Source organism: Dermacentor albipictus, chromosome 5, assembly GCF_038994185.2.
Source record: "Dermacentor albipictus isolate Rhodes 1998 colony chromosome 5, USDA_Dalb.pri_finalv2, whole genome shotgun sequence".
NCBI classification, from domain to species: Eukaryota; Metazoa; Arthropoda; class Arachnida; order Ixodida; family Ixodidae; genus Dermacentor; species Dermacentor albipictus.
The window spans coordinates 156,581,774-156,692,975 of NC_091825.1; the positions used below are offsets into that span (position 1 = coordinate 156,581,774).

The 111,202-nt window shown below is 44.8% G+C and overlaps 2 protein-coding genes across 4 annotated transcripts; both read left to right on the forward strand.

Annotated features, from left to right (window-relative positions):
• The first annotated feature begins 11,739 nt into the window (after window positions 1–11,739).
• Window positions 11,740–44,642, forward strand: LOC135902305 (cell adhesion molecule Dscam1-like). The gene is made up of 13 exons (XM_065432273.2): window positions 11,740–11,847; window positions 13,912–14,079; window positions 17,215–17,362; window positions 18,277–18,425; window positions 22,320–22,442; window positions 31,528–31,692; window positions 33,290–33,360; window positions 35,469–35,697; window positions 36,539–36,637; window positions 38,473–38,658; window positions 42,170–42,322; window positions 43,018–43,187; window positions 44,429–44,642. Exons 1-13 carry the CDS (start codon window positions 11,748–11,750, stop codon window positions 44,519–44,521), a joined length of 1,854 nt encoding a protein of 617 aa, XP_065288345.2. The 5' UTR covers window positions 11,740–11,747; the 3' UTR covers window positions 44,522–44,642.
• Window positions 44,643–44,777: 135 nt separating this feature from the next.
• On the forward strand, window positions 44,778–96,432 carry LOC135902304 (cell adhesion molecule Dscam1-like). Of its 3 annotated transcripts, XM_070539212.1 has the most exons (18): window positions 44,778–49,061; window positions 54,578–54,646; window positions 66,936–66,990; window positions 68,563–69,126; window positions 71,424–71,708; window positions 72,118–72,237; window positions 73,224–73,391; window positions 73,938–74,085; window positions 74,235–74,383; window positions 75,031–75,153; window positions 75,351–75,548; window positions 76,220–76,290; window positions 77,801–78,035; window positions 81,600–81,692; window positions 85,762–85,947; window positions 86,747–86,893; window positions 87,747–87,901; window positions 91,111–96,432. In XM_070539212.1, the coding sequence occupies exons 4-18, from the start codon at window positions 69,015–69,017 to the stop codon at window positions 91,246–91,248; spliced, it is 2,328 nt and encodes a 775-aa protein (XP_070395313.1). In that variant the 5' UTR covers window positions 44,778–49,061; window positions 54,578–54,646; window positions 66,936–66,990; window positions 68,563–69,014; the 3' UTR covers window positions 91,249–96,432. The 3 variants fall into 3 exon arrangements, with proteins under 3 accessions (XP_070395313.1, XP_070395312.1, XP_065288344.1); XM_070539211.1 differs by lacking the exon at window positions 54,578–54,646; XM_065432272.1 differs by lacking the exon at window positions 54,578–54,646 and having other exon boundaries at window positions 75,384–75,548.
• Window positions 96,433–111,202: the final 14,770 nt, after the last annotated feature.

Sequence of the window (111,202 nt, forward strand, 5' to 3'; positions counted from 1 at the left end):
ACATTAAGCTCGACTATACTAAATCTCGCTAGCCAATGCCACAAGCTCATCTTTGTTAGAACAGCCAGAGAAGTTGTCTTCATCGGATGCTTCGCAGGCGTCCTCGGCATCCCAAACGACGTCGTCCTCGATGCCATGGATATGCAGCATTCCCTAAAGTGAGCCTGGATAATCTCCGGACTGGTTTTATGATAGGCGCAACGGAAAAAAACCCGCTAACTTTATCCTTTTGCTAGCTTTATTCAAGAGTATAGGTCGAAATATTGGTCGAAAAAGGTCGAAAAAGGTCGAAAAAGGTATAGGTCGAAAAAGGTCGATACCTTATTTCGGGCAACATTGTCGAAAAAAAGAAAGGGTTGACCTACATTGAATAGACACGGTGTTTCATGAGCATCGCGTCTTCAGCGCCGGTGATAGCGTTCACCCTGCCCTTCTTCTTTATGCGCCTTCCCGTACACCAGTAGAGACCGTGAAACCATCGCTTCCTAAATAAAATTCAGGCATTTATTAATTCAGGAAACTATTCAAAGCCAACACATTCATGTTTTGGTGCCTTCAAATTAATCTAAATGATTCATGCAACAGTGTGCCAAGTGTCCACTCATAGCCTTCGAAAATGAAGACAGAGCTACAGAGAAGGAAGGAAGGACTGCGAAAATGAGTATTTCCATCCATCCTGGCGGAATGAAGGATAGCAAGAAAAGAAAGGCCGCATCCTGAAAAGCCGTTTCAAATGGCTTTAGGCGAGTCTGTAAATATATGCGCTTGACAATCACACTGTTGTGCTTTCTTGCTGACTTTGAGTGGCGCTTCTTTCTCACTCCGTTTTCCATAGAACCACAAGGCGCATGCAGTGTGTGTTCGCTTCGGTTTGACATACGTGGCTACACCTGAACACCTCATTACCTTGAGCATCAGGTTCTGGGCTATCTTCGTTCATTCACAATCATAGCACAAGTCTCAGGCGCGCCGAATGGAGGGCTTCATGCATAGCACCCCTGGATGGCTGTGATTGTGCCCAGTGAAAAAGCCTGGTACGTTTAGCGGGTGAAAAACAGGCGATCGCAAGCCACAATAGGGCGCTCATACGGCTCACAGATTTCCAACACAGCTGAAATTTCCGGCACAATTTTACAAATGTCTTGTGCCGTAAGGAAAGGAAGGAAAAAGTGGAGAAGGAACGGCAGGGAGGTTAGCCAGTTTACCTTAACCGGTTTGCTACCCTACACATATGCCCACATTATGCATGTGCATGAGGCACCATGCGCACTTGCTTTATCTCAAGACGTAAAAAACAGACGCCACGTGCATTGAACGCTACGGAAAAAAACCTTCATAAATAGAAACCCGCCACAGTAAGCTATGGCGTTGCGCTGGTGGGCACGAGGGCCCGCGTTTCACTGCGGCCGCACCGCATTACGGTGGGCGAGCAATGCAAGAGCACTCGTGTACACCGCGCATTGGATGCATAGTGTTGAAGAACGCCAAGTCCCCCACTTCCGCGTGCCTCATAATCGCACCGTGGTTTTGGCGCGTAAAACGCCCAAATTATATATATATTTTTCGTTCTTGGCAAAGTAGACCGCTCACTGAGGACTGTAAAGTCTATTGGAGCCACCGCTCACTGCTGCCGCAGTGCGTATAACGCCACCTGCAGGCGTATTCTTCGTCACAAGTGCTCCCTTGGATAATTTTTGCTCCGGGCTCGCGTACCGGGCTCACGCACTCGCTGCAGCGTTAATGAATAGTTTCGTGAAATTAAACGCTCCACTCTGAAAATGTGCTCTTCTATTAACTTTTTTTTTCTCTATTTTTCCCGAACTTTTGATCTCTTAGATATTATGCCGATTTAAGGTGAAGAGGCCAAAGCATAGCATTACAAAGATACGGTCGCACGCACCTAGGCGATATCATCTCCTATAATTATCTCCTATAATTATATTCCTTTTAGTTTCCTTTTATAAACTATAGCGCTTAAATTTATTTATTTCGCATACGTGAAGACATCTATAAATCAAATTAACTGCCCTTCGATCCATTCGTTTACTTCTACGTTATCGACACATATCTCTCTTAATTTTTTTTCCCTCCGTAACATTTATTTGCTGTATTCCTCACGTGCAATTACTTTGTTGTTTTTATGTTCTGCAACTATGCTACTTGTATTTATATTACAGGTTAAACACAATCTGTTATTCGTAGATATATTAGTTATTATTTAGTTACAGATTAATCTGTGTCTCCTTTGATATGGTTTATTATGATAACACCGACTTTAATACCGCCAGAACCATTACACTTACAGCGCAATCAAAAACCTCCCTATATCGAAAGCTAAGCAATACTACAGGAAAAAAAACTAATTACAAGGCATAAAAACCTAGGTTATACTCGCTTTGTAGCCCATAGTCCATACGTAAATTCACAGAAGAGCACTCAACCACTTTCACTCCTAAGAATGCCGCTTTGCCCCCTAATAAACTATTTTCTGACGTACTAGACCACGGTCAGGTGAGTAAACCCGTGTGCTTACATGCTGCAGGATGCTGATCTTCCACCCACAAAATTAAAGGCAGAGCTAAAAATGATAATCTTCCGTTTTGTGTCGTCTACATATTTAAGCTAACTTAATCACAAGCACCTTATTTCACTTCACCAATATCTTCGTAAGGAATCTTGAATAAATTAGAACGAAGACCTGCAAGATCTTGCAGGTGTGCGTGGCTGAAGAAGTGGCTATCGCATTCTACTGGCGCTCTTTCTGTCCTTTCTTTCCGCTCAGTTTCCGTGTGCCAGAACCGCCTTTTAAGTCATTATCGCTTCTCCTGCAATACACACGCGCACAACATGGTGAACGCTCCGCTGGTCTTCAGGCAGCTGTTCTCTGCACTTAATAAGATGGGTTCTACCCCATGAGCATAGGAGCGAGAAAAAAAGGCTAAAAAAATAGCTGAACTTACAAAGCGAAGCGCCAGCGAAGGCAACACAGCAGCAGCAATGTTGTTGCGTTGTAGTGTGCAGCATCGCTGAAGCTGCAGCTGGCCCGAAGGAGACTCGCACTCATCTGCTTGTTGTCACGTGGCAGCAGCCCCACCCGAGCACTGACCAATCACGATAGCGAATGGCAAGAAAGGCAAAAATATAGGAAACGTAACAATGTTACAATGTTCAGTTACATGTCACTAAGCCCCACCCGCGCGTAAATAATAAACACATTCGTTAAACGCTTGCTCTTTCTCCCCTATTTCTTCTCTTTTCTCGCCCCTTCATTACTTTCCGCCAGTGCAGGGTGCCTACATCCCCCTCCCCCACCTTTTCCTGCTTCTCTCTTCAGTTAAACTCGTTTTACTCAATAATGTTTTCCCGTCAAATTATTAATGCCTTCAAAATGACTTTGTTGCACAATATATGCGTGAAGTTAAGACTGCTATTGTCTAGCGCGTTTAGTGACGGGTAGGCCATGAACACTCACGTAGTGCTGCCTGTTTTCGTCATTTTGATGCTAACGAGAATACACGCGAACTCCCACAAATATACATGCATGCACAACTACACATGCACATGTTCTTGTCGCACAATTTTTCAACACCGGTATTTTGTCTCTTACATATATTAGAGCCTTTTGTTGGTAACCTGGTGACTTCCCTCACTGCCACTCTATGTCGCTTACGTTGCACTAGAAATACGTTGGGGCTGAATTAAATACAAATGAAGAGCACCGGCTCATCCCGAAACAATCCTTATGGACGAACGGCTACGTGGGCTCGACTGCTGATTATCCTGCACAGGATCTGTGGCCTCCACAGCGTTGCACGGTTTTAGCGAGAAAACAGTGTGGCATCGCTGCCCGCTCTGTCGTATAAGCAAAGAGCGTGCGCGCGCGTCCGCAATCTCGGGGAAACCCAGCAAATTGCGTTAGGATACTTTGTCCGGAAGCCGCTGGTGCGCCACGAGCTCTTCGCAACGAAATGCGCCAAACCGCGTCCGAGCGTAAACAGAACACAATGTCCAACAATTCATGTGCCACGCAGAAACGTGAAAATGACCGCTCTGAACAAAAAGCCGAAAAGAATGAAAAATGTGGCTGGAATTTTCAAGTAATGTTTGCTCACATGGCTTTGAAAAAGAGAACAAAAAAATACATGGTTAAAATTTATTCCCACATCGTTCAGATAGCTATGAAGTAGGCGAGCAGGGCTGCAACGTAATTCTTTCCCTCGCCGTTACTTGCTGTGAACAAGTTTCTCCTCTCCCGTTATCACATGCGTATTTAATACATTGCGCAGCCTGAAGAAAGATAAAGAGAATAGCAGGCAAGACAAGCCAAAGTGTTACAAAAAGAAAAGCGCGAAGCAATAGCCAAATGTAATGCGTCGGCTCCAGCCTTAAAAACAAAGAAAAACTCATCCCCAAATTTATGGCCGTTTTGTGCTCTCATCTTTGTTTAACGCCGCATGAATGTTGCGCGGTGCAACTGAGAGCCATAAAAAATATTCTTGCCACCCGTTCTCGTATGCCCCAGTGAAAAAAAGCCCGTACAGGCGATTACTTTCCCCGGGAAGCTGCATGACAAAAGAACGTGTGCTAACACATGCGCAACGGGCAAATACAAAAGTTCGAAACAGGAAGGTTTATGGTCGAACAAAAAAAAAATAAGAGGCAAAACACGTTGGTAGACCTGCCGACTTCGCTGTCTTTCTATATTTTCTTTCGTTCTTGCATGCAGTCAGTCTATCTATATTCACGAATACATAATTTCTTCCTGCACACCATGCGGCCGTAAAGAAATAAAATACGTGTTAGCGCTTAGAGCGCGAAGTAAACAAAGCGTATGGCCCCGTAACATTTTTCAACAGATGGAAGTGTCTGAAAGGTAAACTGAATATTTTAACGATCAAATCAGTTGAGACGTGTAGAAGCCCTTTTCTTTTTCGCACCAAATAAAGTAAAGGGCAGGGAAACCTACTGTGTCACGCTTCTTTAGAGATGCTGTAGCACGACTGAAACAGCTGTCATCATACACATACTTAGGCTTCCTGATCGATACTTCAGTACGAACTAGTTAATTTAGCGCATAATTAATAACGGCGGCAAAGCTTTGTGACTGATAACTGTGACCATCGCGGTACGGATTTTTATAGGTCAGCGCTTATTAGTTGCAATAAAATTTCTTGAATGAATGAATGAATGAATGAAGTAACTTTATTTTGGTCCAGAGAAGACGCAGGGGAGACCCCGCGCCACCCGGCTAGTCCCACGTAGGGACCGCCAAGCCGAGCTTGACGGCCCGGTCGCGGGCACTCTGGACGGCCAGGGTTTGGTCGCTGAGTTCGGGGCTGCCCAAGAGCGCAGCCCACCTATCCTCGCTGAAGGAGGAGCCGATGGCTTCACACCCCCACAACACATGGTCCAATGTTGCCCTTAGTCCACAGGCAGGGCAGTCCGCACTGGGGTATCTTTCGGGGTATATGGCATGAAAAACCGCGAGGTTAGGGTACGCACGGGCTTGTAAAAGTCGAAGGGTAACCGCCCGCGCCCTACATAAGGCGGGGTGCGGGAGGGGGAAGACCCGTCTTGACAGATAGTAGTGCGTGGTGATCTCGTTAAACGTAAGCAAGGGTTCACCGCGGGGCTGAGGGACTGCTGAGGCGGCGCGGTCAGTGAGTCCTCGCGCGGCCTCGTGTGCGCCCTCGTTAGGGTTAGAGGGAGAACCCTCAATCAACCCCAAGTGAGCGGGAAACCAAAATAGAGAATGCGGAGAGATACTTTTGGCGCTTTGGAGAATGCGGAGGGCCTGGGGGGAGACCATACCGGTTTGGTAGGCCTTAATGGCTGCCTTGGAATCACTATATATTGCCTCTCTGCGACCATCGAGCACAGCCAGCGCGATTGCAACCTGTTCGGCTACCACGGGCCTTGAAGTGCGTACCGTAGCGCAGCAAGTGAGCCTTGAATTGGAGTCTACAATGCGCTAACATTTTTCCCGCTTCAATCCCTGCTGAGTCTACTTAGATGACATTTTATTCGTTGTTTCTCTCTACACTCTTATTGACATAGAAAGCATTTTCCTTTTAAAACTAAAAACTCATTTCTGTGCTCTCTCTTATGGTAAAGGCTTCACACTCTATTTAACGTTTCGCTTTTACTTGACAGCCGCGAATCTTGAGTGCCTTATCTGAAAGCAGTTCATATACCTTTGTTCACCATTGTTTCTGTTTTAAGCGTTGTCCTACGTCAATTCTATGTATTCTCATGCTTACATGCACAACTTTAGAGATCTATTAAATATGCAGCTGTAAGCCTAATCTGCTGCTGAACGGGCTAAAACTTTTCAAGTGAGAGTCTGAAGCGTACAGCCTGCTGAAAGTGAAGAAAAGATAATCTTATCTGGTGACGTCTTTTCTTGCAGGTGTAAAAAAACACAAAATGCAAACACGGATATGTTTTTCTTATGGTAACCTATCATTAGAGCAGTGTAGTTTGACGAGACTAATCGTCCGAACCTGTCGTCCGAATTTCTTCAATGTTCAGTCTAACACGAGAGTGGTGAGTTGCTGTTAAACGTTACCTTGCGTGCACCATTGCTGTTTGTGTAGTACGCAAAACACACAGGGAGAGGTGTTTGCTTGAGGCATTGTTGTACGCCTTATGCCTCACATGCCTTATTGCATCGTGGCAGAAGTATCAAACTTGAATTGGATTATGAGCCTGTATGTGCCAAAACCACAATGAGATTATGAGGCACGCCGTAGTGGCGGACTCAGGATTAATTTTGACACCGTGATGTTCTTTAACGTGTCCCAAAATATAAGTGCACGTGCGTGTTCTATTTCGTCCCCGTCGAAACGCGACTGCCGCGATCGGGATCAAATCCGCGACCTCTAGCAACGCCATAGCCGCAAAGCTACCGCGGTGGACACGGAAGTGATGATTTGACAGTCGAGCATTTCCGTAGTGTCGCCTGGACCCTGCTGTGCGCTTTAGTTCATGCGGCTCTGTTTCTGCATACCCAGCGTAATTCGTCAGCTTGACATATTTGCATGGCGTTTATCTTTTCAGAAATAGCAGGAACGTGCTGTACCGTACCTTGAACTTAAGTTTATCCAGTTTCACCGCAACCGCTGTCGTATAGTAAGTGTAGTATAGTGTCGCTGTCGTATGTGTGTACTATAGTGTCGCAACCGCTGTCAGTAGTGATTCCTTGCCTTCTCACGTCACTCCTCCGCCCCCCCCCCCCCCCCCCCCCCCGCCTTCTCGTATGGGCACTGCCTCTTCTCCTCCCTCTCTACAATTCTATATAGGTCCCCCCTAGACTAGCACGTTTGTAGAAAAGGAAGCACTGCAGTTTCTGCAATTTTTTTAGAGGGGTCCCGGGTAATTACACCTGTCACGATGTTAATGTGGCGACGCCAGCTCCGGAGCACATTGTGCACATTTGACGCGAGAGTCGAGGACACAAGTTCTTCCTTGACACAAGAGCCGAGGAAGGATTTGGCAAATGGCCGAGAAAAAAGTGGGAATATAGTGAGCTTCTAAGTGTAATAACGACAGAAATACGAAAAGAGCAGCAAAATGTTCGTCGGAAAGGAAAAAAGAAACCGAAAGCCTGGTGGAACAGGGAGATACGAGAAGCGGTCGCCGAACGACAGAAAGCACCCCCAGAATACAGGCAGGCAAAAAAAAAAGAAATAAAGCGCAGTTGCCGCAGGATAAAGTAGCCAGAAAATGGGAAATGTACCGGGAGAAAAAATCTATGGTTCAAATACTGGTGCAAGTAAAGATAAAAGGTGCAAGTGAACGATGGTTGTCAGAAATACGTTAGTAAAGGAAGGCCGCACCTAGGATATCTTGGAACGGCGAAATGCGAAAACACCCGTGTGCTTAGATTTAGGTGCACGTTAAAGAACCCCAGGTGGTCAAAATTTCTGGAGTCCTCCACTACGGCGTGCCTCATAATCAGAAAGTGGTTTTGGCACGTAAAAACCCCGAATAAAAAAAAAGGATATCTTGGAACCACATAAAATTATTAGCCAGGGACTCTGGAACAATACAACATATCCTAGACGAAGATGGCAAAAAATTGGTAGGGGAGCGGCATTAAATTGCGCCCGGAATATGATAGCCGAATCTTTCGAGGGCAATGACGAGGTTGTAGTTAGGGAGAAAAGGGGCATGAAAGAGAACCAGATGAAAAAGGAGCTGGTGCTGACAAATTTCAACTAGAAGAAAGCCTAGAATTCCGAAGCGCACAGCCACAGGGTTAGACGAGGTTCCTGTTATGCTGATTAATGATCTAGGACCAAAAAGTAAGGAAGCTCTGTTGGAAGCACTAGAAAAAAGTCTAAAAGATAGACGAATACCAGACAGTTGGCGACAAGGTAGAATGAATTTAATTTATGAAGGTAAGGGGGAAAAAGATAGAATTCCCTCGTATTACCATTACCATTGACCATTACATCGGTAATATAGAGGTTAGCAATGCAGACAATTAAATTAATGTTACAAGCATGGCCAGAGAATAATGGCATTTTGCGAGAACTTCAGAATGGCTTCAGAATAGGTAGGCGTTTGGATTATTTGTCCATACTCAGTGTATTGAAATGTCAAGAGTAGAAAGGAGACCGTTATACGTGGCCTTTTTAGACATTACAGGAGCGTATGACAACGTAGACCGCAAAATTTTGTAGGATATTCTGGAAAGGAAAGACGTAGGTGACGTTTGCCTACAGCTTTTGAGAGGGATTCACAAAGAAAGTACTGTTTGCGTTGAATGGGAAGGAATGAGGAGCGAGGAGAAATTTGATGTCAACAAGGGACTGAGGCAGAAGTGGCCTTTATCCCCACTGCTGTTTATGATGTGCATGGTGAGGATGGAAAATGCGCTCGAAGGACGTATTATCGGGTTTAATCTCTCATGCAAATAGGCTTGTACACTATTAGAACAGCAGCTTCAAGGTTTGTTTTATGCGGATGACATTATATTGCTAGCTAACAAACAAAGTGATATGCAACGTCTGGCTTATATCTGTGGACAGGAAGGCGATAAGTTAGGTCTGAAATTTAGAGTTAAAAATCAGGTGTTATGGCATTCAATGAAAACAGCGAACAGATAGTGACAATACACGGCCAGCAAATACCTCACGTAAAATAATATAAATACCTTAGTATATGGATAAACGAAGGCAGTACGTATATGGAAACACAGGAAAAAAACGAGAACAGTTAAGGGGAAGAGAAATGCGGCTATTATGTAACAGAGAGCGCTATGGGGATACAATAGGTACGAGGTGCTCCGGGGTATGTGCAAAGGTGTAGTGGCTCCAGGAATTACTTTTGGAAATGCGGTTGTTTGCTTTAAATCAGGGTACAATCAGAACTCGACGGAAACCAAAGGTCAGTGGGTCGCCTCGCATTGGGCGCTCACGGGAAGATTACAAATGAAGCTGTGCAGGGTGATATGGGCTGGACAAGTTTTGAAGTGATGGAAGCTCACAGTAAAATTAATTATGAAGAACGACTGAGGAATATGGAAGAAATCAAATAGGCTGGTAGAGTGTTTAGGTATTTATACAGGAATAACAATGATGCACAGTGGAGGAAAATAACTAGGAAGCTTACCAGCTAGTATACTGCTTGTATCGTGAGCAACACAACAATAAAGAACGTCAAGCGGAAAGTCAGAGAGGCTGAGATAATCTCATGGTTGGTGTCAATGGAAAAGAAACCTGACATGAGTAACTAGTCAAGAAGGAAAAAGAACGAAATCAGGAAAGAAACTATTTAAAATATCTCAAAGGGAAGCTCATTACTTTTCTAAGCGAGATCAGGGTGCCTTAGAACAAGCACTTATAAAGCGAGGTATAAGAAGGAAGAAGAAGCATGTACTTGCTGCGGTAAAGCTTGGGAACCGATGAAGCGTGTCGCCTTAGAATGTGAATATATCTTCCCAGCAGTCAATTTTGGAATCACTGGCCTCCTTGAAGCCCTTGGGTTCAGCGAGAGCAGAAGAAAAATAATATGCTTGCAGTAGAAATTAGTAAGAGGCGATTGGAAGATTGGAGGAAGAAAAGTAGGGAAACAACAAACAACGGAGGCGTACAAAAACAAAGTTCACAATAGAGATTCAGAAACTTTGGTTATGGTAATTCATCGCGTTTTTTTTTCTTTCTTTTCTTTTTTTGAACATAAGTAGGACATTAGACAATAAAGTAACAAGAGCTTGGTGGCGCAACCAACCACCGTGTTACAAAGGGGACGCTCATAATATCCATCCATCCACCCATCCATCCATCCATCCATCCATCCATCCATCCATCCATCCATCCATCCATCCATCCATCCATCCATCCATCCATCCATCCATCCATCCATCCATCCATTCATTCATTCATCCATCCATCCATCCATCCACCCATCTATCCATCCACCCATCTATCCATCCATCCATCCACCCACCCATCCACCCACCCATCCACCCACACATCCACCCACCCATCCATCCATCCGTCCATCCATCCGTCCATCCATCCGTCCATCCATCCGTCCATCCATCCATCTAGCGATGGGGTCGAAACGAGTTTCTCACGTCGCCGTTCCTCTCTGACTCGCTCCTGCAATGTATGCACACGCTGTGAGCCACCTCCCGATGCGGTGTGCGAGACAGCAGCAGCCACAGCAGCAGCCACAGCAGCAGTAGCAGCAGCATCCGCAGTGGGAAGGTCGAAGGAAGAAGCAAAAGAAAGTTCCGCTTTAAAATCCAACATTCTTTTTCAACCACTGTTTCATCAGGAAGAGACATGTGCAAAGCAAGGGAGGAAAGAAACGTTTCAGCTACTCAGAATTGGGCAAAGAATCAGCGAATTGTTCTTTTGCACTTACCATCCCCATTTAGATGTTTCGCGTCCTCAATTTTGGGCAGAGAAAGCTTGTGAAAGCTTGTATTTCTTATTTTCATTCTTTCAGTCAGCAACGTCTATTCCTCGGGAACAAAATTCTGCAGGAGGACAATCTAGATGAGTAAAAGGTAAAAGATATTCTCCGGAACATGGATGATTTCCGTTTACGCTCCAGCACTTTTTCAACACTACTCGAACGTCAGGAAGTGAGATCCAATTTCCCATTTTGTTCTCAAGGAGCCTGTCCCCTGTCTCTGTCTCTTAAATAGGAGGAAGCCACATTGCCAAAGAAAACAAATAACGACTGCTCACAGAGCTGGGTTCTGTGCTTGTGCGTCGCAGTTTCATCGACCTGGCTGCACACAGGTTGGAAAAGTGAGCTGACACCTCGTCATAACCTAGTCCGCCATACACGTGTTGCAATTCTTCGTTTGCGGAGCCTATTTCTTTAAACCTCCATGTGCCGTGTTGTTCAAATAAAAATGCCGATAAAGAATATACTTAGCACAAGTTTGAAAAGCATTGCTCGAAATGTTGCGTACATTTTTCTTTTGTTTCAGCCAATCGCCTCTACCACAAAAAGCAAATGAGAAGAACAGAGATCGGGGTCACTAGCGGGCTTTTCCACTTGTTCCCCTTTCTTCTTGTTACAACATAGAGCGTACCTAATTGAGAATGGGACCAAGAAATGATCGCTTATTGCCCGGCACAGCAAGCAACTTCCTACAAACATTTAAAAAAGCAAATGTTTGATGTTGACGAACAGAACAGGTAACAACTACCCCGTCTCGCGATTCTGCGGAAAACAAAGTTTTCAACGCTCTTCTTGCAGTGCCACCGACTTGGCTGCACATGCCCGGTGACCGGGCAGCTGTCGTCGGCAGCTCGCTGACCATCGACTGCGCCGCCCTGGGCCACCCGACGCCCGTGACCAAATGGACACGAAGCCAATGTAATTCTCCTCCTCTGCCTGTCCTCCCCGCCTCCCGGGCTTCTTTCCCTCAGCCTGCCCCCGAGTCACATACTGCAGTTCGTTTCTCCGCTCTTACACGCTGCTAGCCGAGCAGCGGCGGAGAGTTCGGCCAATGAGACCTCAACCCTCCGGACGCACTTGTTCCCATCTTCTCGCGCCGGCCTTCCCCAGTGCAGCTCGGTCCGCGTTTGCGCGACGAGCCTTTTTCTGTTCTTTAAATGCATTGTGCCCCGTGCCACCGGGCTTGTTTCGGCTCTTTGTTTCCCCGAGCGTGTCCGGTCGTGCGTCCTCCTTGCACGACCTCCCCTCAGGACTCGCTTGCTCCTCACTTTTGCTGCTCTTACTGCACGGCGTGTATGTTCTTTGTATGCCTCATTTCTGTTTATGAGCAAGCGCGCGGTCTTTATGGCGTGTACTTTCTTCTGTTTCCGACTCCCGCTGTAGGTAAGCACGTGTCAGATGCCCAGTTGGTATGTGCGAGCCTGCATTTCGCCATGCGCTATTTGCTTTCACTCTGTGCCTCTTCCGCATGTTCCAGCCTGTATCCCTAAAACTGTGCATCGCTGTGGAAGTGCGAGGCAACGCGGAGAATAAACAAGGCTGCTCAAGCTTAATCGTGACTGAGAGGGAGCACTAGTTTGGCCAATCGAGACTACCAACGATTATATTGCCAAGACCTTGAACCAACTAAGAATTGTTCTTGCAGGCTCTGGCTCTGCTTCTACTAACTACTCACTGGCCAACACCAGCTTCTCGCTTGCAGAAGGCAGCACACTTTTAGTGGCTTGTGACGTAAGTGTGCGCTAGATTCCCAATAGATCTTGTGCTTGCGTTTGTACGTCATACGTTGTGCGTACACCCCTTCATGAGTGCGCACGCATTTGTGTATCTGTGTTCGTTTCAGAAATCGCCGTCCGGCGAACGGCTCCTGCCGGAAGCCCTTGCTGCAAGAGCAAAGGCATGTGCTTGCGTTGTGTTCGCGAGCGTTCGTGACGTCGCTCTGTTTCTCGGCAGTGTCGACACACCGAACGGCCGGTCGGCGGCTATAAGCCTGTTTTATGACTTCATAGATGGTCGCCGCTCGGGTAGCGCAGGAAAATGAGTGCCGTTCCTTCCAGCTGATGCACTTCGCCGGAGAGCAGCGGGCGTTTTGTGCTGGGGTATTCTCGCCGGAAGGCTGTTTGTGCAAGCCTCTCTATTGATCCGCGTCTCGCCCTAAACGGTTCGATCTAGAGCCTGCTAGCGCGTGCTACGTATACGGCTGAGCAAACTGAGATGGCTGTGCTGAGCGACTTTCTGACGGCGCGCGCCTCTTTCCGCGCCAGAGCAGAGGGAAATGGTCAAGCGGCGAGAAAAGGCGACACAGTAAAGCTGATCTCCAGGCTTACCTTTTATTAACTCTTTTTCTTCGTCCCCCCGTGAGCCGAGAGAAAATTCGTTTCCTGCATTGTGTTGGAAAAACCGTTCCATTTTGCGCTTTGTGCCCTTATTTCTGCTTCCTTATTTCTTCTGCTAAGTCATTATGAAAGTTTTGGAATATTGTTCTCGTTAAAACAATAGCAGCTGGCGATTCTCCGGAAATATGATACAGCACTTCACTTCGAATAAAAGACGATGCAGTGTTGGAAGCTTCATTATAAACGCTGCGTCTTAAGGTGGGTTATGAATATTAACATTTAAAAGTTGAGAAACGCTAAACTAGCGCCAACGTCAAGCACTTATCAAAGGCACGATAAATATAATTTTCTACATCTCACCAAAAACGCTGCTCACTGTAACATTGTTAATAATATTACAGAGCGGACCAGGCGAACGAACGCATTCAATACTCCTTGGCTAAGACACGCATTAACAAGCATTGGATAAACGGGCATTTACTATACTCAGGCATTTAATTTGCTTCTCTGATTAGGCTAAAATAATACTGTCGTTGATGCAACATTGTAACATTCGCTAAAACAAGAGCCGTTTTCATGTTACGGGGCAACCTGCTGTGTCAGAACAACGTGACGAAGAACAAGTCATCTCGCCTCTCATTTCCAGATCCTTCCGAAACGGTGCTAGGAAACAAAGATGATCACATAAGTGTCCTCGCCAACGGCAGTCTGACCATTTCGAGCGTCAGATCATCTGACTCTGGTCTGTACCGTTGCGACGTCGAGAACGGTGTCGGCACGCTGATAACCAAGACCATCAATCTCACAGTAAGTGGTAAGTTTGCTTCCACCCCCGCTTGGAACCAATCACTCTTGTCGCAATAAACAAGAAGAAAGTGAAGTTGACCCTTTCGCTGGGTTGACACGTGTCAGGATGCCGCGGCCCAGCTCCAGTGAAACTCATTAGCAGCCGCAAGACAGCGTCAGCAGAGGACCCGCTTCTATCCCGCTGACATGCTCATTTTTTTTTCTGAGCTTCTTTCGCTCTGCGCTAGCAACCACTGCGATACGAATTCACAGCAGGATGCACACAAGATGGCCGGGGCTCATCATGCTCCTAGCTGGGCCCGTATTGACAAAGCTTTTCGTTCGTAAGTGCTGTTTGCTATTAGCCGGCCGCGTTCGCTAATGATATGTCCGACGTCATGACTGGTTGATACCTGCTATAGCCAACAGTCCTAGGGTAAGTACGTTTTAGTGAACCCTGATCCTGGTTTCGTATTCATGAAGCAGCTGTAACGCCAGTGTAGTTCGTAAGAAATATTCCCAACAGAACATCAACAGCCAACATGATTGCTAAAGGCGGCTGTCTGATGACGAATAGTTCGTAGTAAAAAAAAAAAAAAAACTTTGAGCCGAATGCGCACCCTGGGGTTGTACACAAAACGACGTCTTCATCCTAATCTTGGCCGCGATTAAGATGATGTTTTCCACTCGATTCTACGCCACCTTCATCATCTACCGTCATCCACCGTTGTCATCCCACTGATAACGCCGGCGCTACGTCACTCTGCAGCCCTGCAAACCACAGCCCTGTGTTCACAATAAATATTATGGCGTGTTTTTCAGCGACTTTTACATTTAAAAATGGATGGGGTGGGAGGTGAAGATAACGCTGTTTTACATTGACTATTCTCACAACAATTAAGCCATAATGACATTAGACAGCAGACCTTTCAGTTTAAAAAACTCCTTGGGCCCTCGGCCAACAACGGCCTTGCATAAGAGTGCTTTAAAAGTGTTATAAACTTTTCTCGAAGACAGCTGCATTCTTAACCGTTATTAACGCTTTTTTTCTTCTGTTATTTCAATGTCGCTATATATATGCATGTGTTTGTGGATTACGTTCTGTTGACTGTTCTGTTTTGAATATATGTGATAATGCATTTACGCGATGTGTGCGTGTGTGTACCGTGGCTACAGCTGTACTGTCATTAAGGATATGCAACCGCAGCGTTTGAACGTTTGACATTTCCATTAAACACGGTTGATGTACGACTTGATCGAAAAGGATACGGTTGGCGCCTGCACTAGTTTTATTTCATCTCATTTTCACAAAAGGTAACAACCACAATGGGACTGCGACAAGCACAAATGTGCAGTTCATGCTAGGCTGCTTAATGCCTGCTAATTGTTCGCAAAATCTGAATTACTTCCGAAGGCCGAAACTTCATATGCATAGGCTAATTGTGGCCTGTTATGCTTCTTGCTATGGTGCGTCACATTGCTCTCTAAGTATCAAATTTTTCTTAGTTATTTATTTTATTTTATTTATTTCTTTTTTTTAAAGCTGACGCGATATGGCTCTAGGAGTGAGGGTAAGAGCGCGCTAAAATAAAGAAAGAAATAAATAAAAAAATGATATTCGTCTTGGGGCACTACATATTACCCAGAAAGTGTTCTGTCATAACTAGGTTGCTGCGGAGACATTGAGGTCGAAAGTACCTGGGCCACTCTATCTGCCGCAGCTCTGCAGTGAAAAAAAAGAAAGACAAAAGCAATGATACAGATCAAGCTGCCGTGAAGAAAAGTTCAGTCAACACCTGATTCGCGCCCACGACGCTACCCTTAATAAGGGATAAGCGTAAATGTCTAATTTTTGTCTAAGCAGTCTTCCACGTAGCAACATAAGTGGAAAGTATAAATGCGCAGTTCGAACTCAGTTACCACTGCAGTACAAAGAAACAATTGCATAAAAAAGATAGGGGAAGAAGAAATATAAAATAACATATGCATAACCTACAAGAAAAGGGGTTAACCGAGGAGCCCGATTTTTATTAGTTATATCATAACAAGCCAACAAACACTCATACCAAGGACAACATAGGGGAAATTACTTGTGCTTAATAAATGAAATAAAGACACGATAAATTAGTTGTTTTTTCACCCACTTTAATTTCCATTAATTTATCGTTTCATTTCATTTATTAAGCACAAGTTATTTCCCCTATGTTGTCCTTGGTTTCAGTGTTTGTTGGCTTCTTATGATATGCATAACCTGTCATACCACGTGTACAGTCTGGGCGCAATGCATCGGCAATTCGCGAACGTTCAATCAGAGAGTAGGTTACCAGAACGATCAGTGCACGAAGAGCAAAGAAGTGATCCTTGAGCCTTGCACACACTGAGGAATAAATCACATCATTACAAGTACTGTACGCGAAACAATAATAGTACATTCCACCATAGAAATTGGAAATATTGGTGTAAGTTCACACGAGGGCGCAGGAAGTCAGAATATGAACTAATTCATAATCAACGTTCGATGAAAAATGATACGCGGCAAGGATAGCCTGAACTATCACGTATTCATGAAAAATGCCTTTAGCTTATCATGACATTTTCTGAGCACATGCTATCTAATGGCGATGTCGGACATATCGTTCGTGAAGGTGGCTGCTCGACAGAAAATAGCGCTCATGAGTGAAAAGCTTTGTGAATTCAGCAATTCTTTGTCGCAGCGCTAGTGTGGATCTTTATGGTCATAGCGCCAGTGTCCTTCAGCAGACGGCGTGAACGGGGCAAGGGTCTTATATGCGTCCCATAAAGACTGATGTGCTTTCATCAACTTCACCACAGTCCAGGTGTGTATTGCAGTGAGGTTATTTAGGATGTGAAAATAAATACCGGAATGCGGAAACCTATGGAGATCGTCTGATGTTATAAGCGTGCACAGCTAGTTCTGGACGGCACCCAAAGGGTCAGAGGAGGGATAAAAGCTGGAACTAGGGCTGTCCGTGGGTTGTGGCCGCCGAGGACAGAGCGCGCTGAGGGGCGTTAGGTACTGTCGTCTGTGTGATTGCGCGTTGCTGGCCATTTATCTGAGCTCTGTACATATAAGGCCTTGTTTTTCCACGCAAAGTATAAAATGGCATACACATTTGCCCGAATAAATATTTGTGAAATGCAGTACCACCACTAATACGCAAGCTACACGAGGTCATCAAAGTGCGCCTGGGCAGCATCGTGACGCTGCACTGCGGGGCATCCGGAGAAGAGCCACTACAGATAGCCTGGGTCAAAGACGATAAATCTATCGAGAAGTCTCTCAGGGAACGGTGAGTTGGACGCCGCTATTTTATTTGTGCGGACTGCCAATTAAACCTTACTGTAAGCCATACATTGACGCAATATTTGGTCACGAACTTTTTCGCTTGCATGCCTGAAACTCCTGAAAAAGTCCGTGCTAACATTAATAGCTGAGTGTACTTGGCTACGAACTTGAGTGCTCGACTCAAATTTAAAGATCTCGAGTTTAAAACATATCCTCGGCTACCTGAAAGCACCCAACTAATCGGCTTACAATTTCAGAATGGCGTAGAGGTGTCACTTTGCAACCAATATTGTATGTACCATGTGTTCCTTACGTCATACTCTTCCTGTGGAAACGCTGCGAGATAAGTCCTGGTGCTTGTGTGAAAAGACTATTTGATATGTAACCTTGAACCCTGTACGATGTGTGACGGAACCACTCAAGAGATGAGGAGTAGCCGGCGCCTTAAATTGTGCGCCAACATCTCCTTATATCATATCAATAAAAAAAAAACAAGACCTTAAAAAAAAACTTAGTGCTTGCACAAGAGAAAAATAAAAACAAATTGTTAGTACTAAGCTCTAGACGAATTGCATAGAAATTATACTTGTCACGAAACAAAGCCCTTAAAAGCACGCGGTGGTACAAATAAAATTGGTGTCAGAGCGAGATCGATAGCGAAAATACCGTTACGAAATCTACGCTGTGGTACAATCTTCGGGTATGTTTGAAACGAGATGTAGGCGAGCGTATTAATCACGGCGAAAGTATACGTCTCGGAAATTTAAAGTGATTTAGTTATTTATTATGCGAGTGGTATAGCGTGCAAAAAAATGAAGTCAAAATCTATTCCCTCTGTATCGAAAACGTTAGCTTAGCACCATAAGACAACACAGAGCAATGTCAACCAACAACGTCGCTTGCTCCGCCTTGCCACAGGTATGACGTCATTGACCGTTCTTTCCCGGGAGGCATCGCTTCTGACCTGCTCATCCACAAGAGCACGCTAGGCGACACCGGAGAATTTGCGTGTCACGTCACGAACAGGTTCGGCACTGCTACGGCCATGCGATCGCTTTTCGTGCTCGGTAAGTAGGGCCATTACACGCCGCCATCATCCCCATCCCGCCCCACCCCATTCCTTAACGCAGCGCGTTCTCATTACGCGCTCCTTTTTCCATGCGTGCCGCGTTTCTGTCTTGCAGTGATGGCGCACCCCAACTCCGGCAAATTGTTATAACCCGGCCCTTCCGTCGTAACGACTTGCGTCGTCGGCGCAGCGGCTCGCATGCACGTAATTTCGGGCCTTAACGTCATGCGATCCCTTGAGAGCTTGCCCGGAGCAGCGCGAGGAATCTTCGCGTTAATCTTTGATGGCGACACGTTAGGCGAACGTCTCTTAATTATTAATGCCCCGCTATCACTCCAGGACGTTGCTGTTAATCTCTGTCGTATAATAAAGCAAGTGCTTAAAGAAACCCAGGCCGAAAAAAATCGTAGCACTAAAGCATTGCCTGCGGTAGAACATGATAGCCCTTCTCCCTCCACTGCTTGCAGAACCATTTATTCTGGGGTGAATATGACTCCTTAAAGGTACACACGCTCTTCCTTGTAAGAATATTTTAGCTACCTGCTAGCATTTTTTTTTTTTGAAATTTAAAATAAATGAAAGAGTTAGTCACCCTATAATGGTGACAGCTACTCCTTTCCTCATAGCCTAAATAACAATATATATATTTATAAAAATAAATGTAGCCCGAAAATGAAAAGAAACGCTGTCACAGGATCAGAAATCTACAGCACACCCTTCTATACATTCACGAACATATAAATATAAAAGGCAAAGGCAAGTCGCACTCTATCTTCATTTCGCGACATACTGTTAACAGGAGTTGCTTTCAGGCGCGGAGTAAGCGCTAGTCTCGAAGATGACGGAGCCATCATTATAAACAAGAGGCCATTAAAAATATGTATGCAGATTCCAAGCGCATGTTGGAATATATGTGAAACGAAGCTTTCCGTTAAGCGGTTTCCTACATCTTGCACGCTTCCCAAGAATTTATTGGCCATATTCTGTAAAGCAGTCAATTAAATTCTACATACAACGTCCCTATTTCCGTTTTGCGCCAACCGCGTATGCACCGCCCAAGTCACAACTTCACTGTCGTGCAATTCTCATATTTACACGCCCCACTGTTCCCAAGCTATACGGAAATGCAACGAACAGTTCAGGTAGATGCTTATCGTGAGACGTCAGCAATGCTTGATGCTTGTCGGGCGAAGAATGATGTGGAGAGGAGCATGCAGGGACAAGAACGTCACACATGTAACACAGCTCTTAAGCGAGAGTATGCAAGTAGATTGAATGGTATCCCCCTGTGCCAACAGTGGTACGTGCCCATTCTGGAAGATTGACCACGAATTTCACATGCGCTGTGACCCGCGAATAAGGGTAGGCTAAACATTTTTGAAATTTCAAACAGTTGAATACCGTGCGCTTTTTTGTTTAGAGGTCTGCGTGGATTATATGTAAATGCGTTATGCCGTTATTCATTATCTGATTACACACATTAGAAGTGCCGCGCAGTGGCACTTTTTTGCAGATTAACATGTAGTGCTTGTATAAGCAGGTACGCATTAAACCTTTGTATACAGGGTGGCATGTTTTCTTTTTTGGACTCTACATATTTTTGTTATAAAAATAATATGCGCATAGTGGACGTGGCGTTTTTGCAGAGGAGTTCCTAGATTAGGCTGGCATACTTTGCCTCTGATAACGTGAATTTCAGAAGACTAATTCATAAAAATTCGTTAAGTAGATTTTTATTAGAACGTTAAAGGCAGTTGTTCATATGGCAAATTTGGAGCCAGTCATATTTGGATGCACCCCCGTTCTATTTTATTTTATTTTATTTTTAGGAAAGCTTGAAAACCGCATCCGAATGGAGCTATTCATAATCAAATTACAATGCTCAATCCTGGTAATATGGAAAGCGAGCGTTCCAGCAGTACCAAAAAAGGCTGCCCCGCTATGATATCAGACAGAAACGCCGCGTAGGGAAAAGCGCAACGAAGTTTAAAATTGAACGTATCGGCCTGTCACGGCAGGTACTGATATCACGTTTTGCCTCATCAGCATATGCCGCGAAATGTCGCATCAGTATTTGCCGCAACATGCCATCATTCAAGCTTCGTCAAGCACTCGGTCACGAGGTATTTCTGTCTCACTTAGCTACGGGGTGCTCTCAGTTTCCTTATCGCTTGGATTGAGCGTCGAAATTTGTCAATGAACAACCGAAATTAGATGCGATTTATAGGATTTTTTTTAATGGGCGTGCATAAAAATATGACTGCCTTCAAAGCTGCCGTGTAAACAAATGCCACTGAGGCTGTATTAAAAAAAAGTCAATGAACATTATTTTATTTAGTAATATGAAGCTATGTTGTTAGATAGAAAGTATGTCCACCCCGTTAGGAATTTCTCTGCAAAAACTCGACATTTGCTACACTCCTAGCCTTTCTTTAAAGAAAAAGGATATTATTGCCTAAAAAAAGACAACATTGTATATACATACATCATTCGTTGTACCTTCTTAGGTGACATCGCTAGACTGTATAAAGTCTTACTGAGCTTTTTTCCGGGATTAAGATAGAAAAAAGTTGGTGAAGCCATAAGAGTGCAGAGCATTAAAGGAAAGCTTTATCAGCACAATCTCAGAAGAGCTTGCACTGTAAGTGTGACGTACCATTACGAAGGCAATAATGCAGCCCACGCTTTAGTATAATTTATTTATTTATTTGTTTATTTATTTATTTATTTATAGATACTGTCAGGCCTCGCACCGTGTTATTACAGCTGTGGATCAAATAAAAATGTATACCAGTTAGCATTATCGAAAGTGATCATTACATATTTTTTGCATTTAATTCTAATAGGTGAAAGGGAAAATTATTAGTACCAAATAACATGCACGGAAATTATTAGCTACTAGAAGCCCCAAGTCACATATAGATAAAAAAAATTCTATTAGCAGTTACAAATCAGGATGTCAGCGATGCGTTTTGTGAATAAACCAGTTAATAAGGATGAGACGGCGACTTCGGACAGATGATTCCTTTCGCTGATAGCTCTTGGAAAGAAGGCGCAATTAAAACAGTCAGTACTAACAGCAGAAGTACAAAGAAACGTAGAATGGCGGTGCCTGGAGGCCACACTGCGAAGAATTTCAAAATCGTCGATGTAATTTATATCAACAAGATGATTAATAGTAAGGTAAAGATATTTCACCTATTCGTGTTTAGTCCTAGCCTTTAATGTAGGTAGGTCTGCAAGTACACAGACCTACTTTATGATATTACATGTTGCAATTGAAACAGGCACCTTGCTTTAAATATGTCGGGCAATTGTACCAGCGTCAGCAAAACAATGACAAGGACGAAAAAGTAGCACATGTTCTTTTCCTATTTCTTTTCGGGTGCGTACACCGGAATATATCGGAAGCGGTTGATTGGGATTGAGCGATAGAGGAGAAAATGCTGCCGAGTAGTGTGCAGAGCTGTTTGAAATTCACAGAAGTTACTTAATCGAATTTCAGTGCCGCTAAGTAAATAGCGAAGTTCGTAAGTTCCCTAATCAACAAACGTATTTACAAATAAACAGCGACTAAGGAAAAAAGCCCTCCCACAATTAGGAAATAAGAATTGGGTTTAGAATAAGTGTTACTATTGAAGGAACACTGTAGTTTTCTCGGAACCGTCTCGAAAGGCAACTAAAAAGGTATCCGTGTTGCGTGCATCCCGCTGGAAGGCTACAATCACTGACAATTCGTAAGTGCTTCCTGAATGCGCCTCCATCGAAACGTTCTCTTCGTCCTCATCCTTGGCAAACAGAAGCCACAGAAAGAGGAGGCCTAAGTGGCTCCGTAACTAACCCGCATTTCCTTCCGAGGATAATAAAATAAGGCGTTCTCCCTCGAAAACAGAGCTCCCATCGCCTCCCATCGGGGTCAGAGTGGACGACATCGGCAAGAGGTCGGCGCGGGTATCCTGGAAGAAGCCGTTCGCCGAGGTCACTCACTTCCTCCTCCGCTACTGGAGGGAAAACGGTGAGCACCCGTTCCCCCGAAAAACGAGCAGCGGTACGAAAAGTACAGCTCGCGCACCCGCCTTCACAAAGGTTCGTTCCATTATTCAGTGGACGGCATATCGACGTTTATCTATATTCATGATCGGGGTCTCCCCGAACAATGAATTGCGGAATACTTATGGAATGGTAATACGGGGTGACATTAAACATGTTCGCATCAATGAAGAAGCTCTGTGAGCACACGTGGGCAGGCGATTCTACTGCTTGCTTACAGCCAATTTCTGTGGGTTGTCAATAATAACTGACATTCTTTAAACTCTGAATTGACCTCATAGTCCTTGCACTGTCTAGAGGATCGGTTTAGCTTTTACAGCGCAAATAACACACGGAGGAGAAAGAAGCAAGCAAAGCGAGCGTTGACTTTTGGAAAGCTTTATTTCAGAAAAATGGCGGAAGTTATGTAGGAACAGCAACCACATGACCTTCAGAAAGATTCATAAACCCTGCGACGATTTTTGAAGGCAATATGATGATACTAATCACCATAAACACGTCGTCTTCCAGACATAAAAGGTACGCTTGTTGGCCCGTTCAGTTCTTGTCAGTGTGTGTAGAGAAAATGAAGTGTGACTTAGTGACAAGCTTGTTCTTACACCTTAGACTAGATGGTCGATTGACTTGTTTTCATAAAACCACTACTGTTATAGCAAGTGCAGATGCTTTGCACAAATAAAAACAATGTCTGCAAGAACGTCACGTACCTTGACACCTCAGACACTATCCTATTGCCTTGAATGTACCCATGGTAGAACTAACCGTAAGTGAAGAGGTCGTAATGTCTCTTCTGCATGAACTTGATATAAAGAAATCCACTGGTCCCGACCTCATGTCTAACTCATTCTTAAGTCGATACGTAATCTGGGTATCTAAATATCTATTTAAGATATTCACACTTTCTCTTGAAAGGTCAGTGTTACCAGACGATTGGCAAAGGGCTAAAGTAATTCCAATACACAAATCGGGCTTGAAAATAGATCTAAATAACTACAGCTCAGTGTCACTAATCAGCTCATGCTGTCAAATAATGGAACATATATTATTTAAGGCAATAATAGCTCACCTAGACGCAAATGAACTAATAAACGCACAACAGCATGGCATCAGATAAGCTCTTTCAACTATAACTCAACTTGCTGAATTAACTCATGACATAGCTAACACAATTAACGACGATGGCCAATTAGATGCAATAATTTTAGACTTCTCTAATGCGTTCTACGTGGTTTCGCATCAGGATTTAATCACGAAACTAATGGCTTTTGGTAGTGAGAACAACATAATATCATTAGTTTTCAATTTCCTAAAAAAAATCGGAAACAGTATGTAGCAGCCGACGACCATCTTTCACAGCAAGTTGATGTCTACTCTGGAGTACCTCAGGGGTCGGTTTTTGCACCACTCTTGTTCTTGCCGTATAATAATGATATACAATTCGCCGTTAGGAACCCTGTGCAGAAGCGACTGTTCGCTGATGACTGTGTTGTGTATGCAGCCGTACATGACTCAATCAATCAAATAGAACTTAACAATTCACTGCAGACAATCTACTCCTGTAGCATGAAATTAAGCACAACAAAAGCCCACTGCATCTCATTTACAAATAAAAAAGAGCCCCTTAATTTTACATATATGGTGGGAAGCACTAAAATCAACAAATGTAATCAGGTGAAATACTTGGGTATTGAACTCACGTCTAACCTTAACTGGGAGCCACATATCTCAACCATATGTCAGAAATCTGAACGAAAATATCACTCTTGAGAAGTAAATTACGCACTACACCGCCACATGTCAAACTAAATGATTACAAGACACTAATAAGGCCATGCTTAGAATACGCCAATTCAATCTTACATCCACATCAAAAACATCACATTAATAAAATAGAAGGTATACAAAAACTACCAGTCAGATTTATATACTCGGATTACTCTAGGCAATCTAGTGCTTCAGGTTTGCTCGCAAGGGCTAATCTTAAACGCCTGTCGCAGAGAAGGATAATTTCACGACTAAAATTCATTTATCAGTTATACGATGGCCATTTCAACATAACACGTTCTGATTACTTGCGAGACCCTTACAAACACTCATCGAGACCAAATCATTCCAAAATCATCCGCCAACCATTAAGTCATGTTAACGCTCAGAAATATTCCCTTTTGCCTAACGATAATATGTGTTGCGATAACACTGACTCTTTTTTGAACCTAATACAGTGTATTAAATTTTCACCATGAATAATTAGAAATTTTATGTACCTTCTACTAACCCATTTGTGTACCCACTCTTGCGCAGGCTATAGCGGGCCTGCAGTATATCCAAATAAAAAAAAATATTAACATCCTGTAGTCGCGTGATTTGCAGTGACCGGTTTGCTGTGTGCAACCTATGGTGTGTGTGACATGTGCTACGTGTGTTTTACTTTATTCTTTTAGATTTGTCATGTTCTACTTTCGTACCTCCTTTCTCCCTCTCTTCCTATCTTCCATTTCTCTGTTTCTGTCCCCTCCTTCCTAAAAGTAGGCAGGCGTTGTGCCCCTTCCGGTGGCAGGTGCCAGCCTGCTCCTCGCTTTCCCTTTCCTGCCCTGTGTATATATGCTAATAATAATAATAATAATAATAATAATAATAATAATAATAATAATAATAATAATAATAATAATAATAATAATAATAATAATAATAATAATAATACGTCTATTTACTGCCTCCATCTGTCTTTTCACGACAATCAAGAGCCCAGCTCTCAGAGCTCGCACGCAGGAGGGGTTCGCGGCAGGCTGGCGAACGTACTGGGGCCGTACTATCGAAGGATTGTCTTTGTTCGATTCTATTAATTCTTTATCACCCGTTACAGCGAGCGGTAATAACAAAGACGACGTTTTACCAGCAAATGACGAAGGACAGAAAGAAAGGAAAAGCAAACAAGCAAAAAATATTGTAACATATTACGGCTTCTGGTGTAGTATACTTAAAAGAGATATTTTTTTTTCTCGCATTGTTCTTGCGCTCCGTAGTTGGCTCGCCAGAAAGCGTGTACCTGTTTTAGCGTGGACAGGTAACTCGGTGGGAAGGTTCATAATAATAATAATAATAATATATATATATATATATATATATATATATATATATATATATATATATATATATATATATATATATATCAAGATTCTGCTTCTGCGCCCATATTCTCAAAAATAAAACAAAGAACAGAAAAAGCTCTTAAGTTAGAACTGTTCGTAAGCGCAGGTTCGAGCCAATCCTGATGCTGCACACGTTGTTAGCGAAGGCGGCCAACCAATGGCAATGAGCACTTCCGAATGAATAGTTCTGTGAATTTCGACAGCCAGAGTCGTAGAAGATGACGGCTACCGTTTTTACGACGAAAATAGCTCATAAGACTCCAACACCGTGGTAGAGTCAGCCTGGCCCGACGTCAGAAACGCTGTACAGTTCTGAAAAGGTGCAGAGAGCATGACCAGATGTCATGGCCTCTCACCTCCCCGGCATATATTGCTTTTCCAATGTCAGACGGAGCAAGACACAGATTTTCGGGGGTCCCTAACGGCCTTCGAAATCGTCGTTGAATCGCTGGCGTCATTACACGAGAGAGATGTCGTGATGGGGCCTCTAAAAAAAAGAAAGAAAGCGCAGACAGGCAATCACCATCGGTTTTTTTTTTTCACCTCTCTCTGGCCGGCGTGCCTGTATTTTTGCGGGTCTTGCTGTGCGTGGCCAGCTCCTGGACGTATAAGGCGACAACGCATTTCGCGCTAGGATGCAGTTGACTCTGAATGTGCCTCTGTTGGTATGTTTAGAGTACAGACCTTTGCATTCATCGAGCATTGTTATATTCTTAAGAACGCATACAAGGAACGGAGAAGGGCTGGAAAAGGTAGTTTCCTTCCCTGAGAAAAAAGAAAGGCTGGGAGGTCTCACGGAGGAGCTTTGCTCTTGCCTGCTGAGCCACACCGAGGTTATGGGAAAGGCAGAACACAGGAAAGTCGAGGAGGATAGAGAGGGATGATGAAGTAATACAGTGAGATGCGTTATCATTAGATGTGTCAAAGTGGAAAAAAGTGCGGTAGAGTTCTCTCTACCGCACTTTCACTCTACCGCGCCGAGCATCGACAATCTAAGGCCCATCTCCCTGACGTCGTGTGTTGGAAAGATGGCCGAGCACGCCATGCTTAACCGCCTTACTGACCATCTCGAGTCTAACGAATGCTATACACACAACATGATTGGCTTTCGGTCGGGGCTTTCGACTCAGGACGCCATGAGACTGATCAAGCACCAAATCATTGACTCTACCTCCGCCGACACTAAGGCAATTCTCGGCTTGGATCTGGAAAAGGCTTTTGACAACATATCGCACGCCTTTATTCTCAAGAGCCTGACAGAGTGTAACGTCGGCAAACGGGCGTACAATTTCGTGCGATCTTTCCTTTCCTCAAGGTCCACTAGACTGAAGATTGACGAGTTTTTGACCCACGAAATCCAGCTTGGTCCAAAGGGAACACCTCAGGGGGCGGTGATCTCCCCGACGCTGTTCAACATCTCCCTGATCAACCTGTCGAGGGCCTTGAACAAAATCCCCAACATTAACCACACGATCTACGCGGATGACATCACCATCTGGTGCTCCAGTGGATGTGAAGGGCAGGTCGAGGGTGCTTTGCAAGAGGCCATCGATGTGACGGAGCGGTATCTAATCCCCACCGGGCTAAGGTGCTCGCCCGCTAAATCCGAGCTCTTGCTCTACAAGAAGAGGCCCAGAGGCGGTTCACACCGATCCTGGAAGCCAGCAGCAGAGAGCCACATTACATTATTCACCGGTAAGGGCTCCCCAGTACCGCGGGTAGACACTATCAGGGTCCTAGGAATGTTTATCGAGTCAAACGGGGCCAATGGAGCCGCCCTCAAACGCATTTGTTCCAAGACCGAAAGCGCCCTCGGCCTGATCCGAAGAATCGCCAATAGGTACTGCGGAATCAAGGAAGACAATCTGATCCGCATTATCCACGCCTTCGTGCTCTGCCACCTCGCTTATTCAGGGGCTATGCACAATTGGCTCGTATCGGAGCGCAACAAGATCAACGCCTTAATCAGAAGAGTCTTCAAGCTTGCCGTCGGCCTTCCCATGCGAACGCACACAAAAGACCTTCTCAATTTGGGAATTCACAACACGTTCGAAGAAATCGTTGAAGCCCAAGAATTTTCCCAGTTCGTCAGACTCTCCGGTACCCCAGCGGGCCGAGCCATACTTGGCAAGCTGGGACGTAACCCCATGGTCGTCAGTCTCGACGCTGTGAAGCTGCCCAGCGACGTAAGGTCCAAAATTTACATACACCGGGTGCCACGAAATATGCATCCCACCTACAACGAAGGACGAAGGCGAGCCAGGGGTAAAGCTCTGCTCGCCAGTGCCCGCTTGAACAAGGACCGAACATGCTTCGTAGACGCTGCTTCCTACGTTCAAGAAGAGGCCTTCTCCTCAGTGGTCATCGACTGTGATGCTAAAATCCTTAGCTGCGCTACCGTCCGCACTTCTAATTCCAGCGTTGCAGAGCAAGTTGCTATTGCTCTTGCATTGACGGACAGTGTACATGACACGATTTATTCGGATTCTAAGGCCGCTGTCAGGGCCTTTCAGATGGGAATGGTGGCTCCCCAGGCCCTACGTATCATCCAAAGTACCAAAGACATGAAACATCACTCTTTGGCCTGGTTCCCTGCGCACCTTGGGACCATTGAGGGTGCCTTGATCAACCCCAACGAGGAGGCGCACTCGGCTGCACGAGGTTTGACTGACCGTGCGCTGGGCAACGCGTCCTCTCCTGGGCGACCCGAGCCTCTCTGCTCGTACAACGAAATCTGCAAATACAATTATCTGTCAAGAAGAGTCCTACCTTCGCCGCACTCCTCGCTGTGCAGGGCCCAGGCAGTCACTCTCAGACTACTGCAAACAAGCACTTACCCGAGCCCCGCAGCGCTACACACAATGTACCCCGACCGGTTCCCAAGCCCGGATTGCCCTCTGTGTGGTGACTATGCGGACTTCGAACATGTCCTGTGGGGCTGCGCCTCTGCCGGTCCTCCTTTCACTCCAGAGGAAATGAAGAAGCTGATTAGGGCCCAGGATCAGACCTCTCAAACCCTGGCAGTCCAGAGGGCTCGCGACAGGGCCGTCAGGTTCCACCTGATGGTCCCCGAGTGGGCCTAGCCAGGTGGCGTGGCGTTTGCTGACGTCTCTAGTGGACAAAATAAAGTTGTTTCACTCACTCACTCACTCACTCACTCTCTGATATATATATATATATATATATATATATATATATATATATATATATATATATATATATAGGATCACCATTATTTTCACTTCGCTCCTCGAAGAGGCAGCAGGACGTTTGTTGAATGAGCTCCTGAACAATACTGTGCTATACTGTGAATGGTACTTTTAAATCATGCATCCGGGACCTCAAAGACGTGCGACGCAATGCTAACATATTTTTCTCACATTTACCGGTAAATCGCAACTGCATTTTTTTTTTCGTTCAATAAGGCGTACTGTTCATCTTCAGGTTGCAATGCTGCGTGACAACACCAGACAAAAACTTGTGGGACGTGAACACGAAAAAGAACCGCTACAGCGTTTAAATTTTGTCTGGTGCCACGTGTATCCACAATTTCCCAGTCCTACTGGCATATCGATCACGTTCGCGAAGGCAGACAGCACGATGCGCGCTAGAACGTCCCTCCACGAGCGGTAATTGCACTTGTTGGTCATATACTATTTGTACTGCCCGTAAAAGCTCAGTTTCTAATCCCTGATCCAACCGAGAGAAATAAAATCTGGAAGTTCTCCGTAGCTGTTTCGTTGGCCCCGAGAGGCAGCCAAACGCATGCTTAATTACTTCGTGGTTATGCCGCTGAACACGAGCTACTTGGAATCAGCATATCGAAAAACTAAAGGAATTGCTTCGCACGGGTCTGCCAGTAAAGTGGTAGCTCAGTAATTGTTATTGAAGAAGTTCAATATGTGTAGAAGCTAATAAGAGAAGAAGGAGGAATATTAATGTACTTGGAAACAGAGGTGCCTTCAGTTTTGTGATATTGTCTTGGCCGGCATGCGCACACTTTAAGACCACTTCCTTTGTCACGTGTTTGTAAATTTGCTACACAGTTACTGGAGCAGTGTTGTGCTATTATAAAAATAGAAATAGAAGTAAACCCGCGTGTTCGTTGTATCCAATGTTATCGTACCCCATGTAGTCAATTTTTTTTTTCGTGTCGTTTTCTTTCTTATCTTTTCAGGTGGCTAAAAATACTCCTAATTATGTGCAGGAAGTATTTATTGTACGCCTCCGGGGCAACCGCTGTTCTGTATACGGCTGGAGGCGCATACTCCATCAAGGCATTGTAATTTCGCTTTTTTATGTGCTGTCGGAAACATCTTAGATATTCAGTAGAGGTTGATTTGAGTTCTCAATTACAATATTTACCACTACCTTTATAATTAAGTCAAGGTCATACCTTTATTCAGGTGTTCTTTTCTACCTTCAAGCTAGAAGTGTTACCTGAAATCTACACCGCATTAACGTTTTCTTGACCTCCGACATCGCATCTTTATTTTAAAAAGTAAGCAGGTCTTTTAGTAAAATTGACAGATCCGTCCAATTCTACTCAATCCTTCCTATAGCACTGTGTCTCTCACAATTTATTTTCCTTTCTTTTGCATTCAAATTAAAAAAGAAAACGGCAGTTGTGCTAGCTACGCACACTGCGCTCGAAAACAAATATATTGCATTAGAAGGGATGTGTGCGCCTGCGTTTGAGTTCACTATACAGTCCACTTTCATGATCTAGCATCACAAGCGTTGAGCGTTGCATCCAAGTAGTGTGGGCAATTGGGTTGGTTAGTAGTACATATAGGACGAAAAAGAGCGCCGTTGTGCGTCCGTTATTTAATTCGTTCCTCTTCTACCAGCACTTTCCTTATGTTTTATATGGGCGCTTACTAGTTCCATGGCCATGTAATCATGGTATGCAGCATGAACAATTCGCTCACTGAACATAAGCTAAAAGCAGAAATTTTGACAGCACAAAGAAACACTGCGCAAAATTTGGCTATAGAATGCAATGTATCGTATGTAGACATGGGAGAGATTTTCTCGCCTTACATACATCCGTCTTAAATTAGCACTGACACCGTGAGGAGGACAGCGAATCATATTGGTAATAGCATCGTCCATCCCCCCCCCCCCTTTTTTTTTTTCTTGCTTCCTACGTGGCGATCCCCAAACGTCTGGACCGTTACCTTAGGAAAAGAGGCAAATCCAATGGAGCGGCCCTGACGGCCACTTCTTCGCCCCGCCTTTCTTTTCTCGCGTGCCATTCCTTGTCCTTTGTCTTGCCGCCCACAAACCTCGTCTTGCCTGCGAGAGCCTCAGCCGTATTCCGGACACGTTTAACCTTTGTGCGGCCTAGTCATCCTTTCTTTCTTTTTCCTCAAGCTGTCCGCTCCCTCAGTATTTATTCATTTCTCCCTTCGTCCGGAGGCGTAAGATCAATCATCCACAAGACCCTGTCACACGAACACGAAACTTTTTTCCCTTCCCGTTCCATGCACTTCTTCCCTGGCAAACTTTTCTGTTCTTCCGAACGCTCTGTATGCTTATTCCACAACAAAATCGTACACTGCTGTGGCAGCTGTGCTGTCGCCAACCAACCAGGGACCAAGCTCGCACTGTTGCTTCCGCGTGAAATCTGTACGCATCACTGGCAGCGACAAGTGCCCTAGCCAGTGATGGTGGCAAACAGTCAGTTTTCGGCCAATCACGAATCAATCCTCAATCTGCGATCAGCTCCTGGATGCGGCCCCCGATTGGATAACAACAGTAACAGGCTTTACAATACTGCATGGTTCTAGCATGGCGGGCGTCCATTCGCTGACCATGCTGTGTCCACAAAAGCAGCAGCGTGCGCTGGTGCGCCAGCGACGGTAAACGAATCAATTTCCCGTCTCGCGACGTTGACAGGCCGCGGCCGGAAGCTGTCCAGCGCCACGGTTCCCGGCACGGAGACGTCCGCGTACCTCCAGGACCTGCAGCCGGGCTCCGAGTACTCGGGACACATCGTGTCGCAGAACGACGTCGGGCTCAGCGGGCCCTCGGTGGCCGTGCACTTTGTCACCAGCGAGGAAGGTGCGAGCCCCACGACCGTTGCTCGCTTTGGTGGCGCTTTGAGGGCTCGCCTTCCCCTCAGTGGCAGCTGCGGCAGCCGGCCTCAGAAAAAAAAGCAGACATTCTTCGTACGCTTGTTTCGTGCCTTCACTTATGTTCGGCAGTAACGCACGGAAAGCGAGAAAGATTGTCACCACGGCAGTCTGGCACGAAGGATCGTCTAGTTGCTTCGCGTGCGCTGTGCTCGTGTGCGTTTGCACGTGTGTGCATGTACATGTCCGCATTCTTTATTTTGGCAAGGGGAAAGTTAGTGCGATACTTTGCATGACGTTTTCTTGCATAGCGTTCTTGCATGGCACAACCTGTCATGAAAGGAATGCCGGGAAAAATCTCGCAGAGATTCACTTATTGTCCATCGATATTATATACGCATTCTCATTGCGTCAATGCATAAGATGTGTAAAGAGAACATTATGACTTGGTGGCATGTGATGCTGTTCGCATTACTTCATCGGTGATGTCACGAAAGTGGTAATAACGGGTGAGGACGAGAAGAGAATATAAGAAATATATAAACGTAACCTAAATGATGAAAACATAAAAACTCATATAAAGCGGGGAATTGAAGTCCGCAAATTTCAGCAGCTTTCTAAATGCGAAATATGAGAAAGATATAATAAATGGGAAGCGAGGAGGTTAGCCTCACACAAGTGCGTTTTAATACCGCACACGGGAGAGACGAACAATTGGGGAAAAAGTGCTAAAGGAACAGTCACTATTACGCACACATGCCGAAAGATAAAACGAAAAAAAATGCAGGGAGGTTAACCAAATTACATCTGATTTGCTAGCCCACATTGGGGGAAGAGGCAGTAGAGAGAGAAAAGTAAAACGAAAGCGGGACGTATGCGCTAGCGCACACACAGAACAGCATTCACCACTCGACTAAAAACGATTGCAAAGCCGAGCCGTTTTTATAAAGCACGGCAGTATTGAGTGGCTTTCATCGCACGCGTAATGCGAAGACGTGGGATCATTCCCCAACTGCGGCAAGTTGTTTTTTCATCCACTTTCATTGCCATTAATTTATCATTTCCCAAGTTCAATTATTAAGTACAAGTACTTTCCCCTATGTTTTCCTTGGTGTCGTTGTTTGATGGTTTCCCGTGATATGATTAATAAAAATCGGTCCCCTCGGTTAACCTCTCTCTTCTCGTCATTTCCTCGTGGGCGACGGTGGAGTACATTGTCCCAATATACATTATAAACTTTCTTCTGTGAATGCACTGTCATCCGGTCGTCCTAATGTAGGAAGCAAGGTCTGCCTTTAATCTTGAAGATGACAGTAGTTGAGGAGATGTACTGTGGTCTCACCGCATTCCCAAAAGCTTTGACATGTGCGTTCATCACACAGGCTGATGCCATCACAGGTTCAAGGCATCAGGTCATAGACCCGTTCGCTACTGCCTATTTCAGAAACTTCCATAATGCTCCCGTTTCTTTCGGCGCCAGTGATGCATGTGCACGCGTTCCAAAAATAATTGCCACCGAGCCTTGCTTCAGATGACATGACATTGTATATGAAAATTCCAGCTTGTTTCTTACGCTTCAAACGCAGCTCCATCAGCACCACCGACGGACGTTCATTCGACGCCAATTGGAGAAAAGGAACTCATGGTTATGTGGAAGGTCGGTGCACAGCACTTTTGCAGTGTATTCTTTGAACTGCATTGTTTTCTCTTTGTATTGCCAAATGCACGTTTCACTACATTCGTTATTCGAATTCGTCTGTCGACTTTGGGCAGATAATCTTGTACACTACCTCTTTTCTTGTTTTTTTTTCTCTCTCTCTCTCTCTCTCTCTCTCTCTCTCTCCTTTTCTCTCTCTCTCTCTCTCACTCTCTCTCTTTGATTTCCCACCGCTCAACCTTCCATGTGGTATGCTAAAAAACGAAACAAATTCATGCTACTAAGAGGAACGATTCCCGCCGCAATGTTTTGGTTTTTCTTCTGCAGCCTTGTTTAATGCGCCAACCTGTAGTAAACAATGCAATGCTACTCGTAATGACCACCCGCCGTGGTTGCTCAGTGGCTATGGTGTTGGGCTGCTGAGCACGAGATCGCGGGATCGAATCCCGGCCGCGGCGGCCGCATTTCAATGGGGGCGAAATGCGAAAACACCCGTGTACTTAGATTTAGGTGCACGTTAAAGTAGCCCAGGTGGTCGAAATTTCCGGAGTCATCCACTACGGCATGCCTCATAATCAGAAAGTCGTTTGGGCAAGTTAAACCCAATAATTTAATTTTCCCCTGCATGCCATAGCCACAACCCGTTGCACGGAAACAAAGCGCTGTTCGGTGCTCAACATTAATTAACACACTCGTTCAGCGATCAGGATAAAGTGCGAATACCATGAAACACTTTTCGGTCAAACAATTGCTCGTCGTTACCTGCCAATAATCGATAGAGTTTAACGTCCCGAAGTAATAGGCGCCGTGGAGTAAAAGAGCCCGTATTAACGTAACGTGCTGCGTGACGCCTGCAGTGAAAGGGATGTTCCAGATCCGCCGCCACGGCAGTCAGCGCCGCTAGCCAACTTTCCCGGGGCCTATTTTCTTCTGCTAGACAAATACCGAAGAATTATTATGAACATTATCAGCACAACTACCGTGTCAGAGAAGAGGAACAGCCACCGCCGCATATAAGCACAAACTTCTTAAGTACAGTAAATAAATATAAGTAAAGTGTGCGGGAGGATGGCCGCTTAGGTAGCTTGTTTGGCAAAACGCCGCACGCGCAATGTGGAATATGTGGGTTCGGGTCCCACTTGCGGCAGGTTGACATTTCATTTACCTTATTTTTCCTTTTCCTTACCATTTCTAGATATCTATAAACATACCAACTAATCTCCCCAACGCTTTCTGTGGCTTCAGTTATTGGTTTCTTCATATATGGCTATGGCTGACAAAACTTGCAAGCTCCTCGGATCCCTTTATGCTTCTTACTCAAAAACAATAACGTTTTCTTGCATTCCTCCTACGTCGGAGTCATCGAAGTGGGCTCACGATTGACCAGTCTTTTCTCGTAAGGAAACCGCAAGGGGAGACCTGGAATGACAAAAAGGATATGAAACAGTATTTGATCTAGAATGTCTTTTTTTATTTATCGGTGCTAACGTCTTTGTTGCCGGAGAACCTTCGTTTTGAACGTTTTAAAGGACTTTGTCAGACTTATGGAATACATTAGGGAAATGCAAAGCGCGATTCCTGTATTCACCAGCTATATTGCGAGAATGCTTCAATTGTTCAGCTCTGTTGGCATGGCACACTTCATTAAATTAACCTTGAGCGGCGCAGGAATTAAGTCCCGTGGAGATGAAATGAAGATGTCAGCTCGCTGAAACAATAAAATGGTGCGTCTTTTCAATCCAAACAAATTGGAGTCCATTAAGAACATCTGTCTTCTTCAGCGTTTAATGGACGCTTATGCGTCTTTTTTTTCTTCTTCGTCACCACGTAAGAAATGAATTGTTCTTAGTTCGGCGAAGGAATAAATAAGGCATAAAAAATAAAAAATTTTAGCGGAAACAGAATTCGGTTTCTTTAAAGACGAATGAAGACAGGCAGAAGACTAATGGCATTAGGAGCCCGGAACAACTGCACCCGAGGAAATCCGCAATCACCGTGGGCGTAATTAGTGCTGCCATCTCGTCAGCTCGTTATACGAAACGACGCTCCGGTTACAAACGCTATCCCGTTTCAACTTGCGCATGTCTCCATCATTAAATTTACAACAGGGACCGCCTGCCGAGCACTGTAACGGCAAGATCCAGGGCTACTACGTGGGCTACAAGGCCTACGATTCGAACCTGCCGTACAGTTACCAGACCGTCACAGGCGGTGCCGAGTCGGCGGTGCTCAAGGACTTGAAGCCCAGCACGGCTTACTCCATAATCGTGCAGGCGTTCAACAGAGCCGGACAAAGCCCATCGTCGCATCAGATCGCAGTGCACCCGTTCACGGCTGGTAAGCCCGCACTTCCCCGCAACCCCGCTGCTCAAATGCGGGGCCCTAATCCTTCCCACTTGACCTGACGACCCTACCGCGTCCCTTGCTTCTCCCGAACTTCCCTTGCCTTCGTTCCACAGTTGTGCTAGATAAAGCGGTGCAGCGTTGCGTAAGCTACGGCTTCGTCACTTGCTGATGAAAGACGCAGAGTTCTTTACGTGTTGTAAGCAGTTCATTATTGTATGGTGTATATTCAAAAGCTGGGCAAGTTGATACTGTCACATGATATGATTTGGCACGGAAAACACGAAAAAAAAAACAGAATGAGCGCACCCGTTTGTTCGTTTCTCTCAATATGCGTTGGCTGGCGCCTTGGGCACCACACATCTCTTCCTGAAGAGTCGGCCGTGCAGGGGACCTGGCTTATAATATCTTTTACACCTGTACTAATCCCAATTGTGTTAAAACGTCTCAACCGCTCGTGTAATCTGATTAGAGGGTCCATTTGTGATGATCCCTGTTTCTAAAGGTATTTCCTGGTCGACAGGAGCAATGGCTATCGTTCTGCTGCCTCGGATCGTGATTGGACAGCGCACCAGCACGGAAGGCACACGTGCGATCGGCTCAATGATATCCTGGCGTAGGTTATCTTGCCCCGGCTATACATCATCGCTGCATGCTTCTACAGCGAGGCATATTGTAGCGCTGTGCTAGAACATCACTATGCAAGGGTCGGCGCATGTTGGCTCAGCTGGATTCAGGGAATCGGGCTTCGTGCTTTCATAATTTAGTACCGTCTGCAGGCATTCGTGCACTGGCCGAGTTCCTTTCTCTCTGTTCTCTTGATATTTTGAAACAGGGATGCCGGGACCTCCGAGTTTCTTCACCGGCGACGTGACCTGCTGTTCGGTGCTGCTGACAGTCACTTCGAAGCAGAAGCCGACTGAGGGAGTGACGCGTGAGTCTTGGTGGAAAGGCACTGTATTCATGTAGCATTCTGCTGAAGCGCTTAGGGTTTGGGCGGCTGCTCAGATAAAAAAAAAAGAAAGACAGAACTTACTGGTTAATTTTACATGACTGACGCTGTTCCTTGTTCTCCTTAGCAAAGTGTATACAAATTGAACGTGTACAGTGAATTCTCCGCTTTAATGCGATATCATGTAAATAATTTACAATTCACTCACACTGTACTTATACTTACCTGCAATACTCAAGACACTTTCTCTCCGAGGACTATAATTTCTACTTTACGTGTTTACATCCAATATTAATTTCGAAAGAATTACATTATAGTTCAAGTTTCTTCATAAGTGAGAAAGAGTGATGCGTTCCCTTTGCAAGTTGCGTAAAACAGGTCAGCTGATGAACCTACAGAAGGCGACCCCGCTTCATTCTATTCGCTAATCTGACTTCGGCGACTTCAACTGGAACACGCTATGAGGCAGCGCCGTCCACAACAACGTAAATGAAGCAAAAGAAACGGGAAGTGACAGGGGCTCACACAGTGAGAAAGATAGATATGTCATGGACTTCCTTACGATTGCTCGGTAAGTAAGGTTAAATGGGATCTAAGGGGAGACCTTGGTAGAAGTACGCTTCCGGCTACTTCATTTCACTTCTATGCAAAAAAAAATAACTTGCTTTCAAATAAATAAATAAATAATTATATTACAAATGATACTTTAGAACGCCCAAACACTAACAACTGTAATTCTTAAAGAAAATATTAAAAATCACCACCCAAGCATTTTGTACAGATGGTTAACCAGCGAAGCTAAGACGTGCGGCCCCGGTGTTTATCACTGGGTTAATCCCGACTGTTTATTAAACGACGGCTTGGTAGGCTGTTGGATCCTCGGTACGCAATTGCTGCTTGCGCTCGGCTGCACGAGCCTGTTCTTGTGCCCGGGCTGCAGCATCGGCACGGCGTAGACGAGCTCGTTCCCCGTTCTGCTTGAGGCGTTGCTGATCGAAAGCTGCCTGCTTCTCAGGAGTACGTATGACGCGTGGCCTGCCCATTTTGGAGCCTGAGAGAAATTGCTGCGCGCGCGCTCGGCTGCAACGGAGAGCAACAACGTCACTACTGGCGCCGCGAATCGCCTCTCTCTCTCTCTCTCTCTCTCTTTCTCTTTCTCTTGGCCCATGCGCATGAGTTTGCGTCGGAGGAGTTTTCGGCGTACAGGGGATAGACGGATGGACGAATCGCCTAACCATATACAACAGTGTGAATTGGCAGAGAATACATGTCCTTATGCATGAGCTATAGTCAAAAGTCATCAAGCATGCTGATGCATTGCGACAAAGTCCATGCATGCTCAAAAATATATGGTCGAAGTACTTATGTGTACACAGGAACACAGGTTAGACAAAATCAGTGAACTCAACTGCTTGTTATTTGAGTTTTTGATGCGCTGTTGGCTGAATAGTCGAGGTCCGGCAATATTCTATTTGTAGCGCCCTCTCTAAAGGGCGGTCAATGCAAAAAACACAGCCTCAAGAGCTAACAGCAGTCCGATCCTGTATGTATTGATGGTAGATGCACGGTACACGTTTGATAGGCTCAGCTAGCTTACGCAGTACAACTCACACAAAATACGCGTATGAACTGTGCGCGCCCATTAAAATAACTGGAATTTCAGCCAAAAGCAAAGCATTCATCCTGCCCAGAAGGGCCACAGGGTTACATCCCATGGCAAGTTACACCTGCATCGCAAGTTCCTGCACACGCTACTTAAGTGGCAATTCGCAGCATGTTGTCCAAAACGTGTAACCATTGACTCGATTGCACCGCAGAGTACCTGGTGATGTACAAGAACTCCGAAGGAAGCTGGCGCTCGGTATACTTCCCGCCACATGCACGCAAGATGCTGCTGCGTGGCCTGCAGAGAGACACGCACTACGAAGTGCGTCTGGCCGCCTACAACCTCGAGGGAAGGGGACAGCTCTCCGCGCCGGCATCGTTCACCACTCTCAGGAGCGGTAAGGCGCTTCAATTTTGAGCATCCGCAGCTGGCCGGGAAGTGAATTGTGTCCAGGTGAATGTCAGCGTCTTGAAAGCCGACCCCCATTTGTAGCTTCTACACAAAAAGTACATAGTATGCTGCAGTGGCTGAAAATCATACTCCGATTAAACTCTGCGCAGATGCGAAGATAGAGGTGGTATTCACTTGATCACAGATTGAAATCATAAAACAGCTTGCGATTTCCCTGTTTCCGTGCAGAGACAGGTAACTGCGATGGCGAAAGATATAATAGTCAAGACATGGACCGATTACTAATACGAAGAGTAAACTTCTCTGTTCGATGCGCCCAAATTTGCCGACGACAGCTTTATTTCGAACGTCGATCGGCGATATTTGTAAGAAAGAGAGAGCGTGTTTCTGATGTCTAGAATGTTTGTGCGCCGTCAGCATGTAAACGGAGTCGAACCGAAAACAAATAAAAGAAAGAAAGAAGATAATTGAAAGCCGCTGGGGACTCCACCACTTGTGGCTTGTGTCCCGGGGAAACGTTGTGAATTAGGGAGACGATGATAACAACGGTGACGAATACTTTTTTCACGGAAGGCGTGCGCAATGCATCTTTTGTGCCCTATGGACTGAACGCGTCAAGTCAGCAAAGCAGCAACCGTTCCCATCAGCCAACAAAAACGAAATGCAAAAAAGTCAATGCTTCCAAACCCTTGCAGGACCCAATCTGTGGCCTTCAGAGTTTGACACCCCGCCATAGAAGTCTTATATAACGAGCCCAGTATAAAAATCGACTAGCACGCTAATCTGGAGCCACTCGTGCTCATCTATCTTCTCTTCCTCTCTTCCACTGACCCGGTCTTTTGTTTTCGGGCTTTTCGCGCTTACTCTCGGCACTCCGTCGATACGCAGGCGAAAGGAGGACGCCCGCCACAGCAAACCTGGCCCCGGCCTCAGGTTCAGATATCGCTACTGAATACGGCGTTGCTATGACGACGTATTCCTCTCGCGCATCGCGTTTGGAGAAGCAGTCTCGCCGAAACTAAACTTCCCATTCCCCCAGCTCTTTCTCAGGGCGTCGCTCCGTTTTTTTCCCTCTCTCATGACATGTTTATATTTACTTTCTTTCCCTTACCTTCCGACACGTTTACTTCCTCCGGTAGCAGCTGCAGGTGTTCCTTGCCGGTCGCTAGGCTCGAACAATATTGACGTGCTGGCTGCGTGTTTTTGTCGACCACTTTTCCTTTGCTTTCATGTTTGCTTTTTCATCGGCCAGGCGTTCTTGCGGACGCCTTGTTTTGACAACGCTGTATTTTACTGCGTTTTCTTTTTCTTTCCTTTTCTCCCGCCACTATCTCGCGTGGCTTTTCGCGCGTAAAATATGAAGCCGACTGCGTAACATAAGGCCAGATTTCAATGGAATTGCCCCCCGGGCGCTTTAATACGGAGATGCGCGCGTCCCATCACCATATGTGCGATATCTTTGAGCCGGCACCCACTCAGTTCGCGCGTGTATAGGCGCATTCGCGCGCGCGTCTGCGGCCAGGTTGATGGAGCTTCCGTCCTTTTGGAAAACGTGCTACCGCCCGATCGCATACCACGTTGTATGCTCCCCGTTCATTCATGAGGCGGTCATCATTTCAAGGCAAAAAGGCAGCAAGCTGAATGACGCAGACGTGGTACAGGTGCGTACAAACAACGCAGGTTTCGTGGTGTCTGTAATTTATCTGCACCCGCCGTGGTTGCTCAGTGGCTATAGTGTTGGGCTGCTGAGCACGAGGTCGCGGGATCGAATCCCAGCCACGGCGGCCGCATTTCGATGGGGGCGAAATGCGAAAACACCCGTCTGCTTAGATTTAGGTGCACGTTAAAGAACCTCAGGTGGTCGAAATTTCCGGAGTCTTCCACTACGGCGTGCCTCATAATCAGAAAGTGGTTTTGGCACGTAAAACACCCCACAATCTAATTTTTTTAAAATTTATCTGCTGTATTCAACGGAACATCCCACTGCTCATTATAAAGCCCAAAGGTGTATGTCACTGTCGCCGTATGACTGCATTATGCGTGCGTATATAGTTCATCCGGAAGGAAATGCGATCGATATAACGTGCACCATCTGCTATGCGTCGTTCTGTTATTAGAAAGGCCTGCACAGAAGGTATAGAGTAGCGTTCTCTAACCCCACAAGTTTGCAATACTGCATGAGCCGCACGAATTGCTTCACGCACTGCATGTAACAAAATATTACATCATGCTAAGGGCCGCCTTTAGTCAATCTTGGCCGACTTTCGGTACACGCGGCTTTGTATAGTCGAGTTCCCGAAGAGTGTTGCGCATGTTTGTTGTGCGCGCATGCATTGGCGGCAAGTTCTTATTCATGTTTGCACATGAACTTGCGTCCTTACACCAACAGGCACTGTTGTCTTGCTCCCGAGACACAGCCTCCAATTAAGTGTGTGAGAGATAAATCGTATGCAGCGTTGTTTTAAGAGTCTGTGAAACAGGCTACTCGCCAGCTTAGCTGTCTCTGTGCTTTCCCCTCAGTATACTTGTCTTTTGACCATTGCAAACGCACTCGCTCAGGTCCGCTGAAGAACATGCGCCACTCGAGATTTTCGCTCAATAATAAAATAACGCTCCTACGTATTATTTTTTTACCATTTCTTTTATTTTGCTGAGCAGCCCCATCAACGTCCTTCTCTCAGACGTTCTGATAAGATAGAGTGTGTTTGAACGGTAGCTTATTTTATGATGGCCCAGTGCGCACTGTGACGATACAGTAAAGAAGTATATAAAGAAACGCGAGACATAACAAAGTATTTACACATGAAAAGGGGCAAACAGTGTGCTGCAGACCCCTTTTTGACGTCAATTCTTCTTTATGGCATATTTCTAAAACTTACGAATGCGCGCCCCCTGAATGTGTCGGCCACCTCGGCTACAGTGAACAGGTTAGTAAGGATGAAAGCAGGGGAAAACTTCGAAGAAGAATCCGGTTGAGGTAAAAAAACTCTACACATTTATTTTTCTTCTTCATTTCTCAAATGCCTTGCACAAATTCCCATCATTCTAGGCTGAATTAATATTGCCCAGCTATGAAGTTCAGAGTAGCAGACTAGAGCGAGCGACAGCTCGAGTCAACGTCTCTGCATTTCTGCAAATAAATTCGTCCCTTCCTCTCGGCATATATGAATCGGCGCGGAAGACCCCATATTCTTTTTCTATTTTTTTCCTCTGAGATTGCAGCTTCAAACTAACACTTTTGGCCGGTCTTCAAGCATCGAAACTTTAGTGAACAAAATTAAGTAAAGCACAATGTTAGCTGCTTAAGCTTACTTTTGTCTAGAGAGACGCCAGGAAGACAAACGGAAGCGCTTATAGCAAGCGCTGCGGACTTTACGTTATGACAATACAAACTAACGAGAAAGCCATTTGGCTCAATGAATTTATATCTGGTCCATCCGCATCACACTGCCACCTAGGGGCAACAGAACCTACTGCAGCAATCCAAACACTCGCAGGTTCCTGGGACGAGGAGGAGATGGTCGAGGCGGCGGAAGTGCCTTTCTACCTGCGCGCCCAAGTGCTGGTGCCCGTGGCCGTGTCTGTCGGCATCATCGTCATATCGGTCATCGCCGCACTCGCCTACTACAGGAGAATGCTCGGGGGTCACGGTGAGCGCGTACTTACCTTTTTGCAATTTTTCATTGTTGTCCCCCTATGCATGAAGCCTCAGAAACGAATCAGATATGTTAAAAATCTTCCACTGTTTAACGCAGTTCCCCAAAATAAATCGGAACAGTAGAGCACGCGTCTATTAGGAAACGTATATATTGGCCAACAGGCCTAATTAAAGGGTGATAGAGGTTGCGATTAGAAAAAGATCCCGAATCTTTTCATGTAATTTAGAGTATTTAGACCCGAACAAGAGCTCAGACGCAAATTGCGCATTCGTAAGCGACTCTGAGTCGCTGTATTTCTTCATTCGCCGTTTGCCCTTTCTCTGTCTCAACCCTGATCAGCTGCTATATTTTGCCCAATGATGAGCAGCTGCACTGAAACTTTGGACAATCACGTATATAATTTCAATTACAGAAGTGAATATTTAACAACTGAAAACTCTCTTTATTTTATCATGTACATCGAAATTCGGGAAATGACTACAGTCTAAGAGCTACAAAAGTGTAGCTTGAGTCCGTCTGAGACACAACATAATATCTGTAGTGGCTTGCATCACTAAATGTTCCACATGGTCCCGATCACTCCTTGCTTCAGTGTCTGAGCTATGCGTCCTTTCAGATGCACACCTCCTGTATGTCCGTCACTAATTTGATTGAATTCCGCACTGTTCGATTCTCTGCGCGCCCAGGGAGCCATGTGAAGTACGAGAGTTGCGTGCAGAGCCGGGAAAGCGGCCACTGGCAAGACGTGCGCGGCTCGAGGGCATCGTACGCACGGCGTAGCGTGGCCGAGTCGACCGTGTACGACACGCCGTGGGACGCGCAGGCCGCGCTGGCAGCCGCGAACCAAACCGTTTCTGTAAGTCTTTGTGTCAGCTCAAGGAAAAGTGTGCCACCTGCACTAACCTGGAAGTTACTTGCTCCTGCATCAATACAAACGCTGCACAGAACTATGAGCAACTATCACCCCTTTCTTTTCCCCAGCCGGTGTCGCTTTCTTTTTTTTTTTTAATCATGCGTACTACGTATATACTATATTAGCAAAATACGTGAGTTCTTTTTCTACTGTTTGGATGCGTTCTTGCACGAACTGCGCTTAATGATATCTTGTTTCCGAAGGGTTGTGCGTCAACTCAATATGAGGCTCACAAAGATGTACTTGAAGTCTTGTCAACCACGGGACTAGGCTCTCGTCTGTAACGCTGGTACTTTGTGTGTGATTGTGTGATGTGCTGTTTATTCCTCTTTCGTTCTTTTTTCCTCCCTTTATTTCCTTCTCTTCATCTTTTTCTCTCCTTTTGAAGGAGGTAGGCGTGGTGTATGTTTTAGGAGACAGTTGCTAGCCCGCTTTTCTTTCTCTTTGTGATGTTTGTATATATGCTCACATGATTATTTACTGCATATTAATTGACAGGTAGAAAGCGATGTGGATCAGAGAGCAAACGGGGATAGCCGATATTCTAGTCGACATTAAGCGAAAGAAATGTAGTTGTGCAGGCCATATGTAATGCGTAGGGAAGATAACCGGTGGACTATTAGAGTTGCAGATTGGCTTCCAAGGGAAGCGAAGCGCAGTAGAGGACGTCAGAAAATTAGATGGGGTGAGGAGATGAGGAATTTGCAGGCGCAAGATGGAATTAGCCAGCCCAAGACAGGCGTAACTGTAGATCGCTGGGAGAGGCCTTCGTACTGCAATGGACATAAACATGTGCTGCTGCTGATGGTGATGACATGATTAATAATAATAATAATAATAATAATAATAATAATAATAATAATAATAATAATAATAATAATAATAATAATAATAATAATAATACACGCGAAGTAACGCATTCTTTAATTTTTTCAAGAAATGCTCTAGGGTTGAAAGCACACCATGACTGACTGAAAAGGGTTTAGGCAAAAGCTATGCTTTCCCGTTTCTCTTTAGATCGAATGTTAGCCGATTTTGCCTGTACATAGATTCCTTTAGTGCACGTACAACTGTTTTTCTTTGCGCTTCGTCCATTTGTCTTCAATGACCGCCAGCAGCACTGAAACTGTAATGCTCCGGGCTCGCTTCTGATCGCTCACCACGCGTTTCTCTCTCCTCCGCAGATATACGACGGCAACTACCCACGACTCAAAGGACATGGCTCCAACTCCCACCTCGCTCTAGACGCATCTTCCTCTTCGGACAAAAATCAGTGACGCCACTTAGCGCGACGCTGCAATTTTCTAACACCACACCCGTCTTCCGCTTTGTAACGCGCAGCTAGCACCTGCACAAGTGAGAGCTAAAGACAGGAGCCAGTAGACGTTTTTTACCTTATTCTGGAGGCGTTGTCGATGTCGTTTTTTAACATGTTTAAGTGTATCTTCCGAATATCTTGGGTCGCGAAGCATGACCAAATGCTTAAGTTGTGATCCTTCTCACCGCATACGAGAGATCCCCAATTATCAAATGTGGGCAGAAACGGAGCACACCGGCAATAGGCGAGAGTGCGCAAATATTCTAGCCGATTTGCATGCTGCAATCGTCAGGACTCAGTGCGTTTCGGCTGGTGATAATTGCGAGGAGCATTACTTCTAACATGCCTGTCAATTAGCACTGGCAAGATAGACGCATCAATATTTTTGCTGATCACCCTAAGCCTAACATCAGACCTGAGGGCAGCAAGAGTGGAACGGCAGGCAAGAAAGTTAATTCTCAACGGCCGTGCACGCTACGAAGGTCACGCATGGTCGTCGTGATGTGAGTAAACCTAAGAAAGCCCACAAACATAAAATGAACGGATTGTGTGATTTGCATAGACGAGTGTTAAATGTTGATATGGCGAACTGAGAAGTCGCGCACGTTACGCTTCACTAATGGGGGTGGGTTTTCTGTGTCGAAACATATCGATAGCCCGTGGACGGTGTTCAACTGTGAGCAATGTGTAGCTTCCTTTCAAAGGCCCAAAAGGAAAAATAGCTGCCTTCTTTAAGTGGTCTATGCAAGAAGCAATGTCTTGGAGTGCGTGTCCTACGTGTTTTTGTACGCTTGTTAGCGATATTCGTAACAAAAGAGTGGCTCTTGTTTGATGCGAAGTACTTGAACGTTGCGAACATATCAGATTGCGTTTTCGTTACGAAACCACAAAAAAAAAAGCATATGCTTGCAGTTTGTAGGGAAGTGATAAGGGTCATTTTTGGTGTTATTTGTGAATATTCCACGAACCTAACAGCAGCCAATTGTAGTTGTTTGAAGAAAGAGATTTTTACCAAACCCGTTACTAGCATACTGTTTCCCCTCCAGGACACCTCCCTCCCTCCCGCCGAGAGTATTGACTGTTCCCAACTTCAAAGCGCGTAATGTTTGTAGCAGGGTCTCTTACATTACACACCGAAATGTTTACTGTTCACTCAAGGTATAAATCGCGGTTGTTAGCTCTGTTCCAGCTACCGGCTCGTGTGTCATTGCAGCACATCAAATTCAACACCTCTGACGTTGATCTGGCTACTCTTGACACTATAGCCATTATGAGAACGCTTGAAGTTTGTTGGACAGGAGGTTTATCTAGCTTCCTATCTTACCTAGAGGCAGTCTAACACATTCACGTTATGGAGCAAGCCACTATCGCACAATGTAGACAACATGCAGCGAGGATCTACTCCAAGCCATATTTCGAGAATGCAACCCTCTTGGCATTTTGAGCCAGTGCAGCTTGAACGTTTTCTGATTTTTGCTGATGACAATGTTCCCCACCTGTCTAGGAGTTCCTTTAACGCATTTTCTGTTTTAGGCTTTGCAAACCCACCGTTTTTAATGCAGTAGTTAACAGAACCATATAAAAGGCATAGTGGAGCTGAAGTTCTGCAAGAAATTTTAGATTGTTATACTTACATAATGCGAAGAACATTAACGTTACAGAACATTCCAGGCAGGAAACAAGCGTTCTCAATTTTAACACATTTGGCCTGAGATTAAATGTATACTCAGCATGAATTCATAGTACGTGTATTAAACGTGTACATCCCCGTCAAATAAATTGTTGCCGTACTATGAATGTGGAAGAGAACGTGTTTATCTCCAACTTCCGCTAGAAGAGGCAAGGGCAAAAGTTCCCTCGGCAGAAAAAGAAGCGCGCGGCAACCTCAGAATTTTCGTACACTTACATAGAGTGGAATGCGCATAATAAAGGCGACTTTTTAAACTCCCAATAACAGCTCGCAGTTCACGTTCTGCTAACCACTTAGCAGTTTGGGCCCCGCGTATCCTCGACTAGCTCACCTCTGGCGCTTTAGGAATCAGTGCGCTCAGTTCTGCGCACTTTAGAAACAGCGCCAAACGCGGAGCACGTAGAACAGGAGACGTCAGATGAAAAACAAAAGTTCCGACCGAAAATTGAATATTCTCACGCCAACTATTTTACCACACTAATTGAATGAAGCCATGTGAGACAAGGAAATGAAGCGTCGCATCTAAAGATTCTAAGGGCGCTTGCACTGGAGCATCTCCCATGCTCAAATCAGCCACCTTCTATCACAGAGGAACAGAGTGCGCTATTATCGTGACTTTTCAGAAGAATTCTGTAGGAATTACATGACTAAAGCAGCAGGCCAGCGAAGAAAATAGTGAAACAGCCATTGGGAAATGAACTCCTAAAGAAGACAAATACTCTCCGAGTTCAGTCCATTTGTGAAAGAAAGCACTCCAGATTTTAGCCTCGAAGAAACATACAGAGTATAGCGGCACCACTGCAGTGCTGCTGACTGAAGCAATAGAAGCAAGCAAATAGGGTCATTTGCGGGCGCTTGTCTGAATAATGACATCGCATCCATCCTTCCCACCACAACGAAGGCTTTCCTTTCTCGACAATGGCTGACGCCCTCCCCGCCGAATTTTGAAGAAGAAACGTCTGACTTGCAACCGATAAGGGCGGATGCTGACAGGGAGGATTGAACGAAGAATAAGCAGACAAAACGACACAATCTCTCTCCAGCTGAAAGCCAAGAGAACTAGAGGAACACATTCCGCTCATTGATTCTCTTCCTGCCTTAAGTTTTTTTTTTTTCGCATATAGAACGCCCGCAGAGGGAACGAACAGAAGGAAGTAAGGTAACATACTGGAATCAAAGGAAGGGCCGCTGCTGCGACAACATCTGAACAGCCTTAAAGTGCTGTTTCTTAGTTTGCTGTTTCCTTTTCTCGAGTTCCACGCGCAAAAAAGGAAGGAAAAGAAAAGGTAATAATATAGACGAGCAAAGCAGAGGAATCTTCACAGCCGCGTTCTTACTGCGGGGCACACTTGAGGATCCAAGCAAACGTTCACATAGACGCCCACCCAATTGCAAAGGAAGCACCGCAAGTTCGGTGCGGTTTTCTTCAAGCGTGGCCCATAGATGGGGCGCCGAGAATCTTGCCAATCTCAAGTTTTGAACTCTTAGCTTTATATTCCAAGACACTTTCTTTTTTCAGGATTCCATAACGGTTCGCTGTAGAACATTTTTTTTCTGGAATTTCCAAGTTCCAACTGCGGACTCTTCTCCCACTTCTATTTAACTTTCTACACTTCTTCAAAAGAAACGTATAGCGCCGGGCATCGTACATTTCTCAAACGACCACGCTGCCAGCAAAACATAGAGCGGGCTATTTCTCTTTTTTACGCACTGCTTTTCCGGCTTTCGTAGTGCAGCGTATGATTTTACGTTTTCTTTTTCGTCATTCTTATTTTTTCCTGAAAAGTTGACCTGTGGATACCCTGCTGACCACATTTTCTTTTTCAGCCACTGTGGGCTTTCTCTTCGTTCAGTGGTACTTAACATATCGTACAAGAGGTCTGCCATCAGTTCTATTTATTAGGCTTATATGTGTCTTCAGAAGCTGTCCACGAGAAAAAAATTTGAATTGGTAGTTTTGGGTTTGATTCATCTCCAGATCTAGTCTTGTTATTTTTTATTTCATTTTTTATTCTACTTCAAAAGGCGGTGAATTTCTCCAAGCGTGACAGCCTAAGTTTCTTTGTGCGGGTCTACAGGGCTTCATGGAGAGCGCTCATCTTTATACAAGCTCGAACACATGCTTTTCTGCCACAGCGAAGTTAATTAGGACTAACGCGATAGTTTTCTTTTTGAATGAAGGCAGAGCAAGAAGGAAGAATTTTAAAAAAATAAGTCATGTATAAAGCTGGTTTTTGTGAAAGTCAGTAGTACAGCAGAGAGAGGATAGAAAATACATAATATGAATTATACACTTTGAAAAAGAACTCGTCTTCGCCCTTCCAGTCGGACTGGCGAAAAGTATATACACTTAGAAAAAAAAAGAAGGAGCTCTTCTGAGCGCCATTTTCCGACGGCAGACTTAATCTGGAAGGCGCAGACTTGCGGTTGAGTGCACGCAAAGCGCATTATCCTTCTTTTGCTGAACTAACGAGGAGTTTAGGACTGACCGACATGTTTATTTCTCCTCGAGAACTCAAGCTCTGTACTCCGCGCAGCGCGCTAAATGGCGTCTTTTCCTGAGGCCAGGAGGTTATCTCTAGCGCATAGCACGACTTGGAAAGCGAATATAGCAAACACAGTATTTCCGATTTCCTCCTAGAATCAAATGTCGAAATTCCAACTATATAGACCTGCTCTGTGCCGTAAGGCCCAATGTATTCCATTAAAAATGAGGAACGCGAGAGCACGGTGGGAGCTTGGCGACGACTTCAAATCGACAAGCTACATCCCTAAGAAGCGGAGCGGCTCTACGGATCCCCAAGGAAACGTAAGCTTCTCTCCTTTCAGCGTTGTAAGCCATTTGAGAGACTGTTTGTTGTTCGAGGGTATCTTGGGGACTTTCTTCATTGACGTGGGACGCGATATTCGGCTGCAAGATTGAGTGCGAGGAAAGATGAAGTGCAGCGACGTTACGTAATCGATGCCGCTAAAGTTTTCGCGACACGCTGGTATGGCATGGTATGGCTGATTATGTCGGCCCCTTGTCACTAATTTGAACAATCACCAACAACAGCCTTTGTCTATATTGAACGCACAGACAGTATAACTTAAAGAAATATTTTGATTGCGATAGCCAATAATATAGACACACAAGGCGCATTGCTACAATCGCAGTCGCCGTGATGTTCCGCATACAGTGCAAGGGCGATAACACCGTCGCCGCGCGCAATACGCTGTATACGTGCGAATGAAGTCGTGGGAGGAGAGCCGATGATCGCGGTTCCATCTCGCCCGCGCGAGAGGGAGGAGAGCGAGGAGGAAGCGCGCCATCTCCCGTCGTGTGTGAGGCACTCAGTGTTGCGAGGCACCGAGGGGGGGGGGGAGGGGGGGGGAGGCGGAGCGGCGTTTCACTCCAGCTGCAACTGCAACTGCGTATGTGGCGGCTGCGCGCGGTCGCGCGGCAGTATCTCGAGAGCGATCTGCGCTAGGGGCAGAGTCGATGGCTCGGCGCGCTGAGTTTGTGTCAAAGCGATCGACAGCACGAAAGTCGCTGCGGCTGCCGCACTCGCTCACGCCAGCGTTTCGGCAGCAAGTATCTGCAGTCATCGAGTTTGATGTATTCATGCTTGCTGTGCGCGCTGACACACCATGCTTGTCAGTTTAGTTAGCAGGCGAATGTTTACACGTTGACACGGCCGATAAAAGCGGTATCCTTACTTCGTATGGCTGTCTGCAAATTTACTACCGCAATCGATGCTTCGCGTTTCTGGGGAAACTGGGGCTTTTTTTGTCCATCCTGCTAGCTTCTTTGTTCGCCAGGCCCACCGAAACCACCACTAAAGGACTATCCCAAAATTTGGACACATCAGCGCCAGCGTGATCCCTTGTGTCGGCGTAAGACTTCCTCCCCTTCAGAAGTGGACCATCAAAGCACGGTTAGGACCAGGAATGTGGCTATGAGCACAATACCCTTGTACGCCGCTGAAATCAGTATGAGGCTATCCCGTATACTGATTCAGTAAGAAAAATAGGTAAAGATCACGTATATGATTTCCGCACTAAAAACAACGAATAAATTAGCAAGATTGTAGCACACGCTGTTTCTTTTTCTTATTTTGGGGGGGACTATGCTTGACGTATTTGATTTTTCGCCAAAACAATTCTTGCTGCGCGAGAGAGGTTCGGTATGAGAACAACGTGGGTATGAGAGCACCTTATGACAACGCATGACTACTGAGATTTATGATTATGACGATGTATAGGAAGTACTGAAAAGGTATTAAGAGTAATTAAAGTTAACAAAAGAATAACACGTATAATTACAACAAAATAGAGACTAAATAGGACTCCTTAAGAATAATGAATAGTAAGGAAGCGTAATAGAGATTAATGAAATAAATACCTGCTCAAGAGCAATTAACGTTAAATAATTAAACTTACGTTTATTTAAGCTTCATTACAATTCATTAAGGCCTATCAATATCAAATATAATTAAGGTGATTTAAACCCAATTTCGATTGAATAATATTAAATTGATCAGGGCGAATCAGTATCATTTAAGGGTAATTGCTTGAGCCTAGTTAATATTAATTACAATATAAACATTATAACAGTCAAGATTATTAAAGGTAAAACATATTAATTTATTCTAGATTACCCAAACCCAGGTTAATTACGATTACAATAATTTCCCACAATAAGACTATTTCCGACTAATTAGGTTCACCAATTGGGTGATTGCGACAGGTCATGGGGGGGGGGGCAATAATTGCTGCACATTGTGTCACTTTTATTTATTTATTTATTTATTTATTTATTTATTTATTTATTTTCGATGGCCTCAATCGCCGAGGCACTGCAGAGGAGAGTGGGTGACAACATATGAACAAAGAAAAGAACATAATGAAACGTGCAGCGTTATACAGTATTACGACAAATTATAAAAGTGAAATGAAATATAACAGAATGGTACTAAAATAAATATAACTGAACTGAACAGAAATAAACATAGCATGTTATACAATACTAGTGGAAAATATGAGCATAAGAGAAATTCGGGAAAGGGAGAAAAAGAAACTGAAGAAACAAAACGTGAAAAAGCAAAAAGAATTGCAGGCATGGCGACCCATGTAAAAAGAAAAAGAAAGGAGTGGGGCGGAGAGATACACGAGGTGATTAAGTATGGCTATTACAATGCAGGTGCGCAGACAAAGAATGGGAAAAAAGAGAACGATCAGAAATGGAAACAATTTCGTCAGGTAGGTAGTTCCAATCGTTTGACGTGTGCGGTATGAAGGAAAAATAAAATGTGTTTGTGTTACAAAAAATTCCTTTAACTTTGTGTTTATGGTCAATCCTTGATGAGCGATAAGTGGGTGGCGTGATGAGCTCGGTGCGTAGCGATGAATGATGGAACACTTTATGAAAGAGGCAAAGGCAGAAATACGACGCAGTGACAGAAATGGCAGTGATAGAGCTTGTTTCATTGCTGTTATACTTGTTGTACGACGGTAATTAGAAAGAATGAAGCACGCCGCGTTATTCTGAATTAATTCTAGAGACCTAATTAAATTTGCGTGATGAGGGTTCTACATTGCAGCGGCGTATTCCATCTTCGAGCGCACAAGAGTTTTCTATAGAAGCATTTTCAGGGGAAGCTGTGCTTTATTGAAGCTACGTGCTAAGTATCCTAATGTGCGGTTAGCACTGTTTACTGATCACATTAATATGAGTATTCCATGTTATGCTGTAAGTAATAGTAACCCCCAAGTACCGGTATGATGATACATGGTAGAGTTCGATGTCACCTAGTTTGTATGTTGAGGAGCTATCGTACTGCCGAGAAACAGTCATTAGTTTGCATTTGTTACGATTTAAATTCATTAGCCAGTTAACGCACCAACTTGAAATGTTATTTAAATCTGTCTGGAAGATATTTCTATCGTCATCCTTACTGATTTCCCTGTAAAGTACACAGACGTCGGCATACAAGTGCACAGAAGAAGAAACGCAGTTAGGCAAACCGTTAATATACATTAAAAACAGAAGTGGACCTAAGTGGGCCCACTTGGGTTAGTGGGCCCTCGACACAGTGAGCCGCGCTCACCTTCCCCCCTCCGCACCAATCCCTTTCCCAACCCCACCAACACTTATGGCGCCACCTTCAGGCCCATACCTACCTTACTCCTGCACGTCTTGCCCTCTTCCACCCCGGGACGCACTCGCCGACTTGCCGCTTATGTGACGGCTCCCGCGCCGATTACGCTCACGTCCTATTCTCCTGCCCGGCACACTTGCCCCCTGCCTCTTGGCGCCTAAGCAATTCGCAGCAGTGGGAGGCTGCTTTGTCCAGCACCGAGCCGGATATCCAACTCCGGCTGGTGAACTGGGCGGAGGACGTCGCGACTAGGCATGGCCTGGACGCCACAACCGGCAGCCCGAAGGCCGCCCACAACGCTGCTTTTTAATTTGTTTTTACTTTTGGCCTTCTCATAAATAAAAGTTTTTCACCACCACCACCACGGTGGGCGTAACTCGGCCACTCAATCAATGATTAGTTGCCTGAGTGCAAGACGACAGACTGAAAATAATGCTTACGCATTATCTGATAATTCCCACTATAGGAAGTTTGTGCAGTAATTTCTCGCAATTATGAGTCTAAACCGAGACATGCCGATTGAAAGGTTTTGGGAGACAGCACCATATCCGATTACGTACGACAAGACAAAACCTTAATATGAGGACGCGGAGGCGACACCCAGTACCTCATTCTCCTTGTCTTTTTAATATGGCGGCGCCACAACATAAGGGAGCCCACCAGCGTGATTATGATCACAGTTTCAAGGACGTCGTTGTCGTCACGTGGCATGACTCGCGTTAAGGACCGGGGCCGAAGAACGTAAACGTAGCGCCGATGCGTCAGCAGGCGAAGAACACAGCGCGCTACATCTCGCACCTACACACGCGCGAAGTAAAGGAGAGGAGGAAGCAAGACTTTTACGCTGCAATGTGATCGTGCAGCAGTGGCGCACCGCAAGTCAGCGTGGCCGCACTGCTGCAGCAACAGCGTTTTACCGCGGGCATTTTTCCTCCAATGTGGCTGGGGCTTAGCTCGTGCGTCTGTGAGTGTGTGTGTGCATGTGCGTGCGTTCTAAGCGTCTTACTAAAATTGCAGTCCCCAATGTGATTTTAGGCCTCGCAGGCACTGGTAGCAGGGGGATATCTGCGCTTATCAAAGAAGCGTTACCTTTCGACATCAGGCGGCGTCGCGAGACAGTTCGCTATATCGAGACGTTATGCGTCTTGCCTGCTAAGAAAATGCAGAAAAGCGCTGCGAGCCAGGAAAAATAAATATATATATATACGTGTAAGGAACAGGTGCAGCCATGCTGTGCGTGCTGCGCTCGTTAGTGCTGTCATCGATTTATTGACTAACATGGCCGCGGAGAGCGCCGGATGCGTTCCGCAGGGTGAGATCCCCTGTGGGAATCGCATCTCGTAATGCACGGTGCTGGAACCGCTTAGACAAGGCATTTTCGAATTCCGAGCATTCTAGGGTACTGCACGTATACTTGGCACTAATAATAATAATAATAATAATAATAATAATAATAATAATAATAATAATAATAATAATAATAATAATAATAATGCTTTGAAGGACGTAAAGAAAACATTTTGGCAGCAGCAGCGTCATCATTTTTCTTTGTCTCTCTGGTATACTTTTCTTTCCCTTTCCTTTGCTGCTTTTATCGTAAACATAAAGAAGAGTACATGGTATCAAGTTCCTTGCTATAACTACGATTATGTCATACCCTTGCATCTGTGACTGCTGGGTTCTTCCGCATGCACAGTGATGCATGACCAATAGAACTTACACGTGATTGCAAAAAAACGATATTTTGTTTATCTTCAAAACCACAAACGTTTCTGCATTTTGAATAATTTATACATCTCTTTGAAATGCATGACAAAGATTAAGTGCCACATGTGACATTACAAATGTTAAAACAATATATTCCCAGAAACGCACACATAAAATTTTAAATCAATGTTAGAAACAAAATTACCTCTGCACACCTATAGAGTGCACACCTCTTAAAATGCACCGATGCTACTTTGCGATGCGAGGAAGCTCGCGGGCCTCGAAAAAAACGCCGACCGCCGCCAGTGTTAATCAAAGCGCGACGCGCGAACACTAAGCCGACTGGCACTTGGGTAACGATAAACAACGAAGAAAATAAATCGGGAGACGGCAACGGACGAGCCGCGATAGTGGGCGTTGCACCGTCCTCATCCCGAATCCCCTTAGCGATTCCCCCTCCCTCTCATCTCTCCCCCAGAGTCCCGGAAATCGGATTGTGTCATGCTAATGCACGCATCCATGGGAAAGCGCTATCGCCGCTCAACAGGTAAGCGCTCCCAGACGGGAAATTCCGCCTCCTCTTCCGCTTTCTTCCTTTGGTCAGAAGCACTAAGGAAATGCCACGAAAAGAAGGTGTGAGATACTGTTAATTGTTTCGTCTTCATTTTTATTCCCTCTCTTGAATTTCTTTCCGTGTCTTTACTAGGATGTATCAGGCTCGTATGTTTTCATATATACATCCCAAAGTTGCTCAGTCTCGCGCGAGGCGCCTTTTCAGAGATGCTCAGATTTCGCTTTATGGACGGCTTTTGCAGTCTCGGTGGTTTTGCCTTTCGGCGACCTCGTCGCGCCTCTGCCGCTAACTCCTCTGCTTGCCCAGTCCATCCCCCCCCCCTGTCTCCGCCGTCTTGAGGCCCAATTGTTGAGCACGGTCCTCGGGGCTTTCACCGCTTCAGCCGCTGGCGAAGAGGTGCACGCGCGCAGGCACGCCGTCTTCGTTTGCGGCTTTACGAGCCACGGAGTCGAGGCAGGAAAGGCGCACGCATCGATTTTTCTCGCGTCCGTCTCCAAGACGACAGAGAGACAACGGCGACAAAGCTCCTGGGACATGAGCAAGAGAACGAAAAGTGCGAAGAAAGAAAAGAAAGACCCTGAGAAGGAAGAACAAAAGTAAGCGCTTAAGAGTGAAGAAGGGAAAAGCCGCTAGACCGCTCAGAGCACGACGGGGGCAGGCAAGAGCATAATCACGTCTCGCGAATAAAATTCGCGCGGGCCCGCGAAAGAAAAACAAGGGCGTCGACCAAGCGCGCGACGGGCACAGAGGTGGAGAAGCCGGGTGGAAGTTGCAGAAGCAATCCTACATGCGCATTTCAACGCCCTCGCTGCCAAGACAAATTGGCGTCGTCTCTTGGCAGGCTTTACTTTCTTTTTCTCAAACTGTGTCGAACTTACCTTTTCGTTTTCTTGCCTTTTGTTATATTTTACGCGTCAAGTTTCGCAGACTCTTTTGTTTTGATAGAGTTAAACGAGCCTCCACCTCGCGCTCGTTCTTCTTTTTGTTCCGATCTCTAAACTGGCGCCCTCTCGCTCTTGGCCTCGTCCTTTTGTAGTGAAAGGGAACTCCCCGTGTTCGTCTTCTCTTGCCTCGCGCTACGTTATTTATGGAGCCAAATTCCTCCTGAGAGATGTCCGTCCGAGTAGTGTTCCATGTACCGCGCACACGATCTGGCTGCGCAATATACATGGCTGTGCTGCCGAGAGGGAAAAGAGACGGCGGAAGAAGCCGGACACGGCGAGATCCAAATGGTTATTTCCTTCGTGCAACCTCTGCAATGTCTTTCGGGCACCTCGCTTGTTCTTGTTCCCGAGCATTCTCGTCCATCTGCGCCTCGAGCCTGACTTTGAATTTCCGGCGCTCTTCGGCAATGCCTTTTTTACCTTTGCCCTCCAGTATACCGTAACTTTTGTCAGTGAACTTGTTCTCCAAACTCCACCATATCAGTGTAGCTTCTTTTTTCCTTTTTCACTTACGTTTTTAGAATGTTTGAAAGTGACTTAAATTCGGTTTAGACTGCCTTCTCAGTATCATACTTTCTGATACCTTTTTATTTTAATTAACTTAGGCGCGTAGTTTTCACAGGGCCCCTGTTGAACCTTTTTATCTTCCGCTGTTTGATATCTCTACAGCATGTGCACTTAAGAATGGGTCACCCATAGTTTCGCATTCGCCACCAATGTCACCCCGCCCTTCCGAGCATTCTTCGAGCTTCTTGTTAAGTTTTCCAAAGTCACGGCTTGTGCGGTCGGTGGCTAACGCCACAACACGAGTGTCGTTTAATTCCTAATCTTGCTTTTTCGTCTTTCATTTCTTTTACTCTATTACTTATTTCCTCTATGTGACACGTCGCCTGCGTTCTTGAAACGTGGTTTGCACCACTATTTCTCCAGTGCGAAACGCTCGTTCTCTGTTTTATGTCAATACGTGCACAACTATGGAAGCTAATGCTGACACCGACAAATTATCAGTCGACTTCCTACGGATGCTTGCAAGTATCAAACGTTTGCGACTGGCAGGTACATTGGCTGACTGCCGTGGCCAGCAAGTTTGAGGCATCTGCCCGAGAGAGCGAGAGAGAAAAAACATTTATTAGAACCATCGAGGTGGTTGCTCTTGAGGTCGAGTGGGTGGTGTCCTCATTCCAGGACTCCACTGGCCATGGCTGCTCGACGTACTTGCTGGACGAGAGCTTCTTGTCCCGCCAGGGTATCGCCGGTCAGCTGTACCTCCCACCGCTCAAATTGCGTGCTAGGCGTCTTTAAGTGTTGAGGTTTGCCCCCGCACCCCCACGAGATGTGGAAGAGTGTAGGGCGTGTGTCGCCGCACCAGGGGCAGATGCCGCGATATGTATGTGGGAACATTTTACTGTATTTGTGTAGGTTAGGAAATGTGTTTGTCTGAATAAGTCGGAGAGCTACGGCATCTTCAGTGCTGAGCTTTCTGTGAGGCGGAGGATAAATCCTGCGGTTGAGTCGCTGGATCTCGAGTCGGTCGCAGTAATTGGACGGCAGGGGCATGAACCTATCATTGCTGCTCTGGCCGCTAAATCGTTCAATACTTCATTAGTAGGTTTCATTTTTCGCGGGGAGGAGGAGGAAAGTAAGGGAGAAGGCAGGGATGTTAACCACAACTGCGTCTGGTGTGCTGGGGAAGGGAAAGGGGAATAGAAAGCTGAGAAAGAAGAAAGAATGAGGCGTTGAGTTCACGTAGAACATCCCTAAGTCAAAGGCGTTCCCACAGGCCAGTCGCCTTCAAGAAACACAAAAGTGCCTTCGCAGCCTCGTGGGCCAACGAGCGATGTGGACGGCGCTCGAGCATAGCACCTGCACGGACAATGGCCGATCGTCCAGGGCTTGTCTCTGACTGAAATCGACGACATTGGCCTAACAAGTGCTTGACGTTCTCTTCGGTGCTGCAAACGTCGCACTGTCGGTCATTCCAATCAATGTCGCTTGTACCTTCGTGAAGGCCACTCCCAACCACAGCCGGCACAGCAACGACGCCTCAAGTCGATGAAAGCCGGGTGGTGGCAGCGCTACTGGGACCTTGTCCTCGTCCCAGTAGCGCGGCCTCCAAGTAGTCTTATATTCCGATCAATGTTTTTTTTTCTTTTTTTTATCGCTACACGCTCTTAATGACCGAGAGTTAGATGCGGCGACGCCCTTTGCCAGCGACCCCCTCTTCAGCTCTTACATTGCCCTTGCTTTTAAATAAAAGGAATACGTGCAAGCGAAGATCATTGTCACCGAAGCGTCCATTTGACGGGGAAATGAAACAGAAACAAACAGAGGCATAAAACGAGGAGAACGGAAAGACAAACAGACAAAAAGTTAACTGAGAGAACAAATCACGACTCCACCAAAGTCACATCTAAACAAATATGAGAATGTGTGAAACCAGGAAGGATCGGGGAAAATTGGCGGACAGTGACTGTTGTTCACGACAAGAAAATCAAGGCGAAAATGAAACAAAATTGACGCAAGACAAATGAAAGAAAGAAAATTGCGAGAAACGAAACAGACACGAAAAAGAGATTCGGGAGACAGAGGCACGGAAGTTGAACGCCGCGTTCGTTCGAGCTCCCAGGCGCGAATTCGATTCCCAATTTCGTCGCGTCTCGCTGGCTTCGAAGAGAACATGAGAGCTTCCCGAACACACGTCGACGGCAGCTGAGACCGCACGCGGACGCTATGGGACGATTCCAACTCGCACCCGCCTCTTCCGCAGAGAGGAAGCGACGGAAAATGTAATTTTAAGAGCCCTCGCCGCCGACGTCACCCCCACAACGTTCTTCGGGCTTCTTGATAAGTTTTCGAAAGTCGTGGCTTTTACGGTCGGTGGCTCCGCGCGAAACGAGCACTTCGAACCGAAAATGAGTGCCCCAGGAAACCGTTCATGGTTGCTCGCCATACATTCAAATTATCATCGGTCGCGACGTACGAGCGGAAAGAAGAAAAGAAAATGGCTCTGCCAATAGCGCGGTATATTAAGGGCACATTTCTCTCGGGTGACAGTCGTACGCGCTGGCGCGCCCCAGTCGCTCGCTCGTCGGCTCTTCTCGGGGCAAAAAACAAAGTATAGGATGACTCTGCTCGTTGGCGCTTAGTCCGCATAGGGAGCATGACGCATCTATCTTGGCTATCTATTTTATTATTTTTCATCAGTCTCCATCTTTTTGTTGTCCCGACTGTTTTCCACAGGTCTGCTCATTCACAAAGTAAAATAAAAAGGAGAGATTCCAATTGATGGTACTATAAGTTGATAAACATTTAATGTTTAAAACGTTATCTTGCACGTCATCCTTCATCTCAGTCTTGTGGCATCGAAAACCGCTGTTTTTGGGCACCCTCGTCATTCTTCATTGCGGTTCCTCTTCAGAAACACTAAAAGCAAATAATCAAAATCTTGTAGGCTCTTCAGATGTATTAATCGTACATACGGTAATAATTTCATGTCCTGATTTTTCAAGTAGCTTCTTCCGTCCAGTAATGCGAAGGCGTGTAACAATTTTTTGGCCGCAATTACCAGGGTCTGCAGCGACAATGCGCGGTTGCCCAAAAAATTAACAGCTAAAAAGACAAAGAATGTTCTTTCTGTGTCGCCTTCCATCACGTTTTAAAACAATGCTAAAGTTAAAACCGCCGTGCTACGATTGATCTCCATGAACGAATCCCTTTGTATATCTTCGCCTGGAAGCATCCTGCTTGTTTGCAGAGAAGGCTTCCCTAAAACATCCAAAACATTCTTTTTTTGTAACCCGGCATGTATTCCCAGAGCTGCCTTTTTCTTTTTAAGCAATGACCAGTTAGTGAAGTTTGATGCCGCATGTAAATGGGGCTCGAATACGTAGCCCAACCAAGATCTCGATACCAAAAATGACTCATTAGAAATAATATATCTATTTCATTAATTATAGTATTCGTTATGAGTGTGGTCGTACTGGTAAGTGAGTAACTATATACACGTTCTTTTCTTTTTTAATCCTTTTACGGTAATTTGTAGCCGGTGCAAGAAGGATTTCTATCTTTCCGCTTTCTCAAATCCCTCTGATGTCTTGCTGCTTTGTCGAAACTCATTATGGTCACATTAATAACGTGAAAGTCAGTTATCTGCAATAAATCCCCACACGGCCACATCACAATGTAACGGCCAATCGACGCAACGTTAGAAGGTGACATACAAACCTCGCGCGAACAAAACCAGTCACAACATGTTCGAAGAAACTCACACCGCAGAAAAAGCAGCAGTACAAACAAACAGCGCACACCGGCATCGGAAAACATTTGTTTACTCAAATTTGTGCAAAAGATAACCGTAGGTATAACCACCTAATGTGTTTTTTCCCTGCATTAAAAAGAAATTCGGTAATAGATGGAATGTCTGAAGCCACTTTAACAGTTTTATGTTTTCAGTTCTTTTTCTGTCAGCTAGTAAACCTTTTAAGCACGCCAATTCTAATATATATATATATATATATATATATATATATATATATATATATATATATATATATATATATATATATATATATATATATATATATATATATATATATATATATATATATATATATACATATATACATATATATATATATATATATATACATATATATATATATATATATATATATATATATATATATATATATATATATATATATGGAAACCCCCTCACGGACACGCACAGTGCTTGCTTTGGTGAAGTCGTCCAAATTTGCCGAGCATTTTGTAGCACTGCTGCTCGCGTTCCGATTCTCAGGTACAGTGTCGCCTTTTTTCTTGCAAGGACTCCTAGTAAACTGCACTCAAAATCCGATGGAACGCGTTTTTTTTTCTTTTTTATTGATATGGTATAAGGAGATGTTGGCGCACAGTTTAAGGCGCCGGCTACTCCTCATCTCTTGAGTGGTTCCGTCATACATCGTACAGGTTTCAAGGTTACATATCGAACAGTCTTTTCACACAAGCACCAGGACTTATCACGCAACGAGTATATACGCTAAGGATTCGCTTTAGAGAATTTCAAACAGAAGTAAGTTCAAGAGTAGTTAAACTGTTACTATGGTTTTGATGCGGAAAATACGACAAAAGCAGCGATAACACAATTGTTTAAGTCGAAAGGAAAGTGCTTATTCAGCACCTTTCAAAAACGCATGTTTTATATGTAAACGTGCCAGCTGGAAGGTTTTTGAATGTGTAATAATTGCATCGTAATTTCAGCGCAATGGAACACAGAGATTTCGTATAATGTGAAAAAGATTCAAAATCCGCTCGAATTCCTTCTTTATAGAGACGCGCTCTAACATCCATAAAAAAGGGAAGTGACATCCAGTACACGCTCATTTTTGCCGTTAATTAAACGAGCGAAAAGTACACTAGTTCTAGCAGAAAAGCCACTTAAGTTACAAAAATACTCAAGTTTGGCCGGCAGTTCATGCAAAAATACCGAAATTCTAATTTCTAGTCCATGCAACTTCATGTTGATTTTCTTTTTATTTGTCTTCATTATTTATTTCCTTGTTTTGTTCCCTAATATGTCATTTCCCGTGTTCATTGTATATCCAGTATATATCCATTATACTGCACGAAAATGCATGTGTCAGAGCACTCAACAGCACATCTGTCAGAACTGGTGAACATCATTCAATTTCTTTACTTTTTCACGATCATCTGGACGACTCCGTAATGCTAAGCCTAATGTCCTTGTACAAATTTACGGATGTGACTACCGATCCACGTAAGCTACTGCAACAAACAGAACAAAAAAAAGAAAGAAAAGTTCGAGCACGTTTTCGTGCACTTTTGCGTGCATATAAATACCGAATCTAGAATACAGGCCATAATATGATATTTTTTTCCGCTAAATGCAAGCATCGAAACGCACAAGGAAAGCCGTATTAATCTCGTGCGCAAAATGACGACGGTTGATTTCTTGTTGGGCAAGCAATGACATTGGTTCCAACAGAAAACGATGAACACGAGCCAGAGAGACGTTCCAGGAGCCCTCGCAGAGCAAAACCCTCAAGAATAAGCTGAAAAAGAGTGCGAAAACAATGCCGCAAGGGCGTAACGTACGCACTAAGAGGAACTTAACAAAAGCGGGTGCTTGCTCAAGTTCTTTTGCCTTTCGCACCGACGAAAACGGCATATTTACTAGCACGGGAAAAACCGTGATGGCGTTTGCGCTCGTGTCTCATATTCACGCACACTGAGCTAACAACAGCAGCGAAATTGCGAACAGTAGACAATCCGTGGAACACCGCGGCGGTTCGATAGCCCGCCAGCACTTTAGCCGGCACCATTCTCTCCTTTTCTTTCACCACTGCATTGCTTCCGCTCCGATTCACCAGCCTATCGCTTCTTTATCTCAGCGGCACCACGCCGCGGCCACGCCCATGCAACACCATAATTCACGGTCTCACCACGAGGTGACAGCACCTTCCCAACAGGCGCGCTCCCAAGCTCTTTCCCTTCTTCCCTCCTGCGTTTTTCCCCTCGCAACTCTATCCGGTTTCATTCCCACCCACTTGGCTCTCCGCTCCCATTTCGGCGGGGACAGTACTCGGCATTTATACGCCCGTATTGAGGATGAACGCTGTAATATCAAATTATATCTTCAACAACCCCACTGAAAGGTTTCCTTAAGCAATTCAATAATTTTCGTTTTTGTTTCTCGCAATATTCTCGAGAAATTGATATGTAATCCACACAGAGTCCGCGTCATTTTTATTGGAATGGACCGAAAATACGGGAGAGCTTTAGGTTGTATACTGAACGTCGAGTGAGCAACAAATAAGTTGACATAAACATACTGTGATGTACAGAGAATATTCTAGATAATCTGCAGGTATATATACATGCGGGGAAAATAAGCAAAACGTTTTCTCTAAGTAATTAACTACGGTGAACGACGGAATTGCATAAGGAGCACTAATTTAATGAATAAATAAGTAGCATTCACTGAAGATTTCATTTATTTGCTATACTTGAGGCACACCACTATTGCAGAATATTGCAAGCGACAAATTCATGAATGCCCGCTCGCTAGAAAGTTTGGAATAAATGCAGATTTCGCTATAGTGTACACATCTTTCATATTGACACGTCTTCAAGCCTTGAAACAAAGTAAAAGCTCGTTCTAGGTAATGAATCCTCCATGAACTTCATTAGTAGGATCTTGGTGAGGGCTAGTTGGTGCATATTTAGATGAGGTTCAGTTCTCAGTTCTAAGCCATGAACTTCAGTCGGTCGTTCTGTAAACAGCTATAGTCTTTAGGTGGAATTTTCGGAACGAATATCTCGTACTTGTGGCTGGCCTGGCAGTTCACAATGGACGGCGATGCCTTGCATACTATGGCCGCCTTCTCTTTCGCAATAATATGTCCCCTATGCAGCAAATGATATAAAATTAATTACTCAATAATAGGCAAGATATTACCATTATCGCGCTCATCCTGGTATGTACACAACTAATTATCCGTTTCAAGAAAAAATAAATAATTCTTTGGAAATTTGTATTTTAGCTGGAACATAAGTTAGTCTTAACGCCCTAGTTGATGTCTCACGCATTTTCGTCACTTCAAAGGAAAAAGAAACTCTCAGTTCATCTCTCGCAAATATATCAGATGTCGTAGTTCCAACTAGCTCAGCTTTATGCATTGAGCGACTCGATATTTTCTACCGGTAATGCCGCTTCCGACTTGCATTAGTTAAAGACGTAGTTACTTCGCACAAACATTAGTTAAAGTTGCGTATAACACGTACATTGGTGTTGCTTGGATGCACATGCGCCGCCGCGGTGGTGCCGTGGCCATGGCGTGCTGATGCTGCTGAGTCTGAGGTCACGGGTTCGGTCACCATCCTCGACGGCCGCGTTTCAATGGGGGCGAAATGCAAAAGCGCTCGTGCACTCAGGTGTGCGTTAAAGAACCCCACGGCGACAAAATTTATGCGGAACCCTTCCCTATGGCGTCCTTCGTAACCCACTGCTCAATTTCAATACGTTAAATCGCACGGTTTGATTGTATTATAATGTTTATATATACCATCATGAAGTGAGCCTATCATTCGCCCTATTTACGACATGTACAGTGCTTTTGTGTTTTTGTTTGTTTGCTTCGAGCACTTAAGAAGCCCAAAAAGGTTCCATGAATCACTTCACTACAGATTAATTGCCTGCTCGAGCGGACATAATTTGCAAAAAAAAAAAACCAAAGAAATTCATTCTGAAATCACTGCAATTACAGTAATTAACTTCTTAGTTACAAATCTCACAGAACATGTATAGATATATCGGAAAGTTGAAGAGAATCCTCATAAAGGTATTGTTCCATGTTTCTACATTTCAAAACGGCCATGTAAACGGAAATACCTGGTGTCAAACTATCCGTTCGATGTACCTGATTACGCAAGCACCGCTGCGAAGGGCGACTTACAGTGCATTCCCCCCGTGACGTAGTAAGGCGGTGTAAAATGGAGCTTGGCTACACTGTGCGATGAACTGGCCCCTCTCGCACCTGCTGTTGAAGTGATATATGCATCCACACGGGAGTTGCGCACAGCACCAATCAGAATGACATCGTCAGAAGAGGGCAGTGCGACGGCAGCTTCACTTTACGCCACAATTTTACTTCACAGGGGTAGAGCCGACAGTCGTGTTTCGCAGAGCCCCGTGCGTAATCAGATAAATTGAACAAATGATTTGACGCCAACTATTCCAGTTGACATAGCCATTTTAAAATGTACAAACACGAAAGTAGAGATTTATGACAATTGCCTTCAACTTTCCAACGCCGCAAAGCTTATAACGAAGAAGTTAATTGATGTAATTACTTTATTTAGCGAATGCATAGCTTCGGCTTTCTTGTAAGTCCGCCTAGACAGATAATTAATCTGAACTGACGTGATTTTAGGAACTTTCGCAGGGCTTTTCTAAAAAAAGTGTTCGAACACATACACAAACATAAGCACGCACGCACGGACCACTGTATAAAGTATATGTAGGGTCCTCTGTATTGGGGTGAAACCCCACGATGCCCGTTTTACATTTACGGAAATCTTGCCATACCCAATTTCTCCCTGAAATTTTTTCTTTCTTAAATTATAATAACAAATGCAGGTGTTACAGAAGTAATGAGCACTGTCGACCTTTTGTGAGCAAAAGGTTAAGGTACATAATATTACGAATATATTATATAAACAGGGTATAAACAGGGTGCCTCATTCTTGCTTGATAGTCTAGCAGTAAGTGGCATATGTAAGATATAGTAAATTCAGCGCCTGCTAACGTTGAGTGAACGAAAGCGTGTTGCTTTTTTAGTAACCGCGTTTAATTGAATACGACAATTGCGCATCGTGTCCCACTTCCCTCATGGCACGTACATGTAAAACGTTGCAATGCGCAAGAAAGAAAAATAACGCAGCGCTTACCGTTTCTCTACATTGCGAGTGGTAGCTCTGACATTGAGAAGATGTTTGCCCAACTACATTAGGTTAAAAAAAGGGTTAATATACTAATTTTTTTTACAAGAGCGCAGTACCTGTAAAACACGACGATAGGCAAGGACGAGAAGTTCGACGGATCTTGGAATGCATCTTGCGCCAGCCAGGCATCCCTGAATGGCTGATCATGATGGTCACAGAAATACTCTCAATGTATATGGTAACGTATGTCAACAAGGGACTTGCAAGATAATAAACTGCACGCGCAGCGGCGTTGGTGGGCGTCACACTGTCTTTCCTCTGGCTGCCCTCGCATGTCGGTATAGCCGGTAACGAGAAGGTTGACACCTACGCCGAAGCATGAAAAGCAGCACAGAGAAGCATAACCGTGTGTACTAGTTCCTGCGCTTTTTTTTTACGCTGGTTAAAAAGTGCAGAGAACATATAAGCGATCTCGAAACCTGCCTATTTGCTGTTTTTGTTACTGTGGTTTCATTTAAATATAATAATAATGCCTGGCAATGAGGATTTGTAGACGTGAGTTCGTCCTCTGATTTGCAAACAGCTATATTTGACATTACATGTTCCTGTGGGGGATTTCGCTTGTTTAGGCATGATGTGTATGTCTAAAAAGAGAGAATTACTTGTATTCATCGCTTGCAAACATTTTGGGAAAATCCCAAACATTGGGCAGCCAGACAAAGAAACCCCCGATTTGTCTCCGATTTTTCTGTGAGAAAAAAAAACCCAGATTTGTCCACGGTTTTCCTCTTCAAAAATATCACCAGATTTTACAACGAAGCTGTCTATGGCTAGGATCCCGGGATTTCTTCGTGGCGTAACGTCGACAGAAAACTATCATCATCAATGGCTTATACCCCCGTAATGTACAGGCTACAAGCACTCAGAAAAGTGAAGTGAACAATGCATACATTATTTGGAATCACGCACATAACATACTGAACAGAATACGTTTCAAGAAAGACCAAGCTTAAAACAAGCATCGAACCACATAATTGATGATAAGGCGCTCCTGCGCCTACATGCAGTGCGAAGTACGTAGCACTCCCCGCATACGCTTCACTGTAAAGATTACCGTTGGGCAAGGTGCCGCGGCAACGGCAGCTTGACTGCACCATACGAAGCAGGGAGTGACGTAACCGCAGTTTCGTACGCAAAAGAAGAATCCGCTTAGCAACTGATTGTGTGGTGACAGTGATATGGGAAGGCGACATGTAATGAGGACTTCTGAAGAGCAGCGTGCATACAAGGCGCGGCGAATTGCTCTTCTCTCTAGGTCACTCTTTATATATAGTGCACGGAGTAGCGGCGTAAACCAAGTCGCAGGCCGTCGAAACCTCTTACGCTAATAATTCGGTAAAGTGCATGTGAATGTCACCACGTGAGTAATCTCAACCTACGTCGCAATGGGTAATCGTTCCAGTTGTTTACAGCTTCGCTGTCTAACCGCCTTCGCAGCGTGGGTTAGAAACCGTTCTTTTACATCCCGAATTTCAAAAATATAAAACCGTGAGCGAAGGACCTTAAGTACATACGATGTGTAGGTTGTCGTAGACATTACCAACATTTACTTGGATGATTATGTATACGCCATGCATACATTATGTAAAGATTGTGTATAATGACCGTTCCAGGCCTGTTCAGGTGTGATAACGTCGTTCGGGGTGCCTCAAAGTTTCAAAGGAAAATATGTGGAGCAACGGCAGAAGCCTTGATGCATTTTGTGCAAGTTCGTGCGATACTTGTCGTCCTGCAGCGCTTTTTTGGAGGTGTTTGATCTCTGATTTCGATGTTCGCTGTTCCCGTGTCTGCAGTGCCCGATCTACTGGCGAGAGAACAAAAAGGAACACCTGAAATGACCGAATCTGGGTGAGCGTGTGCGAAATTTTCATTATAACGTTTGCTTTCATGAAGAGCAAGAATGTAAACATTGGTTTTACAGGCCAGCTAAGTATCAACACTGCCACGCTTTTACACAGCTACAACCTATTGACAGATTTCAGTATGGGCAGGCTTCATGTTATACGACAATCCATCTTTGAAAACTTTTCTCGATAACGACCGAGTAAAGAAATAGGCAAGAGTGACAAAGTTACGTTACGGAAGTGCGTCACTCTCTTTTCTTTCGCGTCGACATGTGCTAGCTACAATATGTGGACTTGCTGTGAAGCCTCCAGAAGGGACTCTAGGAGGGCGAGCATCCTTCAATGCCTGCTGCTCTAATGATAATGATAATGATGATTCGTAATTGCAACCCCTTTGGGCCGGAGTGACGACAATCAGTCACACAGTAACTTTGCACTAATCAATAAAGTTCAGCAGAGATACGGGGTGTGATAAAGAAATCATTTAGCCGATTTTGTTTATCGAGTATTTTTGTTCTCGTTATCGCTACACATATTTTTTTCCATGCATGTCAACATTCTTTTTGTTCAATAGTATGCTTTTTCTCGTAAGGCTATATTTTCAGTGGTATTAAAAGCTTTTCATTAACTTTTCTTTAAGGAACACAAAGGCGCATGGGTCAACGACGAGTCACTAAACTTACCACACTTGCCAAAGTGCCTCAAGCGCCCAGTCGAGCAGCTATTTTGCGTGTGTTCACGGGCTTCTTTCACGCTCAGACAAACGCGTTTATGTAGCTCGTATTGAGCATCAGAAAGCTGTATCGGGAGTTTTTCATGTTGCTCTACAATTTTCTCATTGACTCTTTTCATGTAATTATAATATTTGAGAAGTTGATTAATTCAGACTAATTATGTAGTTAGATGGAATCCAAAATATTATCTAAGTACCAAGCGACGGCAAACAACATTACCTTGGTTCTGTCCAGCTACATGGCATTTGCATATTTTGAAATCTTGGTGCATGATAGCTGGGGCACCCTGTATATGTCTACATTGTAAATCGCTATGTACAGCGTATTCTGGTTGAAATTGTGTCAGGTGTGATTTTGCCTTTTCGCTGCGTTATGGTTTATTTTTGCTGTTTTCTGTGTTTCTTTGTTCCCATTTTGCTTCTGTATGTGTATATATTCTAGGTGTTCCCGAATAAAAATTGCAATTGCGGGACAGCACTCATGTCAAGCACTTTTTTTCTCCGTCCATTCTTTGAGCGCTGAGTTTGTTACCATGAATATTCAAAACTAACCATCCGTCCATTGCTCCGCGAACAATTCTGTAAATCTACTGAACAGTAAAAAATTACATTAGTGCCATGCGAACTAGCCGCAGAAACTACCTCGCTTGCCTGCGTTATTGCACGTTTGTTTAGCGGAGAAGCCTCGACACCTCTACGCCTTCTCGCACAAAGTACTCCGGAATGAATTTTTTTTTCGATTATACGCCAACGTGCTTTTCGCAAAAAAAAATGGGATAAGGATACGTTTCCTTCAGAGCTGAGCGTAACCGCATTCGCTCTTCCCGCTTCCCGGCCCCGCAGGTCCAATCACCATGGCTGTGTTAAGCCAGGACAGAGCCGAGCCGAGCCAAGCCAAACCGGAGGCCCCCACCACCCATCGAGGTGGATCGAAGTCCACCGAACCCGGAATGCATCCGCGAGCAGCCAACGCAGCCCGCTCTTCCTCCTCCCTCTCGCGAAGCTTTTTCATCCCACCGCCTGTGAGTCACGCTTCCCCACAGGGCACGCCGTAGACTGTGAGGGGGCTCCGCCAAAACAAGCCTACAGACGGGAGCGGCAGCAGCAGCATCAGTCTTGGAGGCGTCGTTCCCGCGAAAAGTAGGGAAGAGAAGGTTGCCGGGAAGGAAAGGAAAGAAGGAAGTAGACGCATCCTACGCTCCCGCTTCACAGCATCGCGCGCGTCCTCGCTGCATGGTTTCGCGGGGTTGTGCTGCTCGTGTGTCGACGACGCCGCAGCCGCGGTCGTGTATGTCATGGGTGTGGTGGTGCGTGAACCCACGCGGCCGGTGACAAGACGATCGGTAGTGCTGGTGAGCACCGTGTTGCTTCTCGCTGGTGGCCTGGGTGACATCTGCCATGCTTTGGGTGAGTCATTTCACCGACGCTGACGTCATCAAACAACATCATTTAGCCAGTGATGCTGCAATACCACATCTGTGTGATTCAACTTCAAAAGCATTCATTTCACCGTAACTTGCTTCTGAAAGGCCTGCTGGCCCAAGCATTTTGTCAAAAGAAGAAACATGGGTGGCACACTAGGTCTCGCAAAGTGCTTCGTTTATTAAGACATAGTTAAAGAAAACACGACACTTGCCTTCTGCTTTTAGTCCTACGATTTCCAGAAATCGTCGATATCAGACACATCGCAACTTGATACAACTTTGTAATATTACAGCCAAAAATGAAAACGTATGTAAAACTTTCAGCGAAGATGACTTTATCTTACTCTTTTTCACATCCATGCACTAACTGAAAGCGATTTTCTACCAGAAATAATGTAATAAGCGCTTAAATTCAGTGTTGTGTTCATGCAGGTATTTGAGGCGAACATTATTATGCTCTTAAATTCTGAAATTATTATGTTGTATGCGTAGTATACTATTAGCAAAACCTGAGGGCAATGCGCTACCGGCGAATCTACCCATAGACTCCAAACGGCCAAGCCCAGTGTGAACCAAGAGTCGCTGCTCGACAAACTAAGACGGGGCGCCATTTTTATCGATCCGTGGTCTCTGCAGCCGAAACGTCTATGTGAAATTATTCCCCCCTCGCTTTCATTTTATGTGTGTTCACCCACGGTAAATTTCTCTAACAGCGGCAAACCCATAAATAATTTCTCATAATGCTTGAAAAGCCTAAGCCGCGAACCTCAAACGAAGAACAATGCTGCAAAAAATACAATTTAAAAAGTGTGCAAGCTTACTCATCGTTCAGTGGCGACTCTTCAGCTTTTTCTACAATACCACAGATGACGCTCCATAATTGTGCCGATGGCTCATCGTCTTGCGTTATGCTAGATTTTATGGCATTGACATTACAAGTGGGAGATACTGTTCTTTATTGAGTGGACGCTGAAATTTGCATTACGTTAACATATAAGTTTTAGGAGCAGACCTCGGACGCTTAGAGCGATGGATGCACAAATGTCACAAATATTACACCAATACGTAATGCATTGATTCAGGTGGACACCATTGCATAGACCCTCTGGCTCCCCCTCCCACCTCCCCCACAACAGATTCGGAGTTCCGCCACAAGAATTACAGCGGTGGGCTTTCTAATTCTTTCTTGTCAATGTCATTCAAATTACCCAGAAGTTTAGGCTCTCAACATCCCAAGAAATCGTCTAATCGCCTTTAATACACTGCTTCGTGAGCTTCGGTAACAGTGCTCAGTCCTTTCGGCAGTGGCACCACCCTAATTCCACGTATATTCCTCTTCCGTCTGTGCTTGCCGGCTGACCTTCTTTTTATTAACTACCAATAATCAGAGGCGCCAAATTTGATCTTTTAAACAAGAACTCAACAGGTTGTTTCCCTACCGTATATCAAGAATGAAAAAAAATAATTGTAAGTCGAGTTATTTCCTGAAACACGTACATGCTTTGCATCCTGCTGAGGTACATTTATACAAAACAATATCTCTCGCTCGGAAAAGCTTGTCTGAACCAAAACTGCAAAGGATTTGCTTCGTAATGCCCTCTGACTACAGCAGAGCCTCGAACATGCGTTCAAAAATTGGCGCACAGCCAGTTCTTTTCCAAAAGAGAAATGCACCCGCCCTTTCTGTCGAGGCTCTGTGAAAAAGAAAAATAATATTGTGCTTGAAAGTCAGCCCTTAATTCTCAATAGTCACTCAACATCACAGAATATGTAAGAGCAAGTTCAGCTAATGTTCATACGTGTCAGGGCCGACATTCGCTGCGTTGTGATCTTGTACATGCCCATCGTCATCATGCATCGTCACTTTCCTTCTTTCTGCCTTCCTTTTCTATATGACGACCACGAGTTGCACTATAGCCCTCTTCGAACTGCTACCCGCGTATTTCCATGGCCGTGGTTTGTAAGTTGTGGCAAGCGTGTAGCGCAGTACTGGCGTAAGCAAATACAATAGATAGAAAACATCCATTTTTACAGGCCTATTATCTCAACACCTGTACTTCTGCTCATGTTTTTATGCTCAGAATCCCTCCTTCGGGGACTTTCAATTCGCTTGCAAGCGAAGAAAGATGCTTCCGAATCCAAAGAGACTAAGTAGCACTGGTTGAAGGCTCGCTGCCACATGCCGAAATTTCCACTTTTGCTGTTGTAAAGGTTTTCTCTTTAACTACTTCACTCCCCAACTTCAACGTCTGCTAACGCTTCCCTGCTGTATCGCTACAGAGGCTCCCGAGATGCACAAGATGTACGTGGACTCCAACCTGAAGCTTGGCGACGGTGTGGACCTAATGTGCTCGCTCAAAAGAGGTTCGGCACCGGTACACTTCGCGTGGTACCACAACGGCCGTGAAATACGCGCCGAGGACAAACTCGGAGACGTGGTCAGCCTCCAGGGGAAATCCATTCTCGTGGTGCGCGAAATTTCACGGGATCACATCGGCAACTACACCTGCTCTGTGCGCAACCCGGCCGGATCTGACAGCTACACTGTCAAGCTCTACGTGGATGGTGAGTGCCCGACAGGACAGCAAAAGAAACACGTCTCTAATACGACGGTCTGCAAGACTGGTTCGAGAACAATAAAAGAACATAGGGAGGCGTCAGGTTGCAGTCTAAAAAAAAAGTATCCGAAAACAAATAAACGCTATGCACGAGATGACAAAGGTTTTGCTAACAATAACTGAAAATTATCAGGTAGCCTAATTCGCATTACTGCTGTGTACACACCTGCCCAATAGCACTGCGGTCGTAAAAAGTGTACGGCCGTGAGAAGGCTAACTGCAACTTCTCTATTTAAAAAAAGCAAAATAATTTACTCATGTTTTTCTTAACTTTCTGCCCGACAATTTGATCTGAATATGTGGAGGGCAGGGGACATCGTCACGTTTCTTCGGACTTGTCGGTTCGTCTCTTTCAGTGAAGCCCATTTGGACCAAAGAGCCAGAAGATGCGTCGGCTTCAACTGGCTCTAATATCGTCATTCACTGCAATGCCTTCGGTTATCCTGTTCCAAGGATCGAGTGGAGCAAGGAGAGAGGTAAAAGATATTTACTCTTACATCAGCCCTATCACAGTGTGCGCGTTTATATACATGCAAACTTCGGCTGTTTACATCACAGCAGCAAATTTAAGAGGTCCATAGTGTTCCAGGTGTAATTCACATAACGGTGACATAAATAAGATGCCTCGAAAGTAGGAGGACAAAGAGGCATAGCCGACGAGAAAGGCGTTCACTATAAGCTCAATGCTGAAAATATATTATTTCTTTCATTTTTTTTTAGATTCGCAATTGCAAAATCACCCCTTCCGCACCACATTACGTTCACATTGCAGTGTTTCTTATTAAATGACCGGATCCAGGAAAGAAAGCGCACCAAAGGGCTGACTTTACAAATCATTAAAAATAAAGTTCTGCGACTAAACAATGTTGAATGAAAAAGAAAGAACTAAAGAAAGGATCCCAGTCAGCCATCTTTAAAACACAAATCATAGAGTTAATATAACGAACTATGGAGGAAAATTTCGCCATATCGCCCATGCATTGAAATCGGCAATCTCAAGAGCCCCACCATGTTGCTACTTTGACCAGGCGCGCAGGCGCACACGACGAGATGCGATTCACACGAGGCGCGCAATCACCGCTATCCCGAGCCTCCCTGAGTGTGGTGGCTCTACCTAGTTCAAGTTTCTGCAAATACATCATTTCACGCACCGTAAATTATAAATCAAAATTCTGAAATAGCCATCGAATCTTTAGAAAAAATAAACGGAATGAACTTTACAAAATCTCCACACGTATATACGACCTGTATGCGCTTGTTCTTGTCTTGTATTTCGAATATGTTTAAGGTTACAAAAATCAGAAGTGGCAACATTGCGGCACCATTGCGGCTGCCACTTTTTCGCCTAGTTTTTCCTATAGAGTCAGAATGTGAATTCTATGACATAAATGTCGCTCTTTTCACCGAGAGTTTTAAGACGGGCCATTTCGTCACAATCTGGAATGTGCCCTTTCTCTCGCAGAGGACAGAGACTTCGAGCTTGTTCGCATGGGCGACAGATTCAACATGGCTCCAAACGGGAGTCTGCAGATCCGTTCGGTGAAAGCTGAAGATGGCGGCCACTACAGGTGTGATGTCAGCAACGGGCTCGGGAACGGAATTTCCAAAATCATTAGCGTCGCCATTAGCAGTAAGTGCGCTAGATGATATAACGTGGTTTGATTAGCCGAAGTAGCGCGGAAAAAAGTCAGAAGGAAGCGATTCAGTCTAACGGAAGCACTTTCCCACGGGAAAGTGCACGTGTAGCGCAAGGCGGATATTCATGCGGAAGCAGACTGGCGCCTTCTGTAACCTTTCGTGCCTTACGCCTATTAGTTAAGTGAAACAGTTAACTGAAACCATAGCTCATCTCTAGTTTGTGCAATCTGATATCTCAACTTTCTATCAGCTTTCTGTACATTCTGATACATTCTGCTTTATAGCGATGTCATTAGTGATTATGCAGCTTCCACTTGAAAGCTCTCGATACAGGCTGGTCGGAATTTGTTAACTAAGAACGTCATCGATTTCAGTCACATAAATTTCTGTCAAATACTTTTTTCATGTTGCGTTCTTGCTTTATGTTCCCCTAAACTGCTACTACAATGTGCCCCAAATTAAAGTGACATAACTGTAATAATTAAAGTACCAGCCGCTTATTTATGTATCCACTGCTTCTTATATTTATTTTTTCCAGCGCCTCCAAGAATTTTGGAACGGGTAGAGGAGACAACTGTTCGAAGGAGCCACAGTGTCCGGTTGAAATGCGAAGCAACTGGTGACCGTCCACTGGCAGTCCACTGGTTCAAGGACCAGAGGCCATACCAGGCGACGCTGCGGGAAGGGTAACATCACGTGTACCATTCGCCGCGATCTTATGTCATGTCACATCGCTGCAGTGTGCACAACGTGCGACGTGACGTTTGCTACGTTGGAGTAGACGCCTACTTTTTGACTAGAGAGCAGTGCTTGATCGATCATGTTATCTCTGCAGGTTCGACATAATTGAGCGAAGCCTCCCAGGTGGCGTAATTTCTGAGCTCCTAATTCAGAACAGTTCGACATCCGACACGGGTGCTTACGTCTGCAAGGTTTCCAACAAGTTCGGCAACGTGACTTCTCTCACGAAGCTCTACGTGCTAGGTATGCAGTGCTGCTAACCACAGGACTTACTTCTTGTCAACGAATTGTGAAGGAATAAAAATAACACAGCAATATTACTTTGTTCCATTGAGCGCAGTGGCAGACGCAGCTTTCGATATAGCGTAATTGCTACCAGCCATGAGTAGATGCAGCAAAAATTCAAGGATTCTCGGCAACTGCGGTGTCTGATCAGGCCTTGTATGCTCGCTACTAACTTATGTTTGCTTGGCCAGATACTCAACCTCCATCCTCATTTGCTCTACGTCGGTCGTTTGGTGCAAGGCCCGACCTCAATTCTCCTTTTAGGTATGGCGCAGCTTTTAGAAATAAAATTGGCAGGCTAAGTGGCACCTCATGCTTAGTGGCATATGGTCACGTGCCAGCGCCGCTCAACATATACGTGAAGGCGGCCGCTAGAGTGCGGTCTGTTCAGCGACCATCGCCATTCCAATGCCACGTCTTGCAGAAGTGCTGTCGCTTTCTCTCGCGATATCGTCAGCATGGTGACCCGCTCTTTGCCGGCTAACGAATGTTAACGTAAAAAGGCGAGTTTCGTCCCACAACCACTTATGTTTGTGTGATTCTTCAGTATTCTCACTTGCAAAGAATTTTCGTAGTAATATTTATATGTAACTTGTTTTCTCTAGAGCCACCATCGCCTCCTGTCAGCATCAAAATCTCGGACATCAGAAGCCGCACTGTCCGACTGACATGGCAAGCGCCCTACTCGGAGGTGTCCACGTTTCACGTACGCTTCTGGAAAGAGAATTGTAAGTTGCACATACTACGAGCAATTAGAAATGACCTGCACAATTCTTCATTGTTAGATCACTCGGCAATGAGTTGACTCATTTCATTAGCACACTACGCTGCACATAAAAAGAAGACGCGGCAGTTTCACTGCAAGCACGCACGTTGGAGTTAACTATAGCGGCGCAGCAAATAAAGTTTTATTATTCCTCTAAAGCTCGTCAGCAAGCTTTTACACGGCAACGTGCAGCCCAAAGCAGGAAGCTGACGCTGATCACGGTGTCGGGATCGGAGACCTTCGTCTACCTCAGCGACCTCCTTCCCGGCACGTCCTACGGTGGCTACCTGCTGTCGGAAAACAGGGTCGGAATGAGTGCGCCGTCTACGTCGCTTCATTTCACCACGAGTGAAGAAGGTGAGGAGGAAAGTGGTGATGTCACGCGGTAATTATGTCTCGATTGCACGCGGGCGTATCTACTTTTGTGACGCTTCCCCCATATGTATTAAAATTGTTTACTTGCTCACTTCTTTGTCAATATTGCAAGTTCTATGGAGAGACGTTAATACATTATAGCAAGTTCGGCTACAAGACGAGCAAAATAAAGTGAGTGCGTTCTAACATTGCTGAACGCAGTAGATGACACAAGTGCATTGCGCTAAGTTCTAGTTGTATACCTGTACAACTGAAATTGTATAAACTAGACTATTAGCCTAACGTTTGAAATTTGTCTTTTGTCATGGAACGTGCCATGGTAGCTGCACAGGTCACACATCAGCTCATGGAGTGGCAGTGATCGAAGTGCGTGGCTAAGAAACTGAGTAACACTGTTAGTACCTGAATAACCGATCCTCCCCCATTTCTCACAGATTTAGCTCACGTTCAATGAATACCTAACATTCCATTTGGATCAGTACAGCACACCCCTTTCATGATAAATAGCGTGTACCTTTGTTACAAAGTCCTAGTGACAAAAGATCTGCCGCATTTACCATGTGCACTTTGAATACCCGTCAAGTCATCCCATGTATATAATTCTTTATGACCGAGCTTAAGGAAGCCTTGCGCCCTTCTTTCTGGTGAAACAGCTCCCACAGCCCCTCCCTTGGATATCCGGGTCGTCGGATTAGGAAGCACGCACGTCAAAATTGAGTGGAAGGTGAGTTTTACAGCCTCTTTGCTTTACGAACGATAGACAAGCAGCTCTGCTATTCCTGACACCCTCCTGCCACGATAACACCAACGTTTTTTAGGGCACTATGTGCGTTCTTTGTATATGCATAAAGCGCGAAATGTTATCATTTTCCATTCGACGCATTCATCGATGATAAACACGTCAATGATTTTCTTAACGCCTTACAGGCGTGGAACACCGGCGCCGACCATAGTCATTATAAACAAGAGAGGAATAGTAACACTAAGTATGAAAGTGCGCCCGCTGGCGCAAGATTACTGTAACGTTTTTCCATACATGCAGTATACGATCTCATTCGGTGGTCTCTCATTCGGCGCGACGGTTTTACGCTCGTGCTAAAGTTGTGCGAACAAATTGTGCTGCACTACTTCACTCTTTAAGTTATCTCGAATACTCTGGTAACGTATTTATTTAGTAAAACTAACTGATGTGCGGAAGGGACAAGCGAATCAACATGCATACAAGGAAAATATACTGGACAGCACAAGCACTGGACTTACAAGTGAAATTTATTGAAATGGTAGCCTCTGACGCCGAACCAGCAGTGCATCTCACCATCTGACCCAGAAACAAAGCACAAGGCAAGAACAAAGCAATGCAGCGCTTTGTTTCCGTACAGACGACTCGAGCTACTCTGGCGCCATCTCGTAGCTATCGTCGCCGCAAAGCCCGTTTTGAGCGGCACTAATTTGTTCTTCTCATGCTTTCGCCATACCCTCCTCCTCGCCCGCTTTCCTCCTCGCACTCCCTTCGCTATCGCCGTCTTTCATTTCCCGCTGCGCTCCGCGTTCGCTTTGATCCTTCACAGTGCTCGTTTGCTCGGTTACGATGGACAGCGCCGACGCTCGCCGTAGGAACGGACGCTTAAGAGCTGTGCTCTAAAAACGTGAACCATGAAACCAGACCAACATTATAGACGCACGCCAGCAATCTAAAAACGCGAATTTTTTTATCTGTGAGGAGGCGTGAGGGGTCACTTAGGCATGAACTTTTGCCCTGTTTGAATATGAACCAACCTGCCCAGCAAACAGCGTTACAAACTAAATGAAACTGCATGTTATGAAGCTCAGAACATAGAAGAAAGCTTCCGCATAGCCAGGAAAGCGCTGTGTTCCTCCAATGGACGAAAAATTTGCACATTCAACGTTAACAACGTGAGAGTGCGAATTTTTTTGCCATGAGCCTTAGCGCACATAGACTGCGTGAAATAAATACCGTCTTTCAGAAAAGAATAGTCGATGCGCGCACACCTGCAAAAGTAGCTACAAATAGAAAATGATACGGAATACATCTTAGGACCAGTGTGAAGGGAAGATCGGCTCTAAACTTCGTCCTGTATTTCTTTCCTCGTCACCTGTCCCTTCCAGCTGCATTCGACGCATTCCGAAACCACACAATATCTCTCGTGTCGTACTTTATGTGAATATTATTACTGAGATACTGTTGCAAGCGTCATTGCCTTCCATCTACCAAGGCACCGCCAAAAGAGCACCAGAATGGCAAGATACAGGGTTACCACGTCGGACATCGCGCCTACGACTCCCCGATGCTTCCCTACACGTACCAGACCGTGACGGGCGTTGACGCGACCCAAGCGGCCCTGCGTGCATTGCGACCGAACACCCGCTACGCCGCAGTCGTACAGACCTTCAACTCGGCCGGACCAAGCCCGTCATCTCATCAGCTAGACTTCACGACGCTCGAGGAAGGTACATATCTTGGTTTTCTTATAACCGTATTAAAGCTTTGCCTCTTCCTTCGACTTTTGAACTGCTGCTGGTGACGCGGTCATGCACGCCGCGTCGGGAGGTGGTGCACAGCGTCTATATATGCATGGCTGGAGCGCGGCAGAGAGGAAAGGCGACGTGAGAAACTCGTTTGGACTTTCCATCACGTCGTGACAATGCCCTCTGGAGCTCCGATGGGCACAGCCACAATACCTTCCTAACAGCTGCAATCATCTGTGATCACCCTCAAAAGGTTTGCCGAAATTGCAGCGCTTACATTCGTACTAACGGGCAACAAGTTATGGGGTAGGCTTATCGAATAGTAGAGAATAAGTAGGAAGAGGAGGTAGAGAATGGGTAGAACCACCGCAGTCACAAAACGAACAAATAACGGCCTTGCCACTCTTCGCTCGCAGCTCGCATGTATGGGGGAGGACGGGATAGAGAAAAGGCGACGTAAAAAGGCAAAAAAAAAACATGACTGCTAGACACGGCAGCAGTTGCGGAAAAACTGGATAAACCCTGATTCAATGTACGCTATGGAAGGTTTCTGAAAAATAAACACCATGCATATTTGTCAAGCGGGCAATTGACCTAGGGCGTGCGGATGGGAAGTCGCTATAAACACCGCAGCGTCTATATATGGGACACTATGGAAGTGGCCGCCCATTAATTCGACGCTTCTGTACCCGCCCTAGTAGTTTATGGCTATGGTGTTGCACGAGGTCGCGGGTTCGATTCCGAACGCGGAAGCCGCATGTCGACGTGGGTGAAATGCCAAAAACACTCGTGTACTCAGATTTGGGTGTGCGTTAATTATAGATGTTCGAAATCCGATTGTGTGCTTGGCACGTCACGCCCCATAACTTTATTAAAGTGTAGCACTTCATTACGTCATGATTCGTTGCGCCGTGTGAGGCAATGACAGTTATAACCTTCTAGTAGAACAAGGGCGCACAAAAAGGCTTCACAAAAACACCTCTCGCTGTGCGTTCTCTGTACTGCGTAGACAAATACAAGTGGCGCACGCAAGTAACGTTTAACATCAATTCACCACTCTAGTATAAAACTAAACGCTGATGAACTTAAAGATTCGATGTAAACATCACCGCCAATTTCCGTCAATCAACGCAAACAGCACAGAACACTTCGCTTATATCGATTCCCACAATTCGTGGGATCAACATATTATTTTACATAGACAAATCATTGTTCGTGTAGTACAAAACTACCCGCCGTGGTTGCTCAGTGGCTATGGTGTTGGGCTGCTGAGCACGAGGTCGCGGGACCGAATCCCGGCCACGGCGGCCGCATTTCGATGGGGGCGAAATGCGAAAACACCCGTGTGCTTAGATTTAGGTGCACGTTAAAGAACCCCAGGTGGTCGAAATTTCCGGAGTCCTCCACTACGGCGTGCCTCATAATCAGAAAGTGGTTTTGGCACGTAAAACCCCAAATATTATTATTATTATTAGTACAAAACTGTATGAGTTGGCAAATATGTATGTTTTATTAAGAACTATACCTCAATAATGTTATCAACAAGAACGCCGGAAATATTTAGGACATAAGCGTATACGGTCTCTACAATATTCTGTAACCCTAATGGTCCACCGGTTATCTAGCCTACGCATAACATGACCTACCCAGCTCCATTTCTTTCTCTTAATGTCAATTACAATATCGGCTATCCCCGTCTGCTCTCTGATCCGTTACGCCCAACATTCTTCGTTCTATCACCCTTTGCGCAGTCCTTAACTTGTTCTCAAGCTACTTTGTCAATCTCCAAGTTCCTGCCCCATATGTTAGCACCGGTGCAATGCACTGATTGTACACCTTTCTTTTTAATGATAATGGTAAGCCTCCAGTCAGGATATGACAATGTCTGCCGTATGCGCTCCAACCCATATTTATTCTTCCCCCCTCCTCTTTCTATTTCCCATTACAGGCCTTCGAGCCATCCCTCAATAAATACATCTTGTCATCATCATCACTCTTCTGTAAATTTACTTCTCATGATCAGGGTTCCCTGTGAGTGATTGACCTAGGGAAACGCATTCCTTCACCGACTCTATATATAGAGGCTGACTGGCGATCTTGAACTCTTGTTCCTTTGCCAAGCTATTGTTCATTATCTTTGTTTTCTTCATAATAATCTGCAACCCCACTCTTACGCTCTCTCTGTTAAGGCCTTCAATCATTTGTTTGTTTCCAAGGGAAGGGAAGTGCAGTCGAGGATGGCAGAAGACTAATTGAGAGGAATTGAGAGGTAATTGAGATTAATAAATTCGCAGGTGCTAGTTAGAATACGATTGGCGCAGGACAGGGATAATTGAGGGTCGCAGGGAGAGGCCTTCGTCCTGCAGTGGAGATAAAATAGGATTATTATTATTATTATTATTATTATTATTATTATTATTATTATTATTATTATTATTATTATTATTATTATTATTATTATTATTATTATTATTATTATTATTATTATTGTTATGGTGGTGGTGGTGGTGGTGGTGTAATGACTACAATCACCGAATGAGACATTGGTTATTCACTGAGGAACTAACGCTACAATGTTATAAAGCTCTATTCCTTTTTTTTAAGATTTTGTTTAGTGAGTAATGCCATTGCAGCAAAAAAGTTCTTATAACAAGCAGGAGGACGCAATTTTTCAACTGTGAAAATATTGCAGATCAAATTTTTATATTTATTTTGATATTTATTATTTTGATATTTATTACAGTTTGCGGTGCGATGCCATCATGACATAAATTAAAAACTGCCATACCATCAAAACGTCTATCAATTCTTGAAGCACACGTCGGCACGAAAAAGCAGACGCCCAGTACACAACCGAACGGCACACTAGCGTGCCTTCGAACCCACAAGCATTGTAACTAGAAATTGCAGTGAAGTGATGTCGTATGGCGGAAGCCAGGTGAACTTCATAATATTCAATGCTAGTCACGCGCGTTCTTTTGCTTTCTCGGGAACGTCTTCGTAAAGTAATAAACCAAATGATGAGGAGACAAATACGCTGTACTTATGGCTGAATGCAAAGTAATACAGAGGTTCTGGAAACAGCAAACAATGACGTGCATTTGAAAACGTCGTTAAAGCAAATATTCATAAGCATTTTCATAGCTACCATTTTACCATGTTAGGCATTTTATTATATAGTATACCTTTACAGAGTTTGATGCTGTTTTCAGCAACAGACACTTTATTTCTACCTACATTCGTTCAATACTTCTACTACGATTCTGGCGTACGCGTTGCTCTCTTCTTCTTTCTTATTACCTTTTGAGATTCTTTGTTACCCTTTGCTGTGCCTTTCCTATCCCCTCCGCTATGAGGCAGGCAGGCTTTGTTCTTCCGCAGGCAGTTTCCAGCCTGCATCTAAGGCTTTCAGTTGTACTTCCTCTGATATAATATCGGTAAACTACGTTAACTAAGTAGTTCATTCAAGACGATCTCTCTAACAATATCTATGTACGACAAAAGCCTAACATATATTTTTTTTTCGATTGCACCATATTTCCCCAGACCTCCCAGTGGCACCTGTCTTCAGCGTCAGCAGTGTCACATGCTGCTCTGCAACATTTACCATAAAGGAGAGGAAACGAAGGAGCTTAACACGTAAGCCGCTCGTTTTCTTTATGGTGCTTCAATTACAAGAAAATTAATAATTATGAAGTATTCCGTAAAGTAATTCTGCTTATTGTCCGCTTTTCTTTATATATGACTGAAGAAAGGTATAGAGTCATAATGAGAATTGCATTGCATGGTGTTATTGTTGCATGCTTTGAACGCAAGTTTTCTAAGTTTTGATTAGGATAGCACGGCTACTCATGAATACATCAATTGTAGGAACTGCGGCATTGCTAACTGGCAGATTAGCGAAACAAACAAAATGTGATAGGTAACGTACCTCGGCACCACGTGCACGTATCCAGCAGCTGCAGGAATAAAAAAGTAACACTTAGAACGTATATCCTAGTCATCAGCCCTTTCCGTAAGATCAAAAGTAATTTTCCAATGGCGACCTACACAAGACTCCCGAATGCATTTCCTGATTAACAGAAGCTTCCAGCAGCTTTCTCGGGCTAATCCCAGTCGTACCGCGTGGACACAACGTAGCACCAAGCACGCTTTAGTCCGGTGTTTAAGCGAGCACTAGCTAGCCTCGAATGCTGTTCAAACACAAACAAGACGGAGAATTGGTCTTGTTAGACAAATGCTAAACCAGCGTTTACAAATTTTGTTGCAGATTTGAAAAGAAAGCTCGAAATTATGCCGGCAGATCGGAGTAAATTTTTATGGGAATATTGAAGTCTCACAAAAGCTGAATACCAAGAAAGCCCAAAGGGGCGTAACAATTTTACAAGTCTACACAATCCCGACGAAAATATAAACGCCATTCTGTAGCATTCGTTTATTGACGTTTAAAGTGTACCGAGTGGACGTGTTAGTTCATGGAAGACGCGAATTTGTTACATATAGGGTGACAGTTTTCTGGAATTCCTATTCAAGAAGGTGCGCTATTTAGAGTCAGGTATGTCATACATATATAATATATATATATATATATATATATATATATATATATATATATATATATATATATATATATATATATATATATATATATATATATATATATATGAGCTTCCTCTCGAAGTCTATGAAATAACTTGCGTCATCATGTCACAGCTTACACATATATGAATCGCTGATGATGGCTCACGTCTACCAAATATTTTCGCTTGGCCCTGTACCAAACATTGCCCCTTCTCGCGAAGCAATCATTTTTTTTCAACCACTCGCATCTCGTATTTCTTTCTTTTACCTAGCCTTGTGCATACGTTGCTTTATGACGTTGTCGTTCTTTGGTGCAACGTCGTACGATATGTATTCTTTTTAAGAGTAGGAACGCTAAATTCCTTGGTTTCCACCATCTTCGCCAAAATCTGTAACAGAACTTATGTCAGCCATTTTCACCCCCATGCGCTTGAACCGCCATACTAATTTGACTTGGCGCACTGAAATTGCCCAGGCAAGTATGTTGAGCTTGAAATTGGAGCGCTGTGCTTTGTTCCGCGCCTTCTCTTTTCAGCCAAAAATTATCGGCCCCTCGTTTCTTTTATATCGATTTATTTCGTTGTTACCGCAAGCTGCGTGCAGTGGTGAACTTCATTCCAACTCTCATAACGCGCATTCACATCAGGCCACTCTCATACGAGGACACGACGAACACAACGCAATTATTCGCAGAGTGTCCTAAAGTAAGTTGCTGGGAAAATAGCTCAAACGGCATTGAACCATGCATGCGAAGCTACGAGGTTTAGGACAAACACGGCACTATATCTTTGTCCACCCGAAGCTTTGTTCCGTCCTTTGCCGTCGTACGTATCGATGATTTGCATATCACTGTCGGAAATTATGTTCTGTTCTGTTATGCACGGCTTGCTTTGGAGATATTGAGCTAGAGAGTCTCGGCTGCTCAATTTCTCAATGTTATAAAGCAACGAATAAATATATATCAATGATAAAATAAATACAAATAAAATCCTCCGCATATGTATAACAATCTGAGCAACTGATATATCGAAAACAGTGGAGCTGTATGAGCGAGTTCTCACACCATTCGGAAGTACTATGGTTCTGTTTGCTGGCTCTTCTTATTGACGATTCATCGCCGACGTGATCATAGTGCCGCTTCCCACGTCCGATGCGCTGCTGGCTGCTCTTTCATTGGCATTTGATATCCGCCGTTCACCGCCTCACGCGAAACTCCCCCCGACAGCTGCAAAATGGCAATGAAATTGATAAAGGCCACGCCGCAAGGAGAGTTCGCACTTGACGTCTATTCGTTCCGCGACAGATGTGCTTTGCAGCCCGTTCTTTGGTGCTTTCCGGACGTGCTCCTATCCACGCACTGACTTTCATCTATCGTCAGAGACAGATACCTACATGAGTTCAGTAACCCCAAACGTATCCTTGACGCGAAAATTAAACGTCAGTTCTGCAGGGTCGCATTGAATTATTCGAGCCATAACTTCATCTCCCCTGCCATCATTCACTTATTACGTACAGAAACCCACAAATAATGAAAAAGGTACAAGGCGCGTTGTATAGTATAACATTCTGCCTCTCAAGAACTTAAAGATCGTTACTAAACAGCACTCGTATTCAGGCAATGGCGACAAGTTCAAAATGTTACCGCTAAAGATTGACGGCTTCACCCGAACAAAGCATATGCTAATACTAAAAAGAAAATGCGAGATTGTTATGCATTTATACAGGGTGTCCCACGTAACTTGAGCCAAACTTTAAAGATATGCAGATGCTACGTAGCTGGACCAAACCCAAGTAATGTTGTTGGCCGTCTCTTGTAGATACTCAGATTATTATTTTTGCATACCTCTTAATTAGATAATCATTCCCAATTATTTGATCAGCTTAATTATTATAATTAGACGAAAAATGTCAGTGAGAAAATTGCAGAGCAACATGAAAAACTTACGATACAGCTTTCTGTTGCTCAATACGTGCTACTCTCCAACAAAATTGCACCCTTTGGTTCCGTATCTGGCAACACAATAATCGTCATCTGTCTTTTGTCCGCATTTCGTTTCTTTAAGGCTGCGAGCCCGGTACTTCCAAGTCACGAACGGAACGCGCGTCATCAGCATAACAGACCATTCTCGACAGGAAGGTAGTGAGCACTGCGTCTTCAAGAAAGGAAACGCAAGCAAGACAGATGACGATTGTCATTGTGTGCCAAGATACGACCCATAGGGTGTACATTTGTTTAAGACTATACACAAAAGTGTTTTCCGAGCGTGAAAGAAGCCCGCGAATACACGCAAAGTGCCTCGAGCGGTATTCGCGCGGCAATTTTGCGAGTATTCGCGGGCTTCTTTCACGCTCGGAAAACACTTTTATGTAGCACGAGCAACAGAAAGCTGTATCGGGAGTTTTTCATGTTGCTCTACAATTTGCTCCATTAATACTTTTCATCGAATTTCATTGTTTAGGAAGTTGATTAATTAAGACTAATTCTTTAATTAGGTGGTATTCAAAAGTAATCTGAGTATCTCCAAGCGACGGCAAACAACATTACCTTTGTTCTGTCCAGCTACGTGGCATTTGCATATATTTAAAGTTTGGCTCAAGTTACGTGGGAGACCCTGTATAATACCTCATTAGCGCAAGCAGGGTAGGCAACTCTTTATCGCCGCACTGTTTCGAAGGGAGATGCCAGTAGGTATCATTATCGTCATCATTATCACCGTCGTCGTCGTCGTATTTCATCACGACAGTATTGACCCCATAAGCCTAGGGTTTAGTATAAGCCATCCTGCCTAAAAGCGTGAAGTTATTTTCTACAGTAGTGTCCAGCCTTTCGGCCTGCTTGAGCCCCGCTTTAGTCTAGAAAACGAGAATTCACGCTCCTTTGATTTCAGATGAGTTGTTTTCTTACGGCTTTGTGAAACGAAACAAGCACTTCTAGACGTTTTGAGACCGTTCTTTTGAACGTGTGTGCGCGTGCGTGCATTAGCTCCTTTCCTTCCTTTTTTGTCCGCTTTCTCCCTCTGCCCTGTGCACCGGGCTCAGCCTGGTTGACCTTCCCCTCTCATCACTTTTTCTGTCTCGCCCCTCTCTGCGCCACTAAGTTGCACGTGTGGTCCCTTTCAATGCGCAGAGTACGTGCTGGACTATCGGGAACGGGGCGGCTACTGGCGCTCCGTCTACTTTCCGGCGCATGCGCACACGCTCTCGCTGGACAGCCTGAGCAGAACGACGCCGTACGAGGTGGTCCTGTCGGCATACAACATGTACGGCCGCGGCGATCCATCAGATCCGGTGCTTTTCGAGACCACTGGAGAGCGTGAGTTTCAGCTTTACTAGAATAGGGCCGCTACACGTTGCCTTCAAAGATATTCATAGGCTCAGAACCCAGCTAGTCGAACGATAACAACTGGCGTTTTCGCTGGCTGCCTGAAAAAACATCCAAGACAACGCTTTCTCAATTATATTCCCTTAACACAAGAAACAGTTCCAGTGAGCGATAACTGGTTATTAGCCCTGAAAAAAATGAGGAAATGTCGCCTTTGTAATGAATTCCGTGCCAACTCGCGTAATTTAACATTATCTGAGCTAAATTCGAATTTGCTTTAAATAGCAAGAAAACAACACCTAAGTGCAGTTCATCGAGCTTGATGTACACTATAAAAATATTAAGTGCACCGACAACGTCTTCGAAAGCCGGACGATGTCAGTGTGTTCCAGCCTAGACAGTTATGCTTTAAGCAGAGAAAAAACACGATACATTTCACACATAATTGAGATGCGAATATCTCCACCTTTCGCCACAGTGGAATTGGGTCTACATAATGTGCACGCAGCAGTCATAAGAAACTCACTCCATAATGGTTACATTGGAGGATTTATTGAGCAAACAAAAGAGATAAGTTCATTGATTTGCCAAAAAGTGAGATAAAGCTAAAGCACCACAAGTATCCGACTGCATCCTTTAGTAGAATTCAATGGATACTTCCGGAGAAATATATTTATGCTAACTTCGAACTAAATTAACCTGTTCTTGCTGCATAACGCGTCTTTTCGAAAAACAAAGATTCCTATTTTTCTAACGAATGGTGACAATTTCTTCATTGGCACTACCGCAGAGCCCTTGCCGCAGAGGACGGATGAAGGCACCAGATACCTTCTGAACTCTCGAATCATAGGCCCTGTGATCGCATCCCTCTTAATAATCTTCACCTCAATAGCTGTGGCTTGGATCTTCTACAAGAAAATCACGTCCCCAGAAAAAGGTACGACACGTTCAAACTGTAGACAGAAAAGTAAATAACCAGCACTACAGGTCGCTAGGGCTGGCTATTTATCTATTTGCCTTTCAGTGAAGTGAATTCCAGCACTGATATTAGTCTAGCGAAGCAATAGCAGCCTGCAAACGCGAATACAGACAAAGGAGACAGAGAAAAGGCACGTGCGTTCCTTCGCTACCCGCGGTCTTTGCTTGCGCTGTTCCCTTCTTAATATACTTTACCAACAAGCCGAAATGTTAGCGTTTACCTTACTATTTTGCCCGTCAGCTCATCTACTGACCCGCTCATCACATGTGATTCAGCTCGTATTAATTTTATATTCAGCTATATTCCCAACCACAAGTGTTTTAAAGCGACAACACTACACGGACCATTCAAGAGCGCTCGGAGCTGTACGTTATGACAGAAAACGGACGGAAAAGATTGGGAAGTGCGTGGAGGCTAAGAGGAAGAAAATAATAAGCCAAAGGGTGAGGCGGAGTAACATGGCGATAACATTGGATTACGTCACGGCGGCGCCGCATTACACCGGGCCACGCCGATTGCATCATCGGCGTCGCTCACTGTGTCACGCCGGGCGCGTTGCCCCAGTGCATCGCCCTCTCCGCTCGATGTGTACATGTGAGCGTGGGCTTCTGTATAATGCTCGCTCCATGACTCCCATGCGCGCTTAGTTTTGCGGATAAGGGTGTATGCTAGCGCTTCAGGACTTAGCGACAGCGCTGGTGAAGGACTCTAAGCGTTTGTGTGCTGGCGTTCGTCATTTTGGAATCCGCAAGTGCACGTCTTCTGCTCTGGGAGGAGAAAATGTGACCGTAGTCGTCGCCACCGTTTCCAGAGCACCCAATCATCTACCAGAGTGCGACCCTTCCCAAGCACATGTGGCCGGATCAGGAGTACGCGACCATCGCCAGGACCACCATTCGAAGGAGGGTGGAAGAGGCCTACGACGTCCCTTGGGACATGGAGGACGTCGTCGAATGCCCTCCTAAGGTTAATCTCGCACTTCGATTCTCTAGTTACAATCCTGTTCGGAGCTTTTGGTGTGTCATACGTTTTTGCTTTCAAATATCCAATGCTCTACACCTAAGAAACGACTCATGCTCCCTGGAAGAGGTCGCAGCTCGGGCTTTCTCATGATTTGTATGTAGTGCGGATACTTAGTTTCCCAAGTATAAAAGACAAGCCGATATAAATAAAATTCATGACATATTCACTACACTTCATCGTCATATGCTGTATAAACGTCCTTTAGAACACTGCTGCGGGCAAATTACTTCGGTGAAGGCTTTGGAGAAATTACTCAAGGACAAAAAACATGTATGAAAATTGTGACATTTTTTCTGTTATTCCACCTTATTTCCTATAAGAAAAGCGTTGTTTGTCTGATGCTTAAAGACCCGAGACAAAGCCTAACGTGCGAAAAACGTAATAGTAAGCCCACGAAGATTGAAGCAAATAATGTTGGGAGCGATATCGAAAGCATACCCTTTTTTTTAGATTATACAAAATATAAAATCGCCTGTGGCAGGTAGTGTAATTGCAGTCCTTGAGCTGGGTTACTCTAAGCGGCAGGCGTTACTTGCAGGAGAAATCGAAATGAATAATCATATAATTACAGATAATTTGCTAATTATGCATTAAGGTAAATAAAGTAGTTAATTACTTCGGCACATATTGCAATTTACGAGTCGTAGCCGGTGAGATTGCAAGGCATATCCACTTAAAATGAATAATGAGGATGGTACCGATTTAGAGATATGCGCCATAAAGCTTGACGGAAAAAAAATAAACGTCGTTTTATGCAGTGAAAGACAGAAGTAACTGAGGAGCCTATTTATTTTGTCGCCAAGTTCGGGAGTTATTGCCTCGAAACTGGTGTCATCTAGAAAATCCGTTTCAAGTGCTTGCGTTTCAAGTGCCGGCTTGCGAACTCAGCGGCTACAATTCGTAAATTGCAATATGTGCCGTAGAGTAATTAATTAAATAAACAATTACAACATGTTTGTGCTTTAGTCAATCACTCATTTAGATTTCTCGTACAAGTAACACCCGTCTCTTTGACTATTCCAGATCTATGACTAGCATTATGCTATCTGCCACAGGCGACTTTTTTTAAATTGCGCATGACAAGAACACAATAAAGAAGCCGGTATAGGAGCACAAAAGAACTAAGCTAGAGGTTCAGCATTACCTCTTCATACTGGCGCGGTGCAGTTTTCTCATCTCGTGCTATGATACATTGGCTCGAGATTTCAGAGGCTAAAGAAATCACGATAAGCAAGCTTTAAGGACGGGGAAGCAATTACCAGGTGTCTCGGAGTAGTGACATTGAAAAAACACAGCAGCAAGATTGTCAATAGCTTAACTAACGTTTTTATTGGTGAACCTGTGGCCACAAAAGAAGGTGACATTCAAAGCACAACGATCGCGGCGAACACAGTCGGTGATCTGCCGGTCAAGCGCGTCGGCTTTTGTGCATGAGTAATCAAAGTTTCCAGAGTAATTGACGTTAACCGTGTGCCTTCCAGAAAGTACTACACAATTGGCGTCGCGCAAGGAGAGAGAGAGAGAGAGAAAATAATGCAGAGAAAGGCAGGGAGGTTAACCAGAGGTAGTTCCGGTTGGCTACCCTGCGCAAGGGGAAGGGTTGAGGGGGATAAAAAGAGAAACAGAATGCAAGGGGGAGATAGAAAGAAAGAGAGACAAGCACGAACAAAGCGCGTACACTACAGAGCGGTAGGGAGCGGCATTCTTAGAGTCTGTCGTGAAGCCCCGTAGACCGCAGGAACCTTAATAACGCGAGTATGGCCTTCAACGCGGATGCTCTTTCGTAGCATTGTCCTAAAACTTTTAATTCTGATAGCGGACGATTCTCCAATTGGTCCAGTACTCTGCACATCACTTGTCTCTGAGCACTGTATCGCGGGCAGACACAGATAATATGTGCGAGCGTCTCGTCGATGTTGCATGTGTCGCACATGGGGCTGTTCGCCATTTTTATGAGGAAAGCATATGAGTTTGTAAAGGCAACGCCTAGCCACAGACGGTAGAGCATGGTCTGTTCCCGTCGTGGTAACCCATGCGGGAGGTGCATCCGTGTGTCCGGAGACAACGACCGCAAACGACACATGGTGAAAACATTTGAGTCCCACAGAGGCAAAGTACAATCACAGGGCATCAATCGCAGCCCAGCTGCAGCGTCTGCTCGTGAAAGCGGAATCAAGACATGTTGACCACTTTCATGTGCAGATCGGGCGGCTTCATCGGCGTGGGCATTTCCGCTGATGTTACAATGTCCCGGAAGCCACTGAAAGATTATGTTCTGTCCCTTGTCATGGCTTTGATGATATATGTGCCGAATTTCTGAGGCCAGTTGTTCATTGGGTCCGTGGCGCATTAGGCTTCGTATGCACTGAAGGGCTGCCTTGGAAGTCGCTAAAGACTGTCCATTGTTGCGGTGGCTCCTACTTAATGAAATCAAGTGCAGCACGGAGTGCCGCGTGTTCTGTACCCGTCGATATGGTGACACATGAAGTTCTTAATTTGATTTCCTTAGATATTTCCGCGATGATGACTGCACCAGCAGAGCTGTTGAGTTTTGCTGAACCATCTGTGTAGACATGTTACCGGAATCTGTGCACGTTGTGCATGTGCCCCAAAGTTGCTTGTTTCAAAGTTTGCAATGGCGCTCCAGCTTTGTTTCTGATGCCTGGAATTGTCAGCTGCACTTGCGGCCGGTGCAGACACTACAATGGGTCTGATAATCGTGCGACAGGCGTAAATTGTGATGGCAAGTATGACTGATGCCTTACAATAGTTTTGGGAAAAGTTGAAAGTGGCCTTTTTGCTGGCAAGCAAGCAAGATGGTGGGAGGAAATCCGAGCCAGGTGTCGGATGTGTGCTCTCAGGACATCTGTATCAATGTAGACTGTCAAAAGAGCGTCTCTGGCTATGGCCAGAGACGCTCTGGCATCGCGCATACAATCAGATTACACAAGTTTAGCTGACAACAGACAACGGATAGAACCATCGAAAACATTCCAGTAAGTCCTAGTCATGCAGGCGCGTCTTGCGCTAAGCGGTAACTTTAAGGTGTGTGATGGGGTGAAATGCAGTTCCCGAGAAAATGATAAACAAGTACACCTGTCAATATCATGATGTCTAAACGTTCATTCCCTTGCACCTCAAACGCATTGCAGGTTGTGGAGGACTGCTACACGCTGCTCAAGAAGAAAGTGCCAGGCGAGCTGCAGAGAGTTCCTGCGGGCCATTTCCTGCTCGATGGTCCGTCCTGTTCTATGCCAGACGAGCCGCCCGTTGAAGAACCGGAAAAATGAACTTGCGTCTTTTCGTAATTTCGTGCTTGCCTATATCATCGCGAACAAATCACCCTCATTTGATTTTCTACGGATCACTCTTCTTACCATAGACGCAGTATCAGTCACATCTGGCTGAAGCATTGACTGATAAAAACTGCATAAGTGAAAGATTAGTAATAGAGAATTATCCATGATAATTAACTACGTATATTGTGAAGTATGGACAGCGCCTCGTGATGCATTATATAGTTTTTGTGAAAGCAGGAGTGAATTTGACGTTAGCTTTTGGATGCATGATTGGAATGAATTCTAGTTTGAAGACTTTCCGCGTAGGTTCAGCGTTATGGTGGCACTTGAGTTTTGTGGTAGTGTTCTCCTTTTAACAATAAAAAGCAGGAAATGTAGCTATATAAACAAGGTAAGGAAGCAGAACACGCTCACCGCTCAAAGGAGCGGTACCATTATGTAAAACTGGCGATTACGGCATTAAAGTACAAGTTAATACGTCATATGCATATGTGTTCGCAACACTTTGGTGGTAAAAAATAACCACGAAACTTGGTTCTGATTACAATTTTGACACACTTGCTTATGTAGTAGACATGATGAGCACAGTTGACTGCGACAAGCGGTAGCATCATAAGTGGCCGGCAAGGCAGTAGTGCTAAACCTTAAAATACAGCCTGGTTAAGTGTAATGACCTGTTAAATCATGTGCTACGGCAGCGGCTCTAAAGCATGCTTGTCAAGGTATAAAACGCGGCGAACGGATCAGGGCAGATTCCGTTCAGTAACCACTGCTATCAGTGCTGACGTCATTAAGCGTTCGATAACAGGACTCGTTACTACTCATGCAAACAGGGTTACGAAATTCAAGTGGTGCACACCACTGGGTACGCACTTGTACGATCGAAAATCCCTGTTCCAGACAGATGTGACTGGGCTTGCAAACATCCATCACGTTTTACTATGAGCGAAGGCTGGGGACGTGCAAGGAATACCTTTGAACGCTGCCGTGTAGTCAGTATTCTCGGGAATGTAGTGTTCGTCAATGTCTCAGAAAACACTGATATTTCAGAAGCGTATGTATATTATAGTGTTTGGTCGAGTGTTCCAGTCCTTGAAGATTCCTTCAAACTCGGTGCTTTTAGCACTTCGTCAAAAAATTTGCGATGAAGCGCAGCCGACGTATGACGTTTGTCTGGTGCATTAATTTGGAGAACTACGTGAAGGTCGTGCTTCATTGTTGAGTGGCTCTTTTCCTTGTGGCTTTCTTGCTTCCTGAACACGCCCGTCCCTTAAGTCCCTCGTGAAACTGAATTTAACTTTGTTGCGCACATAAAAAACAGAGGTCAATGCTAGCCACCTGCATTGCAGTTAATAAGATGCAAAAACTCATGCGCACCATTTAAGGACACTGAGAACGCAATTACAATTTGTGCGATCTGAGGTGAGACGCTTATGCAACTAAACCTTTGCCGAACACGAAAAATGCAAAAATATTCAGGGCTTCCGCAGAATAAATGTTACTGTCTCATCTTTCAGGCTGCTATATCAGAACGGACCTGAATTTTTTCGTAGCTTTGCACGAAGCAACGGATTTTGTAATGCTTTTTTCAGAACGTAGATTTAGCCTTTTATACGATGCGCAAACTGATCACACATTCAACTTATCTTTAGGCATTGAGCAAGATAGTTTCTACAGTGACCTCCGTACTTCAATAATGTTTTGTAAACATATGAAAAGAAGAAGGTTCCTTGGAGCTTTTGCGAATGTTTCACTTCCTTGCATTTGCAAAACATATTTTAACATACTCTCGCGTGTATTTTTTCAGGCTAATATAAAGGCAATGACCTAAACTTTGCTAACCATCTGCAGCAAACTAAGACTGCCCAAAGTCTCTTAAAACGCCGTTTTTTTTTTTTCAATACTATGAGCTCAAACTGTTAAGAGGGCGTACGCGCGTTCTGAAGCAAGTTTCATATTTCTTTTCGCCATTAATTTTCTGGCTGTGCTGTAAGCATCTGACATATATACAGGCGGTTTAATCGCAGAGAAGTCGCTTACCTTAATTATGGCACTAATGCTTCACGGTTCGAGAAAAGTTATCTTGGACACGAAATTGTTGGCGTTTCTGCGTGCTGTAAATGAGTTACATAAAGCTATTCGAGGACAAAAGGATTACATAGCCTTATATAAAACTTCAAATACTCGCAGAATGTTACTGCCGAGTGGGCAAGAAGGAACTGTGCTGAGCGCATAATAAATCGTCATCACGCATTCGTAAAATGACGCTGCGGTTATGACATCTGGAGCTTATTGAAGTCATGAGTCGTATACATCATAAATCATCAGTCAATGTCCACCCCTAGATAACAAAAGAACGCAAGGCTAGGCGAATAATGAGGCGCAAATACTTAGCGACAGTCGCGTTACAATGTTTTTTTCATCCGTTTCCTGTTTGGCACATACCTACGCTCGGCAATATCAGATAGGGCATATTAATTGATGCCGCTCTTTTGTTTCCGTTACTCCTCTGAAATACTCTTTTTTGCACATTAATACCTTTCAGTTACCACGCATACACAATTTCGAAGTGGCAAACAACGTCTTTTTTGGTGCCTTAAACACTTACTTAAGCAAGTTGTGATTGATTTAGTTTAGAATTAAGCTTTGACGAATGGCAAAGGCGAATGATCTGCCTTGCGCAAGCTTATGAATACTATCCGTGCATGCAATAAGCCGGAAGCTAATTTTACAGGCTTAATTAAAGTGGTTAGACGCAAGAACGATCGTCATTAGGACTATGTGAGAGGCTATAATTTGTGTAAATCCATTCATAAATTGAGCATACATTTGTGTACACATATAAAGAATATGCACATCACTTTATGCAAATTCAGTCATAGATGCAGGAAATCATAGCAGTCATACATTTGTGCACACACATAAAGAGTATGCACGTGTATGAACGTTGAAAACACAAGTCTGTTCCATTCAGCTTTTCATTTGATGCTCTTCGACACAAGCTCTGCAAACCCTCACAACTATATGTTGATTCTGCGCAATTCGAGCAAAGTAGTGACTTTTGAGTGTAGCGTCACTTCAAAGACCCATTTCCTGTGATATTCCGCACCAAATATTGAAACGTGGTGTGGAATTTCAAACTTGAGACATCATTAACTAGCGCCAAAAAGACACCGGACGACAGCCAGTACCACGACAGCCAGTATTCAAAACGCTAGCTAAACTGAATCCCAACAGTATGGACAATTGTCGCTACACATCGAGAAAACGAATTAAGCATTGTATTTCATCTTGACGGCATCACAGATACTTACAATAACCATTGCAGGGTGTCTACCAAGTCGACATTTCCAAATTCCCTGAGTTTTCCAGGTTTTCCCTGAATGCCCTTGCAAAATTCTCTGAGTGACACAGAACTTCGTTTTATGTTAAGACGGGCTGACGCCATGTCACCCGATGCTGTCACTCTCTGGTAAGCATGTTAAAGAGGAAGAATAAACCTTATTTGTAAGAAGGAGCAGACGGTGGAGTTGTCCGAGGAAGGAATAATAAGGATTAATGTTTATTTCATTAAAAAAGAAAACAGAAGGAAGGGGTTAGTAAAATGCACAGCGAATAAAATATCTTCGAAGAATGTGATAAGCACCATTGCAAATAGATTCGAACATATTCAAATACGAATAAAAAGACATGCATACAGAAGCAAATATTTTCTAATGTGAGCTATTTCAATGAACTGATAGTAAGCTCATCGGTGTGAGGGCAGAAGTTTCTCACAAGCGAGATTCTTTTTCAGCAGTTGGAAAGTCACCCTCAACGGTCCTGACATACTCTCAGCCCGCGCACAACGCGTCAGCGTTGCGTTTCACTGCTTTGGTTTGGATGAGAGACATCTGCATCGCGGCGTCAGACAACACTTTGAAGGAGCTTGAGCTCAAAAAACAAAGAAGCGGCGGCACACTTCCTTCCCCGTTCATTCTTCAATGCGTCGGTTTTTTCCGTTCTTGTCTTCCTTCCGCCACACGTTCGCCCTACGGACCATTTGGAACATCGCCTTGGTCAGTTGTAGAGTCAACGTCCGATTTTTCGGACTCCCTATGGGCCACGAAAGCGCCCAAAAAATCGGGCATACCAAAAAAAAAAATGAATGCACGTCTTTCACTGCCCTGAAGGGCTCAAATCACCACGGGCACGTCCGACAAAGCTGTGAATGGCTGCCAGTACACTTATTAGGCATACCGGTACTCGTACTGTGACAGGAGACGGCGGGTGCACGCGTGTATAATCAAGAATACATACCACGTCTCGTCACAATTGCCCCTTCACACTCTTGATATGCTTCACCGCAATACTTTACGTATGCTTCATTGCGTAACATTGCTATATTGAGGCGCAGCTGACTTTCGGAAATCGGCCTTATGAATCGCGTCGTGCTTTCCGAGCTTCGAAGTCAATCGCGAAGATTACAAAGGCGGAGTCGGTGCCATTGCCAGGAACGGCAAATTCTCTCACAGAAAAAACACGGCATCGAACGACAAGCTTAACAGCAAACACCGAAGCCTCTAGGCCTAAGCGTTGCCGCGGTGGTGGCTACAGTTACCAGCGGATATGCATGCGAGAGCGCCAGTTCAAGGCGGCGAAATAATCAAAATGGCGTAGGTGGTGGCTTTGATTAATGCCATTTCGGACCTGCGCCCACGGCAAGAAGTCCGGAAAATCGGACCACGAAGGGTTCATGCGTGCAAAATTGCAGGCTTTGCTATACATTGACTCTATTGGGTACATAGTGGTGCCGCGAAGCCACCCGAATTATCCGGCATCTCCCAAAAATCAGGCGTCCGGAAAATCGGTCGTTGACTGTACACTGGCAACTCCTCCAGCTGAGGACACGGCGACAAAGATGATTCGTTACGGTCCCTCTCTTTTACTCGAAGCCAGCATTAGCGCGGCTTTCGTTCCTTTCAATAAAATTACACCTAATTTTCCCTGATAGAAGCACAAATTCCCTGAGTTCTCCCTCAGTATTTCCAGGCTGTTCAAGATCCCTGAGAATTGCCGGTTTTCCCGATTGGTAGATACCCTGCATTGAACTTTATGTGACGCGAGACTCATTTGACTTTTGAAAGATGTGAAATAATTAAATATTTGTGAAATAATGTGCTGCATTTATGTGTATCTGCATGTCAATAAAGAAGGGTATGGTACCGAATGTTTGCCTGTGTACTATTTGGCATTCGACATGACAAAAACGACTCGTGCTGTTGGATTGTGGTTTTAGTTTATTTCTACGAAATAAGCGGGTGCAATCCGCATTGTAAGCAACTTCAGCAGCTGCAGAACATTGATGGTTATACGTATGCTCCAACGCCTGAACGCAATAGAGGCCACAAATAATGCAACTTTCGATGGCGAGTTCCTGCTTCTGAGACCTTAATAGCGATGCACAAACGTGGACATCAGGGGGATGAAGCCCCAGAGCCATAACATCGAAAACGTCTAATAAAATTTCGTGCAAGGCAACACACGGGAAAAAAAATGCTGTCGATCCTTGTCGGCAATGCTTTGGGCAATGTTTGCTCACTGAGGCAGAAATTTCAACATTTTTACACTTCACCTGTGTCGACCAGAGGGCTCGCACATATTTATCGACATTATCTAGCGAACAACATCATTTATTTCTGAATACAAATATAAAGACCAAAGAACACAATCCCTCGATAGAGCTAATGTCACGACAAATGTGTGATCGCAGGGCCTAATGTAACAAATATAGGTATTAAAAATCCCTTTATTTTCTTTTCGGCTGTATTCATATAAGGGCAGTCATACGAGGGGGAGGGATGGGAGTATTACCTATTGTCTTGATTTCAGCGAAATTTATAAATGATATAGCAAGACCACTGTATACTTCTGAGCTGAGCTGATTTTCCCAGCTTACGCCTTTGTTTAGGAATGAAAGAATATTAAATGAAACAAAGTAGAAAATGCACATGCTTTTTCTTCATTCTTATATCTCGCTTTATATGTCCGTGTTCTAAGGCATTATCTCCCTTTTAAAGCCACTGACCTTCCCTTTGACTTATCATAACTTGTTTTTTCCTGATTTCGTTTTTTCCTCTTTTACTCATGGCAGGTTGCTTTTCCTTTGTCACCATCCATGAGATTATTTCAGCCTCTGACTTCCCGCTTGACGTTCTTTGTCGCTGTGTTGCTCACCCTACAGGCCGCATACTTGCTGGTAAGCTTCCTAGTTCTTTTCCTCCAGTGTGAATCAATGTTTTTCCTGTACAAATACCTCAACACTCTCCCAGCCCATTCACTTTCTTCCATATTCCCTCAGTCGTTCTTTATACTCAAATTTACTGTGAGCTTTTCTCACTTCCAAACTTGTCCAGCCCCTTCACAACTTCACTTGTAGTCTTCCCGTGACCACCCAATGCGAGGCGTCCCACTGACCTTTGGTTGCCATCGAGTCCTGATTGTACCCCTGATTTCAAGCAAACAACCGTATTTCCAAATGTAAGTCCTGGAACCAATACACCTTTCCACATACGCCGGAACACCTTATACCTATTGTATCCCCATAGCGCACTGGGTTTCGTTATTGCATTTCTCTTCCCCTTTACTGTTATTGTTCTTTCTTGAGTTTCCATATATCTATTGTCTTCGTTTATCCATATACCAAGGTATTTATATTCTTTTACCTGGGAAATTTCCTGGCACTGTACTGCCACTGTCTGTTCACTGTTTCATTGAATACCATAGCACCTGATTTTTAACTCTAAATTTTAAACCTAAATTCTCGCCTTCCTGTCCACAGATTTGCAAATCACTTTTCTTCTTAGCTAGCAACATAATGTCGGCCGCATAAAACAAACCTGGAAGCTGCTCTACTACTGTACCCGTCTGTTTGTATGAGAGATTAAACCCGATAATACTTCCTTCTAGCGCATTTTCCATGCTCACCATGCACATCATAAACAGTAGTAGGGATAAAGGCCACTTCTGCCTGAGTCCCTTGTTGGCATCAAATTTCTCCTCGCTCCTCATCCTTTCCCATTCAACGCAAACAGTATTTTCTAGGTAAATCTCCCTCAAAAGCTGTAGACAATCGTCGCCTAAGCCTTCCCCTTCCAGAATATCCCACAAAATGTTGCGGTCTACGTTGTCATACGCTCCTGTAACGTCTAAAAATGCCACATATAACGGTCTGCTTTCGACTCTCGATATTTCAATACACTGAGTAGGAACAAATAAGTTATCAAACTCCTACCTATTCTGAAGCCATTCTAATGTTCTCCCGAAATGCCATTATACTCTGGCCATGCGTGCAGCTTTAATTTAATTGCCTGCATTGCCAACGTGTATATTACCGATGTAATGGTCAACGGTATCTACGAGTGAATTCTATCTTTCTACCCCTTACCTTTAGAAATTAAATTCATTCTACTTTTTCGCCAGTTCTTTCCACTGCTTTCACCAGAGCTTCCTTACCTTATGGTTCTAGTTCAGTAATCAGCCTAATGTGAACCTCATCTAGCCCTGTGGTAGTCCGCTTAGGAGTTTTCCCTTCAGCTTTCTTCCAGTTTAAATTTGTCAGCACCGCTCCTTTTACATCTGGTTCTCTTTCACGCTCTTTTTTTTCTTCAATGATAGCGCTATTCTGCAAATGACATCACGTGGTCAAGACGGGCACCACTGCGCTGCCGAGAAGCCCACAATCGGTAGTGACGCCAACACTCCGCAGGAGCAACCGACCAAGCGAAAATCACATCGGCACTGGTTTCATTCCTCTTGCTTGTTCCTCGAAGATGCTTGTCGGAAGATACATGTCCGCAAGTGTTATCTCGGTTAAATTTCGCAATCAATGTCACACGACGCACTGACAGCTCTGTATGACGAGGTGTACAAAGACGGCGTTCTTTCTTTCAATTTAAGCACGGCGCTGCAGATGTTTAAAAATGCGATGTACCCACGTAAAGTTTACTCGCATAATAAAGGCGTAACGCATGCAGTCTTAGTCGCAGGGGTCAATCCAAACAATGTAATAGTATATGCCATTCATCGCGTCATTCACCCGAATCGCATTGAGCTTCCTGAATTTACACACAAGGAATGTTCGACGCGACAACGCTGTTTGCTTAATAGGTGCATCCAAGCCTATCAGCTGTCCAGATGCGTGCTCACGTGCATGCCTAATAAGAATTATAACTAATCTTCATATCCTACACCTTGCATAGAAATGGGAAAGGCTCACAGACATTGCCGCCATGCGCATTAAATAATAAGGCACGTAAGCGTAAAATCCAGGCTTGCGATGAGGTTACAAATTGACTTTCACTTGCAAATTGATAAAACATGAAAAGAAAATGAAGAAAACGCGCTGCTGGCATTGCCGCGCGAACGCGGGTCCGACGCGTACGGGAAGTGGCTTTCCCGCATAGCCTCTGAGCCCAAGATTGCCTACCTTGGGGCAACTCTGGCTCCCTAAAGTAAGCTTACACAGTAACTCTATTCCCTAGGAACACTCGGTGCCATCTAGCGCCGTGGCCGCGAAGCCTGCGCGCGTCCTCCGAAATGCTTGGCGCGCCGGTATGTGCGAACGCTGAGAAATGCGTCATGCGGCAACCGGGCTCCTCTCTCAAACTCCTTTCTGGACACGCTGCGCCATCTAGTGACACTGCCGAGAAGTCTGTGCTTGGCCTACGAGACGAGAAGTGTGCCGCGCCGGTGCCTGCGAACACTGAAAACTGTTCGCTCGGTCGGCTGCGCACCCAGTGGCACATGCTCAGTGACCCACGTTGGCGAGAGTGTTATTGAATATCGGCACATACTGCTGTGATCGGGTGTCCGAGCGGCCATTACGTTTCCGTGGCTGGTGATGTGTCAGGCACAGGGCGATCGAGAGGTCCAGGGCGACGTCCAAAAGATGGGAAAAAGGGTTTATTTACAAATTTACGTCAAGATAGTTTACATGTACGAGAACGAGCACCACTACGAGCACGAGCACACCCCCACAACACACAAGATCGGCTTTTTAAGCAGCCTCTTCCTCTTTCTCTTGTAGGGCAAATTAAGCGTTCTTCTCGGCCAATCACAATCGTCGAACCGTTCGCAAAATCGCGCCCATGACGCATAACCGTTCGGTCGGGTCGACATTGCGATAGTGCGATGAATCTCGAGAAAAAGTCGAGACATGCTTTAATTGCCGCGTGATTGGACACCGCGCTGACGTATGCAGCTAGCTACAGCAGCAGCTATGCCACAGCTGCGGTGAACAACGCACACCGCCAGAACCTGACGAGCCACCTCACCGCACTCCTAAGTGCATTATTTGTGGAGGCGCACATGCAACAGGGAGCCAGACCTGCAAGTACCGCTTCGCGGATAAACCGGAACTCCGAGGCCGGACCACGACGCGAATTAAGACCAAGGCAACGCCAAGACAAGACGAGTGAACAAGAAACACAGTACGCCGCCCGTGACCGCTACAGCTCATTTCCACCTCCACGCGGAAGCTCGTGGTCTCGTTCCCGAGAAAGAAGTAACAGCAAGGGGCGGGGAGACACGAGGAAGCCCGCGAGACAGGTGAGCTGGGTAGCCAGGGTCTCCCAAGACAAATCCCGGGAGCAGGATAAAGGAAAATTGACTCCCCTTTAAAGGAAATTCTTCAAGCCATTCGAAACATAAGAGCCTTCACTGAATCACCGCCAAAATTCCGCACTGGTAACCCTTGCCCTAGGGCCATGGACGGCCAAATCATGGACACTACAGACAGCAGCAATGGGCTCAAACGTCCTACAACCTCTGATAGAGAACCCCAAGCCAAACAGATGCCGGAAGCCCCTTCAGATAAAGAACCCCTCCTCTAAATCTGTAATCATGCCAAAAGCCTCTGCCAAATGTATCCGTTACGTCAAAGAGCTTGAGGAGAAAGTTGAAGACATGTTTCTCACTTTTCACTCGTAAATGATGGAACGACTCGAATCCCTTCAAACACTCCGAACCCCGCTTCCAGCACAGGTATTTCAACCATAACCCCCCCCCCCCCCCCCCGGCTTAGTACTTCCACCCCCAGCCAACATGGCTCCGTGCAACCGGACAATTGAGCTATGGATGGATCTGCAGGGTATACCGAAACAAAGAAGCCAAGACTCAGATATAGCCCTTCAAGAAACTAACTCCATCGTAAAATAACCTGGCTATAAAGATTTTTCAGCCTCCGACTGATGAACTCAAAGGGCGACTCCCAGCCGCTGCAATTCGCAGAGAGAGAAATATGGTAGCAATTCAACACAACGTAGACTGAACAATAGCACCTCACACACTCACCGAAATCATTCCACAGGATAAAAAAAAATATTAGCTGTTTTGTACTCAATGTATACAGTTCGCCTAGGGACAAAAGCACTGAGCTTCCAGGTCTCCTTCAGAAGGCTGCTAGAACAGCAGGAAGAGCCCAACGTCTTATAGTCGGAAACTTTGATGCCCAACATACCGCATGGGGCTACGGAAAACGCAATACCAAAGGAACCTAAAATTGTATTGGAGCACAAAATACTGGTCTCTCTATTCTCAATGACGCGCAAATTTCCACCAGAATAGGCGACATGGTCAGTGTCGATACAATCCCAGACGTCACACTCTGCAGAAACATAGGGCGTATTCGATGTTCCAACGCAAGTGTCTCACTTGACAGCAGTCATTATGTTATCTCAACCACTTTCCAAATACGAACCAAAAAAACCTCGAAAGCACCTCCAAAATCACGGATTGGAACAAATTTGGGAGCAAACCACTCCAACCGATATATACAACCTGGGACATTGGATCTCCGATCTTGCCTCAGATGTAGAATGTGCCCCCTCGATAGCACTTGCATCTGAAGAGCAACACACCATGGGCAGTAAATTATTACACGTGTGGGAAGCGCACGCCAGCCTTTTCAAATGCTGGAAAACGCAGCGTTTCAATAGGACACTATGTGTGAAAATTGCTCACTTAGAAAGCGGTTATACCCTAAATTTGTGATAGCATGGCTGGACAACTGGAAACCAAGAAGTCGTGGCTCCTACTCAGGCATCTCCTAGACCCTAGTGTCACTGAATCGGCCCAAAAAAATCAATTGGCGCGACTTATACACCAGTACTCGGGTACACAGGACATACCCATTAATTAACTGCAACAGCGATCTGTAAACACCACAGATCACTGCCAGACTGCGCCGGGTTAGACAATGCGCACCTAGATAAGGACATCGAGGACGCAGAAGTGTGGAACGCGATCGGACAATTCCACACAGGCTGAACACCTGGAGCGGAGGGAGTAACTAATAAGCTTCTCCGAAATTTGAACCCTAAATGGATTATCGCACTAACGAATTTCGTCAACCATCAGTGGCAGCCAGGCACCCTCCACAAAACTGGAGATATGCCAAAAATACGTTCATCCCTAAGCCTGGAAAAAAGCTGGCGCTAGAAAATTTGAGATCCATCTCTATAACCTCTTGTCTCGGTAAGCTAATGAAGCAGAGCATACTATCCTTAACAGGCTTCAAAATTACGCTGATGACAAGGCACTCTTCCTAGACCCAATGATTGGTTTCAGGACAAACTTATCAACCCAGAATGTCATGATCCGTCATAAACGGGACATCATCGACAGATAAAAGCAAATATACCAGAACTGTTCTGGGGCTCGACTTAAATAAGGCTTTCGACAACGTTTCACACAGAATAATCCTCGGAAATATAGGTAATATTAACCTAGGCATCAAAACTTATAATTACATCCCATCACTTCTACTCAAACGCACAGCCGTCATAACAATAAGAAAAATAACATCCGCCCCGATAACGTCAGGCACACAAGGCACTCCACAAGGCTCGGTCCTTCTCCGTTTCTCTTCAATATAGCGCTCCTCCGTCTTCCAGGTATACATGCCGAAATTCCGAATTTGAATCACACCCTCTACATTCATGATATCACCCTCTGGACCAATAAAGGCATTGAGTGGGATCTTCGAGGCAACTTTCCGATTGGCGACGTATCCGCACAACCTATCACAGTTAATGTTAGCGGCCAACCGATACCAGATATTTATTTATTTATTTATTTATTTATTTATTTATTTATTTATTTATTTATTTATACTGCCAATCCCTTTCCGAGACCATAGCAGTTGGGCGCACAGATTGTACATGCAGGTATAATAATACATCAGCAACACACGGCAAAGCTCAAACAGGAATTCAATGCAGTGACAGTCATCAAAGAGATATAAGAGCTAAAGATATACGCAATAAGTTTCTTGAATGGTAATTAGGAATGAATACCGAGCTGAAATTCTATGAGCATGCACACTTGTAACGCTTATAACTTATACACACTTATAATAGAAATAATATGAAAAGCACACATTTTTAACCTCAGACAACACAACGTAAACAGAAAAAGATAACAGAAAGTATGCATGAAATGAAGTGGTACACAGGCAAAACAGCAAACCTGAAAACACTCTGTTGTGAGCACTCGGCCTCTAATATCCTTCCAATGATGGCGAAATGCCTTTGGGGCTGAGGGCGTTACTGCATTAACAGATATTTTTTATTTTTGAAGCAAAGTCCGATAATGGATTCGCATTAGTAACCGAGGGATCTAAACAATTCCATTCCCGGACAGCAAGTGGGAAAAAAGAGTGCTGAAAGTGTCATCATGGTAAGAGTACTCTTTCAGTGTGTGTGATTAATTGACGGGTTACCCGGGATACTGGTGGGCGGATGTACAATGATGTGTCAATTTTATAATAGTTGTGAAGTATCTGAAAAAGAAAGTTCAGGCGCGCTTGTTTTGCTCTAATCACCAGTGTTTGGGGGCAAGAACTTGTAAACATATTTGTGGGAGAATCAGTGCGTTAATACATGTATTTGTTGCGGATGAATCTTGCCGCCTTCCTCTGTACATTCTCCAGTTTTTTAATGTTAGTGACTGTATACGGCAACCGTACTGTGTTAGCGTATTCTAATACCAGTCTAACATAGGTAGTATTCCACCTGAGGTTTGAAGCAATCGTGACACCTAAATATTTTTGTTAATTCACCGGACTTTTGAAGCCTAGTGCCTTTAATGCTGTAATCATATTTGATAGCCTTTATCTTTCGCGTTATCGTCATATATAGTGATTTTTGGGGGTTAATCGACGTATGTCAAGTGTCGCATCAGTTGGAGAGACGCTTTAACGAATCAGTTGGTGTAAGGTGATCTGAATGACTGATAATTTCTTTGTAAATAGTGCAGTCGTCGACGAAGAGCTTAATGTTGCAACTGATATTGCTTGTGATATCAAAAAATTATGAAATAACAAAGGCCCCAGAACGGTGCCTTGTGGTACTCCGGACGTGACAGGCAGGGTTTCTGATGGCATTTGCTCAAACAAAACATATTGGGAAAGGTCAGTTAAAAAGGTGACTTTTTAACTGACCTGAAAGGTAACTCCAAGGCAGCATTGCTGAATCAAGCGAGCGAGATTACTTTATTTGGAATCCGGCGATTGGGAGGCCCGGGGCTGGGGCCGCTTACATGGCCACTGGGAGCTGCTGCTCCCGTACGGCCTCCATGGCTCTCTAGACGGCCAAAAGTTGGTCTTGGAGTTCTGAGCTGAGCAGTGCGGCCGACCACCGCGCCCGTAGATTTTCCGGGGAGACTGCCATGTCATCTTGATATAGTTTAGACCCCTACATTCAATTCAATTCAGCTTTGTTCAACATCTGCCACATGTTTGGAGCACGGACAAAAAGCCTGAAAAGGCTTGACTGGGTCCGTGCACCATAGCATGGCATACAGTGGCATCAATTCCATACAAAAAGCAGAGGAGAAAATCAACTTGCAGGAAATGCAGAAACTACAGAAAATACAAAAACAATGCAAACAACAGGCAAATATGTGCATAAAGAAAAAGCCATGACTATGCAGAAACATCGTGGGAACTTCACTGGTTCAGAAACGAAGAAAAAAAAGTACAGAAAATACAAGTAGTGTTTCAACAAAAAATAGAACAATTGAGAGTTATACATATATGTTCCGCAGCTGATTGAAAGAGATAAATTCTATATCCGTGCCATTTTTGGCCAACTCATTTAACAAAGTCGGTGATGTGTACTTTAACATTTGATTACCGTAGGTCGTGCGGCATCTATCAACTTTTCACGTTTCGGGAGAGCATGTGTTGTATGCAGGGGAATTTTTTTGCAACTTCACCAGTGATTTCAGCAGGTTATTTTCTTTGTTTGTTTCCAGTTTATGTTGTCTAAGTAGTCTGAAATTGTATAAAGATTGTACGTTTACAAGCTTAAGCTTGTAAACACGTGTGTTGATAGTTGAAAGCAGTGTTGAAAGCAACCTGTATTGAAAGCTGCGCCCTCGAACAGGCTCCCTCTGAGTTATCCAGAACGAAATAAAGGAAATAAAGGAAAACATCGTGATCGAGCTGGCGCCTTTTCTGCCGCGCCCCGGCTGAAGTAACACGTCGCGATTAGTGCTAGTTGGAAAGAAGCTGTGACAGCTGTTCTCTTAGCGTAGATAAAGGGCATGACTGTTTGTTTTTTATTTTGGCCGCAAAACCTAACCCCGCAAAAGCGAATTGGCGTCAGTGCAAATGTTTAAAGGTGCGTGTTGTTTCGTCCCAGTCGCCATGTGTTTTTTTTAAAGAGCACAAGGCGAACATGATCCTTGCCTTGGGATCTGCAAATGGCAACAAGAGGAAGGCTGCAAACATATTAGTCATGGAAGTGTGGCGTTGGACCAAACGCATCAACTATCATCATAAATTGTGAAAACCTGAGACAAACTGGCAGCTTCAAGAAACAGCGGCGGAGGACTCCATCTTTGAGTCCTAGCTTACGCACATATGTGCGAGCATTTATGGCCTCAAATCCTCATGATAGCGTGCGGGGCGTGGCCGCCCAGGTACCAGTTTTCAGGTTATCCGTTTGGAGGATTCTAAATGACTGCCTTTCACCCGTACCATCTTAACCAGCACCAATGCATAGAAGATAGGGACCGGTAGAACCATCTAGATTTCTCGAATTGGGTCCTCACAAAAGCCGATGAGTCACCGGACTTTTTGAGCAACATCATGTGCACAGATGAAGCCAATTTTCACAGAAACGTCCAGGTAAGTTTGCAAAATGCACACTATTGGAGTGACTACAATGCACACTGGATAAAGCGCAAACGACACCGGTACCAGTGGTCTTTCAATGTAGGGTGCGTAATTTACGCCGGTTATATAATCGGTCCCATCTTCTTCGATCATACACTGACTGGACAACGTTAAGTAAACGAAATCCTTGAAGAAGTGGTTGGTGAGTTTCTCAGCGAAGTCACGCTGTCAGATCTTTCACTTCTGTGGTATCAGCAAGATGGGGCGCCAGCACACAGCAGCAGCCGAGCACAAAACTGGCTGGATGCGACTTTTCATGCGCAATAGATTGGAAGGCACGGGCCTGTAAATTGGTCGCTTAGGTCACCTGACCTCTCCGCTTGATTTCTTTCTTTGGGGTTATGTGAAACATCGTGCATACATGATCGAGACGGACGTCAGCTAGATTACATCAAGGCACGGATAACGGATGTCTGCCGCAGAATTCCGGCATCGGACCTCAAAAAATCCACTGAAGATGTCATAAAACAGACACAATACAGCGTAGCTGCAAAAGGAGACCTATTCGAACACGTTATCTAGGCTCGTGTTCAACGGAGCTTACGAATTTATCGATAATGAGGGCACATTGAAATCTGATCTTTCTTTATTTATGCAGACATCGTGATTGCCCATTCGGTTAATTTAGAAGTGGTATTTTTACTTTCTTGAACGCATCAGTTTTGCGATTTCTCTACACGTTGGCCGCTGTCCCGTCTATTTCGCTTTTATTATTTAAAACGAACCTGTTTTTGCAGCACATATACACTTTCATAAAAAATAAAACGGTCACTTTAATTTGGCTTTCGTCCAAAGCAAGTTTCTGGCGCGAAATACAGCTTCGCGCGCACTCTTTTGATGTGGGGCGATCAATGCCGGGATTTTTGAAACATTCCATGCCTATTAAATTGCTTTTCGCATTTCGTGCGTAATCAGAGCTGCGCTTGGGCCGCGTTATCAAGGGGCTTTTGTTATCAATATGATAAGTCGGCCTTGAGAGACGGATAATAAGTGTGACGTAGAAACAAGAGGAAGGAATAGCTGGGAAGCCGCGAAAGCTGCTGTTGGTGCTCCTTCCGTACCATTATCAAGGTGATGTGCTCGTTCTTCGGGTTTGCGACAGGCAGTGCAGTCGCTTTCAATCAGCTTATTTGCGGACGTTACTTTATCATGCGGGTGGGAGCTCACTCATGTCGTATTTTTCGTACTTCGTGAGGTTCCTTTGCCAATCAGGAAAAACTTTACGCAACTAGTACGTCGCTGAAAGCACCGCAGTTAGATGTCATTTTTGGGCTCCTACGAAGGCCTCATTGACACTTTGAAAATTAGGACAGTGCTTCTTGAGTTGGATAATTAAGTGAAATTACTGAAGTAAGTCTCAATAAAGAAAGAATTACTGGCAGCTGCTCCACTGTACTGGAAACAATATGCACCAAGTTTTCTTCGAGTAACGCAACTGCTCTTTCTTTAAGTCTTGGTGCATGATAATTGGGGAGCACTGTATAATTCACTCAGCAACCTAAATGAGGCTAAGTCGGATTCACTCGAAATCGGAATCAACAGCAGTCATACGCAGTAGCGCTTAAACTTGGAGTCACAAAAGAGAGAACGAGAGGCTGCAGTTTCGCTGGAAAGGCGAAGTAGTATTAGTGGTAGCCAAGTATACAACAATTACACGAAGGAAGACTGCATCACCGAGAGGCCCCAGGTTGTGAAACTGAACTGTCACCTGCTATGAGGTCTTGTATATACTGATATAACGCGGACACTTCAGCGCTCAATCCTTCCAGATCATACCAAGTTTCATATATATATATATATATATATATATATATATATATATATATATGTGCCTGTGCGTGTGCGTGTGTGGGCGCGCGCATGGGGTTCGGAAAGCTAGACTGGCCTTAGCCTTGCCCCCCCCCCCTCTCTATATGAAAACTCTGCGCCTATGGAGCTACCGTCAATCATATATACTGTGGGGATGCAAGGAAGACCCCCACCACCCAGAATTAGGGCAAACCCTGCTTCCAAATGACTGGGAGGAAGGGGGTGGATGATCCAGCGCACTTCAATAATAGTAACTGCCTGAAACGGGCCTTCATGAGTAATGAAAAGCAAGGCAGAACATGAAGGATAGGCCCTAGCAAGGAGGACAATGCCGAAAAATCAGCGCACTAATTCATGTCGATTCCTGTATGTACAGGTACTAGAAGGCAACACCAGCCTAAAAAACAGCTGAAATAAAGAATTCTTAGGGGAAGCTGAATTTGTACAAGCTGAAAGGGAGGTTCTGCACAGTGAATGAAGCTTTCTTTTTCTCGGTGGAAAATTGCTCCGCTCACATCTTCTAATGTTAGCTAAGCTGAAAGATTTTAAACGAAGACAATGGTAAGAAAGACTAGGAAAGACAAAGAGGAAGCCATATCTCTCCATTAATTTACACCTGGGGAGCCCCAACCTCCACAAAGGAGCACGGCGTGGTCTGAAGTCGACAGTGAAGATATTCTTATCAAAACGAATTGCTGGCGTACGTCTTGAACTCTATTTCTCATCAATACGAGGTGCGGATGACAGGGGCACAGACAAAAAGCCACAAGTGCGGCTTGACTACATCTGTGCCCCCTATGGGTTTGTTTTGACTTTGAATGTTTACTCGAGCTAATACTAGACGGAATAGTGCAAGTCCTACTCTGTGTAATATTGTCCAGCTATCGCATCTCTGCTTCGAATTAGGGACGAAAGTATGTTTTTCTTTTTCCTTTTTAGTAGTCAACGGTTTCATTACAGGACTGTAGCATTTAAGCTGTTGCAACACTTCAGAAGTTCTGGCGGAACACTTGTCAGCCTCTATCGCCAGGCTAAACCTTTCTCTAGCTACAACGCATCACTACCACCATCATTACCTGACATGTCATATACCAATGTCTGAAGATCGCGTGGAGGGTAGCCGAATAAACGCTTACACGCTTAGCAACAAGGGGACCGCCCCGAAGGATTTTATAATAAACATTCTTTTGAAACGTCGTGTTCTTAGCAACAAAAGCAGAAGCAGCATATTCTCAAATTTGCTTTTTTAGTTGGCTACGGTCACATTTGTGCGCTCTTCACGTGTGAACTTTTCAAGCCGTGATACAAGTACCTTCAGAGGACATGTGCGAATATTGGCCTTTGTAGCATAGAAAATACCAAGAAGAGGGTGTTCTTTATTGAAAAGCTAAGGGGTTTGCCGTCGTAGAAGTATTCGTCTTGATTTCCATCTGCAAAGGAAGCCGAGAAGGAAGAAATATGCCTTAGAAGGAGGAGGGCAGAAGAAAGTGAAAATAAAACGCTGCCCAGCGTATCACATAGCAAAGTTCACGAAATATGAATTGTACACGTTCAATACTTATGTGTTGTGCGCCATGTAGAGTACGTCCTCTCGTGGCGTTGCTCTGGTTTCGCTTTGCTAGCTCACTGGATCAAATCGGAAAGATATGAACATTCAGTATTGCTTGATCTTGCTTCTCGGAAGCCTTCTTTTCCTCTTCTCGGAGTGCAGCGACGTTGCTGGAGAAACTGCAAACGACAACTGTTCAAAGCCTGTGTTTAAGAAGACGAAAGTTACGAGATTCTTGGCCTTCGTCCAAGGAGAAAACGTGTCTCTTAACTGCAAAGCGACCGGTAACCCTCATCCAAGCGTCCGGTGGACACATAACGGTACTTCGCTGAAAGGTACAAAACACAGTGTGAATCTCTCAAACAATCGACTCGGACCGTCTGCTTTTGTTTTGCGCATCAGGGGCATCAAAAAGAACGACAGTGGCAAGTATAAGTGCAAAGTTTCAAACAGTCAAGGTTCGATACAAAGAACATTTACTGTGATTGTGATGGAGCGCAAGAGAACTCCTCCGGTCATCACTGAAATTAGCGGAAATCAGACTGTTTGTGAAGGTGACAACATAACTCTCAGGTGTATAGCCGAAAGTGACCTAACACCGTATCTCACGTGGATGAAACAATGTACTGTGGTAAACAGAGTCTCCGCATCTGATGTCATCACGGTCCCTAAAGAGGAGATAAGTGTTCGTCGAGGTGACGCCGTGTATATGCTTATAAAGAATGCCAAGAAGTCCGACAGTGGACAATACGTGTGCACGGCTGAAAATATATTTGGATCCACGAATAGCAGTACCTGGGTTAGTGTGTTGGCCAGTGGGGAAAGCAACACTTGAGGTCCTCCTTTCACACAGCCAGCAATGCAACCATTATGACAATAAAATGGGTAAGCAGCTGCGAAGTCAACTGATTGCACAATTCTACATGAGCAACGCGTGTGCTGGCTGCCCTAGGGCGCTTCTTACCGTCAGTAATCGCTAGTACAATAACACCTATAAATGAAAGCTTCAAAGAAAAATTCGGTAGTGTCGTTCGCTTACGCTCATGCACGTCTTAACACACAACTATCATATTTTGAGAATCAGGGCAACCTGTAAACGATGTTATTATGCTTGCAGCTGAGCCATTATAATCCGGCGCTGCGCATCTGGCACCGTCCTCACAAATAATTTCGTTCATAAGTGCACTTTTCAACTGGCATGGCCGCCTTCCCCAATAATATCTACAGCATCAGGATTGACTGGAATACTCTATCGCAAACAATTCTAGCGTAAGATTTTTTCGGTTAATACGGGCACCTGGCTGAAATCTGCTCGTGCGCTAAATTTGTTCGTAAGAGCAAATCCGAGCTAATCCTGTTGATGGACA

Coding starts and splice junctions, on each gene's coding strand:
- LOC135902304 (XM_070539212.1), top strand. CDS start 69,015: ATGGGTGTGGTGGTGCGTGAACCCACGCGGCCGGTGACAAGACGATCG. Junction 75,154..75,350: donor ACGCTTCTGGAAAGAGAATT/GTAAGTTGCACA, acceptor ATTCCTCTAAAG/CTCGTCAGCAAGCTTTTACA. Junction 81,693..85,761: donor GAAACGAAGGAGCTTAACAC/GTAAGCCGCTCG, acceptor TTCAATGCGCAG/AGTACGTGCTGGACTATCGG.
- LOC135902305 (XM_065432273.2), top strand. CDS start 11,748: ATGCCCGGTGACCGGGCAGCTGTCGTCGGCAGCTCGCTGACCATCGAC. Junction 14,080..17,214: donor CATCAATCTCACAGTAAGTG/GTAAGTTTGCTT, acceptor TGTGAAATGCAG/TACCACCACTAATACGCAAG. Junction 42,323..43,017: donor GAGAATGCTCGGGGGTCACG/GTGAGCGCGTAC, acceptor CTGCGCGCCCAG/GGAGCCATGTGAAGTACGAG.